General features: G+C 37.8%; 4 protein-coding genes, 1 long non-coding RNA gene and 2 pseudogenes across 6 annotated transcripts; 4 read left to right on the top strand and 3 right to left on the bottom strand.

The window, feature by feature from the left end:
• The first annotated feature begins 1,529 nt into the window (after positions 1-1,529).
• LOC147530395 (uncharacterized) lies at positions 1,530-1,865 on the top strand. Its single transcript, XM_086651367.1, has one exon. It carries the CDS (start codon positions 1,530-1,532, stop codon positions 1,863-1,865), a length of 336 nt encoding a protein of 111 aa, XP_086507493.1.
• A 118-nt stretch (positions 1,866-1,983) lies between these two features.
• Positions 1,984-6,946, bottom strand: LOC147530394 (putative GPI-anchored protein At1g61900). The gene is made up of 8 exons (XM_086651382.1): positions 6,608-6,946; positions 5,209-5,388; positions 4,510-5,115; positions 3,725-3,970; positions 3,564-3,575; positions 2,866-3,009; positions 2,725-2,769; positions 1,984-2,363 (listed from the first exon to the last, which is right to left on the bottom strand). Exons 1-8 carry the CDS (start codon positions 6,669-6,671, stop codon positions 2,293-2,295), a joined length of 1,368 nt encoding a protein of 455 aa, XP_086507508.1. The 5' UTR covers positions 6,672-6,946; the 3' UTR covers positions 1,984-2,292.
• Positions 6,947-12,495: 5,549 nt separating this feature from the next.
• Positions 12,496-15,584, top strand: LOC147530393 (uncharacterized). Its single transcript, XM_086651378.1, has 3 exons — positions 12,496-13,067; positions 13,425-13,544; positions 14,040-15,584. The coding sequence occupies exons 1-3, from the start codon at positions 12,681-12,683 to the stop codon at positions 15,429-15,431; spliced, it is 1,899 nt and encodes a 632-aa protein (XP_086507504.1). The 5' UTR covers positions 12,496-12,680; the 3' UTR covers positions 15,432-15,584.
• A 314-nt stretch (positions 15,585-15,898) lies between these two features.
• LOC147530391 (aconitate hydratase, cytoplasmic-like) lies at positions 15,899-69,049 on the bottom strand (annotated as a pseudogene). The gene is made up of 11 exons (XR_015229236.1): positions 68,907-69,049; positions 48,228-48,306; positions 48,049-48,116; positions 47,833-47,951; positions 47,701-47,734; positions 40,666-40,768; positions 40,281-40,379; positions 34,552-35,039; positions 34,336-34,434; positions 33,986-34,228; positions 15,899-16,226 (listed from the first exon to the last, which is right to left on the bottom strand). The product of XR_015229236.1 is annotated as an aconitate hydratase, cytoplasmic-like (transcript).
• Positions 42,044-42,661, bottom strand: LOC147530392 (secreted RxLR effector protein 161 pseudogene; annotated as a pseudogene).
• Positions 69,050-82,738: 13,689 nt separating the features above from the next.
• On the top strand, positions 82,739-83,564 carry LOC147530390 (uncharacterized). The gene is made up of 2 exons (XM_086651366.1): positions 82,739-82,810; positions 82,995-83,564. The coding sequence occupies exons 1-2, from the start codon at positions 82,739-82,741 to the stop codon at positions 83,562-83,564; spliced, it is 642 nt and encodes a 213-aa protein (XP_086507492.1).
• Positions 83,565-87,632: 4,068 nt separating this feature from the next.
• LOC147530389 (uncharacterized) lies at positions 87,633-89,669 on the top strand. The gene is made up of 6 exons (XR_015229240.1): positions 87,633-87,666; positions 87,864-87,925; positions 88,052-88,132; positions 88,663-88,737; positions 89,136-89,183; positions 89,277-89,669. It is a non-coding gene; the product is annotated as an uncharacterized LOC147530389 (long non-coding RNA).
• Positions 89,670-121,896: the final 32,227 nt, after the last annotated feature.

The raw sequence follows: 121,896 nt of genomic DNA, 5'->3' as shown, positions 1-121,896 counted from the left end.
TTATATTAATAAAGCTCTAGTTTGTTTGATCCTGATACCTATCAGGCGTAACCGTTAGATGGTGCTAGATTTTTAATCTTGTCCACCTATGAAGTCAATAATTTCATATTCATATCTTTAAAGTTAAGAGTTTTTTATTTTCATGAAGCTAACCATTTAGCTACTCAAAACTCATGCCATAAAGTTATGCCAAACCACATCTATCTCCATTGTGAGATTGTTTTGGTGCCCAATTAATAATAATAATAATATTATAGGATGGTGCGGACCAGCTTTCTGGGTTGCTAGTGATATTGTCCGTTTTGGCACACTTGGGCCTCACGATTTTAAAAGGCTTCATTAGGGAAGGATGCTTAGCCTCTTAAGAGGAGCATCACATTCCGTCTCACCATCAATGTGGAATTGTTTTACAACACACCCTTCCAAGATCACATCATAGTAGAGTGGATCGTGTTGATAACGTATTATAGGATGATGCGGATCAGCCTTCCTGGACTGCTAGTGATAGTGTCCCCTTTGACACACTTGGTTCTCACGATTTCAAAAGGTCTCACTAGAGAAGGGTGTTCAACCTCTTAAGAGAAACACCACACTCCATCTCACCACCAATGTGATATTACTTTACAACAAATAATAATAATATTAATATTTTTATTATTATTATGAAAGATTGTTCTAGTAACCCCAAGTATTTTGGAAATCAAATAAGAGGGGTCACACTTCTTCATTTTGCTTTGATGGGGGAAGAAGTCATACATATTCCATTTTAAACAAACACTCCATATGGTCATACCCCTTAGTACTCATCAACAAACAAACCAAAAGGGTGAGGACGCGATTCGATCTACGTGATAAACTCAATTAACCTATTTTATTGAAAAAATTGATGATATCGTTTTAAATTATAGGGGAAAAAATACAGATCTAACTGAGGAATTTAACCGTAATGGGCCTTTAGCAATTTTTTAGGAGCTAGGACCTTTTAGCAATTGGAAACGTTTGTCCATCTCTTAAAGTAAAAAATCGTTAGATAGATTAGATTTTTTGTTTTAATGATTTAATTATTTGATTAGCCTCAATAAAAGAAATTGGGCTACCTAAGCAATGTCACCAAACTTTAGCAATTACCCTTTGTTTTAGAATGAGCTAGGGTCAACATTTAAAAGTAGAGAGGAGAGAGAGAGAGGGCTGGTTGCATTTGTCTCCAACATACTTCACATTCCTTCTCATTATCTTCATTCTCTCTCTAATCTCTCTCTCATCATCTTATGACCCACCACTAAACACCTACCCATTTCTTTCTTTAATCCTTTCATGACCACATACATACACACACATATATACCTTTTTTTTTGTTGAAAGACACACATATATACCTATATATATAAACATCAAATTTTTTTTTTGTTGAAGTTATAAACATCAAATTTCATAACAACTAACTCAGAACCCATTTCAACAAAAAAAAAAAACTAACTCAGAACCCTCCCCTCCCATCTCTACCCATCTCTCACTCAAAGTGTATAGAAATGAATCTATTGAGTGGGGGAGCATACAAGTATGCAAAAGTGGAGATGGAAGACCCAGAGGATTTGAAGCATAGAAAGGCACAATTCATGATTTACAAAACCATGAAACAGGCTGATCATCTTCCTAAGAAACAATCTTCTTCACCTTCGAGACTCCGAATTTTTGGGTTGAGGATTAAGATTGGGAACAAAATGAATATGATGAAGAAGCGTTTGTTTTTCAATGTTTCAGTTGCTAAAGTTCGATTTTGCAAACAACTAATGCTTCCTCTGAAGCATTGGAAACGATTTATTCGTAGCGGTAGGCAAAATTTACCCACTTCTATGATTAACTAATCTCTCCCTTCTACTTGTGAGTTATTTGTGTTCATCTAGTTTTTTTTGGCTCTCATAAACCCCACTTAAACCTCATAATACAAGATTAAGATTCAAGATGAAAAATGGGGCACCCATATACAATTTTCATCTTTGTATTCATTACAAGAATCATAAAAATATGTAACAATGAGCAAAAAAGACCTTCAATGTTGAAAAAGAAGACTAGTACGGAAAAGGCGAATGAACTCGGGTAGGTAAATACTTGTTATACACTTGTTACATAGAATCTGCAAGATTTAAAAAATTTATATAGACAACAAGGATGAATTGTTCAGACTGCATTTAGTTGATCAGCTTCTTCGAGGGCAGAAGGTCGAATCATGGCTGAGTAGATTCTGGGTCGAAAGTCGTGGGAGGAACATATTTGGGTTTGAACTTCGAAAGATCAAAGAATTGATGTAAGAGCCAGTATGGAAGAAAATATGAGAGGAAATACTAAGTTCTCTCCATAAGATCCTGCAAAATGCAAAAAAAAAAAAAAAAAAAACGTGATTTCAGAATGGTGCAGTAAAAGTTCGAGGCTAGGAGTTTTAATATCATGAAAGATTAAATTTCAAAGCCTAGCGAAGATTGTGTTTTTCTTTACTTCATATGTAATTCGGAATTATTTTTTTAGTAGAGGCGGACATGTCTGTTTCAGTGTTGACCTTTTATGTGTTATTTGTACATTCTTATTTGTAATCCCTTTATATTATATATTCAATCATGGTTCGAGAAAAAGTCTCAAATGAAATCAGTTCACGGTACACAACTTCTTAGAACTGGGATTTAATAAGAAAAAACGAAGAACAGAAACTAAGAAGCTTTAGTGACTTACCACTTTGTGCAGATGTCGCTGCTGGAAGCGCGGGAATTTTGATCCCTGTAGTACCGTTATTTAGTTATGTGAACAAATCACAAGTATATATATAATATCGGTAGGCCGTTAGACGAAAGAAATCGAGGTAAAGAGACTTACTCTGATTGCAGGATGAAGTTGGTAGAAGGGTTGTAGAGGGCCAAGGAGCTGCAATATTGTCATTCAGATCACAGACAAAACTGATCCCAGAAGAGTTGTCAAATGTTGCATCTGAAGGCAAGCTTGGCAGAAGGCACCCAGATTCTGTTGGCGAAAAGAAGAAACAAGTATAAAAGCGGTTAAAAGGTGAAATAGTTTTGCCGAAATATAGAATTGTATGAACAAATACTGACCATAAAGGAGTCGTAAATGACATAATCTTCATGTGAGAATAGTCCCACATGGACATAGGGAAGTTTCATGACTAAGAATGTAATAATAGGGCATCTCCATTTACTGCTAATTGGTTTTTGAGTCAGATGCCCACAAACTTAACATGGTATCCGAGCGAGGCCAGGACGTGATAAGGGCAGTTGCTCATGCTTTACGCCCCCCCAAAGAACACATGTTAGGCTCGAAGAATGCTACACGTAAGGGGGAGTGTGACTATAATACCAAATGGGCAAAGGGAAATTTCATGAGCCAGAATACAAGATCTAGGGTCTTTCCCACTCTTTGCCTATTGGATTTGAAATAGATGCCCAAAAACTTAACACTTCCTATAAAAGACGGTTTCAATCGAGAAAAACCAACTTCATGAAAACAAAGAAGCGAAATACCAAAATAGTAGCTTAATACTAATAAGTGTATCAACATACCTTGCAATCCGACTTTGGTTTCCAATTGTAAATACCACCATATCCAAATCCGGGGAGGGGAGGAAAAAGAGTCATGGGTCAGTAAAAGTCACACTCAAAATGGAAACACAAGAACACATTTTACTTTTCGGTATCAAGAAACATACACTATAGGTACTAACCTTGGAGAGAGAAATCTTTGAGTGTGATTTGACAAAGGCCATAAACATTTCTTGTTATATTATATTTATGTAGTTTCATCCCAAGTAATGAAGCACAGTCCAATGCTTGCAAGTTGGTTATGAAGCTTTGCTTTTGCAAGTGAGACACGTAATTCTCCATGGCATTGCAACAAGCTGTTCGATTACTTATTCCATTTCCACAATCCTTGGCAACTCCTTTAGTGTCAGGAAAAACCAGCGGACAAACTAAAGGAAGAAAAAGTACAGGTCATTGATGTTATCCATATAGGTCGGTAATCACGTCGGAAATCAGGTTGCCATCAAAATAAAGAGAAATTGGACAGGGGAAATAACATTTAAGGATATGAAGTTATACATACATATATCCACATTTGGTCGATTACCAAAGAACGAAGTTACTTGGTACTGTCGTACGGGTCATTATTGCCTAGAATCAATGACTCAATTAGTCATGGTTATAACCAATACTCAGCTGTCTAATCTTTAAACAACATCGAACCTTGTTTACGCCTATATAAAACCTATCGTAACTTAGATAAGGTGAAACAAACGAAAGCATAAATTGGGCTCTATATATATCAAAGCTACAAACAGTAAGTGAAGATCGAGCTTAACCCTCTCAAAGTTCTTTCTACAAAACATGTGTAAATCCCGCTAAATCAAAATTTTCAAAATATTTTGCAAATATACACCGAAGTTTGTCAAAATTTCATACCTTGATAACAACCTCATAAAAATGATTTATTTGGTAAATTTAAAATTACCTTTGTTTACATTGCAATTTGAAAGCCCTCTAAGAATCTTCTTTGCAGATACAGGATCAAGTCTACTACTAAGCCACCGGAGGACAATGATTTTAGAATCATCAACTCTAGATGATTGCTCTGGCAAAACATTAGCCGCATCAGTACTCGATACACCATAATCTTTCATAGAAATGCTTTTTGCAGCTTCTGATATAGCACTCTGGCAAATCTGACTGCAACACTCATTAACCGGATCAATCTTCCCACAGGCAGCAAGAAGCTTAGAAGAATCCACGATGTTCTCAAAATCACGAACGTCTTTAACTGGGCAAGAGGCTTCAGTGAGATTTGAAAGATGAATCGAGCATATCTTTTTAAGATCATTGCTAGCTCCCCGACCAACGAGCATTTGCTCCACATCTGAGAGGCAATTCTTTGCCTGGATATTGTCCAAAGCAAGCGCTCCAGTAGATTTACTCGATTGCCCGACAAGAATGGCAAGAGTTGCTTCTAACTGTGGACAGCAAATTACATTGGCTAGAAATGGAGCAAAGAAATCCCAGCAATCAACCGCTGCTGTGCTCATCATACTTTCGGCAGCAGAAAAATTCAGTGTACAGAGCCCTAGAAGCAAAAAAATACCAACTTCAGTACTAAGTCTTGCGAAGTTGATTCTGTTTTTATCACAATATTCTATGCTTTCTGTGAAAAATGTACCTGATAATCGTGGTATACTTTTGTTCATGAAAGGTGTCAATGGAGAAGGAGCTAGGAATGGAAGAAAGGGTTGAGGTTCCTCGCTTGGAGAACCTGAGGGTAAAAGTGTATTTCCCTTGCTTTTAGTCAACACTGGACTGTCTAGAGCTTCCACAGGGCTGGAGCCGGAAAAATGTAAACCTGAGCAGAAACATAAAATATTTGTCAGAAATGATAATTTCCGGATTTCGTAACTGTATATCGTACAATTCTGTCGGATGACACTCGGAAATATAAAGTTGACTACTTCAAAATGATCGGCTATGATGGCCTTATACACAAGTAGTACATGAATTAGTCCATAAATGGTTGTGTTCGACAATTTCATTCTGTTCAAGGAGAAAACGAAACGACTTGACGTTGTTCCAAACTGGTTCAAAATGTATCATAATCTCGCAGAAATAAATTGGCCCACTTTTTCAACTAACCCGACCATTTAGTTGAAAGGATTCAATCATAAAAAACCGTACAACTTGGAGTTTATGTGCCATAAATTGCGTAGATATTTTTTGTTTGTGAAACACTTAGACTTAGTATTATAGTAACTTAAGTAAACTCTATCTAGTGTTGTCTATCTATAAAAATGTGGTATTGTTTCTCTTAGAAATCAAACGTACGCCTTCTACGCGTTGAGGCGCACGCCTCGAGGACACGACCTCAATTCATTTCAGGACATAGTTGCAAGTATAGAAAGTCTACTCCTACTAATTGGACGCTCTGCCGTTTCAACGGATCCGGCCCATTTATACGCAAGTCTAGAAAAGGTGCCAAGATACGCAAACATATAAACTATCCCCCTTTCTTCTTCTTCATGAAACCTGCTAAATCGACCACACTTCTTTGACAGTTGACACATTTGGTACTAAGGTAAAACTGGGTCTATCTTGATAAGATCACTAGTGCATTATGAAAATTGTAGGATTGTCAACTCAGACAGATCTCTTGCTCTCAAAACCTAACCCTAACATTGACCTAACTCATATTGTTCATGATTTCTTTTTGAAACTTTATTATATTGTTCATGTTATCTTCCCCAAGCTAAGAACATCAAACCAAATTATATATAGAAAAGGAACAAACATATAAACAAGGCATGCATATAACTCAAATCATACTAAAACAGAGTAGAAGTCCAACAAACACCAGAACCAATTGATTCATATTCTACCAAAATCACTAATTCCAATTCAAACCCCACTTTCAGAACAATAATCAAAAGATAATCCCCCAATAAAAGAACCCATATCTATAAACCAAAATAAGCAAAACCCTAACTTTTATTTCTTCCAAGAAGCAAAATTCATGTGATGAACAACTAATAATAAAAAGAGGGGAATAGTTAGAAAAGTAAAATACTCACAGAAGAAGAAGAAAAATAGTCTTAAAAGAATGTAATTGAGATTTAGATACCCCTCTTCTCTCATCTCTGCAATTTATTGTGTGGTTGAGTGAAACTTATTAAAACAACAAAAAAGTGAAACTTTAAAGAGAGAGAGAGAGAGAGAGAGAGAGAGATTATGGGTATGAGGAATTAAGCTCTATAACTAGTTAAGGAAGGAGATCAGTGGGTTGAATTTGGAAAGGAAGAAGATGGGGTGATTGTGGTTTGGTGCCTGTTGTGGTAGAGAGAGAGAGAGTGAGGAAGTGAGAGAAGCCATGAATGAGTAGAGAGCTTCATTTTGGAGTGTGTGGGGGTAGTGTGGGGAACAATGGCAATTTTTCAGCTGAACAGCTGTATTAGGAGGGGGGGGGGGGGGGGGGGGGTCTCTGGGGCATCCAATTTTGGTGGTGGGGGATGATGACTTAGGGTCCATTTATTTTGACCTAAGTTACTTGAGATCAACCTTATTTTAAGTCCCAAAAACAACGTGTTTGTTCTTAACACAATAACGGAAAAAGCCCCAGACGCTCAAACTTTCGACTTGAAATTGGAGTTAAAACTTGATTAGACGGGCGAGTTTCACGTTAATATCTATTTTTTGATGAATAAACGTGCAATCTGACTTATTTTTTGCTTGAAATTTAGAATGAAACTCGGTTAGAAGGTCAAGTTTCAAGCCAAATATCACTTACTTGATGAACATGCGTGAAATCTGACTTATTTTTTGCTTGAGATTTGGGTGAAACTCGATTGGAAGGTCAAGTTTCACGCCAAATATCACTTTCTTGATGAACATGCCTAAAAATTCGACATCCCTCTCCCAACTATTTCATGATCTACATCTTCACAACCACCTCTAACTACTATCACCACCTTCAACTGCCATTCTATTTGTCTCTTCTATTTTGCCATCATCTTTCTCTTATGCAAAAGGATTCTTTTCAGCGAAACTAAGAGAGTGAATTTCGGGGAGGGATGAAGAGAAAATGGTAGTTGTAGTCGGGGGAGGTGGTTGTGGCTGGGTGGCAATAAAGATTAGATAGTAAAAAAAAACATGTTGGTTTTGGGGGCTAAAATTAAGTAGTACTACTTCATTCATGTTTGAATCAAATTAGCATGCCCCATACCAGGCCTGGATGCCCCAAAGTACTCATAGTGCTTTAGTAGAGTATTGGGTGGTGGGGTCCCAAAAGCAGAAACTGAAAGCGTGAAAAATTCCACAGATGCCATTAATTCTCTCACACTTCCAACTGTTTCCTCATCTTCACTCATCAGTTTCAAACCAGTCAACTATTTGTTCAAATGTCACGTGCTACTCACGTGCTTGGTTTACCAGCCTCTAATAATAAAGGGTTTATATTTTTGTTGTGGTAAGTTGCAATGGGATGATCACACTAGGTCACTTGAGCCATGGAAGTCATAGGTTAGAGTCGGGGGATTTGCTGTTTGGACCCCCTTTCGTATAAATGACTTGCTGTTTGGACTCCCTTTTTCCAGAGTTGCACTTTGGACTCCCTTTTTCAAATAAAAAGTTAAATATAACAGTTTAAAAATAAATGGGACATGAAAATACCATTTTACCCTAACCAGAGATAAAAAAATACTATTTTATCCTCTACTTACCCTAACCCAACCTAGGTAGTTAACTCACAGGTTAACCAAACTCGAGTATTGACCCGCGAGCTGACCCTGGAATGGAATAAAAGAACAAGGATTGTTCTTTTTCATCACTGTCAATGGCGGAAGAATTAGAACAGTTGATCAAAAGAATTGAAAATGTTGGGAATGGAAGAAACATAATTTGATTCTTTCTCTTGATCACTTCCAATGGTTAATAAACTAGAAGAAAGGCTGAGAGATTTGGAAAAGGTTTCAGAAACAGAAGAGATGAAGATTGATACTCCATTTTCACTTCCAAAACTAGGTACCCACTGTTACTCTCTGCCCATCCACCCACCCACCTTCTCCTACCTACATATGGAATCTATACAACCCCAAAAATGCAAAAACCTAGTTCTGAGTTTTAAATGAAAAGGAAAATCCCAAGTAGTAAGTAGTATTACTATAACCAAAACGGAAATCCCCAAAGACTAGGGCTTAATTTAATTTCTCACACTAAACTGCAAATATTCCTAATTGAAATACTTCCCATTTTAAAACATGGGTTTTGATCAAAATCTTTAATTTATGATTTTCTTCTTATAAAGAAGATAACTTTAATTCGATTTTTAACAAAAAATTTCATCTTCTAATCAATTTGTTTCTGGAGAAACCTCTTACTCGACCACAACTATTGCTGGGATCCGAAGTGATTTCGACGGGATCAAAGGGAATTTCTAACTGAACCTATCTGAATCATATGAAAATTTAAAGGAACAAACTTTTTAGGGTTTTGACAAATCGCGTTTTCAGTAATCGGTTAATTTGTTCTTTGTGATTTCAACAATGTATACTAGATTCAATTTGGACAGAGAAGAAATGTATCCACCGCTGATGAATTGATTTCTTCATAATTCTGAGATGTTAATGGTTGAAATCATCAAATCTGAGATAAATAAAGCAATCTTGTTTCTCCCTCAGTGATTGAAGCATAAGAAATTCTTGAGTTTGACCCTATTTGTCTAATAATTTGGTCCGTGATTTGATTGAATCGGCGGCGGCGAATCGATGGCGGTGGTTGTGGTGGAGATGGTGCAACGAAGTGATTGAATCGGATATTTGAGTCAAGAACATATCCTACGGAGGTGTGAAATTTGGTGTCAAAATAATAGATTTTTTTTTTGATGAACTGTGTTAAAATAATAGATGATCTACTAAGAAAAGTGCTAGGTGGGAATTAACCCTTGAATAAAAGAAGAAGATGAGTTAAAGAAGAAAGGGGTCCAAATTGCAATATTGTTATATAAGGATAAAGTGGGTATTTTTTAAAATATAATTCTAGAGACGGAATATTCCTATGTGATTCCGTCAAAAGGGAGTCGAAAATGCAACTCTGGAAATAGGGAGTCCAAACTGCAAATCAATTATATGAAAGGGGGTCCAAACAGCAAATCTCAAGTAGTGGTAAGGGATTTACTAAACAAATTGCTTAGTAGGGAAATTTTAAAAGGCCCCTCGTTTTTGTAAAAGGCCTCCCCGCTAAAAGCGCCCCTCATTATAACCCATTTGGTTATAGGGCCCCCTCTACAAAAGAGCACTTCCTTCATCAATATTTGACCTAACGGCAAAGTTAACGCCGTTAGGTCAAACTTAACCCAAGACCGGTGATGTTGACCACGCCACATCATCATCTTCTCCGGCCAGCCAAACTTCCGGCCGGCAACCTTCAAATTTTTTTTTTTTTTTTTTATTCTCTCTCTCTCTAAAAAAAAAAAATTTGTTTTTAGAGAGAGAGAGAATAAAAAAAAAAAAATTGAAGGTCGCCGGCCGGAAGTTTGGCCGGCCGGCGACCCTGCCGGAGAAGATGATGATGTGGCGTGGTCAAATGATGTGGGTGAAATACACCTTTAAAGGGTTTTTTTTCACCCATTCAAAGAGGGGGGCCCTTTAACCAAGCTAAGTCATAGGTTTTTTACTAAGTCAACAAAACCATGGGAAGGCCTTTTAACAAAAACGGGGAGGCCTTTTAAAATCTCCCTTGCTTAGTATGCTAATCTGATAATTTAATTAACATTGTGTCGCTTTAAAATAACTTAATTAACATCGTGTTGTTCTATATTCATTAGCATAGTCGCAAAAACTTTTGATAAATAATTTAGAGAGGAATTCTTCTAGCTTTTAAATGTAATAATTTGAAACCAATCTTCATACACTATTCTTTTAAGTTTGAGGTTTCAACAAAGATATAAGTTCAGAAATAAGTGATAAAATAACTAAATAAACAAAACCCAACATGAAAAATAATAATATTGGAATTTCAAAACTTTTACTCAATATTCATCCCATTCAAGTTATATTACTTCTTTTTTTGAACTTCAAGTTATATTACCTACAAAGAAGAAATAGGATTCCTTGACAAAAAAAAAAATCAAAGAAGAAAGAGGATAAGGATTAATATAAAGCAACAAGTAGAATAGAGTGCTCTGGGACTAAAGGAAAAGACTGGAATATCAAAAAGCATAAATTTTGAAGATTTGAGTTCTTTAAAAATAGATATTTGAGGTTTTAAATTATCATTGGAAAAGAGAGCACAAACTCATATAGAAAAAGAATTTCTTCTTCCATCATTGATTCATTGACAAAGATAGTCTTTCACTCTTTCTTTTTATAATACAAGAATTTAGTGAGAAAAAGTGTAAGATTGTAATTCTTTTGAGAAAATAAAAGGGTTCCTTAAACCTTTGCTCTTACAATTCGATTTGCCTTTTTTGATTCTTTGCTTTTCCATTTGAATATTTTCGAATGGGGTAGTTTTGTACACAATTATACGTGTGTTTCGCACGTGTACAATTTTAACACCAAGCTGACAAGTGGCAAATTCTACTCATGGTGGTTAGACGCAATAAGGGTTATTTTCTAAATGGACCCCAACTTTGTGACCAGCTTCCTACCTAGCCCCCTACTTAGGCAAAAATTCCCATATGACCTCCTTTTTCTGTTATCTTTAACTTTCCGTTACTCTCACTCCTCCATCTCATTTCCTCTCTCTGCCAAGTCACCTAACACTCCACATCATCATCTTCTCCGGCATGGGTAGCCGGCCGGCCAAATTTATGCCCGGCGGCCTTCAAACTTAATTTTTTTTCTCTTCTTATTCCTCCCTCTCTCCTGTTTTCTCTCTCCTAATTTCTCTCTCTTCTTCTTCCTCTCTCTCTCTCTTTTCACTCTCTCACTTTCTCTCTCTTTCTAAAAAACAAAACTTTTTTTTATACTTCATCTCTCCTCTCTCTCTCTCTAAGGTCTGCCCGACCTCCGACGAAGGGAAACTCCCTTCGCCGGAGTTTAGAGAGAGAGGAGAGATGAAATCAAATTTTTTTTTTTAGAGAGAGAGGAAGAAGAGGAAAAGAGAGAGGAAGAAGAGGAAATTTGGCCGGCCGGCGATCCATGCGGGAGAAGATGATGATGTGGCGTGTTAGATGACTTGGCAGAGAGAGGAAATGAGATGGAGGAGTGAGAGTAACGGAAAGTTAAAGATAACGGAAAAAGGGGACCATATGAAAATATTTGCTAAAGTAGGGGGCTAGGCAGGAAGTTGGTCACAAAGTTGGGGGCCGTTTGAGAAACAACCCTAATAAGTTCTACCTATTAAGGATTGAGTATTTTCAAATGTTCAAATGCTATTTATACTTGGAGGTAAACTGAGAAAACCTTACAAATTTTTTGAACCCAAATTGCCAGAGCATAGCCAACATAAAGAAAGAGGGTTCTAACTTCTAAATATAGTTAGCTAACACATTCTTTTTTCAAATTAGTAAGAGTAGGATTTTTAGTGCAGAGTCAACTAATAACTTCACCAATAAATAAAATTCTTCTAAACCCAATCATAGAGTATGATTTAGAATTCCTTTATTCAACTCATCTAAAATTCTAAAATTCTAAATCTGCTCCAAGTAAACTACATTTGTAATTTAGTCATTTTCTTTGTAAGTAGCATCTCTCTATCATCGGTGCACGATGGTTTAGACATCCAATGTGCATATCTCTCAGTATTGGCAGAGTCACATTATAAACATATGGTGGGTCTCAAATTTCAGTCATCTTACCATTTTTCTTTTTACATTCAACATTCAAATGCAAGTAAGATTTTTTTGAACTTGGGATCCGAGTATAGCCAAGTGGATGCACTTTTCACATTCACATTCAACATACAATGATGAGAGATAATCGTACTGACCGTATATAACATTATAAAAAAAAAAAAAAAAAAAAGAGATAATCGTACTGACCGTATATAACATTGCCATATAAAATCTATACAATACCATATACCGTATTCCTCGGACAAAAACCCACAATCAACTTCTTCTTCTTCTTCTACTCTTTCTCTCTCTAGATTCTCTCATCTTCTCTCTCTCTAATTGATAATGGCATTGAAGAAATCTCGGCGTAAAAAATGAAGACATTAACTGAGTCACCAGAGAAAAACACACACTTTCTCTCTCTAAAAAACCCAACTTTTGTACACGATTCAGGTTCTGTAGAAAGAAGAAGAAGAAGTGACTTGAAGATTACTAGGAGGAAGTTTAGACATTTAGGGTTTCCTAGTAGTGGAATACGTTTTAAGAAGGATTTTAGTCTTGGCGGGAAAACAAGTGGACTTGCAACTCCATTATTGAAGTGGAAGTTTGATCCACAAGAAGATCATGATGATGATAAGACGGTTCAATTTGGTAAAGAAGCTAGGGTTTCGGCAAGGAAACTTGCTGCTAGACTTTGGAAGTTGCAGCAGTTAGGGATTACTGAAGATCGAAATTTGGAGCAGAAGAAGTTAGGGTTTGAGGTAATTTTCCTTTGTTCTGATTTTACTCAAAACCCATGATTTTTTTTGTTTGAAATTAGGGTTCTTGAAAGATGATGGAAATGGCAATGTTATTTTCTTTATTGTGTAGTAATTAGATTTCCTTGTATTATTTCAATTTGAAGTTTTTCAGATAAAATTACTTGTAATGATGTCATCTCCTTGTTTAACCTGCATTTTCTATCCTGTGAGATTTTGGAGGTTTAGATACCACCTTTAAGTTTGCCCTAATATTTTCGGCGATAGCGATGAGCCATTGACAAGTACATTACTTATAAGTTCAGAACAACCCGTTACCCGTGATCAAGTATCTCATATTTAATAAGTACTATGTTGCAGGCTGATGTCGGCACACCATTTTTCTCTCATTGTAGGAGCGTAGAAGGTTGTTCTAACACGAAGAATTTGTTAGAAACTCACTTCCCGATATCTAATTCGAAGAATGGAAATTTGTGTAAGGTTAGTACTTCTTAGTTCTTACCATGTGACATTCAATTCAAGTCATTAATGTTTCACCAATTCGAAGTGGGTATGAATTCATTCTTTTGATATTAGGTAAGAATGTAGTTGGAGACATATGCTATATAGTATGATTTATAATTGCTTTCGCCGTGACACTTTTAATCTTTAAAAAATAGTATTTCACGAGGAGTTGTGGCCGAGTTTTCACTCTGAAAACTAGACAGAAGTCTTCTTGCTTGTAAACAATATATGTTTTCTTAGAGAGATAAAGGAGATTTTTCTGGTTCGACCCAAAAGTTTGATGCTACTTGTATAGAGTTTTGTCTCTCCTTACAACACTCTTCTATAGAGACCAAATAGAAAGGATATAAACCCTAGTCGACCTGTTCCTTGTCGTGATCGTGTCGGAAGACTTGGTTTTGTTTTTAAATGTTTGTAGTTAGTTCTGTTCTTATGTGAATTGTTCTTAAATACCCTTTTCATTGTGTTTAGGTTCAACCACCTTGTTCATTTTCCAACTCCGCTATGGAACGGGCAACAAAGTGGGATCCTGGATGCTCGAAAACCTCAGATGAGGTTTACAAGTTTTACGGCCAGGTTAAGCTTCTCGAAGATCAACAGACTGCTCATATTTCTGTTGTTTCTACTCTGCAAGAAGAACTTATACACGCTCAAACCCGTATTCATGAACTTGAGATTGAGCGAAATTCATCAAAGAAACAAGTTGAGCATTTCTTAAGAAACCTCAAGGAAGAGAAAACCACATGGCGGATCAGAGAGCACGAGAAGGTTCGAGCAATAATTGACGATATCAAGGATGACTTCAACACGGAAAAGAAAAATCGTCAACGGCTGGAGCTTGTTAACTTGAAACTAGTTGATGAACTCACCAAGACCAAGAAGTCTATGAAGCAGTTGATGCAAGATTATGAGAAAGAAAGAAAAAACAGAGAGCTTATGGAGGATGTCTGTGACGAACTTGCAAAGGAAATCGGAGAAGACAAAGCTGAAGTAGAAGTTCTGAAGAGAGATTCGATGAAGATGCGTGCAGAAGTTGAGGAGGAAAAGAAGATGTTACAAATGGATGAGGTTTGGCGTGAAGAAAGAGTTCAGATGAAACTTATCGATGCAAAATTAGTACTCGAAAAGAAATATTACCAGTTGAACAAGCTCATTACGGATTTGGATACATTTATAAGGTCAAGAACAGGAACCATGGATCCTGCAGAGACGAAAGAAGCTCGAATGCTTCGAGAGGCAGCTAACTCGGTGAATATTCAAGACATAAAACTCTCTTATGAGCCTCCAAATTCAGAAGATATCTTCTCAGTTCTAAAAGATCTTCGACCCAATGAACCTGACGAGAGAGAAACCGACTCGTGTCTAGATTTCGACCCTGATGCCAGTGGAGTTAAGAGAAACTCGACTGACAGATATTCAAATGGGTTTATCGATCATAACGGGGAGGTTGAAGATGACAGAAGTGGCTGGGAAAGCGTGAGTCACATTGAGGAGCAAAGATCGAGATATTCCGCCGAAGGAAGTGAGCTATCTATTAACATGAGTGAAGTTAGTAATGCAGGTAATGAGACACCAAATACCCATATCAGAAAGAAGAAAGGCTCATCGCTATCTAGACTTTGGAGATCGAAACCAAGTGCCATCGAAAAATTCAATATAGTTTCAGTTAAAGGGAGGAACGAAAGACTGTCAAATGGAAGAATGTTTAATGAAGGAGACATTTGTTCTCCAGATCGACGTTCTTATGATAGTTCTCAAAGTATAGTTAGCCAATCGAGCTTATCTAGGTTAGGAAATCGCCAGAGTAATGAAGGGAATAAAGGGTTCAAGGATCGGCGACAAGGTGCTCAAGAGAAGTTGTAGCTTTAAAGTTCAACTCTCTCTAGCCTGCTGGATCTTAAGTTTTTGTGCTTCTACAGTTACAGCTCCTTGTAAGCGGATACACTTATCTTGGAGAAGGCAGTCTCTTGTTGTAGTTTATGGTTTTCTGTCGCAAATAAAAATAATTTTTTTGTACCGGTAGCTTTGTGTTTTCTTTTTTTTTGTTGAAAGGATAGCTTTGTTTTTTCAGTCTATGCATATCAGGGGAAACACTCATATACCCTAAAAAGATAACATGACCATTCAAACTCAACCACAAAAAGAATTGAACATCTTAAATAGATAAGCAAGAAATCAAGATTGTTAGCTACCCCTCGATAAGAATCGATACTAGGGTTTCAGAGGTGAAGGCTACAAACGATCTCTAACATTCCAAAAATTCAGATTAACATTTTCGCAGAACTACAATAAACTGAGATTTTCAAACAACAAAAGAAAAATAATCAAGATTCACAGAAGCGTGATATATTTATACAAAAACTTGAAAGCTTATAAGTAACCTCTATGTTTAAATAGTCAATAGATGGGCTAAGCCCCAATTTTCATTTATTTGATGCCATCTTTCAGTCACCGAAGATGATTTAGAAAGGAAGGAAAGAAAGCTCAGAACTATTGTGAACGGATGATTATTGTCGACGTAGGTGGTTCTCGGGTTTTACACATTTCCGAAGGTAAAGCGTAGATCTGTACCGGATTAAACTCTTAAGAACTTTGTTTAATCAAATTGCGAATGACGTATGGGAGAATGCCTCCATGATCAAAGTATGCCAACTCCACCTGCAAAAAAACCCAAATTCCGGCATTAGTTTAATTTCAGATTTTGGGTTCTAAAGACAATCTTAATAGCGGACTAGCCGAGGGGATAACGGGAGTATATTGTAATAGTAGAAGTACTTCGAAGAAAAAAGAATTAGAACTTCTCTTCAAAATCAACCAACAAAATAGGGTAAAAAACCAAGAGTTGATTTGGGAACATTAGAAGAAAAGCGTTTGCTTTGGAGATGATGAATTTGGTATTATGAGTTGGTGATGGTGGTTTGTTGGGGTCCCTCCTTATAATTAAAGGACTCCTAGTTGGAATAGGATTTCCCTTATTCCTTGTTTGGGAAAAAATAGAAGTTTCTATTTTTTCAAGCCTAAAAAGGAATTCCTATTTCTTTTGGTAAACCTCCCTATTTATCATTATAAAAGGGAATGAAAGGGAAGAGATTATACACAACAACTTCCAGAACAAAGAGAAGTCAGAGAAAGAGAGATTTCTGAAGTGGTTCTTTCAAGAGAGATTGAAAGAGCAGAATATTGGTTTGAAGAAAAGAAGATTATTAATCTTGTGAAGCAATTTAGTTTGTGGTTATCTTCTTCAACCTTTAGTAATCTAGGATTTGTTCAAATCCTAAGGAGTAAGAGATTTAATTTCTTTGTTTCTTTGTTCAGTTTATCCACCATAGGTTTGGTGAAGAGTTGTCCAAGAGTGTTTCTACACATCTTGAAAAATTGTGTAACCCATTATTTAATTATAGTGAAAGATTTCTGGACTAGGTCCCGTGGTTTTTTACCTTCTAGCTTGGAGGGGTTTTTTGCCACGTTAAATAATCTTGGTTTCTCTACTTTTACTTTCGCATAGTTTATCTTCATATTCCTGAACAAGTTAATTAGGTTATTTTTCCTAACAAGTGGTACCAGAGCTAAGGTTGGATTTATTGTTCAGAAATATGGAAGTGAATACTAATCGAATGATTAGTTTAGATGGAGAAAACTACTTGATGTGGAAAGCAAAAATGGAAGATTTGTTATACTGCAAAGACCTAGCTGCACCCATTAAAAATCACGGTACAAAACCGATGAAGATAGATGAAGAACACTGGAAGGTATTAGATCGTAAAGTTGTTGGATTTATTCGACAATGGGTAGAACCCAGTGTTTTTCATCATGTATCGACGGAGACTTCCGCTTATAGTCTATGGAGGAAATTAGAAGAATTGTATGATCAGAAGACAGCTGCCAAAAAGGCTTACTTGATCAGAAAGCTAGGAAAATTACAATATAAAGAAGGAACCTCAATTGCTCAACACTTGAACGAGATGAAAAGTCTAGTAAACCAGCTTTCTGCAATGAAGTTAGTTTTGGATGATGAGTTGCAGGCCTTACTTCTTCTAAATTCTTTACCAGATAGTTGGGAGACATTGGTGGTGTCTCTTAGCAATTCTGCTCCTGATGGCATAATGCGTATGAATCACGTAACAGGTAGTTTGTTGAATGAAGAAACAAGAAGGAAATCATCGTCAGACGAGTCTCATTCAGAGGCACTTGTTACAGAAAGACGGGGGAGAGGTAAAAGTAGAAAACCTCATAACCGTGATAAGTCAAGGGGGAGATCAAAACCAAAGAAAGAAGTTAGATGTTTTGGTTGTGGAAAAATGGGTCATTACAAGAGTGATTGCAGGAAACCAAAGAAGGAAAATAAAAAGGATGATGAAAAACAAGATAATGTTGCGGCAGTTGCCTCAGGTGATGACATTATCTTACTCTCAGGTTGTGGAGACACTTGCTTAAGTATGACTGAGTCAGAACCAGAAACAACATAGTTGGTTGACTCAGGTGCTTCGTATCATGCTATTCCATGTAAGGATTTCTTTAGATCTTACAGAACTGGTGACCTTGGCAAAGTCAGGATGGAAAACTTAGGTTTCTCAAAAATCGTAGGAATAGGAGAAGTGAAAATTGAGACGAGCACAGGGAGTACATTGATTCTTAAGAATGTGAGGCATATACCAGATCTTCGATATAACCTAATCTCTACCGGAGTATTAGATGATGAAGAGTACCACAGTCACTTTGGTGATGGAAAGTGGAAGCTCACAAAAGGGTCAATGGTGATAGCAAGAGGGAAGAAGTTTTGTACTTTATACAGGACTCAAGTAAAACTGTGTAAAGGAGAATTGAATGCAGTTGAAAAAGATTCTTCCACTGATCTTTGGCATAGAAGACTCGGGCACATGAGCGAGAAAGGATTTCAAATCCTTGCTAAACGACAAGACTTACCGAACGTAAAAGGTATAAATTTAAACACTTGCTCTCATTGTTTAGTAGGAAAGCAACATAGAGTTTCTTTTCAAAGGAATGCATCTGAAAGAAAATCCAGTATTTTGGAGCTTGTTTATTCTGACGTTTGTGGACCTTTAAAGGTCAAAACACTTGGTGGTGCTTTGTATTTTGTTACTTTTATAGATGATGCTTCCAAGAAAGTTTGGGCATATGCCATAAAGACCAAAGATCAGGTACTTGCAGTTTTCAAGAATTTCCACAACATGGTAGAACGGGAGACAGGAAAATCATTGAAGTGCATTCGCACTGACAATGGAGGAGAATACATCGGGTCGTTTGAAGAGTATTGCAAAACCCATGGTATTCGACATGAACAGACAGTTCCCAAAACTCCACAACAAAATGGTGTAGCAGAACGCATGAACCGCACTATTGTGGAGAGGATCAGATGTATGCTCTCAAAAGCAAAGCTGCCTAAAAGCTTCTGGGGTGAAGCAATGCGTACTGCATGTTATCTGATTAATTTATCACCTTCAGCACCATTAGATGGAGATGTAGCTGAGAGAGTGTGGGCTGGGAAAGAAGTAAGTTATGAACACTTAAGGGTGTTTGGTTGCAGGGCTTTTGTGCATATACCTAAAGATCAAAGGGCAAAGCTTGATGATAAAGCCAAGCAATGCATCTTTTTAGGGTATGCAGATGAGAAATTCGGATACAGGTTATGGGATCCAGTGGATAAGAAGATTATTAGAAGTAGAGATGTGGTCTTTCTTGAAAACCAAACTATTGAGGACTTCGGGAAAGTTGAGAAGCATGAGAATCATAGTAATGATCTCATTGATCTAGATCCACATATCTCTTCTAAGGTTATCCATGATAATGCAGGTGAAGAACAAAATCATGAAGATGAAGCTCATGAAGATATTCCTATGGGTGATGATGTTGAGCAAGAAATGGAAGTTCAACATGAACCACTAGTTGAATTGAGAAGATCGATTAGAGAGAGAGCACCATCTACCAAGTATCCTCCACACGAGTATGTGATGGTTACAGACAGTGGAGAACCACAGTGTTATGAAGAAGCTATAGATGATGAACACAAGAAGGAGTGGTTGAAAGCTATGCAAGATGAGATTGAATCATTGCATAAGAACAACACTTTTAAGTTGGTTGAAAAACCTAAGAATAAGAAAATTCTTAAAAATAAGTGGGTTTTCAAAATCAAGACCGAAGAAAGAAATTCACAACCACGGTATAAGGCACGCCTAGTGGTGAAAGGATTTGGGCAGAAGAAGGGTAATGGTTTTGATGAGATTTTCTCTCCGGTGGTGAAGATGTCCTCTATACGGTTAGTATTGGGATTGGCTGCAAGTATGAACCTAGAAATTGAACAACTAGATGTCAAGACCGCTTTCCTTCATGGTGACTTGGAGGAAGATGTGTATATGGAACAACCAACAGGGTTTGAAGTTAAAGGTAAGGAACACTTGGTTTGTAAGTTAGAGAAGAGTTTATATGGGCTGAAACAAGCACCAAGACAGTGGTACAAAAAGTTTGAATCATTCATGAAGGATCAAGGGTATCACAGGACGACTTCAGATCATTGTGTTTTCGTTCATAAATATCCTGATGGAGATTTGATTACACTTCTACTTTATGTTGATGATATGTTGATTGTTGGTCAGGATGCTAATAAAATTAGCAGGTTAAAGAAGGAACTAAACAAGTATTTCGATATGAAAGACTTGGGTCCAGCAAAACAAATTCTTGGCATGCATATCTCTCGTGATAGGAAAGCTGGAAAACTTTGGCTATCACAAGAAAGATACATTGAGAAGGTTCTAGAAAGGTTCAATATGGACAAGACAAAACCAGTGAGTTGTCCATTAGCCAGTCACTTTAAGTTGACTCGTAATCAGTGTCCATCAACTAGAAGTGAGAAAGAAGAAATGGAGAAAATTCCTTATGCTTCAGCTGTAGGAAGCTTGATGTATGCAATGGTGTGTACAAGACCGGACATTGCATTTGCAGTTGGAGTAGTAAGCAGATTTCTTGCTAATCCAGGCAAAGAGCATTGGTTAGCAGTGAAGTGGATTCTGAAGTATCTTAGAGGTACGTCTAAAGCTCGTATATGTTTTGGTAATGATATGCCAGTATTAGTCGGTTACACAGATGCAGACATGGCAGGAGATGTAGACTCTAAAAGGTCCACATCAGGCTACTTATTTACATTTTTAGGGGGAGCAGTGTCTGTAGACGGTGAAAAGTCTACGGGTCGGAAGTCAGAAGGCCGGTAGCTGAAACGTCTTCTGGAATTCCAAACGTCGAGTTCTTGATTGATGGGCACCAGCAACGTGTGAAAGAAACCTGCAAAAGAAGATAAACAGACACAAACAAACCCGTGAAGGCTTGGGGGGACACCGGGATGGTGCCTGCCAAGGGCCCTCCGACGGTCAAGTCAGCAAAGTATTACAATGGATAATAAACGAAAAGCCGAGGGTATAACCGTTGATGTGCAATCGGAGAGTGGCTAGGCTCGTAGAATGACCGGAGTTCGAATCTACGGGAGTGAAATGATCAGAAGTATGAGAGTAGATGTTACCAGTAGCGTCGAGCAAGAAGAAGGTTGTGATCTCCTCGAAGACGTCTGGAAGCGTCGAGCAGGAAGCGTCGAGCAGGAAGCGTCGAGCCGGAAGCGTCGAGCAGGAAGCGTCGAGCAAAGATAAGCTTTAACACCTTTGAGGCGTCTAGTAGAGTCGAGGACCAGAACCAGGTGAACTTGTATGCAAACGTCTCAAGAATAATCGAAGAACAGAGGGCGAGTGGAGAAGAAGAAGTTGTATGAGTTGCTTTGCTCTGTATTCCATGTCCTAGAAATGAAAGTGCTCCTCTTTATATAGGCTTGAGGAGTGATCCGTTGGGAGGAATAAAAGCTGACCGTTACGGAGTAAATGCATGGTAAGATACCTGGGATATGGTGACGTGTACACTGGCTGTACATGCACAACGGTTGTGCATGTTCTCTGGCAACTGCTCTGATTGTGCATGTGCATGGTCTCACATTTATGTGAGACGTTACCATGTTATGCATGTCATTGATGGGGGATAATTGTCTCTGGAGTTACGTTGACCAAGTTTGAGATCTATGTCATTATGGGCATATGTGACATGTCGAGGATCTCATCGTCAAGTGATCTTTAACACGTGGTGCATGGAGATCTAGACGTGTCAAGCGCCAGGCGTGTGGAGACTCAGGCGTGTGGAGTTCTGAGCACGTGGAGACTCTTTGCACGTGGTTGGGCTCGACACGAGTTTTAGGGTCTAGGCGACGATGGCCCATTAAGAGACTTCTGGGATGGGCCCGAGAGTGTTGCGCTGGGCTTGACGTCTTAATGGGCGCTTTTAGTGCCGAGGGCCCTGGTGTGGATTTTGTTCAACACAGTTTGTCCCCCACTCTCTAAGTAAATATTTTATTTTCTTAGAGAGTAGATGCGTATCCGAAGAGGTGGCCTCGTAAGTCGGATAGATCCCGTGTTAGTCGCATGGGCTCAGATAACAATATGGAACTGCTTTGTGCGGGTCAGTCAGGAACTTTGCCCGGAGTTAGCGAACACGGTGTGGGTCCTCTGTGCGACGAACTGGGATTGAAGACTTCTCCATACTGTTGGGTAGTGTGGAGGGTATTTTTGCGCTGCCGGACAGCGTGGGGAACGTCTCCATGCTGCCGGACAGCGTGGGGGGATGTCTCCACGCTGCATGGCCGCGTGGAGGATACGCCCACGCTTTCTGGCAGCGTGGAGGACTTTTCGTCGGTGGCACGGGGCCGAACCTCGTTGTCTCATGGCGCGGCGTCGTCCGCGCCGAGTGGCATCGTCCGCGCCGAGTGGCATCTGAGCCGATCGCGTCCGGATGCATGGGAGATTGTTTTCTGCTATGGCGTAGAAATTGTAATTGTTATAGCACGCAGGGTGTCTTCTCTGTTATTCCTTGGCGCAGAAAGTTCTTTGAATTTGGCGAATTGTAAAGTTGCGACATGTGGATGCCCATGAACCTGTTATTCCGTGTTTGTCTTTCCGCTTAATATGTTTGTTGATACTAAGACTTGTAGATCTTGACATGTATACTACTTTTCTTATGCATGTGAACATGTAAACTTGTAGTACACGTAGGTGCACACGTGAACTTGGAGTACATGTAGGTGTACAAGTAGACTGGTAATGCGCGTAAATGTACACGTAGACTTGGAGTACACGTAGGTGTACGCGTAAACTTGGAGTACACGTAAGTGTACGCATATACTTGTAATGCGCGTAGATGTACACGTAGACTTGAAGTACACGTAAGTGTATGTGTAGACTTTGTAATGCGCATAGAGGTGTACACGTACTCGTAAGGAGGGTGCGTGTATGATGCCTGGCGTATATCTGTTCATAAATGAGAAAAAATTATTCAACCTTTAAGTAGTATAGAAAATACCTCAAGTTAATGTGGTTCGTCTGTACGTGCTCTTGTTTTGTAAAGAGGGATGGTGTGTTTACTCCACGCGAGTACGGAAATGTTCCGTTCAAATGGCGGGATGCTAGTGAGTGTTGTTTGTATGATCAGTTCGTCTTCACATGTTTCACATGTTTGACTTCACATGTTTCACATGTTCGTCTCCACATGTTTCACATGTTCGTCTCCACATGTTTCACATGTTCGTCTCCACATGTTTCACATGTTCGTCTCCACATGTTTCACATGTTCGTCTCCACATGTTTCACATGTTTTGTTCCACATGTTTTGTTTTCACACGTTTTGTTTCGCATGTGTTTCGCATGTTTTGTTTCACATGTTTTGTTCCACATGTTTTGTTCCACATGTTTTGTTCCACGTGTTTTGTTCCATATATTTTGTTGCACATGTTTTGTTCCACGTGTTTTGTTTCACGTGTTTTGCTCCACGTGTTTTGTTCCACGTGTTTTGTTCCACGTGTTTTGCTCCACATGTTTTGTTCCACGTGTTTTGTTCCACATGTTTTGTTCCACATGTTTTGTTCCACGTGTTTTGTTCCACATGTTTTGTTCCACGTGTTTTGTTCCACATGTTTTGTTCCACGTGTTTTGTTTCACATGTTTTGTTCCACGTGTTTTGTTTCACATGTTTTGCTCCACACGTGTTTTGTTTCACGTGTTTTGTTCCACATATTTTGTTTCACATGTTTTGTTCCACGTGTTTTGTTCCACGTGTTTTGTTCCACGTGTTTTGTTTCACATGTTTTGCTCCACGTGTTTTGTTTCACATGTTTTTCACATGTTTTGCTCCACGTGTTTTGTTTCACAAGTTTTGCTCCACGTGTTTTGTTTCACATGTTTTGCTCCAAGTGTTTTGCTCCACATGTTTTGTTTCACATGTTTTGCTCCACGTGTTTTGTTTCACGTGTTTTGCTCCACATGTTTTGTTTCACATGTTTTGTTTCACGTGTTTTGCTCCACATGTTTTGTTTCACATGTTTTGTTTCACATGTTTTGTTTCACATGTTTTGTTTCACATGTTTTGCTCCATGCGTTTGACTTTTACCTGTTTCCTCCGTGTGCGTAGATGTTTTCTTCAGCTATTTCCTTTGTTTCTTACAGGTGGAAACATGGCTCCAAGATAGAGTTTGAAGGTACCATCAGCTAAGGAGGTGGCCTCCAAGAAGAAAATTCCAACGAAGAAGCCGAGGGTCGAAACGTCTCCCGAGCGTGTGCTCGTTCATCCCCCTACTTCTGGTATTGGGCCCTCTTCCTCGAGAGTTAATACGCATGAGGCAGATTCTGGAGCGATGCACGTGGATTTTTCCTCCTCGATGTCGGTGTTCGAAGATCCATCTTCCCTTCGACGTGTTTCTAGCTCCTTAACTTCTAAGAGTGATAAGGCCTATCTTAGGAAGATAGGTGTTCAGAAGGCGTCGGAGCAGACGGCGCTCATCGGCTTCCCGAATTGCATGTGTTAATATCCATATTATTTGTTGTAGGCGATGATGAGTGCGAACTACGCCTAGGAGCATATTAGTTCTTTGAACGCGCAGATCGAAGCGGAGAGTAGTCGCCACGCAGAGTCGGAGAGATCCATGCAAGGGCGCTATGAGGAGTTAGAGGCCAAGTACTCCAAGCTGAAGATCTCGCATAAGAAGTGTGCGGGAGTGCTTAAAGAGATGACTTACAATACTGTGGCAGTAGCTCGAGGCGAGATGATGAAGCAGTACGTTGCAAACGAGCATATAGGATGGGACCTCGAAGGAGAGATTGAGCGTTATGAGGCCTTGAAGGATGTTGATTACAGCTTGGATTCTTGCTCTGACTAGAGATGTCTTTTGAGTCGTGGACTCTATTTCCTTCTTTACTTGTCTGTTTTTGTTTCAGTACTAGTTTGATAGACTTCGTGAATGGGTGTGTTTTTGCCCCATTCTTTTTAAGTATTTCAACTCGAACTTGGTGAGACGTTGATTCTCACTTGTTATATTCTGAATGAAGTATTTTGTTTACGCTTATACTGTGCACACAAGGTGTGAACGTTCATACATATGAGCAAGCGGGTTACCTTTTATAAGTCGTGTTGACTTATGTTTTATAGATGTGGAGCATGCCGAATCTGTGCAAGTATTTTGTGCATGTAAAAAGACAAGTAGAAGTAAGAGACTTAGATTTTAAGTGAATTAATACCTCAGGAAATTCTTTATTGATACGTGTGAAGATTTCGTACACTAGTACGAGTACAAGACAATCGGGTTGTCGTATGTAACCCTTTTATAGGAAGGGTAGCAATCGGGTTGCCGAGTACATGTAAAACAGATGAGCAATCGGGTTGCTAAGTACATGTAAAGAAAATGAGCAATCGGGTTGCCACTTTGTTGATGCTTGCGAATGTAGACAGACAAACGGATTGTCTTGTAGTTGAGTTTGTTGTACATTCACACTTGGTTTGTGTTGTCTTTTCATGCGTTTTTATTGGTTCTTCATCTGTTGCTTCTTCATATGTCTTTACGTGCAATGTTGCTACTTCACATGTCTGTATGTGCATTTTATTTCTTCTTCAACTGTTGCTTCTTCATACGTCTTTACGTGCATTTTATTTCTTCTTCAACTGTTGCTTCTTCATACGTCTTTACGTGCATTTTATTGCTTCTTCGTTCATGCTTGTTCTTTCCCACATCTCTTTGTCCTGTGAAAATACATCATGAGTGTGCTCCCCCCAGCCTAAGTGTAGTACTGGACTTTGTGCTGGACTTAGGCTGTGTTAACCTTCGGCAAGAGGTGTCTTCGATTTCCTGTGGGGGAAGAAACAAGTGGTCAATGGCATAGCCATTGACCCTCCGACGCTCAAGTTAGTCAAGTACTAAAAGAGAAGCGAAAGATGGAATATTTGAGTTTAGAGTGCGAAAACTACTTCCCATTTCCTCTCGACATGTTCTTGTGAGCGTGAAACGTGTACTGGTGTGAAGATGTTTTTACCTGCACAATTTCCGTTGAGGGGCTATAGTCGGTGGAAATCCCACCGACTCTCCGATGCCTAAGTCAGTACATGTACAAGTAGGAGAGAAAACAAAGAAGTAACAATAGAGTTTAGAAATGATACAGTTTGAGATGCACGACATTCCAACTGTTGTTTATGTCGCGTCCATCTTGTGCTTGAATTTTATACGCGCCTTGTCCTACCACTTTAGTGATCTGATACGGGCCTTCCCAAGTGGGTGCAAGTTTTCCAGCGCCGCTTTCTTTGGTGTTCTGGAACACCTTTCGAAGTACCCAATCTCCTACCTTAAACGTTCGAGCTCGTATGTTTCTGTTGTAATGACGTGATACTTTCTGTTGGTAAGCTGCATTTCTAATGGCTGCCATATCACGAATTTCATCGAGCGTGTCGAGATTGTGATTGAGTTGTTGCCAGTTACTTTCTTCTTCTGTCCATTGGTAACGGGAAGAAGGAAGTCCTGCTTCTGCTGGTATGACGGCTTCTGAGCCATAAGCGAGTGAGAAAGGAGTTTCTCCTGTTGGGGTTCGAACAGTGGTTCTGTACGCCCATAAGACTCCTGGTAGTTCATCTGCCCAGGCGCCTTTGGCTTTCTTCAATCGTTTCTTTATTGTGTTTATGATCGTTTTGTTGGAAGATTCAGCTTGTCCATTTGCTTGGGGGTATCTCGGAGTTGAGAAGTTTAGTTTGATCCCCCATTCTTTGCAAAAATCTTGAAAGTCGAAACTAATGAATTGCGAACCGTTGTCGGTCACAATTTCTTTTGGAACGCCAAACCTGCAAATGACATTCTTCCAAATAAAACTTTTTACCTCTCTATCTCGAACTTGGTGGAATGCTTCTGCTTCAATCCATTTGGTAAAGTAGTCCGTCACAGCTAACATGTACACCCGTTGTCCAGGTGCTGTAGGAAGTTTTCCTACTATGTCCATCCCCCATTTCATGAATGGCCAAGGAGATAGTATTGAGTTGAGACGTTCTGGGGGGAGATGAGATGTGGGTGCGAAGCGCTGACAACTATCACACTTTTTTACGAAGTCAATGCAATCTGACCTCATAGTTGGCCAATAGTACCCGGCAGTGAGTACTCTAGCTGTTAGACTGCGTCCTCCGGAATGATTCCCACATTCTCCTGCATGTAATTCAGTGAGGACGTACCTGGCTTCTTGTGGGGTGATACACTTGAGATAAGGTCCTGAGTATGACCTCTTGAGTAGTTGTCCATCTAGGATGGTGTATCGGGCAGCTTTAGCACGAATCTTTCTCGCTTCTCCTTTGTCTTCTGGTAACTCGTCATTCTCCAAGTATCGAATCAAGGGATTCATCCAGCTATCGGTTTGATCCGTAGCGGCTACCTCTGAAGTAGGATTTTTCCATACTGCTGGCCACTCGAGCAAAACTAGAGGAATATTTTGAGTTACCTTTGTTTGAATTGAAGAACCGAGGTTAGCGAGCGCATCAGCGTGTCCATTCTCTAGACGAGGTATCTGTGTTATGTTCATTTCTTTGAAGGAAGTTTGTAACTCTTTTACATGAGCAAGGTATGCAGTCATTTTGGCGTCACGTGCTTGATATGTTCCCTGTAATTGGTTGACAATGAGTTGGGAGTCTGACTTAACGTCTACTCTCTTGACTCCCATTTCTTTTGCAAGTGTAAGTCCAGCTATAAGTGCTTCGTACTCAGCTTCATTGTTTGTTGCTTTGAACGCACAACGGATAGCCCGTTGTATTAGATCTCCTTCGGGAGAAGTCAGAGCTATCCCCAACCCTACACCATTCATGTTGCTTGAACCATCTACTGATAGGTTCCACTTCTGTTCGCTTTTGTCGGTTAAACACAACAACTCTTTCTCTGCCTGCATTAGTATGTTAGGTGAAAAATCAACAAGGAAATCCGCTAATACCTGTGATTTGATGGCGGTCCTTGGTTGGTATGAAATGTCATACTCACTCAGCTCCACTGCCCATTTGGTAAGGCGTCCAGAGAGTTCTGGTTTATGGAGAATGTTCTTCAGCGGGAATTCTGTAACCACTACCATCGAGTGACATTGGAAGTAAGGTCTGAGTTTACGAGCAGCGTGGACCAGTGCAAGTGCAAGCTTCTCCAACTGGCTATAACGCGTCTCTGCGTCTAGAAGTGACTTGCTCACATAGTAAACTGGAAGTTGTTTTTTATCTTCTTCTCGTACTAGCACGGCGCTTACTGCCGTTTCTGCAACAGCCAAGTAAACATAAAGTTTCTCACCTTCTTTGGGTTTTGAGAGTAGAGGTGGAGAGGTCAGGTACGCTTTGAGTTGTTGAAGTGCATCTTCGCATGCTGGCGTCCACTCAAAGTTTTTTGACTTGCGTAGGGTGGCGAAGAAAAGGTAGCACTTTTCAGAAGATTTTGATATGAAGCGACTAAGTGCGGCGACTCTCCCTGCTAACTTCTGTACGTCCTTTGTGCAAGTGGGAGATGTAATGTTCATGACTGCTTGTATCTGTTCTGGATTGACTTCGATTCCTCTTTGTGTCACCATGTAACCTAAGAATTTTCCAGAGGAAACACCAAATGAACATTTAGCAGGGTTTAGTTTCATGTTATACCTTTTAAGGACGTCGAAGGCCTGGCGGAGATGATCCAAATGTTGTTCAGCCTCCAAAGACTTGACTAACATGTCGTCAATATATACTTCCATGGTATCACCTAGCATTTCGGCAAACATTCTGTTGACGAGTCTTTGATAAGTGGCTCCTGCATTCTTTAACCCAAAGGGCATCATCACCTTATAACAGAAGATACCTCGTTCCGTCACAAAAGCCGTCTTCTCTTGATCTTCAGGATGCATCAAGATTTGGTTGTATCCGGAGAAGGCGTCCATAAAACTCAAAAGTTCATGGCCAGAGGTAGCGTCGACCAGCATGTCAATATGTGGCAATGGAAAAGAATCTTTCGGACATGCTTTGTTGAGGTCGGTGAAATCGATGCAGACTCTCCACTTACCATTCTTCTTTCTTACCACTACTACATTAGCGAGCCAGTCAGGATAGTTGACTTCGCGTACTGATCCGATATCGATCAATTTCTGAACTTCTTCATTGATAACTCTATTTCTCTCTGGAGCAAACTTCCTCCTTTTTTGCCTGACAGGAGAAAAACTTGGGTCGACCTGCAATTTGTGAACTATGATTTGAGGATCAATACCTGTCATGTCAGCGTGTGACCATGCGAAGCAGTCATGGTGAAACGTGAGGAATTTTACTAGCTTTTCTCTGAGCGTAGGATTTAGTCTTGAACCGATCTGTATTTTATGATCCGGTAGCTCTGGGTGAATCTGTACTTCATCCAACTCCTCCATAGTTGGCTTGTCTGGGTCACTATGGAGTAGTTGTTCTGTCTGTAATTGCTATAAAGGAGCTTTGGGCGTCTTCAAGGTGTTTTTGTAGCAGTTTCGAGACGTGCTCTGTTCGCCTTTGACTTCACGTACCCCCCACGGAGTAAGGAACCTTATAACTTGGTGGAAGGTTGATGGAACCGCCCTCATGTTGTGGATCCAAGGACGTCCAAGTATGATGTTGTAGGCAGAGGGACTGTCGAGTACTACGAAGGTTGTACTCATGTTGATTCCACCTGCAAAAACAGGTAAAGAGATTTCGCCGAGCGTGTACTTTTGCTCGCCGCTGAAACCGATGAGAATGGTGGGTCGGCGACATATACTCGTTTCTTCCAGTCCCATTCCTCGCAATGCATGTAAAAACAACACGTTAGTAGACGAACCATTATCGACAAGTATTCTTTTAACAAGAACATTAGAAATAGTAAGTGAGATAACGAGAGCGTCATGATGAGGGTTGACGAGCCCTGATGCTTCATTGTCTGGGAAGCTGAGAACTTGGTCTGTGAAGACAGGTGAAGATGTTTTAGATGAGTGAGCGTCTGGGTTGGCTGCTACACGTGCACTTCTTTTGGCGGCTGAATGACTGACTCCGCTTACTTCTGATCCTCCTGTGATAACCAAACATGTTTTTGTTGGAGTTGGTTCCTCTGGTTCCTTAGGATGACCATCTCTTTGGGCTATAGTATTTTTCCCTTTATCTGTCAATAGGTCAGTGAGGTGACCTCTCTTCAAGAGTTCAGCTACTTCTAGTCGAAGGGCTATGCAATCAGCGGTCACGGGCCCGTGGTCAGCGTGGAACTCACACCACTTGGTATTGTCTCTCTTATCACTAGGAGTTTTTGTCTTGGCTGGCCATCTTACTACATTGCCCATTCCTTTCATTACAGCGACTACTTCGACAGGTTCAATGTTGAGATTGTATTCTGGAATTTTGGAGCGAACAGGCACTTGATTCTTATCATTTGGACGTCTAGAGGGGGTGTTGAATGGTTTCCTGTTCTCTCGGGACAAGGGTCCTCTGGATGTTGGATATGGTTCTGCATGTCGACGATTGGTCCTTCTGTCGGACTGTCTAGAGCGTCGATCACTGCTTCTTCCTTCATACGAGTATGACCTGTTTCGGTGAGCTTCGTCTTCTTCCCAACGAATTTCTACCCACGCCCTTGCTAACACGTCTTCCATTGTAGTGCAGTTGAATTTTGTGAGTTCTTTGTAAAGCTCTCCATCTGGTAAAAGACCTTTTCTGAAGGCGTCTACAGCAGTTTCCTGGTTACAATAAGGGATAGATACTTTCTCCCTGTTAAATCTTCCCACGTAGTCACGTAGTGGTTCTCCTCTTCTTTGGTGGACTCGGTACAAGTCACCAGAAAGTTTTTCCAACTTTTTGCTGCTGGCGAATTGTTCGACAAAGGTGTCCGTCAACTGGGCAAATGATGCAATCGAGTTATTTGGGAGGTTTGTGTACCACTGTAATGCTGGTCCGATGAGACTAGACCCAAAACTTTTGCACATGCATGCCTCACGCAGGTCTCTTGGAATAGCTGCTGTAAACATCCTCTGCTTGTAAGAGGCAATGTGGTCATCTGGGTCAGACGTACCATCATACATCTTCATGTTTGGGAAAGAAAACTTCTTTGGCATCTCCACCAACGCGATAGCATCGACAAAGGGCGAGTCAGCGTAACTGTGAGGAAGACTCTTTTTGAAAGGAGTGGGCATTCCTGGAATACGTGTAATCAATGCTTCCATCTCTGCCAATTTCTTTGTCATTGCCTGTTCTAGAGGAGTACCTGTAAACGCAAACGGAAGCGAATCAGAAGATACATTAGCTTGAGTTGATCCGTTTGTCATAGGATACATAGTAGGTAAAGTATATGGGAGAGAAGAGTAAAAGGGTGTAGTAGTTGGAAGAGTTTGATGCGTGTGCTGGGTGACACGTAATGGTGTGACAGGAGTAGCGGTAGGGACTGGAGTCGATCCTCCAGCTGTTACAGGAACTTCTTGACTCGAGGGGCCTGCTCTTTCTGTACTTGTAGGAACTGGTCTGGCATTTCTCGAGGTATGAATTCTGGAACCTCCTGGAGTCATCATAGAAAGTTCTGTAATCTTTTCCTGGAGTAATTGGTTTTCTGCTCTAACCAACAGGTTCTTTTCTTCCAACGCTTTGAAGCGTTCAGAGTTCTCTCGTACTTGAGCGGTAAGTGCAGCAAGTTGAGCAGAAACGTCAAGAGGAGTAGATGTCATGTTCTCTTCCATCTGGCTGATTGTCTTCGTTGTTAGTTGCTGAGGCCCCACGGTGGGCGCCAAACTGTAGACGGTGAAAAGTCTACGGGTCGGAAGTCAGAAGGCCGGTAGCTGAAACGTCTTCTGGAATTCCAAACGTCGAGTTCTTGATTGATGGGCACCAGCAACGTGTGAAAGAAACCTGCAAAAGAAGATAAACAGACACAAACAAACCCGTGAAGGCTTGGGGGGACACCGGGATGGTGCCTGCCAAGGGCCCTCCGACGGTCAAGTCAGCAAAGTATTACAATGGATAATAAACGAAAAGCCGAGGGTATCACCGTTGATGTGCAATCGGAGAGTGGCTAGGCTCGTAGAATGACCGGAGTTCGAATCTACGGGAGTGAAATGATCAGAAGTATGAGAGTAGATGTTACCAGTAGCGTCGAGCAAGAAGAAGGTTGTGATCTCCTCGAAGACGTCTGGAAGCGTCGAGCAGGAAGCGTCGAGCCGGAAGCGTCGAGCGGGAAGCGTCGAGCAGGAAGCGTCGAGCCGGAAGCGTCGAGCAGGAAGCGTCGAGCAAAGATAAGCTTTAACACCTTTGAGGCGTCTAGTAGAGTCGAGGACCAGAACCAGGTGAACTTGTATGCAAACGTCTCAAGAATAATCGAAGAACAGAGGGCGAGTGGAGAAGAAGAAGTTGTATGAGTTGCTTTGCTCTGTATTCCATGTCCTAGAAATGAAAGTGCTCCTCTTTATATAGGCTTGAGGAGTGATCCGTTGGGAGGAATAAAGGCTGACCGTTACGGAGTAAATGCATGGTAAGATACCTGGGATATGGTGATGTGTACACTGGCTGTACATGCACAACGGTTGTGCATGTTCTCTGGCAACTGCTCTGATTGTGCATGTGCATGGTCTCACATTTATGTGAGACGTTACCATGTTATGCATGTCATTGATGGGGGATAATTGTCTCTGGAGTTACGTTGACCAAGTTTGAGATCTATGTCATTATGGGCATATGTGACATGTCGAGGATCTCATCGTCAAGTGATCTTTAACACGTGGTGCATGGAGATCTAGACGTGTCAAGCGCCAGGCGTGTGGAGACTCAGGCGTGTGGATTTCTGAGCACGTGGAGACTCTTTGCACGTGGTTGGGCTCGACACGAGTTTTAGGGTCTAGGCGACGATGGCCCATTAAGAGACTTCTAGGATGGGCCCGAGAGTGTTGCGCTGGGCTTGACGTCTTAATGGGCGCTTTTAGTGCCGAGGGCCCTAGTGTGGATTTTGGTCAACACAGTGTCATGGCAATCTAAATTACAAAAGTGTGTAGCTTTATCTTACTACAGAGGCAGAATATATTGCCATTACAGAATGTTGCAAGGAGATGTTATGGATGAAGAGGCTGTTAGAAGAACTTGGTATGAAACAAGATAATTATGTTATTTATTGCGACAGTCAAAGTGCCATCCACCTCAGTAAGAATTCTAGTTTCCATTCAAAGTCCAAGCATATAAAAGTGAGATACCAATGGATCCAAGATGTTCTTGAAGACAAGGTGTTGAAGATCGAGAAAATCCATACTGACGACAATGGTTCAGATATGATGACAAAACCATTACCCAAAGGCAAACATGAGCTATGTAGCAGTGTTGCAGGTTTGGGGATGGTAGGTCCCTCTTCATAAGTCGGGAGGGGGAGTTTGTTGGGGTCCCTCCTTATAATTAAAGGACTCCTAGTTGGAATAGGATTTCCCTTATTCCTTCTTTGGGGAAAAAAAATAGAAGTTTCTATTTTTTCAAGCCTAAAAAGGAATTCCTATTTCTTTTGGTAAACCTCCCTATTTATCATTATAAAAGGGAATGAAAGGGAAGAGATTATACACAACAACTTCCAGAACAAAGAGAAGTCAGAGAAAGAGAGATTTCTGAAGTGGTTCTTTCAAGAGAGATTGAAAGAGCAGAATATTGGTTTGAAGAAAAGAAGATTATTAATCTTGTGAAGCAATTTAGTTTGTGGTTATCTTCTTCAACCTTTAGTAATCTAGGATTTGTTCAAATCCTAAGGAGTAAGATATTTTATTTCTTTGTTTCTTTGTTCAGTTTATCCACCATAGGTTTGGTGAAGAGTTGTCCAAGAGTGTTTCTACACATCTTGAAAAATTGTGTAACCCATTATTTAATTATAGTGGAAGATTTCTGGACTAGGTCCCGTGGTTTTTTACCTTCTAGCTTGGAGGGGTTTTTTGCCACGTTAAATAATCTTGGTTTCTCTACTTTTACTTTCGCATCGTTTATCTTCATATTCCTGAACAAGTTAATTACGTTGTTTTTCCTAACAGTGATATCAAGCATTAATGAAGTGATTGTGTTACTCAAAATAAAATTAGAAGTACCTCTGTGTCGAAGCGGGCTGTGCAGGTGAAAGATTTGCCTGTATCAGTTTTGACGGTAACATCTTGACCAGGTCTGATCTCGCTTACTTTGTTTGGAAGATCAATGGTGTAACGCTCGTGACCGGTGAGACCCAAAGTCTCTGCATCCTCACCAGCTTTAAAGTAGAGGGGGATGATACCCATTCCAACTAAATTGCTTCGATGGATTCTCTCGAAACTCTTAGCGATCACCGCTTTAACTCCCTGGTATACCAATCAATGATCAGAAACAGAAATAAGCGGACAAGAAAAGATTTGAGCTCTAGATTAGTAATCAAGCAACGGAAAACTTGCGATATGAAATAACTAACCAGCAACATTGGACCCTTGGCGGCCCAGTCTCTGGAGCTTCCACTACCATATTCTGCTCCAGCGATGACAATCGTGTCGTGACCAGCTTCCTTGTATCTCTGGAAGCAAAAATGGAACTCAAATTTGTGAAACTGATATGCAAATTGAACTAAAGTAGTAAATTATGAAGATCTGCAACTGGGAAAAAATAAAAAAGTTGAGCCGAAAAAACTCACGGAAGCAGCATCAAACACGTACAGTTTCTCCCCTGTTGGAATATGAATTGTTTTAGGGCCAACTTCTCCACTCAATAGCTTATTGACAATACGGATATTTGCGAAGGTACCCCTTGCCATAATTTCATCATTTCCACGGCGACTACCATAAGAATTGAAATCTTTTCGATCTACTCCACACTCAACGAGGTATTTTGCAGCAGGGCTATCCTTTTGAATACTTCCAGCTGGAGAAATGTGATCAGTTGTAATACTGTCACCGAAGTTGAGTAAGCAGTAAGCATCTTTCACTCCATGGGGACCTGGTGGATCCATGGTCATTTACTCATGTCTTTGAAATATGGTGGTTCATGAATGTAGGTCGACTTGGGATCCCATGAGTAGATAGAAGCTTCTGGGACTGGTAGCTGGTTCCACATAGGGTTTCCCTTTGTGATAGCCTGATAAGTGCTCTTGAACATATCGGGCAACACACAGGATTGAACTACCTATACAATGAAACAACATGTTAATCGGGTAGAGTTCCTTAATGAATTTTGAAATAATCATGTAAACTGATTGAATCTGGATCGTCTCAGTGTCGCTTGTCTTAGTGTAAAATAATAGAGCTAGGGTTGGACACTTGTGTTGTACACGATTATGATGTATAGGATTATACCCATAGTGGTTGTTAGTAGTTACTAAAGAGTTAGTTAGTTTGTTATTTTGTTGGTTAGAGTTAGTTTCTGTAACGCCCCAAGCCTTAGCAGTTGCCGATATTGTCCCCGCTTTAACTACCCAGGCCCAAGCCCACACTAACTTACTCTTCATATTAGGCCCAACTTTAAATTGATCTAGAGTTTTGTTATTTCCACCTAATGTGATATATATAGAAAATAGGGGTGTTACAGTTTCTCTTCTCTATAGCTCTATATAAACTTCTTGTATCTGATTAATCAATAACAAGTATCATTTACTAATATGGTATCAGAGCTTGATCCTCAAGTCTCTTCTAGGTTCTTCTTAAGCTTTATCTCTCTAGAAAACTTCGTCTTCAAGCTTTAGAACTTTCTCTCTCTAAACTTTCTGTTTCTTATCTCTTCTTCTAAAAACACGATGGAAAATAGAAAAATCACAGCTCTTTCGATCAATTCTATGGGAAACGCCATTCCAATTAAGCTTCAATATGATAATTACCTAGCTTGGAAGTCTCTGTTCCTTCCAATTTTGAAGAAATATAAAGTTTTAGGTCTAATCGATGGATCAAGGCCTTGTCCTGATAAATTCATTGATCAAGAAAGAGAAATCATCAATCCAGAGTATATTGAATGGATAGAAGAAGATCAAACACTTTTAATTTGGATCAATTCAACTCTTTCTGAATCGGTTGTCTCTTATGTGGTTGGAACAAGTTCATCAGCAGAGTTATGGCGAAATCTTGAAGAATCTTTTGCTGCTTCTTCCACTGCTCATGTAATTCAACTGGAAAGACAATTGAGAGAAATCAAAAAGGATAATGATTCTACACCTAATTTTCTTGCTAAGATCAAAAAGATTTGTGATAGTTTGGCTGTTGTTGGAAGTCCAGCTTCATCAAAGGAGATAATTGTAAGTATTCTTGGTGGTTTACCTTCTGATTTTGATGCTTTTGCTACTTCAATTCGAGTTCGGAATCCACCTGTGACTGTTAATGAACTTCATAATCTTCTATTGAGTGAGGAGATTACCATTAATAATAAACTCAAAAGGTCCTCATTATCTTCAGTCAGTACTGCCTTTTTAGCTTCTAACTTTCCTTAAGCAAGTTCTAATTCTAACTTTAGACCTAAAAATCACAACAATTTCTCTCCTCAGCCTTCTCGACATCAGTTCTATACTAATTCTAATAGGAATTTCTCCAATTCAAGAGGTAGAGGTGGATCAAATTTCAATTCTTATGGTAGAGGTGGTCAAACTTCTCGACCTCCATATCCAAGTTCTTCAAATCCTTCCTCTAATTCTTCCAATCGACCCACATGTCAAATCTGTGGTAAATTTGGGCATACAGCCATGGAGTGTTATCATAGGCTTAACTTTTCTTATCAAGGCAAAACTCCACCATCTAATATAGCAGCTATGCTTGCTTCAGCTAATATTTTTGGTCAGAATCCTTGGTATGCTGATTCAGGTGCATCCCACCATATTACTCCTGATCTTTCTCAATTAGCTTCTTCTTCTACCTTCAATGGTAATGAAAGGGTTTCAGCTGCTAATGGTTAAGGTATGTTAATCACTCACTCTGGTAATTCTTCCTTTACTAAGCATAATAGAAAGTTTCTGCTTCAAAATGTACTCAGAGTTCCTAAAGCTTCTCATAATCTACTGTCAGTACACAAATTTACCACTGATAACAATTGTTCATTAACTTTTGATCCTTTTGGATACTATGTGAAGGACCTCAATTCGACCAAGACTCTTTTCCAAGGGCCAACTAAGGCTGGTCTCTACCCAATCTCTCTTTCTCACAATAAACCAGTCCAAGCAAAAGCACTTTCTGCTCCAAGCTCAGATGATTCTCTGTGGCATAGAAGACTTGGGCATCCCTCTTTTCAGACACTTCAAAAGCTAAGGTATACTCTTCTTCCTAATAATGGCTCAATGAAACCTATATTTTGTAATGATTGTCAATTAGGTCGTAGTAAGAAACTTCCTTTTCATGTTTCACACTCTAATGCTTCTCAACCCCTTGAATTACTTCATGTGGATTTGTGAGGTCCTTCTCCTACTTCTTCTGTAAGTGGTTTTCGATACTATGCTAATATCATTGATGAGTTTACTAAGTACTGTTGGATTATACCTTTACATAATAAGTCTGATTTCAGGAAAGCCTTTTCTATTTTTAAAACCAATGTTGAAAACCAATTTGATGTTAAGATTAAAATTCTAAGAACTGATGGTGGTGGGGAATTCCTCCATGCTTCTTTTCGTGAAATGCTTCAATTATCTGGCATCTTTCATCAAATGTCATGTCCTCATACTCCTGAACAAAATGGAGTAGCTGAATCAAAACATAGACATCTCCTTGATGTTGGTAGAACTCTTCTTATTCAATCTCATCTTCCATCTTCATTCTGGTTGGAGGCTCTATTCACTGCCAACTTTCTTATCAATAGACTACCCACACGTTCCATTAACTTTCTAAGTCCTTTTGAAAAGCTTTTTCATTCAGCTCCTGACTATAACTTTCTCAGAGTTTTTGGGTGTTCATGCTTTCCTTGGCTTAGACCCTATGCTTCTAACAAGTTAGCTCCTAGAAGTAAAGAATGTGTTTTTATAGGTTATTTTCATGATCACAAGGGTTATAACTGTCTTGATATATCTACTGGTCGTGTTTATATTTCAAGACATGTTGTCTTTTATGAATCTCATTTTCCTTACCCAATTTTACCTTCTCCTCCACCTGTGTCTTCTGTTTCTCTTCCTTCTTTACACTCTTCTCCTATCATTACTTCTTCCACTCCCATTCTTACTCCTACTCCTGCTCCTATTCTTCCACTATCTCCTCCTCCATCTCAACCTCCATCTCAACCTTCTTCTCAACCTCAACCTCAATCTCAACCTTCTTCTTCTACTTCCTCCTCTTCTAGTAACATTGTTCCCCAAAATACACATTCTATGCAGACTCGAGCTAAGTCTGGCATCTACAAACCAAAGTCCATGTTTTTAGCCACCAAACACCCAATTTCCCCAATACTTCTCTCTCAGACTCTTCCACCTACTCCCACTTCCTTTACTCAAGCAAATAAAGACCCCAAGTGGAGGGCAGCCATGAATGAGGAGTTTCTTGCTCTTCAAAAGGCTGGGACTTGGTCTTTAGTCCCTCCTAACCCAAATCAGAACTTGGTAGGATGTAAGTGGGTTTTTAAGATCAAACAAAAGTCAGATGGCTCTATTGAAAGATACAAAGCCCGATTAGTGGCCAAAGGATTCAATCAACAAGAGGGTATAGACTACACTGATACATTCAGTCCTGTGGCTAAACCAACCACCATTCGAACTCTCCTCAACCTTGCTGTTCAATTTGATTGGGAAATTCGACTGTTAGATGTTAGTAATGCTTTTCTTCATGGTACCTTGAAGGAAACAGTTTTTATGTCTCAACCTTCTGGTTTTTAAGATCCTCTTCATCCTCATTATGTATGTCAACTACAGAAATCCCTTTATGGTTTGAAACAAGCTCCTAGAGCTTGGTATGAAGAATTGGTTGACTCTCTTCTTGGTCTGGGCTTTCAGAAGTCTTCTGCTGACTCTTCTTTGTTTACATACAAATTTGGTTCTGATATGGTGTATATTTTAGTATATGTGGATGATATACCGATTACAGGTTCGAGTTCCACTTTATGTCACCAAATCATATCTGATTTAGGCTCTAGATTCTCCATGAAGGATCTTGGACCACTCAGTTATTTTTTGGGTTTAGAAGCTCATAGAGATAATTCAGGAATTACTCTTACTCAAACTAAATATATTCTTGATCTTTTAGAAAAGACCAATATGACTGGAGCTAAACCTTGTGCTACTCCTATTGCTGCCAAAACCAGACTTCTTCCATCTGATGGTCTTCCTCTTTCTGATCCTACAACTTATAGAAGCTTGGTAGGTGCTCTTCAATATCTAACTTGGACAAGACCTGACATTAACTTTGCTGTAAGCCAGGTTTGTCAGTTTATGCAGTCTCCCTCCATTGTTCATTTTGAAGCAGCAAAGAGAATACTCAGATATCTTAAAGGAACTATCTCACATGGATTAAGGATTTCCAAGACATCTCTTATTGGTATTTCAGCTTATGCTGATGCAGATTGGGTTGGGAGTCCCTTTGCTAGTCGATCTGTTGGTGGCTATATCATTTATCTTAATAGAAGTCCAGTTAGTTGGTCGGCCAAGAAGCAACCAACTGTTTCTCGCTCCTCCACTGAAGCAGAGTATCATGCTCTAGCTGAATCAGCAGCTGAGGTTATTTGGATATGTCATTTGCTTCAGGATATGCACTACTCTCTTTCTCATCCACCATTGCTATTCTGTGATAATGTTTCAGCAATTGCTCTAGCAGCCAATCCTGTGTTCCATTCGAAAATTAAGCACTTGGCTCTTGATTTTCATTTTATTAGAGAGTTAGTTGCTTCTAAGATGATATCTCTTCATCACATTTCCACAATACAACAACCTGCTGATATTCTAACTAAGGCTCTTCCTGTTCCTCGATTTCAGTTTCTCATGGCCCAATTGAAGGTTTGTTCTCACACTCCTTCAATTTGAAGGGGGGTAATAGAGCTAGGGTTGGACACTTGTGTTGTACACGATTATGATGTATAGGATTATACCCATAGTGGTTGTTAGTAGTTACTAAAGAGTTAGTTAGTTTGTTATTTTGTTGGTTAGAGTTAGTTTCTCTTCTCTATAGCTCTATATAAACTTCTTGTATCTGATTAATCAATAACGAGTATCATTTACTAATATAAAATAGTCATTTCAGTTTTTACACATAATCTGCTCTTAGTCCCACACTTATTTTATGTCCAACTAAAATGGACCCAAAATCAACCCGTGCCAGCCACCCAGACGAATCAAAGGCACGAGTTAGAGAACAAAACAAACATTCTGAAATCTTATTACAGTCAATTCAGATCTTTAGTCAAATTTTATATCTGATATCTAAATTTGAAAAAAAAACAAGCACCGCCTGAAAAACATAGCAAGATTAGCATGCCTACCTCAGCCATTTCTTCAGTGGATGGGCACACATCCCTCAAATAAACACTCTTACCATCCTTCCCAGTTCCAATTGGTTCCTTCTCGAAATCAATGTCAACCTGAAAATTTTGATCGATCACGAAAGCAAAATTTAGTTAAAGGTCAATTAACAAGCTGAAGACCACAAAGACAAAATCAGAAATATGAGATGGACAAGAACAGATATTTTATTTCTCATAGAAAAAATTACTTGAATGTGCTCAAACTTCTGGAGTCATATTCTAGCTATCTACATTCAAAATTTTAATATGAACTATCTCTACAAGCATTCTCAACTCTTCTAATAATGTGTTGTGCATAACAAATATAGGCATATATACGTATACAACTGCACGATTTACTTACCGTGCCAGCTAGGGCATAAGCAACAACTAGAGGAGGTGAAGCAAGATAGTTTGCTCGTGTCAAAGCATGAACACGACCCTCAAAGTTCCGGTTGTTATTAATTCTATAAGTAGTGTTCATGAGACAAGTTAGCAATTCAAAATCTTCTCATGAACACACAAGAATCTAGGGACTCATGTTTGTCACAAAATCAATATGGAAATATGAACATTAGGTAATTATTAACATGAAATAATTACATACCTTTCTCCATTGTAGAGATTAGAAACAACTTCTTACTAGAACCAATATAAGCTCCTTATAACCAATATAAGCTCTTTACTTCAATAAGCTTAACTCCTTAATTCTCTACTTACTAGAAGATGAACTTGTATACTCTTTTCTCTTCTATTCTTCAAGCACTAGTGATGGAGATACTAGTTTGAATTAATGAGCAAGAGCATAGCTTTCCATCTCATTCTCCATCTCAATTTATACAAGTCTCTAATCCATCATAGAGTTTGTACAAGTTACTACATGGGTGTCATGTGTCCCCTTATGTGTCAAGCAACAAGTCCATTAGGTGTCATTAGGTGTCATGATACAAGACAAGTGTCCCTTATGTGTCAAGCCACAAGACCATTAGGTGTCAAGACACAAGACAAGTGTCCCTTATGTGTCAAACAACTAGACCATTAAGTGTCTAGACACAAGACAAGACAACACACCTCATTAGTCTATACACCTCATGCTTATAGATGGGCCTTGTTGTCAACACATATTTAGTGTCCATAGATTCAATACATGAATGAGTTTTATGAGCCCAACAAACCTTTAGCCCAACAAGTCTATACATGGTCTTATTGTATGGGACATACTAATGGGCCTTGTTCATGAAAATTGGCGAATGGGCCTTGCATGAACATAGCCCATGTTTACATTCTCCCACTTGGACCATACAATTGAAAACAAAATTTTAGGTTTTTCAAAGATCATTTAAAACTTTTAGTAAATGACTAGGTTAAGGCTTAGGCTCAAAAACATATATGCGCGCATTTAAAAATAACTCCATTCGTATCTAGTGAACACAATCTCATTAACAGGTAGGCTGCTAATGCAAGTCATAGCGGTTATATGTCTTAAAGCGACATATTTCCTTCCATGTACCACGACATTAGCAACTTCCTAACATTACCATTCACTAGAGATTAGATACAAAATCAAGTACATAAGTGGTTTTGTTTCAATTCAGCTATGTCTGATTAAGACTATTTCTGTCTAATCAAGACTATTCTTGTCACTTTCACTCATTTCGATTATGCACATATGAGTAAACAAGAATTTGGAAACATAACATTCATGAGATCTCAATTAGTATTTGTAGAAACTTACATACATATCAATCCACTACGATACAAGGATTACTAAGACCCATCGTTGCAACATGTTCCTTAAAGGTCTTAGATACCAAACCCTTAGTTAGTGGATCAGCTACCATACACATGGTACTAATATGTTCTACAATTACTGTATGTTTCCGAACCTCCTCTTTTACAATAAGATATTTGAGCTCAAGGTGTTTGCTTCCTCGTGAGTTCGAATACTTATCATTTTTAGAGAAGTATACTGCGGCAATATTATCACAATAAGTTCTCAGCGGCTTGGCAATAGAGTCGACAAGTCCAAGTCCTGAGATAAAATTCCGCAGCCATAAAGCATGAATTGTGGCTTCATAACATGCCACAAACTCAGCCTCCATTGTGCAAGATGCATAAATACTTTGCTTAATGCTTCTCCATGATATCGTTCCTCCAGCTAATAGGAACACATATCCAGAAGTGGATTTTCTACTATCAGTACATCCAGCAAAGTCGGAGTCTGAGTAACCTATTACTTCCAGATTATCTTTTCTTCTGAAAGTAAGCTTATAGTCTTTCGTTCCTTGTAAGTACCGCATCACCTTCTTTGCTGCTTTCCAGTGAGTCATCCCTGGGTTACTTTGGTAACGACCAAGCATTCCTACTGCGAAGCTAATGTCTGGACAGGTACAAACTTGCGCATACATAAGACTTCCTACTGCAGAAGCATAAGGAATACTTTCCATTCCTTTTCTTTCAAAGTCATTCTTAGGACATTGCATGAGACTTAACTTATCTCCTTTCTGTATTGGTGTATCAGTTGGTGCACAATCCTTCATGCCAAATCTCTCTAAAACTTTTTCGATATAGCTCTTCTGAGACAAACCAAGTAGACCTTGTTTTCGATCTCGAAAAATTTCGATCCCGATCACAAATTTTGCCTCATTCATATCTTTCATTTCAAAGTTCTTAGAGAGAAATTTCTTGGTTTCATACAGTAGACCAAGATCATTAGTGGCTAGGAGTATGTCATCCACATATAAAATCAAAAATTTGAACTTACTCCCTCTAACCTTCTGATATATACATTGATCAACAATGTTTTCTTTAAATCCGAAGGTCACAATGTTATCATTAAACTTAAGGAACCATTGTCTGGAGGCTTGCTTAAGTCCATATATTGACTTATTCAATTTACACACCATATGTTCCATACTCATTTCTGAGTAACCTTCTGGTTGCTCCATGTAGACCTCTTCCTCTAAACTCCCATTTAGAAAAGCTGTTTTCAGATCCATTTGGTGAAGCTCTAGATCATAATGAGCCACCAAAGCCATCATGATTCTAAATGAGTCTTTTCTTGATACACGCGAAAATGTATCATGATAATCAATGCCTTCTTTCTGAGTGAAACCTTTTGCAACAAGTCTGGCTTTATATCGTTCAACTTTGCCTTTAGAGTCGAGTTTGGTCTTGAACACCCATTTACACCCGATTTTCTTACACCCTTCAGGCAATTGAACCAGATCCCAGACTTTGTTCTGTTTCATATATTTCAACTCTTCATTCATTGCATCAATCCATTTAGAAGAATTATTGCTATTTACTGCTTGTGAAAATGAAACTGGATCTTCCTTACTTGTCCCAATGTCATATTCAGATTCTTGAAGATATACTAAATAATCAGAATAGATCGCAAACTTCTTTATTCTCTGAGATCTGCGTAACTCTACTGGATCATGAGATTGTGGGTCCATCAATTGTATCAACAGTTGGATAATTTTCATGAGGAACAACAATATTTTCAATAGGTAAGGGTATGGGAACAGTTACCCTTACTTCTTTAATAACCACATTTCGTGGTTCATTACTCCCACTATTCTCATGATTCTCAAGGAATCTTGCATTGCCAGTTTCAACAATTCTAGTGGTATGGTTAGGACAATAAAATCTATACCCTTTGGATTTATCAGGGTATCCAATAAAGAACCCACTGATAGTTCTTGAGTCCAATTTCTTTTCTTGTGGGTTATAGATTCTAGCTTCTGCTGCGCAACCCCAAACACGAAAGTGCCTTAAACTGGGTTTCCTACCAGTCCATAACTCAAAAGGAGTTTTAGGAACTGACTTACTAGGAACTCGGTTTAAGACATATGCAGCAGTTTTAAGAGCTTCACCCCATAACATAATGGGTAAAGTAGAGTCGCTCATCATGCTCCTAACCATATCCATTAGAAATCTATTACGCCTTTCAGCAACACCGTTCTGCTGAGTCGTTCCTAGCATTGTATACTGTGCACAAATGTCAAGTTTTTCTAGGAGTTTAGCAAACGGACCAGGATGTTGTCCCGATTCGTCATACCTTCAAAAATATTCACCACCACTGTCTGACCTGATGATTTTCACCTTTTTATCTAATTGTCTTTCAACCTCAGTGATAAAAATCTCAACAACGGCTACTGCCTGAGATTTATCATGTAACAAATAAATATACCCATAACGTGAAAAATCATCTATAAATGTGATGAAATATTTCTCTCCACCAATACATGCAGTGGAGAGAGGTCCACAAATATCAGTATGGATGATCTCAAGAAGTTCTCTGCTCCTTGTGGCTCCTTTCTTGGTGTGTGTTGTTGTCTTTCCTTTTATACAATCGACACACATCCCGAAATCGGTGAAGTCTAGGTTTGACAAAATCCCATCCTTCACTAATCTCATCATTCTTTCTTTGGAGACATGCCCCAATTTTTTATTCCACAAGTTGCTAGAGTTCTCATTCATTTTATGCTCAATTCCCAAACTTATATTAGGATGCAGGCTTAATTCAGCAAACTGATTATCAAGACTGATTTTATAAAGTTTATCATATAAAACGCCAGAACCTATAACACATTTGTTTTTATATAAGTCAAAACGTTGATTTCCTAAAGACAGTTTATAACCCAAAAGATCTAGTTGAAACATAGAAACTAGATTACGAGATACGGTTGGAACAAAAAGGGTATTATACAAATCCAAAAAACAACCAGTATCAAGTTTTAAACGATAGGTTCCAACAGATAAAACTTCAGAGGAAATCTGGTTTGCCATAAAAATGAAACGTTTAGTCTGACTTGGGTTTCGGCTTGAAACAAAGCCCTGCATCGTTGTAGAAACATGAACATTAGCGCCAGTGTCAAGCCACCAAGTATTAAAAGGAATTTCAACAAGATTTGATTCGAAACATACCAGAGCTAACTGCTCACCTTTCTTTTCGAACCAAGCCTTACGCTTTGGACAATCTGCCTGAAAGTGTCCAATCTTTCTACAAAAATGGCATCTGAATTCCTTCTTCTTAATATGAACCTGGGGAGCTAAAGCAGGTTCATGGTTCTTTGGTGCGACAACTTTCTTACCTTTCTTGGGCTTCCAATTCTTTCTTTCCACTTCTTGAGTAACAGGATTAGTAGAGAAACTTTCTTGTTGTCTTAACCTTGTCTCCTCTTGAACTAACATACTAGATAGTTCATTCACATTCCTTTGTTCCTTAAGTGAATTGTAATTCATCTGGAATGGTCCATACTGAGGAGGCAAGGAATTCATAATAAAACGAACAAGAAAAGGCTCCTCTACATTCATACCAAGTCCATTAAGTCTCGCCGCAATGTTAGTCATTTCAATTAAGTGCTCTTGCATACCTCTCACACCGTCATACTTTATGGTAGTGAGTTGAGCCATTAGCGTGCCAGCTAGAGACTTATCGGCTGCACGAAATCTCTCCTCATCTGCATTAATGAAGTCTTTAGCATTATCAGTTTGAGGAAGGGATGACTTTATATTGCTTGCAATAGTCATTCGCATAAACATCATGCTTAGTCTGTTTGATTTTTCCCAAGCGTCAAACAAATTTTTCTCATCAGTGCTACTTGATACATTTAGAGTAGCAGGTCTATCAGACATAAGGGCTCGATCCATATCAAGAACACCTAAAGTGAACTTGACATGTTCGCTCCATTCTGAAAAATTTGAACCAGTAAGCAAGGGAACAGACGCAGCTTGCGAATGTAGGGATATCGGCGCAGATACTGCAAACATTTAGACGATATACTATAAGCAAGTTAACTATATCAAAATTTATCCTTTGGGTCTAAATTAAGATATATACCATACCATTCATCATTTAAATACCATACATAAATGAGTCCATTAGTGTATCGTCTAACCACAAAAGGGTTCATCACCTTTGGGCAATAGAACCAAGTTGATTAGATGGTACAAAGCATTAACAATAATATTCAATCAACTTATAATTCTTCTTTGGAAAAATTACACGTTATCGAAGTAGTTTAATGCAAATTACTCGACATAAATTTGAACGTTAATTAACCTTCTTAGATATGTAAGATTATTTCAAAAGTCACTTTGGCAACCTTTTCACTAATTATACATATCATGGTTAAACTTTTATTCTTATGTCAAATTTTCATTTAAAACTTTTATAAAAGACAATTTTCATATACTTCAATTATTTGACTACAACAAAACTTAAATAAGCCAACATAATGAACTTTAATATTGTCTTCTTACAAGTTATAAAATTAACCTTTTGCTAGTTTTTATCGAAAATTCATAAGGCGATAAAACACATAAAGAAAGGTTCTCTTAAATCAAACCAAAATTCATTAGTGGTTTTTATTAACTTTGAACCAACACCAAAGAAGCTTTTATGAAACTAAATGAGTTCTTTAATACAAAAGATTTTAAGTTTCAAAAATTAACTCATATAGCTTCTTAAAATTTATTTCCAATATGGCAACTAAACATAGATTAAAATCCGATAATTTGCCAAAACGATTTTGAACAAACATGAAGTCTACATCCATAGCTCTGATACCACATGTTATTAATTCTATAAGTAGTGTTCATGAGACAAGTTAGCAATTCAAAATCTTCTCATGAACACACAAGAATCTAGGGACTCATGTTTGTCACAAAATCAATATGGAAATATGAACATTAGGTAATTATTAACATGAAATAATTACATACCTTTCTCCATTGTAGAGATTAGAAACAACTTCTTACTAGAACCAATATAAGCTCCTTATAACCAATATAAGCTCTTTACTTCAATAAGCTTAACTCCTTAATTTTCTACTTACTTGAAGATGAACTTGTATACTCTTTTCTTTTCTATTCTTCAAGCACTAGTGATGGAGATACTAGCTTGAATTAATGAGCAAGAGCATAGCTTTCCATCTCATTCTCCATCTCTATTTATACAAGTCTCTAATCCATCATAGAGTTTGTACAAGTTACTACATGGGTGTCATGTGTCCCCTTATGTGTCAAGCAACAAGTCCATTAGGTGTCATGATACAAGACAAGTGTCCCTTATGTGTCAAGCCACAAGAAAATTAGGTGTCAAGACACAAGACAAGTGTCCCTTATGTGTCAAACAACTAGATAATTAAGTGTTAAGACACAAGACAAGACAACACACCTCATTAGTCTATACACCTCATGCTTATAGATGGGTCTTGTTGTCAACACATATTTAGTGTCCATAGATTCAATACATGAATGAGTTTTATGAGCCCAACAAACCTTTAGCCCAACCAGTCTATACATGGTCTTATGGTATGGGACATACTAATGGGCCTTGTTCATGAAAATTGGCGAATGGGCGTTGCATGAACATAGCCCATGTTTACACCGGTTTCCAGAAAGGACAGCAGAGGCATTAATATCTAAAAAATGGAAAAGAATTATATGAAGAATATACCATATAAACTCGGGTGCAGAAAGTATTATTTATAAAGTTGATGAACGAAAGATAGCACACTACCATTTTCGGAAATTGCAGCAGCGCCCGACTCATCAAGGTCCCCAGAGTTCCCTATACAAGTTGTGCAACCATACCCAACAATATGGAAGCCCTGTTGGTTCATATACTTCTGCAACCCACTGAGAATAACAGACACAAAGGCACAATAAGCATTTAATCAGACACTACTTAGAAATTTAACACTCAACTAGTTTCTTCTAGTATATCTTATAGTACCTCTGGAGCAGATATTTTGTAACAACGCCAGAACCTGGGGCAAGACTTGTTTTGACCCATGGTTTAATCTACAAACGATTTGAAAAATAAGATTTGAATGAGTTGCAAAAATGTTTAGCCAAAGAGATACTTAAAATAGCTCTATAGGTTAAGCGAACATGAAATTAATTCACACTGACCTGTAGGCCTAATTCAGAAGCCTTTTTTGCAGCCAAAGCAGCACCAAGCATGACACTGGGGTTCGAGGTATTTGTGTCGCTTTAAGATAACTTAATTAACATCGTGTTGCTCTCTGTAGTAATTAATATAGTCGCAAAATCTTTTGATAAATAATTTAGAGTGTAGCTTTTAAATATAATAACTTGAAAGCAATCTTTGTACACTATTCTTTTAAGTTTGTAATTTTGAACAAAGATATAAATTTATAAATAAGTGATAGAATAACTAAATAAACAAAAATGGAGATGAAAAATAATAAGCGATTCAATACTGGATTTGCATATTTTACGAGTTCAGAGAGTCTAAGTCTCCATGTAATGTCAAAATAAACATATTTTTAGGATCATACAATGTCATATGAGAAAAAAAACCAAATCCATCTTAAATGTTGGAATTTCAAAACTTTTACTCAATGCTCACCCCATTCAAGTTATATTACCTACAAAGTAGAAAGAGGATAAGGATTATTATAAAGCAAGAAGTAGAATAGAGTGCTTTGGACTAAAGGAAAAGACTAGAATATCAAGAGGCATAAATTTTGTGGACTTCAGTTCTTTAAAAAGTAGATATTTGAGGTTTAAATTATCATTGGAAAAGAGAGCTCAAACTCATATAGAAAAGGAGTTTCTTCTTCCATCATTGACAAAGATAGTATTTCTTTCTATAATACAAGAATTTAGTGAGAAAAAGTGTAAGATTGTCATTCTTTTGAGAAAATAAAAGGGTTCCTTAAACCTTTGCTCTTACTATTCCATTTGCCTTGTGTTCTTTTTTATGTTGAAAATTTGATTCTTTGTTTTTCCATTTGAATATTTTTCAGTGGGGTAGTTTTGTGCGCAATTGTACGTGTGTGTTTGGCACATCAATAAAGAAAGAGTGTTCTAAATATAGTTAGCCAAATGTTATTTATACTTTTTTTTGTTGACAGAGAAAACATCGAGCTAAACAGTGCTCGACAAAGCATTTACATCGAGCCAGAGGCGTTTCTTCTTGTTCTTCCTACTCCATTTGGCTAGTGCATCTGCCTTTTAATTGTTTTGTCTAGGCGTATATGAGAAGATAACGCTGGTGAACGTGCTTTTAGTTTTTGTAATTTCTTCTATGTGCTTGATAGATTGCCAATGTATTGAATTGATGGGGTTCTGAAGATGATTGATCACGGTCTTGTTATCGCCTACTCTTTGAAGATGTTGTAACTGGAGTTCTTTAGCCCATTGCATTGCTTTGAGAATGGTAAATGCTTCACATTCTTCTTTATTTTGTCATGGGACTGTGTCTGAAAGCGCCATTATGAAGTTTGCTTTGTCATCGTGAATGATACAATCGATACCTGCGGGTTCTGAAAGAATAGTGAAAGAGGCATCCACATTAATTTTGATAAAAGGTGCGACTGGAGGGTCCATATTGTTTGTTGCTTTTTCTTTGTGGTGGTTTTTGTCATCGCTTTTATAGTTTTTGTAGGAGTGACTTTGATTCTGGTAATGATATTCGTCGGAGTCGGGGACTGGTTAGAGAAACATTTCTCATATCTAGCTTTCTAAATAAACCATGAGATTTTAGTATTCAAACTTGATGAAACCTCGTCTAGATCTTTCCAGGTTAATATCCATTCGTTGACATCGGTTATAGAGTCTGTTCTAATATTGAAGTAAAACCAGATGGTTCTAACAAAAGGACAATGAAGCAATGCATGAGATAAGGATTCTGTATCGTCACAGTAAGGACAAGAATAATTTTGACCAATACGTTTACCAATTTTGCCCCGCACTGGTAGGCTATTAGTGTAGCGTTTCCACATGAATACTCTGATTCTGGGAGTAGTATTGATGTGCCAGATGAAATTCCAATCCACCCTCTCGAAATTAGTGTAGTTTCATGCAGTACGCAAATTATAATACATTGAACTAATAATGTATTTGCCCGATTTAGTTAAAGGCCACTTAGCTTCGTCTTCTTTATTATCCTGCAAATTAATACTAAGAATAGCATTAGCAATATCCACATTAAAGCATTGATAAATAAGATTCACATTCCAACTATCGTTAATCATGAGTTGAGCTACATTGGTAATATTAGCATCTTGGGAGTTATGAATGGGAGGAGGGTGGTTTGGGATCCAATAGTCCAGCCAGATGTTGACATTGGTCCCCTGATTAATGTCCCAGAAGGTTAGGCTAGAAACTTGGGTGAACTGATTGTATAAAGATTTCCAAAGCCAAGAATTCTGAGCTCTGAGGGGAACGGGATTAGGGTGATCAGGGTAGTATTTAGCTTTGAGAATCTTAACCCAAGGGGTCTGAGGAGTGGTAATGAGTCACCAAGCTAATTTTCCAATGAAGGTCTGGTTATCCAGGTGGGGCTGACGAAAGCCTAATCCCCCGAGTTTGTGAGGAAGAGAGATCTGGGACCAGTTGATAGCGTGGATAGTTTTTGATTTTTCCCACTAGAAAGACCTTTGAAGGATCTCGATGTTATTGCTAATACCTTTTGGGAGCGTAACACATTGCATTTGGTATCGAGGAACGACCACTACGATTGTGGAAATGACAATCGAGCGACCAGCTTGGGAAAGTAGATTCATGTGCCACTTGGAAGTTTGCTCTGAATTCGCGAGAGGAGAGAGGAGAATGCCTGATTCTTACTAGCACCAATGAAAAGATCAATACCAAGGTATTTGCTGTTGGGATTTGTGTTATCTAATAACCTAACTAACGTTGTAAGCGGAATCTCAATCATCACATGATCAACGCTAGCTACCAGGATCACATGCATATACTAACAATGAACTAAAACTTACAAAAAACATACCTTAATACGGTTTCCCTCGAACTAGATTCCGTTGCTTTTATCCACGAAGATGGGAGCTTCAATTATAGCTCCTCTACTTGAGACATTGAGTGGATGAACTCAAGCCCGTGTGGTGGGGAGTGCGGGCCGTGCGCTCGCACCAGACCGCCCACCACAAGGGGCCATTTTTTCCTTCATCTCTTATAAAGTTTTAGTTAAGTAATGTATGGTTTCGTTTTTTACTCATCAATTAGCGACAACCTAGTGGGTAAGTAGTTTGGTTTTCATACCTAATGGTATTGGGTTCGAGACCAGCTGAAGGCAATTAAATTTTGATTTTTTTTCTTAATTTGATTTTTTTCTCCCAATCTAGTATCTTTTTTTTTTTGTTGAATTAAATATAGGGAGATTTTATAGGGCCTCCTCGTTTTTGTTAAAAGGCCTCCCCTCAGTGATAATTTAGCAAGTAAAATGGTTCATGGGGAGGCCTTTTAACAAAATTGGGGAGGCCTTACAAAACTTCCCTTAAATATATTAGATAAAAGAGTTATTACACGAAAATTAAAAACTTATTACAGTACATATTAATAATAAAAGCCGCGGCTTTGGGGAATAAAGAAAATTCTCGAGGGAATTCAGATTTTTTTTTAAATTCTCCGGGGAATAAATTTTTATGGGGAATACAAAATACATTTTTTTGAAAGTTCTCCTCCATCTCATCTGTTCTCTCTGCCACTTCATCTTCTCGCCACCTCATCACAATTTTTTTTTTCTCTCTTCCTCTCTCTCTCTAACACTCCGGCGAAGGGAGACCTTCGCCGGAGATCTGGTTTGTCCATAAACAGACCAGATCTGTTCGTGGACAGACCTCCAAGGTCTGTTCGTGGACAGACCTCCAAGGTCTGTCCATGGACAGACAGGATCTGGTCTGTCCATGAACAGACCAGATCTGGTCTGTTCATGGACAAACCGGACCTCCGGCGAAGGTCTCCCTTCGCCGGAGTGTTAGAGAGAGAGAGGAAGAGAGAAATTTTTATTTTTTTTTATGTTTGGAGGTTGCCGGCCGGAAAATTGGTCGGCCGGCGACTTTCACCGGAGAAGATGATGAGGTGGCGAGAAGATGAGGTGGTAGAGAGGTGATGAGTTATAGCATCTTCTAAAATTAGAAGCCCCTTAGCAATAAAGAAGAAACATGAAAATCAATATTATTTGACTAGTTTTAAGAAAAGTCTTTATTCCCCGGAGAATTTTCTTTAGGGTTATTTCCCATATGGCCCCCTACTTTGTGACCAGCTTCCCGCCTGGCCCCCCACTTTACGAGAAATACCCATATGGCCCCCTTCCGTTATAACACCGTTACTCTCTCTCTTCCATTTATTTTCTCTCTCTTCCAACATGTTTTCTCTCTCTGCCACCTCGTCAAAACCAGCCACCTCATCACCTTCTCCGGCAAGGTCGCCGGCCGGCCAAATTTCCGGCCGGCGACCTTCAAATATAAAAAAAAAAAAAAAAAATATTTCTTTTTTTCTCTCTCTAAAAAAAAAAAATTTTTTTTTAAATTCTCTCTCTCTAAATTCTTTTTCTTCTTCTTCTTCTTCTCTTTTCTCTCTCTCTTCTTCTTCTTCTCTTTTCTCTTTCCCCCCTCTCTCTATTCTCTCTCTCTCTCTCGACCTCCGGCGAAGTCGCCGGAGGTCGAACAGAACAGTCAGTTCTGTTCTGTTCGAACAGAACAGAACAGAACAGATCTGTTCTGCTCATCTGTTCGAACAGACTGTTCTGTTCATCTGTTCGAACAGACTGTTCTGTTCATCTGTTCGAACAGACTGTTCTGTTCATCTGTTCGAACAGATTCGAACAGAACAGAACAGACTGTTCTGTTCGAACAGAACAGAACAGATCTGTTCTATTCGAACAGAACAGTCTGTTCGACCTCCGGCGACTACGCCGGAGGTCGAGAGAGAGAATAGAGAGAGGGGGAAAGAGAGAGAGAAAGAAGAAGAAGAGAGAGAGAAGAAGAAGAAGAAGAAGAGAGGGAGGAGAGAGAATTTTAAAATTATTTTTTTTTTTCGTAGAGAGAGAGAGAAGAGAGAGAAAAAAAGAAAATTTTTTTTTTTTATACTTGAAGGTCGCCGGCCGGAAATTTGGCCGGCCGGCGACCTCGCCGGGGAAGGTGATGAGGTGGCTGGTTTTGACGAGGTGGCAGAGAGAGAAAACATGTTGGAGGAGAGAGAAAAGAAATGGAAGAGAGAGAGTAACGGTGTTATAACGGAAGGGGGCCATATGGGTATTTCTCGTAAAGTAGGGGGCCAGGCGGGAAGCTGGTCACAAAGTAGGGGGCCATATGGGAAATAACCCTTTTCTTTATTCCCCAAAGTCGCGACCATAAGAAAGTACGGGACATTCCTCCACGACTTGGACAGGTTCTTTTTTCTTGCCCATTTTGCTAACTTGTCAGCCCTGAGAATTCAACTTCCTGCTGGTATGATGGAATAAAACTTTTTCAAACCTGTGTTTCATTTCATTTATTTTCTGTATATGTATTTTCGATTTCCATTGTATTTCATGCGTTTTGTCTGAGATGTTTTTTATTACATTAATATTATTACAGTACATATTAATAAGAAAGTACGGGACATTCCTCCACGACTTGGACAGGTTCTTTTTTCTTGTCCATTTTGCTAACTTGTCAGCCCTGAGAATTCAACTTCCTGCTGGTATGATGGAATAAAACTTTTTCAAACCTGTGTTTCATTCATTTATTTTCTGTATATGTATTTTCGATTTCCATTGTATTTCATGCGTTTTGTCTGAGATGTTTTCTATTACATTAATATTATCGCTTTCAATAATGATGTTTTGAAAGTTTTGAGATTTAGCCCAAGTGAGGCCATTAAGAATGGCCATCGCTTCGCTTTCTTCACTGGTTCTACTTCTACAAGTAGATGTAAGTGCTGCTATGAATTTTGATTTTGAGTTGTGGACTATAAGACCTAGTCCCACGATAGACTGGTCATTTATATAAGATACATCTACAGTAATTTTAAGGAAGTTTTGATTTGGAGGTTCCCATTTTTCTTTGATATTTTGTTTCTTATCATTAATTATGTTAGGCGGTTCTGGAAAGGTTCGAATCATTTTAATAACCGTTTCTAGTTTGTTAATTTCATGTTGAAAGTAATGATCACATCGAGTTTTCCATATCATCCATAAAATGGTAGCAAAATGAATGTTGTCTGAAGTTTTGTTCTGATCGGGCGTGGACTGCGAGGAGAAAATCCATTCTGTAATAGAGGAGATGTTTTCTGCGATAATATTAAAATGGAACCATATATTTCTAGCTAACAGACAGTGAAGTAAAGCATGTTCTGTAGTTTCTATATCATTACAATTCGGGCAGCTGACATTGTTATCGATGTATTTACCTATTCTTTGTCTCACTGGAAGAGATTGAGTGTAGATTTTCCAAAGGAAGAGTTGGATACGGGGAACTGCGGGAATATGCCAAATGAAATTCCAATCGTAATTGTTGGGTAGAGAGGGGTATTCATGCTATTGCTAAGGTAATTGTACATTGATTTCACCGTGAAGTTTCCTGAATTGGTGAGAGTCAATTTTCTTTGGTCTATTCCATTGTTTGGGAGAGGGATAGATTTGATTAGGTTAACTGTGTTTTCGTCAAAAGTATTAGTGAGTTTGTATTCATTCCATCTGTTGTCTATAAGTTGAGAAACCTTCGTGTAGTTAAGTTATTTCCATTGTTTGTTGGGTTATGAATTTCTAGAATCCAGTTATCCTTCTGATAGGCCTAAAATAGGTCTATTCCCGCAAGTATACGGGGTCAAGTTATAGTATATTAGTAAATTCGTGAATCGCCCCAAGGGATAGGTAGGCAACTTCGGATATTGACGGCGAGTTTATCCCAATAATCAAAATGTCAATAACTAACTTAGACTAAAACACTCACACACACCCCACTTCATAAATTTGGTGATTGATTTGTAAGAAATAAGAAAACAAATAAAACTAAATAAACTATCTAAGTGAGAGGTGAGAGAGATTCAGGAGAAGGGTCGCAAGAAGTCGGACAAGATTCGGGTGAAAGTCAAGTGAGAGAGATACTTTGGTTCACAAGATTGATAACGATTACTACTAATTATCTACTAGAATGGAAAGTTAATTAACTTCACCCACATACATTGACACTCCAAAGTATAATGCGTCACAATAAGTATAGTCGATCACAAGTTACTATGCATCGACTATCTAGCTATGTACGCACTATCTAATTACGTATCAATGAACTAATATGACATTCCAAAGTATAATGCGTCACAATAAGTTTAATCGATCACAAGTTACTATGCATCGACTATCTAGCTATGTACACACTATCTAATTACGTGTCAATAGACGATTAAGATCGAGGCCTCTAATTCATAAAATTAGACGAAGTTTATTGAACTCGCATTTAAGAAATAATAAGTAATTCATCATAAATCAAATCATGCTTCACAAGTATTCGAATACAAGAGTTAGCTAAAATATTGAATGAACAATAAATGGAAAGAAAATAATGAGAGAATCTCCCTTTTTCGATGTGGTTCGAGGCTAAGATCGTCGGAAAATATGAGTTTTTAGTTGCAATCGATCTCCCCTTAGCAAATTCTGGGTTCCCCATAACGACCATCATCATCTTCACCATTTAGAACTCAACCTCCATTAAAGCTAAACCCTAGTTTTCTCTCTCTAGCAATCTTCAACCAAAATCAAAATCAAACACATAGGAAGCAAGCCAATGACATGGAGAGCAAAAGCATTAAGGTTTCTGGTCAAGAAAGTGAACGAACACCATGAAAAGTCCGGCCAAAGAAGGACATGAAATCCGGCCAAAAACCATGAAATCCGACCAAAAACCATGAAATCCAACCAAAAACCATGAAATTCGGTCAAAATACTTAGATCCAGGCCAAAGGATCCCTTGGTCGCGTCCCGTGAGATGTGCAGCTCATCCCGTGCTCCGGTAGCTGCCGTAACGTCCCGGCAATGTTGCAGGCCGCGTCCCGTGCGTCGTGAAGGCTGCTGCTGCTGAGGACGCGTCCCGTGCTGGCCATCCCGTGGAAGCTTCCGGTGCTGATCTCCTTTGTCCCGAGCTCAAGCTGCTGCTGCTGCTGGAAGCTCCCGTCCGAGCTGCTGTTCGAGCTCGGGAAGCTTCCCGAGCAGCAGCTCGGCTGCTCCCGCGACCTTGGTGTCCCGGCCAAAGTTGGCCGGCACTCCTCCTTCTTCTCTCTTGCTCTCTCAACTTTTCAAACCCTAGAAACCTTTCTCTTGGTGAGGAACTCTCAAAACCCTAGTTTCCTTCTTGCCTCCTTTTCTCTCTCTTGCTTGGGGAAGAAGATGAATAGTTCCATTGACCCCTCTCTCTGACTTGATTAAAACCCTAGACTTAGGCAAACTTGACTAAGCCTTTAAACCGCAAATGGGTGCCCATAAAATCTCTACACATTTCTTCTTCTCTTAGTATTTCTTGTACTTGGACTTGGTTTTGGGCTTTGATTTATAAACTAAGAGGGTGCCTCTAGCTTCTTCTTTACCATCTAACTTGAAGACAAGACTTCGGCTTCTTTCATTCACAACTTTCCCGTCCGAACTTCAAATTAATTTCCATTTTCACCGTCGGACTCGTCAATACCTCCACTTGTAATTTGATTTGCTTGAAGTCATTTTCTCTTGTTTTGGGCACATGAAATGATAGTGATAATTCACTCATTTTATTCTGAATCACACGCTTGACTTTAAAATAGGTACCTAACAAGAAAAACACATAAAATATTATTGATAACACTCGAAAAATACTAGTTGATCTAAGTTAGGCTCTCCAAATGTGACATTTTCGTGTCACATCCCCAAACTTAAAATTTTTTAGTCCTCGAGCAAATAAAACAAAACAACAACCTAACTCACTTTCGGAGGCATCCCGGTTGCATTTAGCGTATGCAACAAGCCTTTAAACCTCTAGGTTACCCCTAGAGGACGAGTATTGTCTCGTGAGGGTTTCCATAGATGATACCCACAAACATCATGGTTTCAAATACACAAGGGTTCAACAACCACATCATAAATAAGCATGGTTCATATAGTGAAGGGTTTAAGCAAGTCAAAACATAATGAATCAAGTAAACAAGTTCATGTGAAAGCTAAAGATCTATTCACTAATGGTTTTACCCTAAAATGCAAGTGTCATACCATAATAAGCACATCTATGTTCCGAAGTCACAAAACCTTGATTCCCAAGTTAGTACATTTCGCCTCGACTTCGGCCTCACGGACATACACTCCAAATATGAAATCACTCAAGAATGGTTCGCTCGTATGTGTGAGTGTGATCACTTAACTTGAACTTAACTTGAAAGCGGGTCACCTTGCCTGATACCTCTAGTTGGGTAGAAAGTTTGACCCGGGCAGTTCTCATCAAATAATTTCATTCTATTCTATCAAACGCTTTAGACATATCGAGCTTGAGTCCAAAATAACCAGTGGCTCCTTTCATGTTTTTGAGGGAGTGAATAATTTCTTGTCCTATGATGATATTGTATGTGATTTGTCTGCCTGGGATATATGCTGCTTGGAAGGGGGTTATGATGTTGGTGAGAGTATGTTTGAGTCTGTCTGCCAGGATTTTGGTTATAATTTTATAGATTGTGTTGAGGAGGCTAATCGGTCTGAAATCTGCTGGGGTTTGGGGAAAGGGGGTTTTGGGCATTAAGCAAAAGTGGGTGTGATTTACTTCGTCAGGAAGGTGAGCTGTCATGAAGAAGTTTTTTACTAGGTTATTAATGTCAGGGCTCACCGTGTCCCATTTAGATTGAAAGAAGAAGGACGGGTATCCATCTGGACCTGGTGCTGCTCCAGTCTTTAGATCTCGTATGGCTTTGTTAATTTCTTCTTCGTTAGGAATCCTGGTTAATTCATTATTTTGGTCTTGATTGATGGTAGTATTGAAGAGGTTGACAATTTTTGGGTCGTGGTTGGGGTTTGCAGAGGTGCTGATATTAAGTAGGTGAGAAGTGAACACCGCTTGAATCTGGTTGTGATCCTCTTGCCAGTCCCCCTTATTGTCTTTGATTGCCTTGATACTATTTCTTCTATTTCTTTGGATATCTTGATAGTGAAAATACTTTGTGTTTTTGTCTCCGACTGTTATAAAGTTATTACGCGATTTCTCTTTTCAAAGGCTTTCCTGCTGTCTGTAAAGTTCTTCTAGTTTATTATGTAGACGAGAGCCTTCTTCTTTGGTATTATTCTTTTGGATCTCTTTTATTGTTTGATCTGTGTTTTTTCTATTATGCCAAACACTCTTTTACTCCATTTAGTGAGATGCTTGCTTAGATTTTTAAGTTTAGGTTGTATGTCGATGTTGTTCTTCCAATTGTCGGTTATGAAGTCATGGCACTCAGAGTGTAACATCCAAGTTCTGATGAATTTGAAGGGTTTAGGCTTGTTATGTTGTTGTGTATTCTCACTGAGGAGAATTGGTAGGTGATCAGAACCTACCGAGTCCAAATGTGTAATTCCCGAGAATTGGAACATTTGGAGCCAAAAGATGTTGGATAAGGCTATTGGATAAGGTTTTCTCCTAATTGCCTATTTCTCCAAGTAAAGGGGTTTCCCTGGTAGCCCATGTCAAGAAGTTCTAAGTTATTTATGGCGGTGAGGATCTCTGAAAGATGTGAGGTATTAGCTGAAGCACCGCCTTCTTTTTCTTGATTGTCTAGAATGCTGTTAAGATCACCGATGACTATCCAGGGCCTGTTATTTTCCACTTTGAGTTTGGAGAGGTTCTTCCAGGGTTTAAGTTTGTTCTTCTGATAGGGGCATCCGTAGAAACCCGTAATATAAAAATTATTATTTTTATTGGGGTTTACTACGACATGCATAATGTTGTTATCTGTGTAGATAATATTAACATCAAAATGATGTTTCCAAATATAAAGCAAGGCCGCCTGATTTATTGATGGGTTCTACAAACATGTTGTTATAATGCTTATTGATCTTAATATGCTTTTGTATATTATGAGATTTATTTTTCGTTTCTGAAAGGAAAATGAAATCCGGGTTGTGTTTAGCAATCAAATGCATTAAGTGTTTCTTGGTAATATAAGAGGCTAAACCTCTAACATCCCAATCTAGTATCTCATTCTCACAAATCTTTATATCATCTATCCATCTCCTTTTACTTATTAATAGATTGTAAAAGCCTTACATCTCATCTCTGTAATGAAGCTACTAAGGTTCAAACTTCACTATCTTCAAACAAATTATACAGGAACACAGAAGTCCAGCGCTAATTTTGGATAGTATCGTGCTACATAAAAAGTTTATATTCCAAACAATTTACGAAAGACTCGGTCTCTCATAAAAATATCTCTTAGTGTGTAAAACAGATTGTCTGCATATTTTTGTACAAATAGGTCCCGACTAAAGTTTAGCACTAGGCCCCTCAATTGTCAGGCACGGCCCTGGATGAACTTAATCTCCTTCTTGAATCACAGCTAGGATTTTCTTGAAGGTGTAGAAGAACTATTCTTCTAATGACTATGGAGATAGAATGAGAGTTTTTTCTCTAAAATCTCTTATCTCTTTGATGTGTGAGAGGGTTGATTTTTCCTTGAGAAAATTCCACACTTTTGGTTCTACAATGACCTATATCCTAGTGTTGTTAGCGGAATCTCAATCATCATATGATTAACACTAGGTTTTCCAGGATCACATGTATGAACTAGTAATGAATTAATGGTGGAAAGATGAATATCTTATTCGCTTTCCCTCGAACTAAATCCTGACCATTATTCGGGAGATAAAGAGCTTCAAAGTAGTAGCTCCTCTACTTGAGACACCGAGTAGGTTGACTTGAACACCTTCCTTTAGGTCAACGAGGACATCAATGGAGGTTCTGATGAAGAATACCTTCTTCTTGACTAGTTAAGAAGAATTGAAACTTTTTCTCTAAATCCTTCTCTCTCTAAGATGTATGGGAGAGTTGATTTTTCTTTGAGAAAATTTCACACACATTCTCTGGTTCTACAATGACCCTTATATAGAGAGAAAACTAATTAGAATCCTATTATGATTAGGTTTACTCAAGAGTCCCAAAGAAAGTAAACTAGTCATAACTATTATGGGCTTGATATGCCCGACCCAATCACATCGTAAGTCCGGCCATATGGCTGCCCTTATCCGGATGTGATCTGGGCACCCACCCAGTGGGTTTGCACCTTTCCGGGTCTCCTCTATCGAGCCCGTTTCTTTCTTTCTTATTTGCACTATCATATTGGATCATATCAATCTATAGGCAAGCTCCCACTAGTCATATTACTTTTTTTTCAAGCTCATACTCTTATGGTGTAACCCATTGTAGGATCCGGTCTATGTAAGCCGCGGATTACCGAATTAATTTGATGATCGTAAGCGGCTTCTAGCTAAGCCTTACGATCCCTAATTGGACCGGACTAGATGATCTTCTGAATAAGGTCATCGTCATCCTATTCGCTGAATTGCACGGATTGTCATCTTGATCGAATGGCACTCATTCAGAAGGACAAATTCCTTCAGACCGAATGAATATATCCTTCAGTCTCCCGCTTGTACTTAGAACAAGTGCAATGCTCGATTCCCAGGTCTATTAAGTATCTCATCTGAAGCGTCATGTCTTCGGACTTTTTTGATCTAGAGAGCAATTGTCAATTCAAATGATTAACTAGTTAATCCATTTGAGCACGACCATGCATTTTCAGTTGACACTCTTCAAGTGGTCGGGAGACACTTTTTCCTAATTTTCATTAGGATGGCCAATTTCATTCTTGCACTCCCACTTAGATTCATGTTTATCGTGTCGAACCCAGTTTCCATTTTTATGACCTCCTTTTACGGCAAGACGTATAACGAGACTAAAGTTTGACATTCCTTACATAAATTGAGCAGACTACCCATGTTTTGAGGAACCTCTCCAATTTGTGTGATGAGAGTTTATGACGTTTATATCTTCAAATCTTGAAGAACTCTCACCTTGGTGGGTTATCCAGTGTATATTCCCAATCATACACCCATGAAGTTGACATGAATTCCCAATTCGAATAGCCCAAGAAACAACGCTATCTGTCAATCCCTCATGTTAGTCGTCTTGAGTCATTATTGTCCACCAATGACTAGGACTAGGGGCATCTTAATAATGGAATGCTTCCACGTTTCACTTAGTAGGGTTTCTATTCATTAGATCACGTATCTAATAAACCTACCTGGAACTATCTATCACTCAGTAGGGCATCTTAATAATGGAATTCCCAATTCGAATAGCCCAAGAAACAACGTTATCTGTCAATCACTCATGTTAGTCGTCTTGAGCCATTGTTGTCCAACCAATAACCTGACTAGAAGCATCTTAATAATGGAATGCTTCCACGTTTTACTTAGTAGGGTTTCTATTCATTAGATCACGTATCTAATAAACCTACCTAGAACTATCTATTACTTTGGACTGTCTTCAAGATTCTCAAATACAATCTAGATGACGAAATAAAACTATTTTATTTCGGATCAACAAGAGTTCGTGAAGATTGAGCTCCCCACGTAAACTCCTTTACGTGCTCAATTTCACGTGTCTTTCGGAACATGTTTTTATGATCCTTAATTCCTTAGATTCGTACATCTTCCATGTTCTAAGGTGACAGTTTAGATTTTGGATTTGCTCCAACCTTATCACTTTGTTTATTATCATGTTGAAGAACGTTTTCGTCAGCATTGATAATGTCAGTTTACTTAAACTGAAATTAGTACTTGCTAGGTTCTAATTCTAATTTCTTATCTATGTAGAGTTAGCAACGACTCCCAGCATGAAACTTCTTTCATCCAGTTGCCCTTCCATTTAAGACTTTTGTCTCACTAAGTAAGGAAGATTGCTATTATGACTTACTTCAACACTATTTCCCGAATGGTCCTAGCAATCCAGGATGCTCCTTAGTTTTGTTTCTGTTATAACTAAAAGTCAAAATCAAATTGATCCGATTATGAAGATTAATCGAAAAGCTAAGTCAAAATCAAATATGCGAACAGAATTTAACGAGGTTCGGCTTTAAAGCCTACGTCCTCGGGCGAACAAGAAATCTTTATTGAAGGATAGATGAAGACGACTAACACAATCCGCAAGTTCGTCCCAAGATGGTACCGTATAGTAATAACCTTCTATACTAAATCTTCGACGACCGAGAAATTTAACACCGCTAAAAACTATGAAAAATTTCTCTCACTCTAGCTCTCTAAAGAAGAGTTGTTGTTTGTGTTGGTGTGTTGATTACAAAGCACTCAACCCCTATTTATATATATTATAAGCCAAAAAATTGGAAACTGCCTATTGAGCCAAAAAATTGGAAACCATCCCAATTTGGAAACTGCCTATTGCTGCCTCTTAAACCTCTTCTTCAATTTTTAGAAACTGCCTCTTACAATTCTCCACCTCGTACACAATTTGATATACTTCAAATTTTGGATGAACACCAGGATACTCCTTGTAAGATATATCTTCCTTTTGTAACTTCATCCGACTGCACCATATGACCATGGTTGCCTACGTACCCTTTTACAGGATCAAGCCTACCGTAGTTCTACCAACCCTTCACATAAAGATTACCTTGTCGCCATTACGCCCTTTCGGGCAACTTAACACGAGCCGATTTGCAGCAATTCCAGACAATGCTGAAACTTGCTACACGTCACCACTTTAGTCAACATGTCCGCGGGATTCTCATCTGTGTGTACCTTCATGAGAGAAACATCACCTTCCTCTATGACATCTCGTACAAAGTGATACCTGACATCGATATGCTTAGTGCGAGCATGGTGAACCTGATTCTTCGCCAAGTGGATCGCACTTTGACTATCACACCATACATCCACGCACTCTTGCTTAATCCCTAGATCATCCAGAAGACCCCACAACCACAATGCTTCCTTCACACCCTCGGCCATAGCCATATACTCGGTCTCCGTAGTAGATAACGCAACTGTAGATTGTAACATCGATCGCCAACTAACGGGAGCACCATGTACCCTAAATACATAACCAGTAGTAGATCGTCTTCTATCTAGATCGCCAGCATAGTCCGAGTCAACATAACCGCTTACCTGACATGTGTCTCCACCAAAGCACAAACCCGTATCAACGGTACCCTTCAAGTACCTCAAGACCCACTTCACAGCTTCCCAATGTGTCTTCCCCGGGTTTGCCATAAACCTGCTAACCACACTGACCGCCTGTGAAATATCTGGACGAGTACACACCATAGCGTACATCAAACTGCCAACTGCACTAGCATACGGTACACGATCCATATGATCCTTCTCCACCGTAGTAGTGGGAGATTGTTTTCCCGAGAGCCTGAAGTGTGGTGCCAAAGGTGTTGACACCGCCTTCGCATTCTGCATCCCGAACCGAGAAACTACTCGTTCGATGTAACCTTTCTGATTCAAGTACAGTTTCTTACTTGACCGCTCTCTCTTAATCTCCATTCCCAGTATCTTCTTTGCAGCGCCCATGTCTTTCATCTCAAACTCTTGACTGAGTTGAGATTTCAACTTATTTATCTCCACCATGCTTCGAGAAGCAATAAGCATGTCATCCACATACAAAAGGAGATAAATAAAGTCACCTTCGCGAAGCTTCTTGATGTATACACAACAATCATAGTCACTTCTGCGAAAACCATGCTTTAGCATGAAAAAATCAAATCGTTTGTACCATTGGCGAGGGGATTGTTTCAATCCGTAAAGAGATTTCCTCAAACAACATACTTGATTTTCTTTGCCCTCAACCTTGTATCCCTCAGGTTGAGCCATATAAATTTCTTCTTCCAAATCACCGTGCAAGAAGGCGGTTTTAACATCGAGTTGTTCCAGCTCAAGATCCCTGTGAGCAACAATACTCAATAGCACCCGAATAGAAGTATGTTTCACGACCGGTGAGAAAATCTCATTGTAGTCGACCCCTTCTTTCTGTGCATAACCCTTGGCCACTAGTCTTGCCTTATACCTTGTACCCTTGATTTCGGAAGAATCCTCTTTCTTCTTGTACACCCATTTACAACCAATAACAGACTTTCCTTCGGGCAATGGGACAACTTCCCATGTCTTGTTCTTGTGAAGAGACTCCATCTCTTCTTGCATAGCAACCAACCAACTCTCTCTTTCCTCCGCGGTAATAGCTTGTTTGAAGGTGACCGGCTCGTCGTCTTCCACCGAGAGTGCATATTCAACAAGATTTGCCTGCCCATAATGCCTAAGAGGTTTGTCTGACCCCAACCTCTGTACCGGCTTATATAACCGTTTCGGCCTAGTGTGTACCGAAACATCCTGTTGTTGTTGTTGTAAAACTTGTGTACTTTCCCCTTGAACCTCTTCATGATCGGGTTCATCAATTTCCTCATCCTGAGTATTATCCTGATGCTCCACCTGATCATGATTCCTAGAAACCCGTTGGTCTTCGGCTTCTACTTCCACTACTTGAGCTTTAGTAGACCCAACATCACCACAACTAGGCACCGTAGCTTTCGCCATAGCTACAATAGACGACTCATCAAACACCACATCTCTGCTGATTACAAACTTCTTGTCTTCCGTACACCATAGCCGATAACCCTTGACTCCTGTAGCATATCCTAAGAAAATTGCCTTCTTTGCTCTATTGTCAAGTTTGTTACCTTTAACATGGTAATAAGTCGTACAACCGAAAACCTTAAGTCTTCCGTAATCTGCATGTTCACCTGACCACACCTCGTAAGGTATGCCGCCATCTAAAGAAGAATGTGGAGACCTGTTCACAATATAACAAGCTGTAGCAAGAGATTCTGCCCACCATTCTACGCCTAGTCCCGAATTGGAGCGCATACATCTAGCCTTCTCAAGTAGTGTACGGTTCAATCTCTCTGCGACTCCATTCTGTTGAGGTGTGTTTACTACTGTCCAGTGCCTCACAATGCCTTCTTGATTACAAAACTCCTTGAATGCCCCATCCGTGTACTCGGTCCCATTATCTGACCTTAACGTCTTCAGCTTTCGACCAGTTTTGTTCTCAACCATTGCTTTCCACACCATGAACGTGTTGAATACCTCATTCTTATGCTTCAGAAAATAAAGCCAGACAAATCTCGAATGATCATCAACGAATGTAACAAAATACCTGGAACCACCCTTGGAAGGTAACTTTCCCGGTCCCCAGACATCGGTGTGTACGTAGTCTAACACCTCTTTGCTCCTGTGCTTGCTTGTAGAGAACGTCACCCTGTGTGCCTTCCCGAACACACAATGCTCACAAAACTCCATGCAAGGCTTCTTCATGTCCTTCAACAAGCCTTTCCCGCACATCAAAGATAGACCCTTTTCTGACATATGCCCAAGGCGCATATGCCAAAGCCTCGTACTAGCCGTTGAATCCCTTCCACTGATTCCTACTGCTACATCTCCAGTAATTGTTGTCCCCAAAAGTTTGTATAAATTACCGTAACGAGTACCTCTCATTACCACCAAAGAACCCTTAACGACTTTTATGGAGCCATTCTCTATAATTATCTTACAGCCGTTCCGCTCCAACACACCAAGGGAAATTAGATTTTTCCGCAAATCGGGTATGTGTCTTACGTCCGTCAATGTTCTCACCACTCCATCGTGCATCTTGATCCGTATTGTTCCGAGTCCCACAGTTTTACATATACTATCATCACCCAGTATAACTGTACCACCATCTATACTCCTATAGGTAGTAAACCACTCCCTATTTGGACACATACGGTGTGACGCCCCTGAATCAAGCATCCACTTATCGAAGATCTTCTCAGACACCTCTGTCACCGAGAAACATTCGTCCGCCGCCTCTTCTGACACATATTCCGCCTCTTGCATCTCTTGTTTCTCCTTGTAGCCTTCGTTCTTTTGCTTCAACTTTCTCTTTGGACAAGCCGCTTCAAAGTGGCCAAGCTCACCACAACTAAAGCACGTTTTCTTGAAAGAGCCTCTAGATTTGGATCTAGATTTCCCGCCCTTTCCCTTTCCCCTTTCATTACTCCTCCCCCTCGTTACAAACAATCCTTGTGCTTGATCCTTGTCTACTCCACCCGACGCCATACTGCTAGTAGCAACCTTACGAAGGTCATCCGCTAATAGCGAATTTCTCGTCTCTTCCATGCTTAGACTATCACCAACAAGCATCAAAGTTTGAACAAGGTTTTCATAGGATTTTGGCAATGAAAGTAACAATATGAGGGCTTGGTCCTCATCCTCAACCTTAACATCAATATCCTTCAAATCTGAGATAATCCTGTCAAACCTATTCACATATTCCTGAATAGAAGAACCCTCTTCCATTCTACATGTGAATAATTTGGATTTTAAGTAGACCCGATTCGTTAAAGTTTTCGTCATAAAACTGCTTTCTAGCTTTAACCACACACCCGCCGCCGTTGTTTCTTCGTCTACTAGGAACGCCACGTCCCTCTCAAGACACAATATAATGGTAGCCCATGCTTCGAGATCTAACTCTTCCCAATCCTCATCTGACATATCTCCTGGTTTCTTTCCCGCCAACGTCTTGTGTAATTTCTGCGAGATTAACAGATTCTTCATCTGCATCCGCCAATAAGAAAAATCGTTTTTCCCATTGAACTTCTCTATCTCATATTTCCCTGCTTTGACCGTACCACTTCTCGATCCCATCTTCTCTTCGTTCAATCTCAACAAGGCTCTGGTACCAATTGTTATAACTAAAAGTCGCGGAAGCTATCGAACCTATCCTAGAAATTGATCCGATTATGAAGATTAATCGAAAAGCTAAGTCAAAATCAAATATGCGAACAGAATTTAACGAGGTTCGGCTTTAAAGCCTACGTCCTCGGGCGAACAAGAAATCTTTATTGAAGGATAGATGAAGACGACTAACACAATCCGCAAGTTCGTCCCAAGATGGTACCGTATAGTAATAACCTTCTATACTAAATCTTCGACGACCGAGAAATTTAACACCGCTCAAAACTATGAAAAATTTCTCTCACTCTTGCTCTCTCTCTAGCTCTCTAAAGAAGAGTTGTTGTGTGTGTTGGTGTGTTGATTACAAAGCACTCAACCCCTATTTATATATATTATAAGCCAAAAAATTGGAAACTGCCTATTGAGCCAAAAAATTGGAAACCATCCCAATTTGGAAACTGCCTATTGCTGCCTCTTAAACCTCCTCTTTAATTTTTAGAAACTGCCTCTTACAGTTTCAAATTAGCTTCTTTAAAACTTATGAGTGACCACATCTTATACTCCCAGTATAGAATCTCTTTCCAAGAGTATTTCTAATTCGATCTCTTCAAGACTTTCTTGAACGAGTCTCTTCATCTACTATGTCTGTACCGGTAGACATTGATGCCCGTATCTCATACTTTGTCGTTTGTCCTTTCTATTGATCCAGTTCCAAACTGCATCAATTTCCTAGATCCCATAATTATACTTTACTTAACTCACACTTAACTTCTTGTTTCACAAGAATTCTAACTCATTCTTCTAAGAATATCAACTACTTGATTTCTTTCTTTTGAATGTTAGAAACCAATATTTTGTCGTACATTTCTTGACTCCCAATCTAGATTTGCCTACTTCGGTAGCTTCGGAGTCTCTCCATCCTCCTTGCGCTACTAGACTTATTGACTCTAAGTCAAGTTCCTAAGTCTCGTTTCTGTTATAGCTTTGAGCGTGTCCTGTAAGGACTCACTCGGGGTTTTTGTGAATAATCCTTGCGAAATCTTCCTGGTCCATCAGAAGTTTGTTCGTAGAGTCTTACTCCCTTTGTTGCTAGGTTTGAATCGAATTCAATGATTTTCTCCCACTTGTCTTGCAAGAAAACTGATTTTTCATGAAAGACACCATCAAGAGCAACAATCCAATTGTGTTCCGATGCTTGTGAGGAGGAACCCCAGTTGTTCCTTCGAAAGAAACTATGTCTAAATTCGTATTAGACATTTTGAAGAGACCTATTTTAGAACTCTTTCTAAAACTTCCATACCCTTATGGATCTCTTTTGCTATATCAGATGTTGGTTTAGTGGGTTCTCAGTTTCCTATAGACACTTTTGTTTCGAAAGACTTAACGCCTTATCTAAAATCTTTGTCTAACAAAGTTCGATGTCTCTTCTAAAGAGATGTTGTCTTTACAGCTATTAGATAATCGCCTTGACTCAGACATTGATCTATAATTCTTTTGCCAAGATTTGATTCTATACTGGATTCTAAGGTTTCGTTCACTGAACTTGCCTATTCACCGAGTATACTCTTGGTTCGTTCCTGTCAGGTTCAATCATAATCTTCTATCATATATAAGAGTGCATGATCTGCTGACTCATCCTAGATGATCCAGTCGGTTAGTTAAGACAGTTCTTAATTAACTTTCATGACTGGGTTAAAACAACCAAGTTGAATCATTCGGTATTAAAGTTTAAAAGTTAATTAGGCATATTTAAGACCATCACGAAATATTAATCATAATACTTTATTTCTCTCTAACTTCCAAAGTTCTCAGAGATGATGTCTCAAAATTTAGCTAATACTAGTCATACTAATAAAAGAAATGCCTAAAGAAGACTATGATCCTTCGCGAGCATCCTTAGCAACTCTTGCCTCGTCCGCTTTTGACAAGTTCATCTCCTCTTGTACTGAATATTCTATTTCCTTTTTGTTCCTGTCATTCCAAATAATATGAGCATCACGTATCATATACCTTCAAGGGATCTATATTCAATTTTAACTTTTAATTATTTTACCTGAACTGAAACTCACAGTTCCGTTCTTTTTGTCTTGTAGGAATTGTAGACAGTTTCTTTTCTAATGGCCTGTGCCATCGCAGTAGAAACATTTCGAATCAGCATGAACTCTTTTGATTTTAGCGACTTGTTTCTTGATGAGTACGTAAAGTACTCCATTTTTGGGCTTTATTTTATAGTCTTTGCGTATTAATTTTGGTGGAATATTTAAATTACATGGTTTTTGTAGGAAACTCCCGAAAATACAAAGAAGTTATTAATTTAAGAAGTTGGTGAAGATATCAAATTGATTTGTGATTTTTTTTTTTTGTTGAACTAATTGATTTGTGACTTGGTGGATAAAAATTGAATCGGGATTATTATAGTTAATACGAGATGCGTTCTGCAGTTATGCATTCTACAAGGGGCAGTTCTGGATTATTAGGGACTGAAAAGGAAGACTTAACTTACTCCCCACGTGAAGTGTTGGTGATGGGAGTTTAAAGATTGGGATGATGGCATCATTAGGCATACCAAAGAAGTATTTAAATTAATGGTGGGCCCATCCATTAAGAAGAATCCCTCATTAATCAAATCTTTATAAACAGTAACTCCTGTTTCCTTCCCTAACCGCCTAACGCCCAGTGAAAGTGCTGGCTACCGCATGTGGGGTGTTGAGTTGGCAGAACGCCCGTAGTAGAAACTTAGAGTGCTTCCCATCCACCAATTCCCATGGTCTAGTCGGTTACATTGCTTAAGCCGGCTGAGAGAGTTTCTTTTATGGGAAGTTACTAATTAAATCAGTTTCGCAAATCTATAAAAACCAACCAATCCAAGGAATTAAAACACACCTCCACACACTAGTGAAAAGAGCAAGTTTAGATAAATTAGCTTCTTTGGGTGTAAGAATTTGGGAGATTCAAGGACTATATCGAAGACAAGTTTTGAAGAAAGATGAGAGGAACGGATTTCATTAATATCAATTCGGTTTTATCTTTCTCTCTTATCTTTTCCTTTACTTGTTTATCATTAATTGAACCATGTATTTAATATCCATGGGTTTCTAACTCTCCCACTAGGATAAAGGATGAAACCCTAACATGAGTATTTGAACCCTAATATCGTATTTATTTTATTATCTCGTTTAAAGTGCTTAAAGTTTCGAATTAATCATACTTCGGTTAGTCTAATAAATTAACAACTTGGATTTGAATTGCAATATATTTTAAGTGAAGTGGGTTATGGGTTTTAATCATTATTAAAGTGTTTTATTGTCTTATTTTTCGAAAATTGAAGATTGAGTTCTAACCATTTTTGAGTTATCAAAGAGGGATAATAATTTGAATTAGATATTAGATTCGAATATGATTGTTAGTGGTGAATTACAATATCCTAAATTTACCAACTTATAGTTTTTCATCACAACTTTATTTTGTTTTCTAAATTTCAATTTTTAGTTTCTAAATATCTTCTCTAAAATCAATTGTCCACTTTCTTAGTTTGTTAGTTAATTTTCGGTTTATGTTTAATTCCAAACAAATCTCCGTGGGATCGACCTCGTAATACTTGCCATATTAACATACGGTTCGTGCACTTGCTGAAATTAGGAGAACTCAAGATACCCTAAAGGTTAGGGTATAGCATTGTATTTATAATCTCATGAAAGTTTACAAAGTACAAAAATAGCCTTAAAAGAATAAGAAAATACATGAGTGTAATTTTACACTAATACCCCCCTCAAGCCGAAAGCCCAGGAACTAATGAGAGCTTGAAACTGAGTTCTCTAACCCGAGGGCCTGGAAGCCCCTTAGTGAAAATATCCGAAAGTTGCAAATCACCCGAAATAAATTGAACTTTGAGAGTACCAATTTTAACTAATTCTCGCACATAATGGAAGTCAATCGCGACATCTTTTGTTCGAGAATGCAAAATTGGATTCATGGTCAAGTAAGTTGTGCTAAGATTGTCACAAAAGATAACTGGGGTTGATGGCTGCCTATAGCCTAACTCAGATAGAAGATTCTTTAGCCATATTAACTCTGTGGTGGCATGGGCCACTGCTTTATACTCAGCCTCGGTTGAAGAACGGGCAACGGTGGGCTGGGTTTTGGAGGCCAGAGCAATGAGGTTGGGCCCAAGAAAAATACTATAGCCAGACGTGGACCTTCTGTCGTCTGGTGACCCGGCCCAGTCAGCATCTGAGTAACCAATAAGAGGGAGTGATGTGGCTCGCCGGAAACATAGTCCATGAGAGAGTACCCTTCAGATATCGGAAAATTCTTTTCGCTGCCGTCAAGTGAACAAATGAGGGAGAAGCCATGAATTTCGAAACTTGATTGACTGCGTAGGAGATATCTGGTCTCGTAAGAGTCAGGTATTGGAGAGCACCAACAATGCTCCTGAACAGTTGAGGATTTTGTAAAGAATCCCCATCTGATTTGGATAATTTACTGCCGGTGATGACTGGTGTCGGAACTGGTTTAGATTCCATTAGCCCAAATCTTTGTAACAAATCAGTCACATACTTTTGTTGAGTAAGAATTAATGAATCTTTAGTTCGAGTGGCTTCCATTCCTAAGAAGTAACCTAATTCACCAAGGTCTGTCATTTCAAAAGTCGACTTCAACCGAGAAATCAAGGAGTTGATTAACGAATTCGACGAACCAGTGACTAAAATGTCGTCAACATAAAGTAGTAAAATAAGAATATCATTTTTGATCCTGAAGTAGAACATAGATGGATCTGAAACTGACTGATGAAATCCAAATTGAAGAAGACAAGAGGAGAAGCGAGAGTGCCATGCCCTAGGGGTTTGTTTGAGGCCATAGATGGCCTTATGAAGCTTGCAAACATAAGTAGGGAAGGATTTGCTTTCAAAACCCTTAGGTTGAGTCATATAAACAGACTCAACAAGATCACCATTCAAAAAAGCGTTCTTAACATCTAATTGATTTATTTTCCAATTACCTGTGACGGCGAGAGAGAGAACAAACCTAATTGTCGCCGGACGCACTATTGGACTATAGGTCTCATCATAATCCACCCCTTGTTCTTGAGTGAATCCCCTAGCAACTAGACGAGCCTTGTGTCGTTGAATCGATCCATCAGCTTTTCTTTTCACCTTATAAATCCATTTGCAATCCACTATGTTACTGTTGGGAGGAGGAGGAACAAGGGACCAAGTCTTGTTTTTGTGAAGAGCAGAAAGTTCCTCCTCCATTGCCTGTCTCCAATGCCTATGTTTCGACGCTTGATTGAAAGTCGAAGGTTCATCAAAAATACAGAGAGGACGTAGAAGGGGGAGTAGTAGAAAGTAATACTTTTGGTTTTCGTGTGCCATCACGACTCCTTGTAACCATTGGATGTATAGAAGTTGAAGAATTTTTATTGGAGTTGAGAGAGATGGTCGAAGAAGAAGAAGGTACAATCGAAGAAGGTGGAATCGAAATATTAGGGTTTTGTTGAGGAGGAGAGGGGTTTTCTGACGCGTGGTCCAGCGTTGGGAAGGTGGGAGACATTATCTGATTTGTAGGGGACAGGTGGGCTGAGTTGGTGTTAGTGGAATCAGGGGTAGGGTCAGAGAGTCGTGGTGATGCTGGACCACCAGCTAAAGGTGAAGGCAGTAGACGAGTGGGAGAGGTGGTCTGACGTGTCTCAGTGACGGGTACAACTGGACCAGGAGACGAAAGAGGAAAGAGTGAATTTGGGTCCAACGTCCAATTTAGGGCAATTTTGAAATTAGGGTTTTCTTTAATTGAATTTGGGGAAGAGGAGAGAGGAAAGTGTTCTTCATCAAATAGAACATGGCGGGAAATGAAAATTCGTGAGGACGACTCATCGAGACATCGATATCCTTTGTGATTAGGACTGTAACCAAGGAAGATGCATGGTTTCGACTTAAAATCCAGTTTCGAAGAACGATAGGGAGATAATAGGGGATAACACCTACAACCGAAAGTACGAAGTTCTGTGTAATTAGGTTTGATGTTGAGGAGTTTTTCATAGGGGGATAGACCAAGAAGAGTATTGCTAGGGAATCTGTTAATGGTATAAATGGCAGTTTGAAAGGCCTCTGGCCAGAAGGTATGAGGAAGAGAAGACTGATGAAGAAGAGTGACAGAGGTTTCGACCAAGTGCCTAATTTTGCGCTCAGCCACACCATTCTGCTGTGGGGTGTGAGGACAAGAGCGTCGATGGTGAATGGCATTGGCAATTAAGAATTCAGAAAAGGCAGAGCTGACATACTCGCCACCACCATCAGACTGAAGCACTTTAATGGGTTTTGAAAATTGTTTTTCCACAAAACTTTTAAATTTTTTAAAATGTGTCTGAACTTCTGATTTAGATTTTAAAAAGTAAAGCCAAGTAAACCTTGTGTAATCATCAATCAGAAGTAAGACATAACGATGGCCAGAGGGTGAGATAATTGGAGAAGGACCCCAAAGGTCTGAATGCACAATTTCATTTGGAGAAGATGAAGTATGAAGAACAGAATTAAAGGGAATACGATGATGTTTGCCTGAAATGCAACTTGAACATTTAATAGATTTCATTACAGACTTTTTAATTGGTAGAACATTGTTTTTAACAACTAAATTGAAAACTTGAAAATGAGGATGAGCTAATCGGCGATGCCAAACTTCAGCTGTAGCAGAGGATGAAGATGATAGAGATGAAGCAAAAAGGATGGTTGGGGTTGAAGTGGCTTTCTTTGGGGAAATACGGAAGAGACCCTCATCAATTGTTCCTCCGTTTCCCGTCCCTTTAAAATCCCTTATCATTGTGCACCATTAACACATCCTTCTAAATGACTTATTTTTATGGCTTATTACCTTGGTTTATTTCACTCACGTTTGCTTTTTTTCTTTCTTCCTTTATGTATTTTAATTGATTCTGTTAAGGATTTGTTGATTTATGATATGGGTTTTGTGGATCTTGTAGTTTTGTTCATTGGGTTTTCATGATTTGTAGATTGAATGTTTTTGTTCTTTTGGATCATAATTTTTTTGTTCTTTCAAACTTGGGTAAGATGGTATATGATGGGAAAGTACTACTTGTGTTTGTGGTTTGGATTAGGAAATTTTAAGTTAGAGGGTTTTAGCTTCTTTTTTTTGTAGAATTTATAATTAATTGTTTTGAAAACTTGGGTTGGTGAGGATTTTGTTTTTGGTTTCTAGGATTGGGTAAATTTTTCTAAGATCTGATGAATTCCCCAAGTATTAGGCTTCTAAATTGATTGTGGGTTCGGTTAGTTAAAATAGTGAGGAAGAACACAGAAAGTTATATGCTATATGTTAACTTACGAGTTCGAGAACGTGGAAGTTTCGTATCGAGTTTTATAGAAGGTTCATTGAAGATACAAAATGGTCCATACATGAATGTACGATTCCATAAACTCGAACAGATGAAGATCCGTAAAAAATGCAACTTTCTAGCAAATATGTTTACAACTTGTATTTGGTTTTTTAGTTACCATATTTGTATAAAGCTTAGACAGTTTTAGGCCTTTCTATTTGGTTGTTTGGCGAACCATTTTACCATTTCTGAGTTAACCAATCCACGGTTTTGTGATATTTTGATATGCTAATGCCACCGAAATTTCGGATTATCGGCATCTTAGACTCTTATAGTTGAACTGTTCAAGTATCGTGTGATCTTGGCTTTACCCATGATCAGTCAGATTAATTGATTTCAGAAGATATAAAAGTTGAAGTTATAGTAGAAAGAACTGATTTTAATTATATCCCGTCCTGTCTTCATTTTGATGCAGCTGTTTTTGCTTGATCGAATTGTTATATGTGAATGTAGGGTTTCAGATCCTTCTTATGGACAGCAGTTTCATACCAGCTGAAAGACAGGCTTAAGTTGTCACCTTCGGCCTCCCAACTTGTTTTCTCAGTAGCATATTTCCCATGGAGTATAAAACCAGTTTGCGGGTAATGATTTTTCTTTACTTGTTGTGACTGATTTTAGATTCCTGGCTTTGAACATGAGCAACACAACTTAGACAAGTACGAAATAAAGTGATAAATGAATTTGTTCAAAACGTAATGGTCCTAGTGGAAAAGTAAAGAAACAATATCAATAGAATTAGCCAAAATGAGGAAAAAATCCAAAAATAGCCATGTTATTGTGGTTAAGACCCACCCTAATTTGAGAATGAGCTGCAGGTCCAATTCTCAGTTGTTGGTGGGCCCGAAACTAAAAAGTACATCAGGTCCCTCTACTACTCTTCTTATCTTAATTCTCTTTATATCTGTCTCATCTTTATGTCTCTAAAAAAGAGTCATAACTTTCTCTTCTTTCTCTCTCTAAAAGACTTGGTTGATGAGAAAAAAATCAGATTGTTGATGATTTTTAATGAAGAGTTACAGTGATGATTTAATGGTGAAGGATTAGATCGTTGAGTTTTGCTGAAGAGTTAGATCGATGGTTTTTATTTATGGGGGAAAATTGGTGGGATATGGAACCAACAAATCCGAATTTTTGACTCAATGGATGAACAAATCTTTTTTGCTTTTGAAACAAAGATTTAGTCTCTCAAAAATTGTTTCTCTTCTCTTCATTTGTGAACAAAGTTGAACCCCGTCTTCTTCTTCTCTTCATGGCCTTCGATTCAAGGCTCTGGATTTACTTTCTCTCTCTAAAATCTCTTAATTTTAAAATTGAACCCGATGTTCATCTTCTCTTCACTAATTCAATCTCATGGTCTTAGATTCAAGGTTTATCAGAATTCTTTTCTAGGATCAAGATCAAAGAGGTTCAAATCTGAATTGAAGACCCAAATTTTGTTGAATCTTTTAGTACAAAATTTGATATTTTTGTATGATTTCAAGGCCATGGAAGTTGAAGATTGAAGGCTCAGATTCAGATTCAAGAACATAAAAGTTGAAGATTGAAAAGTCAGATTCAGACAATTTCGGTATGTATGTATGATTTCGGGTTTTAAAGGTTTGATGACAAATTCCATTTTTTTTGTACGTATGAGGTGAGAATGATACGAGGAAGGATTATGTATTTTTTCTAGTGTGACGTTGATGATGAAGAAGAAGATGATGATAAAGTGGGATTGGTTTGTATTTCATTTGTTGATGTTAATAAATTTGATATTAATCTTGTTAAGATCTTTAAGAAAAAAATGTTTAGGATATGAAAATATATATAGTAGGGGACATTTGATTATTTACTATACATAACAAAATTTGTTAAGATCTTTACCGTACTATAAATATATTCTTTCATTTGGTTTGTATATCATTTGTTGATGTTAATAAATTTGATTATTTACAATACATGGTAGTACATAAAACAATTCCCGATACATAACAAAATTCTCAGTACAAAAATGTCTAGTACATAACTAAATATGGCTATTACATAAAATAATTCCCGGTACACAAGAAAATTTCCAGTACAAAAGTCTCTAGTACATAACCAAATGACTAGTACATAAAATAATTCCCGGTACACAAGAAAATTTCCAGTACAAAAGTCTCTAGTACATAACCAAATGATTAGTACATAAAATAATTACTGGTACACAAGAAAATTTCTAGTAAAAAGTGTCTAGTACATAACCAAATAGCTAGTACATAAAACAATTTCTAGTACACAAGAAAATTCTCAGTACAAAAGTGTCTGGTACATAACCAAAGGGTCAGTACATAAAACAATTCGGTACACAAAAATTCTCAGTACAAAAGTGTTTAGTACATAACCAAATGGTTAGTAAATAAAACAATTCCTGGTACACGAGATAATTCCTAGTACAAAAGTGTCCTAGAAATAAAAAAAAAATGTACAGTACATAAAACAGTTCCCGGTACACAAGGAAATTTCCAGTAAAAAAGTGTTTAGTAAATAACCAAATGGCCAGTACATAAAACAGTTTCCGGTACACGAGAAAATTACTAGTACAAAAGTGTTTAGTACATAACCAAAGGCTAGTAAATAAAACAATTCCCGATACACAAGATAAATCTCAGTACAAAAGTGTCATGTAAATAAACAATTTCCGATATACAATAAATTATCATAAAGTACAGTTACAATGTTTTGTTAAGGTAAAAAAAAATACTTTGTTAACCAAGTCTGGAGAAGGTACTTAATGTGGGGTACAGACTTGTACAAGGTACATTTCCTAATTTACAGTACATTTCCTAATTTACTGTATATTTTAAAATGTGACTACATTAGATTATGCATATTTTCAAATGTAGGTTGCAAACTTGTATAGGAGTACATTTTCTACATGTACTGCACATATTAAAATGACATGAACTTACGGTTGAAGTTTTACCAAAACATAATTTGTCAACATATACATTCGTGTGCAATACACATGTCTATTAGTACATAAGCAAAAATACAGTAAATGTTACAAAGTACAGTAAATTGTTTCACTAAAATAACTTATGTTTTGGAAGAAATGTACTCCCTCCGTCCCAAATTAAGAGTCCCATTTTAAAAACGTAACTTTTTTTCACAACTTTTACTTTTCCATTTTTACCCACATTAATTTTTAACATGTTTTTTGGAATTCAAAAGAATTAGTACTATATATAAGATTAGTTTCCATAAACACAAATTATTCTCGTCTCTTTCTAAAAGATTACCAAAATACGAATTCTTTTAATTAAGTAATAAATACATTATATATTGTCAACACGGGTATAATTGGAAAATCTATGAATTTTATATGATAAAAGAGGAATGGGACTCTTATGGGACAGACGAAAAAGGAATACGGGACTCTTAAATTGGGACAGAGGGAGTATATGACTTTTGATTATAAATGGAATGAAACCTGAAAAGGGAAATATAAATCTGTAGATAAATGGAATTAAAAATTTGACAAAAAATAATGCAACATCTATCCAAAAAAGAAAAGAATTTTAAGATTTTAAGCAAATACCATACCTAAAACAAAAGAAAAAAATCACAAAGAGAGAAAGTATTTAAAAAGAGGAAGAGAAAAATATTTGTAGAAAGAGAAAGAATTTATTTTAGATTTGAAAGATTGAGAGATGGAGAGCATGACGGTGGATAATACTATAATAGAATGTAGAGAGAGAAAGTGGAGAATAGAGTGTAGAGAGAGAAACGTGAAAAGCCGGATTTTTTTATGGCGTTTCTTTAATTTCAGGCTGGAAATTTATGTAAATAAGAGTAAAAGTTTCCCTAGTGTTGTAATTTCCCACCATCACCTGATTATTGGACCCGCCCCTCATTCTTTGTGTGCAGCGGGCCTATTTCTTGTTTTGGGGAAAGGAATGGGCCTTTTGCCCAACCCCTCATAGAATTATCCTTAATAGCACGGTCCATGTTATCTTTCTCTTTCTAGTCTATGTTTGGAGAGTTAAGATCAATTCTTTTAGTTCAGGCTTGTCAGTTATATTTTGTTCTGCATTAGTTGCTAGGTCATATTGGTGACATCTTAGTGAAGAAGAAACACTTCTAAGAGACCTAAAGTAGTCATTAGTGGAGACTTAACCCATGTGAGAGCTCAAAGCCTAAATTGCCATTCGAGTGTACTCTTCCGCGCTAACTCCGAGTAGAATGAAGAGCTACTCAACCTCGTAACTTATAAAAGAGCTCATTTGATCTCGTGTGCTCAATTTCCTTAGCCACTAGGAGTGACATTAGGATAGCGAATTAACCTTGCCCTTGTAGTCCATGAAACCCAATGAGAATGCTAACTAGAGGAAAGCGGATACTCCATCATCTTATATCCCGGGAATGAAGACATGAAAAGAATGAAGAATGTCAAAAGCAAGTATGAAATGAAAGTTGATTGCAAGAATAGAGTTGTGTGTGTTGTATTTTGTTGTATTTGTGTTATGAGAAAAAAAAAAAATGAAAAAAAAATGATATGAAAAAAAAGAAAAGAAAAACAAGTGAAATAAAGTGATTTTAGTGTATGTTTGAGCATGTGTTAGCTCTTTTGTGTGAGTGATGTGATTGTATATATGTGTTGGTGTTTTTGTTCATGAATAAGTATTCGAAGCAAGAAACAAATGTTGAGATGCTTAAGAGGTTCTACCATAATGAGGAGGTCAAAATTCTCGGGAATCCACCATCATCATCCATCTCTAGTATCCGCTAAACTTTAGAAGGCATTTTTAGAGGGTAGAATGGGTGAGAAGGGTGAGTGAGCTTCCCCACTCTATTAGTGGCTAATTCCTTTTCGAAGATCATTCGTTCCAAAATATTGTCCTCACCCCTTTTTATGTGTTGAGTCTATAGTCGTGATCACACTCACACATACGAGCAAACCATTCTTGAGTGATTTCATATTTGGAGTGTATGTCCGTGAGGCCGAAGTCGAGGCGAAATGTACTAACTTGAGAATCAAGGTTTTGTGACTTCGGAACATAGATGTGCTTATTATGGTATGATACTTGCATTTTAGGGTAAGATCATTAGTGAAGGGGCCTTTAGCTTTTACAAGAGCTTATTTACTTGATTCATTATGTGTTGACATGCTTAAACCCTTTACTATATTAATCATGCCTATCTACGATTTGGATTTTGGACCCTTGTGTATTTGAAACCATGATGTTTGTGGGTGTCATCTATGGAAACCCTCACGAGACCACACTCGTCCACTAGGGCAACCTAGGGGTTTAACGGCTTGTTGCATATGCTAAATGCAACCGGGATTCCTCCGAAAGTGAGTTAGGTCTTTTCTTTTGTTTTGTTTTGCTCGAGGACTAGCAAAGTCAAAGTTTGGGGATGTTTGATGGGTCATGAAAATGTCCCATCTGAATCGTTTAATTTAGTCGAGTTAGTTCGTTTCGAGTCTTTATTATAATAAAATGGTTGGTTTTCTTGATTAGGTGTCTTTTGGAGTATTAGGTGTGAAAAACGGTTAAAAACGAGGAAAATATGTAAGAAGAGTATTTTGGTCATTTGGAGTCAAGGACATTCTGGTAATTTGGCCAAGGTCAGTGTGTGGTTGAAAAGTAGAGGTCGAGACGAGTCCGTAGGAGAAAACGGAAGTCAAATCGGAGTCCGGATGGAGGAATAAATCAAGGTCAAAGTTGGGTCAAATACTGTTGACCAGGTGGGATATATTCGGTAGAAATTCGGGCACGCGGTATGGAGGAAGAAACGTGGCGCGCTATGGAGGTCGTTACATCCGGTTCCCGTATTCCCGCTGAGTAACAAAATGAGACCTAGAGCATGATTCCGTGTTTCAAGCGCAACTTAGTTCCGTACTCCCAGATCTAACGTTTTAATCTGAGCCGGTCGTTCCCGCGTTTTCACGATCGTGTGGCTGCTGTGTGTCCCGTCCTTCATTGCTAATACCGTGCACCCGAAGCTGCTTAGCTTCTGTGCTCCCAACCACGTGGCATTGTGTCGTCCCTCCAGATCCGTGTCTTGAAGATCCGACGGCTTCTGACCTTGTCATTGCTTGTTAAGTTGCAACCGGCTATACCATAGCATCCAAATTTCCCAGCCAAACCCTAGCCGCCACCAGTCAACCGAACTAATTAGGGTTTTCTCATTTAACCCCCTAAAATTCCAATTTTAACCCTCTTTGTTTCCTTTTTACCATTTTAACCATACTAAACCCCAACTCTATAAATAAATCTCTTGCTCCTCCATTAAAGGTTAGATTTGCAAACCCTCTCATATATCCCTCTTCTCTATCTCTTTCTCCTCTTTCTATCCCTCTTCTCTATTCCCATACCTCTTCTTACCTATTTCTTTCTTCAACATATCCCTCTTCTCACCTATTTCTTTCTCTCTTTTCTACTACTAAATCTATCTTCTCCATTATTTTTCCATCTTTCTCTACTACTACTTCTTCTCTACCACTATTATTCTTCCATTAAAAGTCATCTCATTCTTTCTTCCATATTCTTCTATCATCTTTATCCCCTTTCATCTCTTCTTTCTAACTTCTTTCTACATCTAATTTCTTCCTTCTATTTCTTTTTCTTATTTGGGTGCAATAAAATAGCTATTACTTGGAATTCTTGGAGTACAATTCTTGAACACAAATGGAAATGGAGCAAATCTTGGATAAAATGAAGATACATGAGAATATGGATCTTGAACATTCTTGGTGATTTCTTTCCATTAATTTCTTAGTATTTTCATTTATTTTACAATGTCAATGAATGTTATTCTAGGTTGTGAATGAAACCCATTTTGGATCTTTATAATACTTGTTCTTGATTAATTAAATCCTTTGATGTGCTTTAATGTCTATTGATTGTTTATCTATATGGATTGGATTTTCTTTCCATTACTCATGCCTCATAATTAGATATTTCATACTTTCGTTAAGTTGTTAGATGGAGTATGCTTTTTAGATGATGAATAATTGTTAAGCAATCCGAATCTCTATAAGGAAGACAATTAGAATTAGTGATTATAAAATTGTTTTATCTAGAACATCATCCGGAATCCAAATAGTTCATTATATTGGATTCCGAGTAAATACAAAAGAGATTTAAGTAATTAAGTGCTTGTTTTATAAAGTGAAGTTATGCGGTGGATTTTATAACCTTAGATATCTTCTTACCTCTCTCTTAGTTAGTTTATTTAGTTTTATTCGTTTTCTTATTTCTTACATATCAATCATCAAATCTATGAAATGGGGTGTGTGAGTGTGTTAGTCTAAGTTAATTTATTTCACAAATCCATATACTATAAAGAAATTAAGGAATGAGTGGAAGAGAGATAAGAGTGAATTTAAAAAGAATATTGTAAGATATATAAAATTAAAAGATGAAGATGACATACGGGTTATATGAGGATACAAATAACGCTACTAGAGGTTGGATGTTTATTAGGAAATGTAGAAATCAAACTTGAATTTACAAAAGAATATTAAAAAAAGAAAATTGGAGTTAAAAAAAAAATATAAAGTGTCAGATGATAAACACAAGAAAAAGTAGGAGCAAAAATAAATGAGTAATTTTAAAAGGGTTGCTCAAATTGTTATTGGCGCCCCCATTTCTTCATACTCGGCCCTCTAATAATTGCCTCCTAGATGGGCTCCAAGGCCCCTATAAAATCACTCTAAGAATTAACGGAAAAAATGAGGATGGTGGGGCTCGAACCCATGTCCTACCTCACGGTGAACTTAGCATGCCTCCAATGAGCCAAACGCTCATTACTTCTTTTTAGGTGCTATTATATATGTATGTTAAGAATAACACTCGGATAACTTGGAACCATAGGACTTTCTGGCACGGGGCCGTGGGGGCACGTGACCCATAGGCCCCAATGTGGGTCCGCCCCTGCCTACTATTAACAAGTAGGGATAGATAGATCTAAGAGTTAAAGATTGATCTTCAATCCTTCAAACTTTGGTGGTGAAAACCATTGTTGAAGACTCAAAATCTTTGAAACTTGACTACTAAAAAAAAATTTAACTTATTTAGATTGAAAAAGTAAACTAGAAAACTATACCGGTAATCCTCCGGCGACACTCCGGCGGACGGTAGCCATTGACGGACTACCGCCGCCGGTTAAAGAAACTCAAGGATCGAACTCTTTAGAGTAAACTAGCTCTTGATACCATGTAAGATAAATGATATGAGAGGGAGAAGTGTTGTATTGATAATGAGTTTAATTCTTAGCTATTACATACGAAGCCTTTATATAGGCTCAAGGAACCAACACTAATAATAGCCCATCCAATGTGGGACTATCTAACATGACTCACATGACACTCTATTCTCTAACAATAAATGCAATTTAAAGTTGTAAGTTGCCACATAAGATCCAACTCAATCAGGATGCTTTTTCCAGATTTTATGTTGTAAGCCTAGCATTTCTCTTTTTTTTTTTTTTTTTTTTATATAGATGCGTGTTGTTCTTGGTCTCCTCACTACTTGAAACTTTTGTCAGATGGCTGGTAAAGAGATGGATGGCCTGAAGAGCTATGCTATGAGAGACAAGTTGCTGGTGATAGAGGCAAAGGTATTGTTCATGATTTTTGTTAAAATTTGTTTCTGATTGTATTTCATCATATATATTGCAAGAATAATACACTAATTTTTTATATAGATGTTAGAAATGATATCAAGTTTGTTTCTTAATTGCCAAAATACTATGGTTCATTTTGAAAGCTAGATGTAAAAATAGTTTTAACACGAACAAACAGAATCCTCGACAAATCATAGACCAAATTAATAATGCGTCTATCACTCCTCTCAAGATTGAGACGGTTATCACTAACAAATGCAGGAAATCTACTAAGGAACAAAAATGGAGACCTCCATCGACACCATATTTAAAGTTGAATGTTGACGCCTCGTTTACAAAAGCTACAGAACCGGCCGGAATAGGATGTATTATCAGAGATGAAGAGTCGAAATTCATTATAGCAGCAGCAAATTCGGTGCGAAGCCAAAACGCGGAAGAATGTCAAGGATTAGCTATCCTATCTAGTATGCAATGGGCATTACAATTAAACATTACTCATGTTCATATAGAAAGCGATAACCAAGCACTTATCAAATTCATCAATGGTCATAATATTGGTCTACACTGGCAATCTTTAGAGATGATACAACAAATTCAATCCCTTATAAACAATTTCGAAGGAATCATGTTCACCTGTGTTTCTAGGGATTGCAATGCTTCAGCTGATGCGATTGCGAAATGGGGAAGAAGAAATGGAGAAAGGAAAGAATGGAATTCTGTACCTTCTTTTGTGTCGGCTTTACTTTAGTTGTTTTGTGTGTTTGTAGTACTCTTGTTTGTGTCGGCTTTTCTTTAGCCGTTTGTGTGGTTGTAAGTACTCTCGTTCGTCTTTAATGCAATGTTCTTTCATCAAAAAAAAGTTTGTTTCTTAATTGAATTAACTTAATTTGCATATTCATTTAGGGTCATGTTGGGTTTCATGTGTTTTTCTTCGTTTGCACTAATTTTATTTATTTGAAATTTCAAACAGGTAGATAAAAGAAATATTTATGTACAAAATATTGTTTTACTCTTATATGTATGATCAGAAAACACCAAATTACCTTGACACATTTCACCTCTCTTTTGCTTACTTTTTTATCATGATTGTGATTATAATATATAAATGGGTTGAGTAATTAATGCGTTAGTTAGAATTTTGGATGTATGGAGTATTAATGAGATTTTTATATGTTTGAACTTTTTTTTATCTCTTATGTGATTATTCAATTTTGATGATAAAACGAATTCTGTAGACTTAACTTTTTTGTATTTCGATCTTAGATTATTAATCAGATGATGACAATTGCTTTGAATGTTTTGGATTTAATTATTAACTTCTAAATGTGAACTTCATTTTGATTGAGCGGTCACATAGTATCTGTCCACTGGAAGGACTAAGATTTCTGAAACAAATGTTAATGTACATTGGAATAACCTCTTGTTGTTCTTAAGCAACTCATATATGTTTCCTTTTTTACTTTCAACTCCATGTTTAGGATGATGTTTTCTTTTAGAAAAACTATCAGCAGTTTTGTACTTGTATATAGTATATGAGAATGTGAGTACTTAATTGTGTTTGAAATTAGATTTGTTAAGATAAATTTAGTGGTTGTACTGTTATTTTATAAACACCTAAAACTTTTTATCTGCCGGAGCGTATGCTTCGATTTTAACAGAGTAATTTAGAGAGTTCTACACCACGTGGAGAAGATGAGATTTTTTATGAAGTAATAGGTAAGAAGCCTAGACAACCGTCTAATAAAAATACAACAACAACCACTTCGAATGGAGTAATTGAAGAATTGCGTACTGTGGTTATGATTCAAGTTAAAAAGATCCATACTCAAAATGAAGAAACTAAAGTGTACAAAGACAAACTTAAACAAGTAGAGGATGACAAAGAAAACTTCAGAAGGATGATTCTTAGCCAGATTAGTTTAAGTGTACCTGATGGTAGGACCTCTTCAAACACAAGTAATATTTGATTCAGTTTTTAGTTTTTAGTTTTTCTTAAAAAAGACTGCTTCGTTGTTTCAATGCTTTCGTTTTTACTCTTATAAATGTTTCGCTTTGAAGAATCTAAGATGTCTTAGCTGTATAAGTTATATTACATTAGTTAAAGGTTGTATTTTGTTAGATCAATTCAATTTCATTTAGTCCTCTCTTTGAATTATATTTTTAATGATAATATCATAATGACGTAAAATCATATCAGACAAGATATTTGTAGCTAAATTAAAATTGAAACAATAGCGACAAACTTACTTTGTCAATGAAATAATCCGTCAATAAATATATTTCCAGGAACAATATTGTAACGTTGCAAAAAATTTCTGAGATGAAAATGTTTCGTACCTAAATAAATATCGAAACAAATTTATTAGTCACTGAAAAGTTTTTTAGCTACCAACTAAATTTGTCAGCAAAAATCTTTTTCGAGACAATAAACTTTTGTTGTTAATAAAAAGAAATTGAGACAAAATGTTTTATCACGAAAATTAATGACTAAATATTTCGTCACCTAAAATATTTTTCGAGATAAACATTTTTGTTGCTGAAAATACTTTCTGCAACAATTGCGTATTGTCGTTGAAAATATTTTCTATGACTAATTGTTTTTGTCGTTGCAAATTATTTTTTGTAACGAAATTTTAGTTGGCCGCTAAATACATTCCTAGATGGTGATACTACGACGAAATGACGACATAATATTTTCGTCGCTAAAATTTTTTTGCAACAAAAATATATCTATAAAACAAAACACAAAAGTTGTGACTAGGACAAGCTGACTAGGACAAAAATAAAGAACAATTGCCAACAAAAAAAGCCAACTGGATTGTTGTTTTCACCCTCCATTATTTGATCCAACGATTGAGAACAATACAACCCTACACCTTCTCTCATTAACACCAGGGTGACTCTTCAATCTCTAAGGACGTTAAAAATTTTAATGTCTTCAATCTCTAGGACTTTCTTCTGAGAGTTTGAAATCTGTAAATCTAGGAGAATCCATATCTGCCGGAGAAAGAAGAGAAGACGGAGATCACAGTCGAAGCTAAATGTGTAGCTGAGAAACCCAATTTCATGAAGAGAGAGAATAAGTTATCTCCAATTTTTTCCTGTGAAGAAAAGGAATTGAATTTCCAAGTTTTAAATGAGTCATGAGTAGTTTCACGGATCTGAGGCATTCAGAATAACCTGAAACTGGATAAAATTTCACTGTGAGAAATAGAAATCATACGACAAGGTAGATGAAGAAACTAGAATTGTCCACTCAGGCACAAGTTTAGGGCTTCCTCGGAGATTCAGGTCATGTTAAAAAACAACTGATTTTCGATTTTGTTCGTCAAATATCTTTCTTCTTGCGTCTACCTTCCCACTTCCGCGTCTGCAGATTTTCATTTATAAATCGTCTATTGTTGGGGTTCTGTGTTCTATTGCAGGTTTTGTGCTTCTTCTGGTTTTGGGATTTTAGCTCCAACCCTATTGAACACAACACTTCATGTTCCCAATTTCTCTGAAACATAATCGGAAATCGAAGAACTAAATACTCACAAGGTGAAATTGTTTTATATATTTTTTTGAGTGTAATGTGTTCGATTAATTTCCTAAATGGTCATTTTACTGATTGTTTGTATAATATTTTGTATGCAAATGTTAGTTATTATGGCCTACTACTTGTTCCTATTTTGCAGTTTTCAAAGCATCGATTGATTCAACGATATGGATTCCATTAGTACTTGCACCACCGTTGGAGCTTAAATTTGGACATCACAAACTAAGTGCATCTATGAGTTGTTCCTGTTTGTAAGATCATTCAACTCTTGAACTTGAATGGATCATTACTACCTACATAAGTTATCTTTCATTTAGTTACATCTTTTCTAAATTCTCAAACAATTTCTAAGAGAAAGTTACTGCTGTGTCTCTTTACAAGGTTGTGAAACATAAAGAAGAATTTATTTTTAGGTTTAGAAAGTTCTTTCGTAAAAAAAATTAGTTTTAGTTGGATTATAGAATTTTGACTAACTGTTCTTTTCGCAACAAATAGCTCACTGTTTGCTTCCTGAACAATCAATTAACTCACCAGCTTGAGAAATTAGTCTCTTTATTTTAGAGTACTCAAGCCAATATTCACTCAATTAACTCCCTTTTTGTACCTCGATAACAAAGTTCACTCAATGTAGTCGATGATCTTATAAAGGAAACACATGAATTATAAACCAATATTCTAAAGGAAAGAACAGATCTAACCAATCCCTTACAAAATCATCAAAAACATGTTACATTTCGACGAATTCAAGATCGGTGTGTTTCATTTAAACTTTCTTCCCTATTACGATATTTCTTTTCACCTTACTTCCTTCCCTTTGTTAATAGGTGCCTGGAAAATGCGTTAGACAAGTCCTATTTCAAGATAGGTTTGTTTCAATCAACTCCTATTTCTTTTCGCCTTCTTCATATTGTTCATGATTCTCAGTTTATCTTTGTAATAGTTTTATAATTAGTTTTGGGGAGAGGTATGTTTCAAAAAGAAACACTTGTTGTTGCAATTTATTTTCAGTTTGTACTCTTAACATATTGAGTCATGTTTCATAATCAAATATTCAAATGCATCCTTCTTTTCTTTAATGGTTGGTGAATTTTCTCTAAGCCTTTGGAATTTGTTCTCAGAGCACATTGTGAGGTTAGATTAATACTGCTTGAGAGTAGAAACCTAGATCCTTGATCAATCTTTAGAGGCCTACTTAATAATACAATTCTGGATTTCATTTTACTTTCAACTTTTTTCTATTTAGGTATTGGATATGCCCTTACTAGGGAGTTTCTGAAAGCACTTGACAATGTACTAATATGTTCAAGATCATGTATTATCTCGATCATCGACTTCTTGATTCACCGTTTACTTTATGTTATTTTACTTTTCTTGATATTACATGGAGAACAAATCTATGAGAAAGTAAACAGAGTCAATGGGAAGAAAAGATGAGAAATAGAGAGATAAATTTAGTGGAGTTTGGAGGTTGTGTTTTATGTCAAATACTTCTCTGTCTGTTATTATCAGCTGAAAGGGTGGAATCTGCAGTTGATGGTCTAAGGGAAGCGTTTGGGGACCAACGTGTGTGGGTACCCCCTTCGTCTCTGTTATCGTATATCTTTTATGCTTAGTTTTTCAGTTGTTTGAATGGTTTGCCTGTTATCCAGTTTGGTTTGTGACTTACTTGAGAAATGATCTACTGCTTTCTTTTTCAGGGTACTACCTGTGATGTTAGAAAAGGGGAGGATGTAAATGCATTAGTGGCACGCGACAACCTCAAACATATAGATATATGGGTATGTATACCAGAATTCAAATTCTTTATTTTTCATCAGAGTTTGACACTGTTATAAGTATAGAGCTTCTTATAGATACATGTAGTTTTCGTTTGAATCATATATAAAATTTAGGAATTCTGGATGGTCTCTTTCCCGTGTTTTACTTACAAATAAGGCGTCTTCCTTATTAATTTACCTATGTAGCCATATCTGCGGAACTGTTTTGTACATCCATTGCTCATTTTAGTTATTGTTAATTGTTAATTTGTTATATCCTTATTATTGTTATGTTACAGTACAATGTTCTCATTGAATATTAAACCATATTTCATGAGAAGTTCTGTTTAGAGAGTTATTCATGAATGGGTTTTGTCGTTCCTTACAATTTGTTTTGTTTGGATTCAGTTGACTTTAATGCTATCTTGATGTATAAAAACCTTATAGTGATTCATATAATGTGGCTTATGATGGACTTTTTTTTCTTAACAAAAAAAAAAACTATCTCTAATTTTTTTTTCTCATTTCTATCTTTCTTTATGTTGAGAAAGAATGCAGATTAATAGTGCGAGATAAAATGCATACAACTTTAGGCCGCTGGCGGAAACTTCACATGAAAATCTTATGTAAGTGCGGTCAGTGTAACGTTCCTGGTAGTGTCATGGTTAATTAGTAATAGTTTGATCTCTTTGTGGGTAAGTTCGATCTCTTTGTGGGTAATGAATGGTTAATCACTGGTTAAGTTTATATCAAGTAAGATAAAAATTACGGGATTGAAACATATCAGAAGAGTCGATCCGCTAAATCAGTAATTTTTTCTTAGTTTCAATAGATACAATGAGATAATATTTATAATTTATAAATACCGACTTTTCTATCTATATGGCTAAATATCGAGTTTTACCTTTGGCATTGGGAGCGAGACTAGGAGATGATAATGTGCTATGCATTATGACGATTTCGCTGCTCTAACCATGTACTATCAACAATTTTTGTTCTTAATGTTTTTTTTCTGTATTTGCAGAGAAGTTGTTACAGCAAACACCTTTGGCTGATGATATGTTGTCGAGATGTAAAAGAAACTAAAGAAGCAATATAACCTGCAGAAAGTGTATGTCTGAATGGTTATCATTATACTTATTTTGACTCAATTTACATTATATAGGCGATAAAGATGATGCTCAATCAGCGGAGGTCATATTTTTAACATTGATGGAGCTGGTTCAGATGGAAGGCCAACCCCTAGGTTCCGTTCGTTTCATCCAACTTCGGTAACTATAAGAAATTCAAATCATTGAACTGCAAACTATTCCAGTTTCCCTTCCATGACCTACTCAAAGGTGATGAAAGTTATGGTTGAAATGTATTCATTTATTAACTCACTGAAATTGCAATTGGTCGAAACATTGGTTGATACCTGATAAAATGTTTGCAGAACTGTATAAACACTTAGTAACTCCCTATTATAGTACTTGATAATCTAAGAAGTATTGTATAGACATAGTTATAAGTCTGTACCTATGTTTTGTAATTGTCATTTGGCCTGACCTTTTTTTTTGTTGGTTCTTGTTTCCTATTTTTGGGTTTGTGATTACCATACAATCTTATATGAAATCATCCGTGCCGGAGGCACGGGTCATGCCTAGTTGTTTACGGACAAAGAAGTTTGTCCCTAGACCCATTTTTTCTTGTAGTGAGGATACGCCTTAACCAACTTACCTATAGAAACAATTTTTCTTCTTTTCTCTGTCCTCCCAGTCATGCAATTGTTGTCGTGTGGGTTGGTGGAGGAGAATTCTTTGGGCAACAAAGCTTTGCCAGAGTTCGCCAATTTAAGAAGCTCAGATCAAGGTGATTTAGATAGTAGTGTTCGTGATTAAAAATTTACCCGAGAGGAGCGTTCAAGCAACAACCCTTTGAGAAGGAAAGAGAGTCAGAAGAATATCAAAACGAAAACCACCACTAATTTGAAATCTGTCACTCTTGCAAAGGATAGCTCCTTGATCAAGCAATGGTTCCTGTAAGAGAGAGCATGTTGAAATAGAAGAAATAGAAGAAGAAGCATGATGGTTAAAGAAAACAGAAATACCTGTCAAAGTATAAAGGCGCCTACAAGAGAAAAGCTCACACGAGTTTTTCACAAGCTGTCCAAGTTATAGAAGCATACTCACCTCACATGTGCGAAATACTTGAGATGAATTAGTTATCAACTAATTCATTAGTAATAACTAATTCAGTTGTATTCTCTCTCTAACTCTAATCTCTCTCTCTCTAATTCTTATATCTTATATAAAGAGAGATATAGTGTATATGAAACTAAGGAATTCAAGCATAATAGAATTGAATAAAACTTCAAGATATTATAGCTTTTCATGGTACCAGAGCCAGTCCAAATCGTTCGAAAAACCCTAAAATCGAATTCCAAAATCAATTGGATTCAAGAAACTCGAAGAAGAAGCTAATCTTTAGCTATCAAAGAATCAGAGATATAGTGTTCATCACAAATTAGAACTAAAACATCGAAGATGAACCCTAATCAAGGTCAGATTTCTTAAAACACCATCACTCATTCCATTGCCTCAGATATCCTAGGTCTTAAAACATCTAGAGAAATATAGTGTTATTTAGAAACAGTCTTTCTTCAACAATTTGAGGCACAAAAATCTTCATTAAGAAATAAACTCCAAAATAGCAAGAAAGGATCAATGTCTGTGTCAGAATTTTTAAGCAAGATCAAAACCATTGCTGATTCACTTGTAGCTGTCAATGATAGAGTTAGTGATGAACTAAGTCGAATTGCTCTACATGGGTTAGGAAAAGAATATTCTCAATTTGTTGTTGCTATACAAAATAGAGATGGTCCTCTGAATTTTGCTGAATTAAGAAGCAGATTAATCCACCATGAACAGTGGTTAAAGGAATAAGAATCACTTGATGGTTCAAGTGAGAGCTATTTTGTCCAGAAGTTTCCAAGTAAGGGTATCTCAAACACCCAATTCAAGATTTACCAATACAGAAACAAGCCAGAAAACATAGTTTAGACCTAGTGCAAGACAAATCTCCACTCAACCCAGAAACAATTTCTTTGATTGTGCCTTGTGGAATATGTTATAAATGGGGGCATACAGCAAGACAATGCAGGTTAAGATTTAGAGACTTCTCAGAATCATCTAAGTCTGCCCAAAGAAACTTTGCAAATCTTCACTTGCAAGAGGATGAAGATGATGAAGAAGATGAGGAATCACAAGAGCAACAAGATGAGGATGGACAAGCTCATTTTGGTGCTATGGTTGAGTGTGATAATTCTCATATTGACAACACTTATCTATCCACTTCTTTCAACAAAGATGATAGGTGGATAGCAGACACTAGAGCAACAAGCCATATGACCCATGATCACTACAAAAAATATGGTCATTTGGGACAGTTTTTAAACTGTCTTAATAGCCATAAACTGTCCCAAATGGGTATTGGGGACAGATCCAAACAGTCCCGGGTCTCAAATAATATTCGGGACAGGTAAAGGGACGGCTCGTTATCTGTCCCAGATGCATTTGGGACAGATAAAAATTGTCCCCAATAATTTCTTACAACCGTCAACCACTTACCCATTTGGGACGGTTTTGTTTTACTAAACTAGCCGTCCCTAATACACATCAGGGACAGAAGACTGGCCGTCCCTAATAAACATCAGGGACAGAAGACTGGCTAATAACTTGAAATTTTGAAAATAATAATAATTTAAAATTTTCTAGCTATTTAACATAAAATGTATTTAATGTTCCTACTACAAAAGAATTAAAACTAATTACATAATCAGAAGAGTGTATTTTTCAGTCATTCTATATGCCTAATTCTTAAATATGAACAGGAAAAAAGACATTCAAAACTATGGTATTTAGTCTCCATGAAACGTTAAGATATCCAATCGGCTTCAACTCTGATGCAACCATTCCAAATGCCTTCAACTCTGATGCAACCATTCCAACAACGATCAAAGAGTCCGTAGTTCCCTACTATATATCACACATAATCAAATGTAAGCAGATACCTTTGTAATAACTTGAAAACAATAGATAATCCAATTAAAAAGATGCAGAAAAAGATAACAAAAAAAAACAACGAGATTGACAACCAATGTTTCAAAACAAACAAAGTAATGAAGTAAAGAAGACATAAAGTAACATCATCCATGAATGAAGGATATACAAAAAAATAAAATAGATATTTAATGAGAAACACCAACAAGTCACATTTGAAACGAAACGAGCAACCTATGTTTCAAAATCAGTAGATCGGATCACATAATGTTTTATGATACAACTATTACATAAGAAAACAAATACGTAGAGTTAGTGTTATTCAACAAAAGGATGTCGTATAAATGGGTTGAATCTGTAAGCATTATGAAGGTGTCCATGTTACATAGTCGTATTTATGTATATACCAGTTAATACCTACAAAGGTGTCTATATTACACATTTCATATTTATGTTTAGTTACATAGTAGTGTGGGATTGGTTTCACGCTTTACAGTTTAGTTACAAGGTGTTCAACTAAGTGTCTCTTACGTATAATCTAGGTTTAAAGCTAGAGAGCAACGACTCAAGGAAAATATGATCATAACTAAGATATGCATGATGTAAAAGACTACCTTACGCTAATTCAAATGAGCGGTTGAACTTGGATCGGTAAGAGAACTTCCAAACGACAACTCAGGTGTTGAAACATGTTGCTGCAAAACAATTATATGGGGTTCTATAATACTGATTTCATAACGATATTAGATCTTAAATCATAATTATTCAGGTTTATACCTCTTTGTTGTGAAGATTTTTAAAGTAATCCTTTATCGCTGCTAGTTCTGCCCTTGTACTATCAAGTTTGTTTTTCATCTCTTCCATTTTTTTTTTGTTCGGATCCTCTTCATTGCTCTTACGAGATTTGGGCGTTGATGATTCTCCCCAAATAGTTTTTGGAGTGCCTTTTCCGTAACACCGGATAAAACCTCTACTTTCAAGTCCCATAACCTCCGCAAATATGGTATCAGGTCCATCTTGTTGTATGGGTATCCCGTCTTGAGTATTCTTGGCGACTCGGTCCCTCATCTGTTTCTTCAAATATTTAAAGTACAAAAAGGGATTAAAAAATGTTAATCAGAAATTTGTATAACGTCGGTTAATTTCATCGTTACCATCTTTTCAGCCGCCTGAGCTGTGACTGGTGTACTATTCTTCTTAGTATGTGTTTTGATAAATACTTCTACTTGAGAAGCCGGTGTACCCACTGGTGCAATTCTTTCAGGATCTTCCTCGATCTAAAAAAGTCATTATGTTAGTAGATATATATATATAACAAATTTCATTATAATTAGTGTTTTTCACCTCGATGGCATGTTTTGCATAATTCTTCGAAGCACTAGTGTTTGGCATTGTAAGTTTCTTCCTGTTCTCTTCGTTTTTTTCTGCTTTTTCCTGTGTTGTTACAAACAATGACAACAGTAAACTTATTAATGAAAAACAATAATAACGTTTCGTTGTAATTGTATTTTGAAACTTACCACGTTTTTATCATTTTCCCACAACTTCACCAGCAACCTCCATGAATTTAATGGAACAACCTTTGGGCGGTTTCAAATTCGTTCTCCCGATGTGGAAAAAGGATAAAAGTGTAAGCGCTTAAATTCGGATTTCTGATCTCTCCAAGCTCTATTTAAACTGTCAAACACCCACTTTATGTTATCATTCGGGATGAGAAAATGCTTCCTGATATTGCGTACCGCTTCTTCCTTACGTTCTGAGGGCATCTCTTTCCAGCTGCTTATGTGAACAGGTAGAATTTTGACATCTCTCCCAATTTTTCCAAGTTCCAACTAAAGACGATAATCTAGTTGAGTTTGTTTCAACAGGTTTCCTGCGTTTTCAACTTGTTGGTAGTGGATCGGGCGTGTCCCCTAACCAGGTGAATTTCGTTTCTCCTCTTCCTTTTCTAGAAATGACTTGTCCTTCTGATTCAGCCATCTAATACAAAAACATAAGGATAACTTGTCAATATATTTGAACTCTAAAACCAATATATAACTTCATTATCATACATAAAGGCAAAAAAGGAAAACAGCATTGCACATTGGCACATCAATCTTCAAAAGTTGTAAAAGATGCAAAATCATAAAAAAACGAGAAAAAAGTGGAGAGAAGAAGCTTTACCTTGAAGTTTGATATAGAGAAAAAAGACGATTGTTAATATAAAGAACAAGAATAAGAAGTGTTCGTTGGTTCTTCTCTCTATGCTCACTGTTTTTTATTGATTAATGTTGAAGTAATAGAGAGGGAAACAGACCTAAGACAAGTCGAGTGGGCTTGGACAGTTGGACGCAAAAATTTTACAACTTTTTGTAGGCATCCCCATTGCTATAGCAGCAGCTGAACAAAGCTCCTATAGCAGCACCAAACTGCTCCTACAGCAGCAGAACAGTGTTTTTGAATTGTTCTGCTCCTATAGATGCACCAAGCTTAACTGTTGTTATAGCAGTAACAGCGAAACCAAGCTCAAAGGAACCATTATTAGATAAGTTGAAAGAGCGATAATGAGCTAAATCATCATATGAACCACAATCAAATAAAATTGGAGAACGATAAAATAAATACAAAAACAGAAAAGAAAGACATGAGGATGTATGAACCATCCCAATGTGTACTATTCAACTCTCCATGAATAAGATGCTTAGGTTAGACAAAGTATAGTACTACAAAGAAGGAAAACACACTTATGTTTGGAATACTTCTTAATTTGGTTATTGTCGGACTTCAAATGGTGAACAGTAAACTCATTAAATTTTGTAGAGTTGTTCCAAGACCTACTTACACCAAGTTTAAGCCCAATCCCACTTATCTGTATCTTATAAGAATATGCAGGCACACTTCACACGTCTAGACAAGACTCTTTGTCAAATTTTAGCTCAATCAAACTGGTATGTGTTACTGTACACCTATGTTGACCATAAACTTATATTTAGACTTTATTTTATCTTAAAAGCAATGGTACCAAGTACAATACATGTGTTCAATGTTATGTGTGCGAAACAACTTGAAATTCGCAAGAAAAAAAAATACATAAGACATCAACAGAAAATGTGCAACATAAAATTGATTAAACTGACCCAAAAATTGATTAAACTGCCAAAAAATTAGAGTTCTAAACATGTTAGAATGTAAAATTGATAGAAAAGTGATGGAACTAACCTGTATTTGTGCTATAACAACAGCCGAAGCCTGATATAGAAGATTCGAGTTCAAGGTCGTTGAAGGTGATGATGGAACCAACACTATAATTGATTGAATTCCCCACAAATTAGAGTTCTATAACAGAAGTTTCAAATAAGAGTTCTATAACAGCAGCAACCGAAGCGTAAAATTGAAGATTGGAGGTGAAGGCGTTGAACTATGATAATGAAAGTATGAAACCAACCTATTGCTGTAGACTTTTACTACCTTAGAATAAAAAAAAGTTTAGGATAACATATCCATGAGATTGAGTAGAAGATATTATAAGTAGATGATTAAGATTGAGAATTGAGTATTGAAACTCAATCTTATGTTCTAGAATCAAAAGATAAGGAAAAGATTTAGGTTGTGTTTGATAGAAACTTGGGGAAAAGAAAAAAAATAGAGAAAAATTTACTCCGAGAAATTTTTTCATTAAGAAATATTTTCTCCGTAACACTTTCTACATTTTCCACTGTTTGGTTCCGTATAGAGAATTTTTTTTCCAATTTCTCCATTTATCACATGAATCCACGACTAAGCACACCGGGTGTGTATATCTATAACTGCCTTGTGTATGAAATTTTCCAACGAAAACTCCACATTTTGTTTAGGTAATAGTGTGAGAATATCCATCAGTGGAGTAATCTGGACCATTCTTGTCTTGTGGCGGTACCGCGGTAGGTGTCACCAATCCGACCAACTCGGTCTATTTCTCATCAAGATTGTTCACTGGAAAGGGGTAAGTCTCGCGGCATTTGCACGAAGGCATGGTCGTCCATCTGCCTCCACAAGGCTCTGAGAGGGCTGGGTATTCATATGCCAGAGCTGGACAACAAAGCTATGCTTTGTAAACTAGCCTGGCGGGTTAAAGCTGAGCCTAATGCTCTGTGGGTCAGGTTCTTAAAAGCCAAGTATTTTCCTCACAAAGAAAACCCAGGCCCAGTCAAACCCAATTACTCCTGGACCTAAAACACCATCAGGAAACACATGGATCTTATAGAGGACTTTCTTACGTAGGAAGTTCACAATGGTAATAAAATCAATATATGGAAAGACAACTGGATTCCAGATATTAATACCCCCCTGAATCTTCAAAATGAAACTAATATTACGAAAGTTGCTCAACTTATCCAGAATAACGAATAGAATGAGGAGGTTCTCTCCAGAATCTTCGACCCCCAGGCTCAAAATTTAATCAAAGCGATTCCTATCGACTCAGAAGGAGAAGATCAAAGAAAATGGACTCTCAACAAATCAGGAAGGTTTACAGTCAACTCTATGTATAAATACCTTTCAACCAGCATGAATTCCCCCCCTCTTCATAACCCAAATTGGAAATTCATCTGGAAGCTTCCCACTATTCCGAGAATCCAAACCTTTATATGGAAGATTTGCACGCAAACCCTCCCAGTTAGGAAAAGAATAGGCAAATTCATTGATGGCAACACGAACTGTCCCAACTGCGCGGAAATCGAATCTATTGAGCACGCTCTCCTTCACTGTCCTTTAGCTAAAAATATTTGGTTCTACTTCAATATTATCTCTGAGAATATATCGAATGTGGCGGATTGGATCTTTTCTTGGGAAAACACTACCCCGCTGAACGATAATGAGATCCAGAACCTTTTAGCTACGATCCTTTGGATCATATGGAAAATCAGATGTGACCACTGTTTTCAACATGAAATTAATGATCTTACACATATAATCAAAATGATACAAAATTTCCCTAGAAATGATAACATTAAGCTGAATAAAAACAAACCAGAGGAATCTAAATGGACACCACCTAAACGTGGATGGTTGAAAATGAATGTTGATGCATCTTACATGAATATTCACGAAATAACGGGTACGAGTCTGATTATTCATGACTCGGACGCTAAATTTATAGAAGCTCACACCTCCATTGTGAGAAGTAGAACAAGCGAAGAAGGTGAGGCTATAGCAATTCTAAAAGGCCTGCTCTGGGCGGTCGAACATAACTATAACCTTATAAACATAGAAAGTGATAATCTTAATATCATCCAGAACATCAAAAACAGTAAAAATGGAATTCAATGGCAATCCTGCATCCACATCCAAAAAATCCATGAAATTAAAAGCAAGCTGGATAGAGTCTCTTTCACTTTCTCTTGCAGGTCTTCTAATGCCGCAGCGGACAAGCTAGCTAAGAGGGCACGGAAAAAACACAAATCAGAAACTTGGAGTAGAATTCCTTATTTTATTTCGAAACTGTATTGTAATGACACTCTTATTACTTAATGAAATAGCACTCTTTAACAAAAAAAAAAGATTGTTCACTGGAAAATGGTTTTCATCAATTCTTTCTTAAAGCATGTGTTCCTTTGTGGGTTTACTTGAAGTGAATAAAAAACAAGTGAATCAATTTTTTCAAGACTATTGGTGTCAATTTTTTTAGCATAGAGAGCAAAACTGAATCAAAATGGGATTATGGGATTGTAAATACATGAAGTGAATGGTTTGCTTATTGTAATATAGTTGACAAATTTTACACATGATGGTTGGAGTTTGAATGTCAAGTCATCTCAATTTTAGAGGGACAAAAACAGGATATATAGGTGTAGTACTACAAGATACAGTTCATGAGAGTGAGACTTTTTAACTTTGGCTTGAAAGAGAGTTAGAGAGAGGGAGTTTTAGAGAGATATTTTTAGAGAGAGTTAGAGAGAGGGAGTTTTAGAGAGATATTTTTAGAGAGAGGGATAGAGAGAGATAGAGAGAGATAGAGAGAGATAGAGAGAGTTAGAGAGAGAGTTTGATAGAGAGAGTTAGAGAGAGATGTGATCATGTTGGGAAGAGAGAGAGAGAGAGAGAGTTAGAGAGAGAGATAGAGAGAGTTAAAGAGAGATGTGATCATGTTGGGAGTAGAGTCGTCATGAAGTCAATGTAGTACAAGGTACATTTCTTTTGAATATTTTCTAGTTTTAACGTTTGCACAAGGAAGAAAAAATTTCTCCTAAAAAAGGTGGGTCAACATTTTCTCCATTTTTGGAGAAAAAGGAGAAAAAAAAGGTCACGTGATAGATTTTTCCATCTTCCTCTTATTGTCAACCAAACACATGAAAAACTTAAATTATAGAGAAAATATTTCTTTTTTCCCTGAGAAAGTTGCTATCAAACACAACCTTAATATACAAAAAAGAATAAAAGTATAAAGAAAGGGAGAATTCAATAAAGATTTCATAAGTTAAATAAGAACAAGTTCGGATTGCTTAGTGATGGTTGTCACCAACTTATATCGAATGGCTAACAAAAGAGGTGTTAGGACTTATGCATTTCTCATATGCCCATCAATCACTCTTCACTGCCATTTCATCAAACACTTGATGAGCATCTTCAAACCAATATGGTATGAAACAAATAACAAGAGATCATCTTATTGTGTAGCACAAGTTCTAAGTTCAATCAGACTCAAAAGACTATATATATATATACTAGGGTATATCCCGTGCCCTAGGGCACGGACACTTGTATCAATCAAATGTTACGAAATTTATTGTTATATTTTATTGAGAGAGAGAGAGATTTTTATTAGTTATTGTTTTATTGTATTATTTTTTTGTTTCTTTTCTCTTAAGTTAGTTATTATTTTATTGAGATAGAGTGAGATTTTAATTTCTTTTTTTAACCTTTGAAATTAGTTATTTTAAAATATTTTTAAAATATTTTTAAAAATATTTCTTTTTTTCTTAAATTAGTTATTTTATTTCTAAGAAGGAAAGGATTATTGTTTTTTAAATAGGTAACTTTATTTCTACGAAGGACTATATTTTAAATTTTGAGAAGGGCTTCTAGACAATATGCTTTATTAAAAAAAGATGTATCACGTGCCCTATGGCACGGACGCTTGTCAATCAAATGTTACGAAATTTATTGTTATATTTTATTTAGATAGAGAGATTTTTATTAGTTATTATTTTTTTTGTTTCTTTTCTCTTAAATTAGTTATTATTTTATTGAAAGAGATAGATTTTAATTTCTTTTTTTAATCCACCACCATTATTTTAATTTCTTTTCTTGATAATAGAGATTTTAATTTCTATTTTTGTTTCAGACCGTTTTCCCAGCCCTAGGGTATATCCCGTGCCCTACGGCACGGACACTTGTATCAATAAAATGTTACGGAATTTATTGTTATATTTTATAGAGAGAGAGAGAGATTTTCATTAGTTATTATTTTTTTGTATTATGTTTTTGTTTCTTTTCTCTTAAAATCAGTTACTATTTTATTGAGAGAGAGAGATTTTAATTTCTTTTTTTAACTATTGAAATTTATTTTGTTTATTGTTTTTCTTAAATTAGTTATTTTATTTCTAAGAAGGAAAAGATTATTGTTTTTTAAATAGGTAATTTTATCTCTACTTAGAACTATATTTTAAATTTTGAGAAGGGCCTCTAGACAATATCCCTTATTAAAAAAGGATGTTTGTCCCAGTCATCGTTTTCCCTTCTGTTTTATTATATAGATATACACATGTATATATAACCTAATTTAAGTCAAATAACTTTTGTAAATTGATGGAATTAACCCTAAAACTGATTGAACAACCCAAAATTAAAGTTCTAAACCTGCTGTTATAAGGTAAAAATTGATGGAAAAGTGATGAACCTAACCTGGATTTGTGATATAGCAGCAGCCGAAGCTTGGTGAACTAAACCTAAAATTGATTGAGTTGCCCTAAATTAGATTTCTAAACATGCAATTAGAAGGTCAAATTGATGGAAGAGAGTAGAAACTAACCTGGATTTCTGCTGCAGATGAAGCCTGGAACTGAAGATTGAAACTCAAGGGCGAAGGGCGTTCAAATGTGATAATCAAAAACCCTAACTCTCATTAACTAACTTGAAGTCGTGAGATGATGGAATGAGATAAACGACTAGGGTTCCTCTTGATCGTGGGACCTGAGATTTCTGCCAAAAACTTTGAGGGAATTTTCCCGCGAAATTTTCGAATCCGGGACCGGAATATTTGCTCAGTTCTCGGTTTAGAGAAATCTGATCCTAATAACAAATTTTTATATGGTTTTTTTTTCTAAACCAAGGGGGGTAGTGGATTGGGACTTTCGCGGACATTTGAGAAGCCAAAATGTCTTTCAAAAAACAAGAGACATTTGAAGTCCATCATGTGATCAAACAACAATAATAATATTAAAATAATAAATGTCCGCGAAAGTCTCAATCCAATACCCCCCCGTTAGAGGGTGTTTGATTTTTGTACTTATTAAGTGATTTTCACTTAATAAGAAATCACTTAATAAGTACGGGCCGGAAATTTTAGGTTGTTTGTTTTTTCACTTAATAAGTGAATATCACTTGTAAGTGGGGTCAAAGTAAGTGCAAAAAAGTAAGCTCCAACTTGAAACTTATTTTTCTGCACTTACTTTCTAAGTGTTAAAAAAGACATTTATATCCCTATCGAATATAATAATTACTAATATAATTATAACTAAAAAGAAAATCTTAAACAATTGATAAGTAAAAAATCTTTTTATGACTTTATCAATTACCCTTTTCCTTCTTCACTCTCTTACATTTTTTTCACATCTCTTCCCTCATTAATCACGGAACCACCCAAACTCCATAATGCGACGTAAGTTCTTTCTCCTTCATAATTTTTAATTACGGGAGGTTAATATTTTCAACATAAAGTATTCATAAACCGTAATATTCTTGTATCCGAACTCGCGAGCATAATGAATTAGTATGAAATGCTTATATGTAAATACTTTAAGGTCAAAATAGACAATTTCTCATTTTTGTGACATTTAGAATTAATATAAAAACTAAAATCAAACACTTAGAAGTGATAGAAAACAAACATCATATCACTTACAAGTGATATCACTTACTAAGTGATTATCACTTAGTAAGTGGTAGCACTTATAAGTGCTAAAAAATCAAACACCCTCTAAGAGCATCTCTTATAAGTGCTAAAAAATCAAACACCCTCTAAGAGCATGTCCAATGCAATACTCAATCTTAGAAACTCTGAGTGCCACTTAGGATTTTTAGAGTTTTATCTTAAAACTCCTTTCCAATGCAACACTCTACTTGGATCTCTAAGATGACGTGTCGAGGGTGGAATAGAGATATCTCAAGAGGACACTTTATTTCTCTAATTGTCAAACTCATCAATATTTGATTTTTAACCAATAGAAATAGAGTCTTCTATATTTTCTAAAATAACTAATTATTTATTGACAAAAATAACTATGCCACATAAGTAAATAAGATAAGTTTAGAGTTTTGCATTGGAGACAAAAAAATTTTGAGGATCTCTATTAAGGCCACCTAAGAGTGAGAATCTCAGTTGGAACTTGACACATAGGGGGAATAGAGGTTTTTGTGAGTTTTGCATTGGAGATGCTCTAACTAGGTATTAAACTATCTCAGATACAGATACATGGGTTTTAGGGTTAGATGCCTATAAGACTGTCCCGAATGTGCATTTATCAGGGACAGATGCAAAAAATGTGTGTCCCTAATGACCATATTTTTTGTAGTGTGATGATACAAATTTAGTGTCTAATACTCCTTATAAAGGGCCTAATGGAGTCATGATTGGTGATGGTAAGTGTTTGGATATAGCTGGTACAGGAACAACTACATTAGCAGCTGGGACAGCAAAATTTACACTGAAAAAGGTTTTACATGTTCCAAGAATTCAGAAGAACCTCTTGTCTATCTCAAAATTCACCAAAGAAAATTTTTGCAGTGTTTAGTTTCTTCCATCGGGGTTTTTGATAAGAGATTTATGGTCTAAGGATGTTCTAGCTAATGGACCTATGATAAACAACCTTTACATCATTGATTTTCATATGGATCCTTATGTGTCACATGGTGATGAGTCTTCACATGCATATATAGCAAAAGCTACAGCAGAAACTTGGCACAATCGACTTGGGCATGCTTCAAAGGAAGTTATCTTGTCTCTGGAAAGAGATGACAAAATCAGAATCACCTCCAAGAATTTCAAAACTGTTTGTTCTTCTTGCCAAATGGGTAAAAGTCAAAAATTGCCTTTTCCCATCTCAGCCAGTAGCTCATCTATGCCTTTGGAATTGATTCACTGTGACCTATGGGGGCCAGCACCTGTCCCTACTAAGTCAGGGATTAGATATTACATATTATTTCTTAATGACTATGGTAGATTTTTTTGGATATACCCAATGCAGATGAGATCAGAAAGTCTAAAATGCTTTCAACATTTTTAGACACAGAATGAGAAGCTAATCTCTTTCACAGTCAAATGCTTTCAGAGTGATGGAGCCTTGGAATTACAGAAAGGAGATTTTAAGTGTCATCATGACAAACATGGGATTGTGGTTAGAAGCTCTTGTCCCTAGACCCCTGAGCAAAATGGAAGAGCAGAGAGAAAGAATATGCAGATAACTTCGGTGGGTAATACTTTACTGTTTCAAGCTTCAATGCCTAAGGAGTATTGGTTCCATGCTTATGCTACTGCAACTTATATAATCAACAGGACCCCAAGTAAGTTACTCTCTTATAAGTCACCTTATGAAGTATTATTTCAATCTTATCCTGATTATGGTATGATTAAGGTCTTTGGGTGTCTACGTTATCCTTATTTGGGCACTGCTAAAGCTGATAAGTTGAGTCCCAAGTCAGCTCAGTGTGTGCTTCTTGAGTATAGTCCCATTCACAAGGCCTACAAGTGTTTATACCTTAGCACTTCAAAAGAATATGTGTCAAGGCATGTCATTTTTTATGAATCTTCATTCTCTTTCTCCACTCAGACCATTACTTCACCATCTTCTTCTGTCAATACTGAATCACCTGCCCCTTATCAAAATTTTCACCTACCACCACTACCTAGTATCTCAAATATGCAAATACCAGCTTATCATACTACATACTCCTTGGATGATCATGTTTTTCCCTCTTCAAATGCTTCTACCTCAGTCACAGCTCAGTCTTCTTCCTCCTCATCATCTACTTCCTCTCTCCCACTTGAAAATTCTGAGCCTTCTTATTCTAACTCACCAACTATACCCATTCCTTCTTTACTTGTCTTAAATGCACATCCCATGCAAACAAGATTCGAGAGTGGTATCATAAGACCAAAAAGTATACTTGATCGTGTGTCCCATTACTCAGTTCCTCGTGCCTTGCACACATGTACTACATCCCCTATTGTTGAACCCACAAGTTATAAGGTTGCTATTAAGGATCCAAATTGGAAAAGAGCAATGGAAGAAGAGTTTCATGCTCTTCTAAAGAATGACACATGGTCTCTCACTCCTAGATTGCCTAATATGAATGTACTTGGATGTAAGTGGGTATTCAAGGTCAAATGCAATTTAGATGGGACTTTACAGAGGTACAAAAGATCGATTGGTTGCTCAAGGGTTTAACCAACAAGAGGGTATTGATTACATGGAGACATTTAGTCATGTGGTCAAGATTCAAACTATCAGAGTTGTTCTCACCTTGACTGTTACTAGGAAATGGCCTATTCACTAATTGGATGTGTCAAATGCTTTTCTTCATGGAGAGTTAACTGAAACAGTATACATGAAGCAACCTCCTGGTTTCTTGGATGCTCACTATCCTGATTATGTGTGTCACCTCTACAAGGCTCTCTATGGCTTAAATAAGCTCCTAGGACTTGGTTTTATAAAATTGCTAAGTATCTTCAGCAATGGGGTTTTCAAAAGAGCACTTCAGACACCTCTATGTTTGTGTTTCACTCTGATAAGAAGATGATGATATTATTGCTGTATGTGGATGACTTAGCTGGAGAGTTTGATATGAAAAAAGCTTGGACATCACTATTTTCTGGGTAAAGAGGTTCAGAGACTCTCTTCCTCTTTGATTCTTACTCGCATTAGGTATATCCATGAGCTCCTTGACAAAGCTGGCCTCTCAGATTCAAAGCCTAGTCCTACTTCAGTCTCAGTGAGAAAGAGGTTGTCCAAGTTTGATGGTGATGTTATTGATAATTCTCTTTTCTATAGGAGTATGGTTAGGGGTTTGCAGTATGCTACAATGACCAGACATGATCTTACTTTTAGTGTTAATTATCTGTCCCAATTTATGCACCATCCACGATCAAGTCATCTCATTCTTTTAAAGAAGGTGATGAGATATCCCAAAGGAACCATTGGAGCTGGTGTTGTTATAAAATCAGGAGATTGCTCACTACACTCAGCATTTAGTAACTCAGACTAGGGAGGTTGTCCTAATACAAGACGATCTACAAATGGTTACTGTGTCTTCTTGGGATCTACCTTGGTATCTTGGTCATCTAAGAAGCAGACAACTGTGTCTAAGTCATCTACAGAGGCTGAATATCGTGCTCTCTCTCAGGCTACATCAGAATTACTCTGGCTTATATCTCCTTGAAGAATTGGAAATTTTGGTACAACTACCTATGGTTCTATCATGTGACAATATGGGAGTCAAGTACCTTGCTTCTAATCTTGTGTTTCATGCCAGGACGAAAACATTGAAATAGATTTTTATTTCATCGGAGATTTGGTACTTAATTCCACCTTGGAGATCAGTTTTGTTTCCTCTGAAGCAAACTTGACTAATATTTTCACCAAGGGTCTTCTTTCTTCCCAATTTGACTATATCAGAAGCAAACTAATGGTTCTTCCTGTTGTGAACCATTTGTTTGAGGGGGATGTAAGAGAGAGCATGTTGAAATAGAAGAAGCATGATGGTTAAAGAAAACAGAAATACCTGTCAAAGTATAAAGGCGCCTGCCTACAAGAGAGAAAAGCTCACACGAGTTTTTCACAAGTTGTCCGAGTTATAGAAGCACACTCACCTCACATTTGCGAAATACTTGAGATGAATTAGTTATCAACTAATTCCTTAGTTATAACTAATTCACTTGTATTCTCTCTCTAACTCTAATCTCTCTCTCTCTCTCTCTCTCTCTCTCTCTAATTCTTGTATCTTATTTAAAGAGAGATATAGTGTATATGAAACTAACGAATTCAAGCATAATAGAATTGAATAAAACTTCAAGATATTACAGTTTTTCAGTTCCACTCTTTGAAATCCGCTTCCTATAGCTTGTGTCGGGCATTTAAGCAACCCATAATCCTCAGGTACATACAGAAGCAATTTCTTTACTTTCTATTCTTGCTCCTTAGTTGACATATTATCTCCACGTTATTAAACTTGACAAGCTTTTAACGGGAATTACCATTCCATCAATCATGTATGATTTCCTTTGCTATTAATCTAGCTTACGGAAGGGATGGTTAGAATTATTCTATGGGTTAGAGGGAGTCTGTTTTCATGTAACTTAATTGGTGGTGAGCGAAACCAGAGGTCGTGTAATTGTAGTCTGTTAGTGGTTAAATGATGCAGTATTTACCATTTCAAATCTTGCTTGGATTGTCTGGTGTTTGTCGCTGCATTTAGAAGTCAGCGATCCAAACCACATATAGATCTTCTCTAGGGAAGAGAAGTACCCAACAGTTTTCCCGACCATTCACGCGCCCGCCCATAGCCGATTGGATAATATTTTATCACTATTTCACTCTAATTTATTTTCACTGAGGAAGTTTTCTATCTATTTCATCGTTCTAATCTACTTTGTTGTTTCGGGAAGTATTAGGATAGGCGGGTTGCCTATCCGACCCGACTGGGTCCACCGACCCGGTCGGTTAGAGTCCATGCTTTATGGTTATCATTATTAGGATAACCATCAAGCTAGTGTTTGTATTTATCAAAAAAGTAATAGTGTTTGTATTAGGATTAGTCTCCCATTACTATAAATAGGGATGTAACCTCATTGTTAAAGTATAAAGATAGAGATGAATCGAGATCCGTAGATATCCGTATCAACCGTCCAAGATATATGAAGATATTATTTATACTTATCCTAGATAGAGTCCTAGGAAAATAAGATACCCAAATCACTCTATAAATAGAAGTGACCTCTATGTATTTTACATTGAATTGAGTTGCGTTGAGTCTTCGAGTCTGTAACCAATCAATCCCACGATTGTGGAGATAATATAATGTAGCCATTATTGGCTTTCTCCGTGGATGTAGGTCGTGATCCTCCGACTGAACCACGTAAACTATTGTGTTATTTACTTTATGTTTACATCTCTCTATCACTCGATCTCAATCTCCCTCTCTCCTTCTCGGCTTCAATCCGAGCTCACATCACCATCCCACTCTGCTTCACCGAGTTCACCTCTCTATCTCAGCTTCATCCGAGACGAATCATCTATAGAGGTTTATACCTCTTCACATGGTATCAGAGCAGGTTAATCGATCCTAATCAAAGTTTCGCAAATTCTCGATTCTTTTTTGATCGATTAAATTCTCCTGAGCAGGTTGAACAATCCCGTTTCATCAATTTTCTGCAATTTTCGGACAATTCTCCTTTGTTGTTGTGATTCGGTAATCGACAAATCACTTTGTTGATATTTTTTTTCCAAGTTAATCTTGTGATTCTCATGAGCGGGTTTAACAAGCTTGTTTCATCAACTTTTTACTTCCGCTATTCCAACGATTTTCTTTCGTTGTGGTTTCACTTTTCAATCACTTTATTGATTTTTTTCGACTTTTGCAAAACATATTTGTCGTTAGATGCAAAGAAAATCTTCTCAATGGTCATCCATCCCAGCTAATACATTAAGCTTGGTCATCGGTCAACAGTATGAACTGTGTCTTTTGTTCCTGGATCTCAGGGACGTGCTCAATTAATCATCTCTCTGTTTTTTTCCTTTCTCACAATTCTTCACGTGAGATACTCGTTGGATCTGAACAGGAGTATTCACACAACCATACATTAGGCATTGGATGGCATCCACAAATCAACCTTGATTTTCAGATCCTCAAGGCGATCAAGTTCAGTAGAAAATGGCATACACCCATCTTTTTTCTGTTTTTCTAATATCAACATGTCCTATATATTCATGATATAGAGAATCAATTAAGGACTAACCAGTTCAGATCATTATCTCTGGATGATCACATTCATACGAGTGATCCATCATCATCCAACAATTATCTTATGATTCTTTTAAGTGGATTCAACTACTAAACGAGTTGGTTTCCAACAAACCGTAGAATATCTCGCCCCTTCCATAACGTTTATCATTGGACAACTTCCACTGTTCCTTCTCTTCTCAAAATGGTCTTTGCGGAATCGTTTCTTTTTCATCCGGATTCAAGCTTCCGCGAGTTCCAACAACTTTTTGTTGTATTTATCGTTCAATACACATCGTTGATGGTTGCTCTCTAATCTCATCAATTACACCACCTACAAATCATATTTAGTAGGATATACTACTATAATTTTTGCTTCATCTCGATATTCATCGTATTCAATCTCTCTCCAACATTGTTTGATGTATTCAATGTTGTGAATTGTTTTTTTTTTTCAAAACCAAAAGAGTTTTGGTTTTTTCGAACTTCGTCTCTTTATCTCACCAGAAATTGGATAGAGACTTCCTTTTCTTTTGCCGATCGACTTTCCCGACCTTTTCTTAGGCCAATCAAAATCCTTCATCGATTTGGATATCCCATATTAGCCACCATTGATTTCTTTTTCAGTTTTGTGAGTAATCATCCCTCTTCCTCTCGGTTTGTAATCCGACGAGCTTATCTCTCTCTCTATACTATTCGATCTCTTTCTCTCCCGATCATTCAAGATCGATAATACATGGTGTAACCTCTCTCTCAGCCATAACCCTCTCTCTCGGCTATATCTCTCTCCCTCACGGTATCACTCGTGGGTTGTAATCTCTACCTCATTGCTTCTCTCACGTGAGTGAAATTTCACGTGGTTTCGAGACTTTATCTTTCTGTCACCTATCTCTTCTTTTTGTGACACTATCACCCTCTTCGTGGATCCACCGGTTCCTCTCTTCCATCATCAACTACATATGGTATCGTTTTCTCCTTAGTTTGTCGATAAGTTTGAAGCTCACCTCCATCTCACCAAATTTTGTTCAAGCTCGAGACAGAAAGAAAACAAAGAAGAAAAGAATAAGATTCAAGCTTACGAAATTTTATATCAAGTTTATGTGCGATTACAAGTTGAAGTTGCAGACAAAGAATTCAGCACTGCTCTTAATGGTATCAAGAGCAGGTTAATCAATCCTGATCAAACTTCTGCATATTCTCGATTTTATTTTGGATCGATTAAATTATTCTTAGTAGGTTCATCAATCCTGTTTCATCAAAAAAATTTAGCTTCCGCTATTCTCGACGATTTTCTTGCATCGTGATTCTACCTTTCAATCACTTCGTCGATTTGTTCGACTCTTCTTAAATTATTCAATCTTTGTGATTTCGTTATCAATGGACTATTGGGTCTATATTTTTTTTCCATTCTTGTGTGTTTCCTTTCATCTCTCTCTCCCTCGTTGAGGTTCTTTCTCCTTTTCTTTAGTGGATTCTCTACTATACTCCCATCATGAAGTTAGTAACATTCTTCAATCTCACTCTATAATAGATTGATCATCTCTAGTTTGATCTCTATTTCCATATTGATTTTTCTCTATATCCAGACTTTAGGGCAAATATTCATCATGTCCTATTCTGTTTCTCTCACTAAAACTTATGACTCGTCATATTTTTTTTTTTTGAAACCGATTACATTGTTGTACAATTGCCATTGAATACATCAAAGATGTGATAAGCTTGCTACCCGCCCACTCAAACTCTAACATGACCGGGCCTATAGCCCACTCAAACTCTTACGGCCTATAGCCCAACTAAATAAAGGCCTAAAGCCCAACTACACTACATTATTTATACCTAATAATCCCCATTCAAATAACCAAAGATTCCACCTTCTCTGGGATTCGAACCTGGGACCTCCAGGGGTTTCTGGAGTTTATGTCAACACCTTGGAACCACTTGGGCTACCAACTGTTGACGACTCGTCATATTTTTCAAGTATTCTACTTTTCAATCAAATCCCAACGTTTTTTTTAATTCCTTGTGATTAATCATCGCTAAGGCTTTTCGATGGAACCAAGGAAATCGATACAAATTAGATAATCATAGCTTTCAAGCATATTTTAATCGAGCTTTGGATGCCCGTAACAGTTGTCATCATCTTTCTTCCTCAATTAAATCTTCTATGAGAAGTTCTGAAAACTTTCTCTCTCTAGGTATTCCAAGCTCTAGATTTCTCCTCATGGTGTCGCAGGGACTCGCCTTCATATGCCAAAATCGTGATGAATCTTCTTCACACATCACTTCAAAATCGTTGATGATCCAAAATCATTGTTAAAGAATGACCATAAAGTCCATCATCTTTTGTGATTGCGCATTCCTTTATCGCTTGAATCAGCCGATGAATCGTGTAATCACTTAACATTGCCGTTTTGTCGGCTGCGATGAGTTATCCTTCATCAGTCATTCCCTCGGCACCGTCTAATTCTCTGTCCTATAGCTTCATCACTGCTTGGGTGCTATAGCTCCTATGTGTTACTACATAAGGATTCATTGATGTATTCATAAGCAGAATCTACTAATTGGTTTTCTTTATGTCCACAAGATAGTTTAGTTATTTAGAGGTGAAGTCTTGCTGCTAGCTGAGGTGCTGGTTTTGCCGGGATAGCCATAAATTATCACACGACGTGTTTTTCCACCTCTAAATATTCGCCACGTCATATGGAGTCTTTTAAGAGGTAATCCTCTACATTATGCTCTTCCTCTCGTCATGTTGCAAATTCATTGCCTGACTCCAAACTAGATTGAATTTTGGTTTGTCGGCCATAACCGTCTCTCTCGGCTATATCTCTCTCCCTCACGATATCACTCATGGGTTGTAATCTCTCCCTCATAATTTTTCTCACGTGAGTGTAAATTTCACATGGTTTAGAGACGCTATTTTTCTGTCACCTATCCCTTTTTTTTGTGACACTATGTCTTCATCATCCTCTTCATGGATCCACCGGTTCCTCTCTTTCCATCATCAACTACATATGGTATCGTTTCCTCCTTAGTTTGTTGATACATTTGAAGCTCACCTCCCTCTAAGCTCGAGAAATAAATAAAGCAAAGAAGAAAAGAATGAGATTTAAGCTTACGAAAGAAAAAAATATTATATCAAGTTTATGTGCGATTACAAGTTCAAATTGCAGACAAAGAATTCAACACCATTGGCAATTGTTCCACATTAAACAAAAAAAAAATTTAAAATTCAAGTTCAAGTTCAAGTATGAATAAGATCGTATGCGAGCAATATCCATCTTTTCCAAGTACAATTTTCAAGTTGGGAACTCCACAAGTTCCGCTTCCAACTTGAGGGGGAGTGTTAGAGTATAAAGATCGAGATGAATCTAGATCCGAAGATATCCGTATCAACCGTCCAAGATATACGAAGATATTATTTATACTTATCCTAGATAAAGTCCTAGGAAAATAAGATACCCGAATCACTCTATAAATAGAAGTGGCCTCTATGTATTTTACATTGAATTGAGTTGCATTGGGTCTTTGAGTCTGTAACCAATCAATCCCACGATTGTGGAGATAATATAAACCATCAATGGCTTTCTCCGTGGATGTAGGTCGTGATCCTCCGGCCGAACCACGTAAACTATTGTGTTCTTTATTTTAGTTTGTATCTTCAATTCTATCAACTAACATGAACTTTCACATGGTATCAGAGCTTGTGAAGTTTCCATCTTGAAGATTGAATTATTCTTAGCAGGTTCATCAATCCTGTTTCATTAAAAAATTTTAGCTTCCGTTATTTCCGATGATTTTCTTGCATCGTGATTCTACCTTTCAATCACTTTGTCGATTTGTTCGACTCTTCTTAAATTATTCAATCTTTGTGATTTCCTATATACCTCTTCACATGCTCTGATACCATGTGAAGAGGTATAAACCTCTATAGATGTTCGTCTCGGATGAAGCCGAGATAGAGAGGTGAACTCGGTGAACCCGAGTGAGATGGTGATGTGAGCTCGGACTGAAGCCGAGAAGGAAAGAGGGAGATTGAGATCGAGTGATAGAGAGAAGTAAACATAAAGTAAATAACACTATAGTTTACGTGGTTCGGTCGGAGGATCACGACCTACATCCACGGAGAAAGCCATTAATGGCTACATTATATTATCTCCACAATCGTGGGATTGATTGGTTACAGACTTGAAGACTCAATGCAACTCAATTCAATGTAAAATACATAGAGGTCACTTCTATTTATAGAGTGATTCGAGTATCATATTTTCCTAGGACTCTATCTAGGATCAGTATAAATAATATCTTCGTATATCTTGGACGGTTGATACAGATATCTACGGATCTCGATTCATCTCGATCTTTATACTCTAACACTCCCCCTCAAGTTGGAAGCGGAACTTGTTGAGTTTCCAACTTGAAAATTGTACTTGGAAAAGATGGATGTTGCTCGCATACGATCTTATTCAAACTTGAACTTGAACTTGAACTTTCAATTTTTTTTTTTCGTTTAATGTCGAACAATTGCCAGTGGTGTTGAATTCTTTGTCTGCAACTTGAACTTGTAATCACACATAAACTTGATATAAAATTTCGTAAGCTTGAATCTCATTATTTCCTTCTTTGTTTTCTTTCTGTCTCGAGCTTGAATAAAATTTGGTGAGATGGAGGTGAACTTCAAACTTATCAACAAACTAAGGAGGAAATGATAGTTCTCAATCCATCGGCAAAAGAAAGTTCTCAATCCAATTTCTAGTGAGCTAGAGAGTTGTTTGATCGATCCATCTCGATTGAAGACAGAAGGTCGACCATGACTGTTCACTCTTCTAGCATGAGCATCTATATAGATTGAGATAAAAAGTAGAGAGTGAAGTGGAGGATATTAATTGCATTAACGCAACAAAGTTGGTTCAAGATTCTGGTAACTCGATTTACCATATTCCACCTTGTGTGAGAAAAGTGGGTTCCATTTAAAACAACTAGTTCGGTCATTCAACTCGGCTTGCCCATGCTTAATTTGTTCGCTGGGATGGATGACAACAAAAATGATAGGGGAACCGACAATTGCAACAGACCCTGGGCAGACGACTGACGTGGCGTCGCCACGTCGGCCGTCTTGTCGCGTGGCGCACAATTTCGAACAGATTTCGTTTTGCTTACAGTTCAGTCCCACTTTTTTGGTTCTTCACGTTTTGCCCCTTTTTTTGACTTAATCTGGACCGCTGAATTTATTAACGGTCTAGATGTGAAGAAACAAAAAACCTAAATCTGAGGCAGTGGAAACCCACAGTTTCTCTTCTTCCTCTTTCATCGACAAAGAGTTCTTCCGAATCCCACCATTGCAATCTAGGTTTTCAAATCTCCTATACAAATTGAGATCTAGAGAGAGGTAGAGAGGTGAAAGAAGGTTTATATTTAAGGAATCAACATCCAGCCGAAGGTTAACCGTTCATCTCACTAACCAAATTGATCGAGTCATCTTGATAGATAACTTGTGAAAGATAAATTTTGGGTAATTCATCTTTGAAATTTATGTAATTTCCAAAATGCTTGTAATATATATTGTCTAATTTTATTTTTATTCTTCTTTAATGGTATTATATCTCTGAAACTTATGTAATTCATCTCTAAAATGTATGTAATTTATCTCTGAAATTTATGTATTTCATCTTTGATATTGCTGGATTAATTTGAGACACATTACATAAATTTCAGAGATAAATTACATAGATTTTAGAGATGAATTACATAAGTTTCAGAGATACAATACCATTACAGAAGAATAAAAATCAATTTAGACAATATATATTACAAGCATTTTGGGAATTACATAAATTTCAGAGATGAATTACCCAAAATTTATCTTTCACAAGTTACCTATCAAGATGAATCGATCGATTTAGTTAGTGAGATGAACGGTTAACCTTCGGCTGGATGTTGATTCCTTATATATAAACCTTCTTTCACCTCTCTACCTCTCTCTAGATCTCAATTTGTATAGGAGATTTGAAAACCTAGATTGCAATGGTGGGATTCGGAAGAACTCTTTGTCGATGAAAGAGGAAGAAGAGAAACTGTGGGTTTCCACTGCCTCAGATTTAGGTTTTTTGTTTCTTCACATCTAGACCGTTAATAAATTCAGCGGTCCAGATTAAGTCGAAAAAAAAGGGACAAAATGTGAGGAACCAAAAAAGTGGGACTGAACCGTAAGCAAAACGAAATCTGCTCAAAATTGTACGCCACGCAGCAAGACGGCCGACGTGGCGACGCCATGTCGGCCGTCTGCCCAGGGTCAGTTGCAATTGTCGGTTCCCCTATCATTTTTGGGATGACAATTGAGAATTACCATAGCTTGAATCAAATAGTGATGCAGGCGCATAACGAGACGGACCCGCGATCCCGCGCGCCCGAGGCCTAGTCGGCCAATCTAGTTAGTTTAGGAAGTTTTAATTTAAGAAGGATTCATAATGAATCTAGGTTTAGGAAGTTTTAGGTATTTCTATTATTTAGGAATCCTAGTTTATGTCTATCTAGGAAAGTTTAGTAATCTATAAAAGGAGGTCCAGTCTTGTTTATTATTCAGATTGAAGAGAAAAATCATTAAAGTTATTAAGAGTTTTAGTTTATTTTATCGTTTCTTATCGTTTTCTTTATCGTTCTTAGTTTAGTTTATTGTTCTTTAATTTCGCTGCGACTACATCAAGTGGTATTCAGAGCCATCAAAATTCTGGATTTTTGTTTCGTGAAGGTTAGTTTTTATATCAATGGATTCTTCGTCTTATAGTGATGAAAGTTTTTTTGAAGAAAGATCGAATTGCGAGGAAGATGATTTATCTTACCAAGAAATTTATTACAATGATCGACAAGAAGATAACTTCTCCTACTATGAGGCAGAAAATTTCGATGAGTCGAATATGGATGATTTTGGATACGAATGGAAATATTCAACACATAACTATGAAGACAAAATTCCAATAGGAGAAAATCATCATAACCAAAAGAAGCATTCGACATGTTCGTATGATTGGGAACCCGGAGACGATTGCGGCTATTCAAAACATAACAATGAAAACAAAATTCAAATTGAAGAAAATCATCAAAAGAAGAATTCGACATATTCGTATGATAGGGAACCCGGAGACGAACCAAGTAAGTCATATTTTTTTCCTTCCCCTCCATCTTCCTATTGCTCCCATAACAAGTCTTTTGGAAATCCCTTGGCGACGCCACCATCACCACCACCACCACCACCACCACCGTATTCCACTTATTATTTTACACCAAGCCAAAACCCTGAATCTTCCCCAAACCTTAGTCCCACGATAACCACCCTAGTTCAGCCAAACCGTACCCAACCCCATTACACACCGGAACACCAGAACCCTGTTAGGTCTTACCCGTTTACTACAACCCGATACAGGATGTCTAGTAAACCCATGACCTTGCTAAACCCTAGCACCATCCATCACCCATCTTTCCCCAACCAAAGCCTAAACGAAACTTCTCCAAACCGAAGCATATTCGGCCACCCTTTACCACCCTACCAAACCCTAGCCGAAGCAACACCAAGCCCTAGAGAAACCGTCCAACATAACCTACCCACTCAAACCCTAGCATATCAATACTTCTTTGCCCATTACCCTAACCCGCCCGTCCACAACAGTAACTCAACGACCCCATACCCACACACCACCAACCACCTTGCATACCCTACCCATCCGGCTGCAAATACCCGTCCCTATCAACCTAACCAACATTCCCCATGGCCCATTCCGGAACCAAGATACACCCCATCTCTTACCCACGTCCCTTCTGAAGCCCGACATTACCCTACCACCAATACCTACTCGGCTGAACCCATCAACTACACAACAAGCACACCTTGCACCTTTCTAAATCGTGACCCTACCCTATTACACGGAGACCTCGTCTACAATCAACATCCAAACCCATCCAACTCCTTCCTAGACCGAACCACGAAACAAAATTCTTACCGTGATCCTTATCAATCCCTTGACCATGAAACAACACCAAACCGAATCCACCTAAACCACCCACATGAACCATTTACTCCAACCTTTGAATTGAACTTTCCATCACCACATTCATATCAACATAACCTATCAATAACCAACCCAACATCAAACCTAGAGTCTTTCCTTTCCACCACAACCGAAACCATCCACCAACCAACTACACCACCACCTAAACTAGCCAATTTCAAGAGGAATAAGATGGAACTATCTATCCACGCAAGAGTTTGACAAAAACATAATAGAGGAAAGTCATAATCTGGATTTAACGAAGGAAGCTGAGGAAGAAATACTTGTTACACAATCACCATGGATACAAGATGTCTCTACAAGTTATGGGATTTCAAATGGAGTTCTCTCTTCTTATATCATTGGCGTATGTAACTTTGTTGATTATGCTACTCGACTATTTTCGTGTGCCAATTATCCAGGTAACTACATTTGGAAACCCGGAGAATTGAGTATTTGTTTTCTAGAAGTTTTACAATGTGTTTCAAAGGACATGCCTCTAAGTCAAGAGAGATCTCGACAATTCATTGTTGCACTGAAGGATATTTGGAGACCAGGAGATTTATTCTTTTCTGTTGATTCTATTATTCGATTACATTCTTGTGATGATTATCAAAGCAACTACATCAGGGAAAAAGGACATATATTATTTCAAATTCTGAAAGTTTTAAGAGGAGTTGTCCTTCGGTCATCTCCATTTGTTGATCCTTACCTCTTACGAAACAAAGTACGAAATCAAGTCCTACAATATTTACCCGACATGTCTTCAAGAAAAGAGAGATCCCAACGATTACATTTTGCATCTCTCGGGATTTTCACTTTATTCCGGGCACACCCTTATATGTTCTTTATGTGGTTCCTATGCACAACTCAAGGGAGGCCTCTTTTGCTCAATCCAAGCTTGGGTCACTATTGTTGATTGAAGAAGGTTCTGCAGAATTGAACACCATCCAAAGTCGGTTCGGGACGAACCTTCTGGGGAACGGAGAGCTGATGCAGGCGCATAACGGGACGGACCCGCGATCCCGCGCGCCCGAGGCCTAGTCGGTCAATCTAGTTAGTTTAGGAAGTTTTAATTTAAGAAGGATTCATAATGAATCTAGGTTTAAGAAGTTTTAGGTATTTCTATTATTTAGGAATCCTAGTTTATGTCTATCTAGGAAAGTTTAGTAATCTATAAAAGGAGGTCCAGTCTTGTTTATTATTCAGATTGAAGAGAAAAATCATTAAAGTTATTAAGAGTTTTAGTTTATTTTATCGTTTCTTATCGTTTTCTTTATCGTTCTTAGTTTAGTTTATTGTTCTTCTTTAATTCCGCTGCGACTACATCAAACAGTTGTCTTGAAAACAAATTCAAAATTGCCCAAAACAGATTGATAGTTATCTCTACTTACTTTTAAAGAAGTATTCAAATTATCACCCAACATCTTCGTGATTCGACCTGATTTCAGATTAGGGTGTTGGAGAAGAAGGTTTTTAGAAAAAACAATTCACAATATTGAATACATCAAACAACATTGGAGGCAAGAGATGGAATTCGATGAATATCGAGATGAAGCAAAAATTATAGTAGTATATCCTACTAAATATGATTTGAAGCTGGTGTAATTGATGAGATTAGAGAGCAACCATCAACGATGTGTGGAAATTAGCGACTCCTCCTCATTAACAAATCCACGATAGTGTTGATTGAACGATAAATACAACAAAAAAATTGTTGGAACTCGCGGAAGCTTGAATACACATGAAAGAAAAAATGATTCGGCAAAGACCGTTTGAGAAGATAGGGATCGACTGATTAAGGCTAATTCATCGCAGCCAATGGAACGACAATATTAAGGCCAGTAAAAAGATATTGGAAAGCTGTGGAAGCTGGAATACGGATTGCTCGCAGCACATCGAATATGTGAAAATGTGGAAAACATCTGCGAGATCAAAATCATTGGGAGAGAAAAAAAATTGAACCAGTGATTTAGAGGAGAGATAAGCATCCACAGAAGTGGTGCTTATATTAGATTCAATGATATGTGATAGAGTAACTGAAAATTATATATAACAAAATCAATGCCTCTCAAATTGAAGTGATGACAACTACCCCACTTTGGTGATAATTGTTCTCCACGTGATTAGATGAATGAATTGGATACTGTAGGAATAAAAATTAAACCCAGCTAATGATCATGAATGCCTTATCATTTACGTGATGAAAACTGATGAAGGAGGAAGTAAATCTTTTGAGGAAAGAAAAAGGTCAACCTAAGGTTTCTTCTAATGAAAAAAATCAACAAATTGCTACAGGAGGAACTGGTCCAGTCGGATAACCTAACTGGTGAAAGAGTACCCGGAAAATCGGTCGGCGAAAAGTACGGTTCCAATAAGTAGAGATAATCGAGAGAGAACAACAAGTTGTTCAAGGGATACTAACTGTGGAACAGTATTGAATCGTCCAAAGTTGTACAGAGAGTTGTTCGCCGGCTTAAAAATCGAAAAGAAGAGGGCAATGGAAATTGTCCTAAATCGAGAAGAAAATAATTGTTTTTTTCATCAAATTGAAAGGGAACCTTTCTTCCATCTTGAATACTGGAATCACAATAATTAAAAAATTGAAGAAGAGTCAAAAAAATCGACAAATTGACTGAAAGGTAGAATCACGACGCAAAAAAACGTCGGCAATAGCGGAAGAAAAAAAATTGATGAAACAGGGTTGATGAACCTGCTCAGGAGAATGTAATCGATCCAAAAATAATCGAGAATTTGCGGAAGATTGATCAAGATTGATTAACCTACTCTTGATACCATGTGAATTATCGATCTTGAATGATCGGGATAGAGAGAGAGAGATAAGCTCGTCGGATTACAAACCGAGAGGAAATCTTGGAGAGGAGAGTGAATCAGGTGGAATGGATTCCTTAAAGAAGAAAAAAAAACGTTGAAAAAAAACATTGATGGCTGGATTATATTATAGAGTGATTCGGGTATCTTATTTTCCTAGGACTCTATCTAGGATCAATATAAATAAGATCTTCGTATATCTTGGACGGTTGATACGGATATCTACGGATCTCGATTCATCTCGATCTTTATACTCTAACACTCCCCCTCAAGTTGGAAGCGGAACTTGTGGAGTTTCCAACTTGAAAATTGTACTTGAAAAAGATGGATGTTGCTCGCATACGAACCTCCGCTGATTTCTTTCGTATCAGCGGAGGTGCCTACAGCAGATTCCACTGACAGCTCGCACTCCCTACCAGGCCTTCGGGCATCACCTCTTCGGCTAATCACACCTCCGCTGAAGGCACCCTAGCTAAACTCTTCTCTTCTCTTCCTTGGATAGTAGATTCCGGTGCGGCAAGACACATATGTTGCACCCTTTCATCCTTTTCTAACTATGTAGTTGCTCCACCCAATTACTTTGTTCGCTTACCCGATGGTTCTCGTTGCCGGGTATTTCCTATTGGTTCTATTTCTTTTACAAAAGAATTATCTCTATGTAATGTCTTACATATTCCTAGTTTCAAATTCAATCTTATCTCCGTCTCTCAAGTTACCAAGTCTCTTTCGTGTGATGTTAGTTTTAACTCATCCTGTTGTGTCTTTCAAGACTCAACGACGAATCGAACGATTGGACTTGGTGATCAACTTGAAGGTCTTTATTTTCTACGCACGAAGCATAGGAATTTTTTCTTTTTCTTTTTGTAATACGAGTGATTTTGATGTATGGCATTGGTGCCTAGGTCACCCATCTTTACCTCGTTTTCGTTTAATCTTGGACAAATTTCCATGTATTAAATCTAATTAAGTTAATAAACCTCCGTGTTTTATTTGTCCTCTTGCTAAACAATCACGTCTACCCTTTAATCGTAGTACTACACGATCACGTAGACCTTTTGAATTAATCCATGCGAACATATGGGGACCATTCTCTATCCCCTCTCATTCCGGATGTCGCTATTTTCTCACTATTGTAGACGATTTTTCTAGATGCACGTGGATCTTTCTCATGCATTCGAAATCGGAAACTACAAAAATCTTAACAAATTTCTTCGCTTATGCGACAACTCAATTCCATCAAAAAATCTCCTTTATTAGTTCCGGTAATGGGGATTTATTATTTCCACAATTACAAACTTTCCGTTCTGATAATGGTACGAAATTTTTATCTAATGACATACAACGTTGGTTTCAAGAAAAGGGTATCATCCAACAACGTAGTTGTGACTATACACCTCAACAAAACGGGGTTGTTGAAAGAAAATATCGGCATATCCTCGATGTTGCTAGAGCTCTTCGCCTTCAAGCAAATTTACCTCTCTCTTTTTGGGGAGAATGTGCCCTTACGACCGTCTATCTCATAAACAAATTACCTACTCCTCTCTTGAATGGAAAATCACCTCATGAGATGTTAATTAGCTCTCCGCCTTCAATTACTCACCTTCGGGTGTTTGGTTGTCGTTGTTTTGTCCACAACAACCATATCAAGAACAAGTTCGATGCGTGAACTATAGAAGGTATCTTCGTCGGTTACCCACAAGGGAAAAAGGGCTATCGTATTTACGACCCCTCTAGTAATAAAATATTTTCCTCTCATAATGTTGTCTTTCACGAGAATATCTTCCCTATGCACTCTAATACCGGCACTGATCGCCCTCCGCGTCCCTTCATCACACTGCCGGATAACGAGTCTTTCGTCTATCCGACGCCCGTCACTCCTCCCATCATCGGTCCGTCCAGTGGGTGCCCACAGACAGAAGACCAGCACCCGGGCCTGATCGCAGACGATCTCCCTGCAGGCACTAACGAGCCAATTTCGGAGGGTGACATTCCTGTTTCTGATGGCACCCCCTCACCCACTGTTTCTAACGGCGCCTTTGTGCCCACATTACAAACCACATCCTCACGAGACTCTGTAGGCACTCCTGTGCCAGATTATACAGACACCTCGCGAGATACACTCGGCTCTACTGTGTCGACGTCATCTCTAGACTAGGGACATGGTCGACCGACTCGCTCTCGCCGTCCACCAGCTCACTTGGCCGATTATGACTACAACGCTATCTCGTTGCCTTTTTCGGATAACTCCGCTTCCGTTAATTACCCTGTCTCACACTGCCTTTCCATATCGCAGTTTTTTCCTTCTCATCAGGTTTTTCTTGCTACAATCCTTAATGCAGAAGAACCCACTTCCTTTAAACAAGCGGTGACCTCCCCCCTCTGGCGAGAGGCTATGTCTAAAGATATCACCGCTCTTGAATCTAATAATACTTGGACTCTCACTGAACTCCCACCTCGTAAAAGACCTATTGGATGCAAGTGGGTCTACAAGATTAAATTTAAATCCGACGGCTCGATTGAGAGTTATAAAGCTCGTCTGGTCGCTAAACTAGTGACTGTACGTGTCCTTCTTTCTATAGCCGCCATTAAAGGATGGCCTCTCCATCAAATGGACGTCAACAATGCCTTTTTATAAGGAGACCTGGATGAAGAAGTTTTTAAGAAACCACCTCCAGGTTTCCACAGTAAGGGGGAGAACTGAGTCTGTAAATTAAATAAATCCCTTTATGGTCTCAAACAGGCTTCTCGCCAATGGTTCTCCAAATTCTCGACTGTTTTAGTCAATGATGGTTTCAAGCAGTCACTTTCTGACTACTCCTTATTTACGTACTCTCACGAGTCTGTTCAAATCTATGTACTTGTTTATGTAGATGACATTGTTATCACCGGAAACGATTCCAAGGCAATTTCTGACTTGAAATCGTTTATAGACAACACTTTTTCTCTTAAGGATCTTGGTCGTCTTCAATATTTTTTGGGCATTGAAGTTTTTCACTCTGACAAGGAATCTTCCTTTGTCAGCGAAAATACATCGTGGATATTTTACACGATTCTGGCCTCACGGCTTCTAAAGTCTCCCCATTTCCTATGGAACAAAAATCTCGCTTAACCGTTTTAGACGGTACGCCACTTCCTGATCCTTCGATTTTTCGACGATTGATTGGACGTCTATTGTACCCAACAGCTACTCGTCCCGATATTTGTTATGCAGTAAATAATCTCAGTCAATTCATGCAAAAACCGACTGACATTCATCTCTCTGCGGCTCATAGAATCCTGCGTTATCTTAAAGGATCTATCGACAGAGGTTTGTTCTTTTCTGCTGATAGTTCCCTCACTATTTCGGGCTTCACTGACTCAGATTGGGCAGGCTGCCCAACTATCCGTCGCCCTAGAACTGGATATTTGACCATGTTAGGTTCTAGTCCGCTGTCTTGGAAATCAAAGAAGCAACATACGGTCGCTCGTTCCTCTGCGGAAGCAGAATATCGAGCTCTGGCTACCCTCACTTGTGAATTACAATGGCTAAAGTCCCTTCTCCATGACTTTGGCATTTCACACTCCGATTCAATGCCTGTGTATTGCGACAACAAAGCAGCTCTCCATATTGCTGACAATCCAGTTTTCCATGAACGAACTAATCACATTGAAATTGATTGTCACATAGTTCGTGAGAAGATAAAATCAAAGCTCATCC

This window comes from Eschscholzia californica, unplaced genomic scaffold, assembly GCF_041429995.1.
Source record: "Eschscholzia californica isolate CP2 unplaced genomic scaffold, dmEscCali1.0.p SCAF_7, whole genome shotgun sequence".
In the NCBI taxonomy this organism is placed as follows: domain Eukaryota; kingdom Viridiplantae; phylum Streptophyta; class Magnoliopsida; order Ranunculales; family Papaveraceae; genus Eschscholzia; species Eschscholzia californica.
Note: the sequence above shows the minus strand (reverse complement) of the source record. Positions and strands in the feature narration are given on the sequence as shown.

Coding starts and splice junctions, on each gene's coding strand:
- LOC147530390 (XM_086651366.1), top strand. CDS start 82,739: ATGGCTGGTAAAGAGATGGATGGCCTGAAGAGCTATGCTATGAGAGAC. Junction 82,811..82,994: donor TGCTGGTGATAGAGGCAAAG/GTATTGTTCATG, acceptor ACGAACAAACAG/AATCCTCGACAAATCATAGA.
- LOC147530395 (XM_086651367.1), top strand. CDS start 1,530: ATGAATCTATTGAGTGGGGGAGCATACAAGTATGCAAAAGTGGAGATG.
- LOC147530394 (XM_086651382.1), bottom strand. CDS start 6,671: ATGAGAGAAGAGGGGTATCTAAATCTCAATTACATTCTTTTAAGACTA. Junction 5,389..6,607: donor ACTATTTTTCTTCTTCTTCT/GTGAGTATTTTA, acceptor GTTTCTGCTCAG/GTTTACATTTTTCCGGCTCC. Junction 5,116..5,208: donor AAGTATACCACGATTATCAG/GTACATTTTTCA, acceptor TTTTGCTTCTAG/GGCTCTGTACACTGAATTTT.
- LOC147530393 (XM_086651378.1), top strand. CDS start 12,681: ATGAAGACATTAACTGAGTCACCAGAGAAAAACACACACTTTCTCTCT. Junction 13,068..13,424: donor AGAAGAAGTTAGGGTTTGAG/GTAATTTTCCTT, acceptor ACTATGTTGCAG/GCTGATGTCGGCACACCATT. Junction 13,545..14,039: donor AGAATGGAAATTTGTGTAAG/GTTAGTACTTCT, acceptor CATTGTGTTTAG/GTTCAACCACCTTGTTCATT.